Source organism: Cygnus olor, chromosome 2 (genome assembly GCF_009769625.2).
Source record: "Cygnus olor isolate bCygOlo1 chromosome 2, bCygOlo1.pri.v2, whole genome shotgun sequence".
Lineage (NCBI taxonomy): Eukaryota > Metazoa > Chordata > Aves > Anseriformes > Anatidae > Cygnus > Cygnus olor.
The window spans coordinates 2861371-3005549 of NC_049170.1; the positions used below are offsets into that span (position 1 = coordinate 2861371).

Sequence of the window (144179 nt, forward strand, 5' to 3'; positions counted from 1 at the left end):
CAGTACAAAATAAGGTCCTTATTGTCTTTATGACAATCGGGTATGTTAGGAATGAATGCGTTTTTGTTAGGCAGAGCTGCAGGAGGTGTTTTTTAGGTCTGAAGAAATAGTGCCAAGCAAGCTTGGACTCTTTTCACAATCTGCCTGAGCCTGTGCTGTAAAATGCAGTGATTGACCAGCCAGTATTCAAGGGTGTTTACTGATAATTTGCTTCCTCGGGAAAATCAGCAGCCAGATAGAAGAGAGAGACCTGGATCTATGCACTGTGAGGCCCCTGGGTGAGCTCAGAAGCCCTTTTTAGCCTGCTGATAATGCCACAAGTGTGGTGCCAGCCCCTGGCTGTGTTGCTGGGGGCTGCTGCAGGTGGTTGGGAAGCAACCAGAGATGGGGAAATCGGGAAACTGAGGTTGTACATATGTGGGGGAGGGTTTAGGGGAGCTGAAAGTACAGTCAGGGTTACTGCATGGACAGATGTCAGGACACGGCCTGCAGATCCATAGGAGACCTCATTAGCTCTGTTCCCATAAAACCTCTTGTTTACCTCATCCTTAGGGTGACAGGTGCCCTGGGGTAACCTGTTCCTCTATCTTTAAGGTCACACACCTTGCCTCTGTATCTTAGGGACGGATGGCAATGACCAGGGATATGCCCAAGTCAAGGGTCTTTGACCTTGAACATATATTAACTGTGCAAGGGCCCAGGGAGGGAAAAAGGGAGATATGATAATGTGGGAAAAAGGGGAAGGAAGCAGACAGAGAGAGGGAGAGCAGGGAGAAGAGGCTGATTTCTGCAGCCCAGCAGGACCCTGTTTGTGTGTCCTGGCAGTGGTCACTGCTGTCCCCTCAGAGGGAAGCGCAGAGAAATGTGCAAGCCCTCCCAAGAAGAAATCCCATCAAATCCATGGAAATAAATTTTCAGTTGAAGTTTTTTAATGGATTGTGATTTTCTAGCCATCCCAGTCTCCAGATGTGGCCATGCACGAGTTTTTTGAAGTTCCTACGACAAACTGCTGCTCTCATTTAAAAATAAAAACCATCACCATCCTTTTATTGACTCCTAGTTTCTTGCCACCATCTCATTTCATGTTTCTCCTTGCTGGTAGCGGACAAGTCATTGCATCTGCTTTTCCTGGAGTGCCTTTCTGCACATGGTTTGCAGCATGAGGCTGAAATGGGCTGGTGTGTGTTGAATGCCAGCGAGTGGTCAGGGGAAGGAAGGAAGGAAAAAGTGTGGGTGCATGGGGCTGGAGAAGCTCATCTTGGATCCAGTTTCTTCCACTGTTTCACTGTAAAAGGATACAGGGTGCTAGGTCAATTCTGGACATGTCAAAGAACAAGACCTAATAACAGGGGATGAGGAGCAGATTTGGATAGTGCCTTTTATTTGGATAGTGAATTTTCTGGAAATGGACATTTGGAAGTGACAGAAGATACAAATTCATGTTGAAATGTTTTGGGCTGGAGAAAAGTCGGGAGAAAATTTCTGGAAAAAAATAAAAATAAAAAAAAAATTCCTTGCCATGGTCTCAAGGCAGGTCCAAAATGCCAACAGATTTCCTTAAATATTTCCAAATATGACCTTTTTTTTTTTTAATAACACACTGTCTTTAAAAAAATAAAAAATAAAAAATCCCTGCATGCAAAGCAAAGGCAGCAAAGGGAGGAACACAATGCCCTCAGAAAGAAACAAAATCAGTAACTGAGCTCAAATGCACAGTTACAAACTGAGCCAAAAGGACATTTGCTGTTCTCCAATTTCACTTTTTTTTTTTTCTGGAAAAACCTGGTGAGAAAAAAATAAATAAAAAACACCTTTGGTCTTTCCAATCTACCTGTACTTGTTTCTATCCTCACTTTCCAGCCCCCCATTTGGGGCTCAGCCTCCCTTTGGCTCTCACTCAGAACCACCGCTCTTCACCCCATGCTGGGGCTGCTCGAGGTTTGCAGAGAGGAGCCAAAAACATGATCCAAAACCTGTCACTGCCAGTGCCTGGATGGCAGGCGTGTCCCCAGAGACCTCTCCTGCTCCTCCATCCTGCAAGCAGGCACACTTATTTAAAGAAAAGGAAAACCTGCTGCTCCTCGGTCCCACTACATCCCGTTTGTGATACTGAAGCAGGACTAAGAAGCCACAGGTTGTCCATCAAGCAGCTCTGGCCAGTTTGTCTCAAACTGTTGGCAGTTGTGGAGGCTCCGAACGGGGGAATATTTCTAGGATATATACCAGGGAGCCATTTCCCAAGTCCTGCCGTGCCATTGTCTGTTCACGCCAGGCAGGTTAGCTAGGAAAGCCATCCTACTGGATGCTGAAGCAGAAGGGATCCAGCCAAGAGATCTGGCAAACGATTAGCTGCAAAACAGCCAGAAACAAACTGAGGGAAAATATTTTTGTAGTCACAATATCAAGCCCACCCATTGACCGTGCATCAGGTATTTTCCAGCACCACTGAAAGTCTCTCTTTGCTTTTATTTTTAGACTAAGGGTGATTTTGGTCATAATATTTCAGTTTTTAGACATTTCTTACAAATAAGAGGGTTTTATTTCACGGTGTTTAGTTTTCTTTTAAAGTCTAGTGAAGCAGGTTTATGATTTATGGCTGCAACTGCAATGTCATTGTCCTGAAGGTTGCCCTCTCTCTGGTCTTTGGCCAGAGAGTCTAGGAGTTGGGTGTTTTTACCTGTGTTAAGGTGTGAGTAGGCTGCCAGATTTTGGCTCATGAACTCCCAGATGGCAGAAGTTTCCCATGAGAGAGTCTCCACTCCCATAAGCAAAGTGAGCATTTTGGAAAAATAAATAAATAAATAAATAAAAACTCAAGCTCAGAAGTCAGCATCACAGTCATTGGGTTGGTCGGCAGTGATGCTCCTGGATGGATATTGGGCAAAACACAGAACCCATCAATGGGACCCAGGTCCATAAGTCTTCTGCAGCAGCAGCTGAAGGACACCAGGACACACTGGGGCATCTTAAACAATACCAGATGACCATGTCTGGACCCTTGATTCCCACCCCATTGGCTGCACTGAGTGTCTCCGTTGGCTGTAAAGGGAGCTTGTACACCCAGATTGCTTGTAAAGACTTAAATGTTTTTAGGGTTAGGACTGCCTGAGCAGAGAATACAGGATCATGCATGCTATGCTACCTGTCAGCTGCTAGTGCTGCTCTCTGCCTGCTTGTTCAATGTTTAATTCCTCCCTGCACGGCCAGGGTGATGAAATAATCATTTTGCAATGTGCCAGCTGCTGATCAGGCTCTTGCAAACCTTATCCCAGCCCACCACTGAAATCCTTTACCACTTCTTTCCATCTAAGAGGCAGAATAAAAATGTGGATCTCAATAGGGAACTCACTTCTGGGGAAAATCTGAATATCACTGCTGAGGTAGCTGGTGCAGCTGGGGTGGTCTCCAAACACAGCCGTTGCAATGACTCAGGGCTGAACTGAGTGATGCCTTCATACTTAGGCATTCGGATACCACTGATGGTGGGACACCATCGTGACGAACAAAAATGATAATAGCGTGTACTGCTTCTTCCAGTATAAGCCCTTAGTGAGCAGTGTCACCTCACTGTTTCTGTCTGTTCTCTTCCCTCTCTGCAGCCTATTGCCTCCTCTGTTCACGTAGATAAGCTGTCATCTGAGTGCAGTCTATAGGGCAGAATCCTCATCCTGGAGGTACCAACTGGGTCTCTCCAGATCTATCCCCAAATCCAGCAGTCAGTATATGTCTGGTTAATCTGACTTCCACCCAATCCTTAAATGAGGTTCATGAGTTGCATGTAGATGTTTACAGTGTAGATGACTCCATCTGAGTTAGACACCTACGGCAGGCTTCCACTATAGCTATTTGAGATCTACACAATACGTGTGGCGGGACCTAGATAGTAATTCTTCTCCCTTTAAGCATCTAAGGCCTTGTTCTAGTCAGTACAATCTTTATGTGGAAATCAGTTGTCTTAATATAAGCATCTTTAACCACTTGAGAGAACCTAGGATATCCAAGACACCAGCATGTAGCTGGCAGATATGACTCAGGCCTTCCTGGATCAGCAGTTGTAGGCCACGCAAGACTGACTGAGACAACATCTCCAGAGCCACAGCCCTGAAGGCTAGGGCTGGAGAGCCAAAATATAATGAGTCTCTTACTGAGCAACCCAGGCAGAGTATTGGCAAGTAGACCCAGGAGCACATGAGAAAGCGAAATAACCCACACCCTGCCTGACACTGGCATATTGAGCATGCTGAGGATTTAAAATATCTTGTAAAATGTTCCTTTAGCATCCAAAGATGCAATATTGTGTGCATGCAGAGCATCTGCTGCCTGAGCTGAGCTGAAGGTGTGCTTAAATCTAACTCTCCATGTCTTCGAAAAGCATATGTGCATCAGTTTGAAACAGCTGGGCAAGGTTTCCTATCTAAAAGGAGGGTGGTTGCTGGAAATGAAGGTTTTGTTTTACTTACAAAGCTATTTGGGGGAAAAGAGAAGTAGAATTGAAGCTCAATATGTTGAAGTGTTTCTCCTTATTTGTTTTGAATATATGTTTTATTTTGAAGTTTCAATTCAAATGTTGGACTTCCATGTTTTGTCTCTTTCTTCCCTGTCTTAAAACAACTTTTGTCTTCTGTTTTCCTCTTTATTATACTAAAAACCCTTGGAAATCCAGCTCTCAGACACCTTTGAGGATCCCAGACTTAGTTCTGCATTTGGGGAACTTCCTCTCTCACTATTCCCAGGAACCCTGGGATATACCAAGGAGTATCCCATATAACACACAGCTTGCAGAACCCCCATCCAGTCTACATCCATGTACTAGCCTAAAGAAAAAAAAGGTATCTTTCTATGACAGTATCAGGTGTTTTGTCTCATCGTGACTTTGATGACATCCTGATCGAACAGATTCTTCCATCATATTATTACATCACAAATTTTCCTTCTCATTAGAAATTAGAGAAGTGGAAAATTCAATTCCCTGAATTTCCAGTAGCGCGCACCAAGAAGAATGACAGGTAATTATTACTGGATAAATGAGCACTCATAGAGCAAAAGTACAGAAGGGATGGCTGGACTGGAGATGCATCTGAAAATATGGCAATGATGGCACACAATGCAGGGATTAATTAGTAATGATAAGCTAGAAAGGAATGATTAATTCTGCCCAATGCAAGAACTGATTGTGTTTCACGTGTGATGAACCTGATGAGTAAACCTTGTGCTACAACGCTGCTGACCTCAGGCACAGCATTTCTGCATCCCCAGCAAAGCAACAGAAGCGAAGGTGCAAAACGAACAGCAGCTACTAAGCCTCCTGGGGCTGGATACAGAGCATGGATTGGGGCAGGATTAATTTCCAAGGTCAACACAGTGCCCATGAAAGCATGGGGAGCACCAGCCTGCGGCACATGATTTGTTGTGAGGGAGCCCAAAATGAGCCATTTCATGGCAATATCCTCATGGCTCTGTCAGCAGTGGTGCTGGCGGGATGGGCAAGTCAGGGTGCTTTCTGTATGGGACCCATTGTTTGGCAAATCAGAGGGCCTTCCTATGCGGTTAATGGGTCAGCAAACTCTGTTGCTTTAATGGTTAATCATCTACTCACATTGTTCAACGAGTAAACCCACACAGATAGTGCTCCTTGCCTCCAGCGCATGCGACAGGCCAACTTCCCAGCTGTGAGCAGGGAAAGTATTCGACACTGGGATAATGGGAGAGAGGAGAAATGTGGGGCCATGGGGCTCTGATTCCAGCTTAGTGGAAACATCTGGAGCAATAGCACATAAATACATAGACGTGTCTGTACAAAACCATGTGTGCACATTCAGTAATATGTGTATGAACAGACACTGATCCACGTGAAATTAATGTGCCAGCCCCACACCATTTTATGACTATCAGATACCACATAAATGGCTGCAAATTGACACGCAGAACTCACTCCAACCTCTCTTAAGCACCAACTCCAGTCGAGGGCCATCACCATTTAGGATTTCAGAGTCTCAGTTGTATCTCTCCTTCTGGTTGTTTAAAAATCATACAACTCCTGGATCCCAAATTCACAAATCCTACCTCTAGGCCCTGCGTTGTCTGCATAGACCCAGCAAAGATGCTTTGGACCTCAGATTCAAGTGACCAAACTGTCTCTGATTTCCTGGTGTCATCTTGGAAGCGTCTCTTCTTTGGACATCTCTAAAACAGTGACTACACAGCTACTTCGAGTCCTGGGAGCACCTGGAGGCATCCAGATGAGAATTCAGAGGTTGCCAAGGTCAAGGTGGGAGTCACTGGGTTCAGTTTTCTGATTTACTGTATTCAGGCAATCAAAGTGCATAATTATGTCTTGACCTAAAAGTCTCTGTCTTTATCTGGTTGAAGGCAATGGTGATTTCACTCCAAGCTCCCCTAATTTGACAGTAGCCTAGGCTGAGCATCTTAGCCCCACTTTCTCCAGAAGATCACTTCCAGAGCACAACCTGTGTCTGTCCAGGGTGTCTCTAGGAGGCGATGGGAGGAATCACCAACCACCAGCACACCGGGGAGATGTCCTTTACAACTGCCAACAACACGTTTCCATCTCCCTCGATAGGATGTGGTGACTTGCCTGTCTGGTAAGTCACACAGCCTGGCAACCTGAGGCTGGGGGAAATGGCTCTTACCCTAGATGAAAAAGACACCTCTCAGACAATAACACCTTACAGGCCAGACAAAGGGCTCCCCACAGCAGTCTCAAAATGCCTGTGACTCAATACAGTCAATACACTTCAAGGCCACTTAGGAACAACAGCCTTGACTTCATGTCGTCATCCAGGGTGGTAAGAGGCAATAGGAGAGCAGTCTACAAACACTTGCAGTGTTTGTTCCTTCCCAGGGGACACTTTTCACTTGGGAAGTACTTCAAGCCTTCCAGGTCACGGATGGGTAACCTTTGAAGTAAAGATCCCCTTCCCATCCTGAGAGGCAGACCGACACCTCAGCCCCGTCAGCTTTTTTTGTCACCAAGCAGTGAACATTTTGATGGATGATGGGGAGAGGTCATGGCCACGATGATAAAAAGGAGGATCAGCAGTAGAAGTTAGTTCCTGTCTCCAGAGACAAAATGTGCTTAACTCACATCCTAAAAACTGGAGGAATGAGGCAGGCTATAGTTTCTCTGCAAGGAAGCAAGTTGAGATAACACTTACAGCCTGAGCTGGCATGGGTCCTTATGCCCTGGTTTCAGACATGAGTTCCTCCCCTTGTCCTTGTGCCAGAGGTTTCAGCACTTCCAGATGAGCCTGTGGGATGGAGTCCTGCTTCTCCCAGGTGAGCCCACTGCCTTGGCCAAAATAACTAACCCCACTGTGGGTAAAGCACAACAAGGACGCTGACCTCCCTCTTGCATGAAGCAGAGCCCTCTCACCCTGTAGTCCCAGATTTGGCCTGTTAGCACATACGAAAGCTCAGGACCCTCTACTCATCCCAAGGCAGGAATCCTCGCGTGCTTCCTAGCAAAAACAAGCCTTGACCTGTCTCAGGCTTTCCATTGTTTCATGTGGATCCTCTAGAGAGGAGAAAGCAACCAAGAGGAAAAAAAGAGATCAAAAAAAGGACCAGTGAAGGGCAATAGACTTGTTGGTACAGGGGAGGCCGAAGGCAGATGGGGTCAGAGTATCCACACGCACTGCTGGGAAAGTGAGGGAATAAACTGCTTGCTCGTCTGGAGGGGAGCAAAACCTGAATGCAGTGACACAGGCTGGAGTTAAACATTAGTGTGACCCATCTGCAGGCTGACCAGCACAGACCGGGCTCAAGTGCGAAGGGGTCACTCGTAAAACAGCAGCTTGGGCCTCCCACCCCAGGGACCTGAGGACATCCAGGAAAATGTTCTGGTGCCCAGGGAGCTAAAACTCCACTGTTTACCAAAGTGAATAAATCAGTTCAACAAACAATATTTTAACCAAGGGAGAAAAGGCAACACCAGCAATTCTTAAAATCCAACACAAATTCAAATCCCACCTCATTTGCTGTAAAAAAAGTCTGCAATGTATAGAAAAAATATTCAATGGAGCCATGCCTCTGTCATTTCTAACAGCATACCTGCCTTCAGATCTCACTGCTGCTTCTTGCAGCTAGTCAGCAGCTCCCCTGTCTCACTCTTTCAAAGCTTGTTCTCTTCTTTGCACTTTTAGAAAAGGGCAGGAACTGAAATTCCTGGTTAGGCCAGGGAAGATAGAGGCTGGTATTCCTCCCAAAAGTACCCAGCACAGAGCACTGCAACGCAATGTAAATAACCAGGTCTCTCCTCACCCACATTTCTCCTTCTTACAGATGCAAGGTGTTTGTCACAGTAACTGTCTGCTAAAAACAAACAAACAAACAAAATAGGAAAAAGAAAACCATAGTTCAAACTTCCATTTCTTTACAGTGTGATTTCCCTTTACAATGTCAATGTCATTACTGTAAAAAAAAAAAAAGCTTGTGGGTAAAGCTACCTGGATGTTGGTTTTCGGTGATTCCCCTTCTGAACGTCAGCCACTTTCCCATAGCAAACCATTTTATTTTACACCTTCTTCCTAAGTGCTCCACGTGAGCTCTGGAGCTGTATGGCCAGAGGCAAGGCTGGCTACAGCCCAGCGCAGCTCATTCATAGCTGACTGCTGGTCACAGAGCTTGTAGCCAACAAAATGATGCTGATGGTGGAGACCTGCCTCCAGCCGCCGGTTACTAGATATTCACCAGCTTGGCTGGTCTTCTGACATTTGCCACTGCTGGTTAAAGCCCTGCTGACAATAGGATGCTTTTGGATTAACCTCTACCTTGCAGGAGCAGTAGAGGCTGGATTTGGTTATTCACAAAGGAGCCTGAATTTTGCTATGTGCATCTGGAGGCACAGCTCAGTTGCCTAATCATAAATACGTGCTGCCACCTAAGATGTCCTGCATCACATCCCACCAGCCTCCAGCTGCCACTCCATCTGAATGCAGGCATCTGAAAGTCCCTGTGTTCTCAAGATGTCCTGAATGCCCTGCGCACCTCAGATAGCAGTAGATTCCCACATCAAGGCAATTGAATCAAGCTTTGAGGTCTCCATCTGAGTGGATATCTGAGCTCCCATTATAACCAGTGGAGATCTGGTCACTGGGGACTGTGGAGTGCTTTAGCCATCCATGTGCTGGTGTCTCTGGGTCTCTTGCTCCTGCCAGGGATTGATGTCAGCGCAGGGACTCAGATACCATGGCATTTGCCACCGTCATGAAGGACACGGGCAATCAGCCAGCTGATCTGGACAAACACGCAGCGACTGCTTATCTTCTGCTCACGTGCCGGACCCGATGGAGCCGAGTGGAATTGCCTGAATGCAAGGAAATATCACTTAAATTCACTGGATTCATCGCCGCTTTTTTTGGGGATGCTTTTTTCCACAAGTGGCAGGTAACTTGCACATCACCCTCTAATGTCCTCACCTTTGACCTGGTGTGAGAGGCAAATTTTGACCTTGGAAGGAGCCACAAAACAGCCTCCTTGTGGTTCTGCATTTGCATCCTTCCTGCCAGGGAGGTTATGGGAGCCCTGATCACTAATTTCCAGTTTACTTTACCTCCAGTTTACTTTTCCTGTCCATCTTTCGTGGACCAGCGCCGGATTTCCAAGGATGAGCTAGTAGGAAAATGTTCAGCGGTGTGCACTGCAGGCACTGAACACTCAGTCCTGTTTCTGTGTGTTGCTCAGAAATAGTCACGCCACAACACGGGACCATGTGTATGAGTCACAGGTCAGGTGCTTTGCCCAGAAACATTTGCCCTAGCTTTTCATTTTTGTATAAAAATAGTGCACGTAAACGAGAAAGGGATCCAATTACATATGTGTATATATACCAGTATGTAATTGATGGGGACTTTTAACTTCCAGCCAACTTGGAGGGAAAATGTAGTTTCCCCGGGTCTGATCAGCTTGGGGCAGCCATCCTGTTCGGAGGGTGGATGCCATGCAGGTATCAGGCTGTGTTTTGCGTCACTCTGCCTGCCTTCAGATGAAGACAACCCACTCCAGCTCATTCAGCTTAGTGGCAGAGATTTTGCCACAGGGTTCTTGAGATGGCTTCAGGGTTTTGGGCAAACACCATCAGCATCCAGCCATCCTGGCCCACGAATTCAGAAGGGGACATGGCATTTATGACTGTGGGATTTCATATGTGATGTGGTGGCCTCTCTCTGGGGTGCAGGGCTCACCCCAAGTTCCTCCTGCAGCCTGCTCCCCATTACCTGCCTGCCATCCCCTCCCCTGCACTGCTGACAAACCTCAAAGCAGAGCAAGAGGGAAGCAATCTGCTTGTCCCCCTTGCCCTGCACAGCTGGTGGCACTGAAGAGGCAGAGCCTGCCTGTCCCGTGCCAGGATGGAGAGCTGTCAGCACACATGGGGCATTTCAGCACCTGCGAGTGTGTGTGTGTGAGCATGCAAAGCGCTCCTGGCCTGTAAATCATTGTCAACATTCACACATATTAGGCCATAGTTCAGGGACTAACCAATGAAGCATCCACTCCCAAACATGCCATTGCACCCCTGATTTACCAGCAGTCCCAGCACAGAGCTCCCGGAGTTGTTCCTCATGCTCAGAGGGGTGTTGGGCTGCGGGGAATAAAACCCTTGGGTTGAAATGCAGCCTTGTCACGTCGGGGTGCCTTGCACATGGACGATGCTGATTTCACCGGTGGCCAAAGTGACAGAGCACACCTACAGCATCAACCAGGAGTGAGACCGAATCAGTTTTCGGCACCCACTTGAGCATTTGGCCACTCTGTGACCGCACTTTCAGGCTTATGATTTGTGTGGGTGAGCCATGGCAAGGCTCGGAACACCGCAGTCCATCGGCCGTGTGCCAAGAGTCTCCTCCGGGTTATCTGCTGAGAGATTTCGTGGTTCCTAAGCACAATGTTGATGGTTAATGTCAGCTGGAGCCAGGCAAACAGCAATGTGGATGGAAAACACAAAGATCACCATGATCAGCTTGCATAAGCCTCTCTTAATCCCCTTCTTAACCTTTTTATCAGCCCAGGTATTCTTTCCTCCAACCCTACATTCTTTCTGCATCCCACCTCCACGACAAACAAGTGCCTCCCAGCCATCTCCCCACATCTGTCCTCACCCCTCACTCGACCAGACACCTCCTGAGACCTTTCCCAATCCAAATTATTCTGACATCCCACAATTAATAGGGAGCTTGGCCTGGTTTGATTGGGGCTATGATAGGGTTTCTACCATGACGGTGGCAGAAAGGGGCTGGAATGGGTGTCCTTCTAGGTCTTTGCTACCCCATGTTCAGGGAGAGGGTGCAGCAGTGGCTTCCTGCCAAAAGAAAAAAAAAAAAAAGTATCTGTGTGCCTTTCGTTCCCTTCACCATGGCATTTTAAAAAGTCAAAGGCATGTGCAGCCTCCAAATGCGTGTTTCTGCCGGCCTTTGCTGCTGGGCAGATAAAAGCAATTCTCTTGTGTTTTACACACCTGCCTCAAATCCTCAGAGGTATGTGTGAGTTGGCCAAGGTTTGCTGGCACTTTTCGCACAGGTTGGACCTAGTCCATCCTTCTTTCAGGTCCTGTCTTGAAGCAAAGCCATCCTGAAATGTGTAAGGGCTCGTGCAATTGCACGTTATAGCAAATCTGGGACTGGCAGGTCCAGCTGTTACAAGGAATGAAGGTTTAGCTGCTGAGGGCAGCCTTCGTGCTGAAAGGATCTAGTCCTGTAGTCTTGGACAACAGGAGCCTAAAGCCTGGGAAGAGGCTTCAGGATGAACTAATTGGACTTGAGAGAGGATGCAGGACATGGAAAAGAAGAACTAGGATACAACAGCATTAATTGCAGTGAAAAAATTGGGTATTTTCACCCTGAGAAACCCAAGACTTAAATATCCAGAGAGTGAGAATAGGTTTCTCCTTATTTTTGGCAGCCAGGAAGACTTTTATTTCCAGATGGTGGAAGGGGCCCATTGAAACTTCACCTTTCCCTGCTCTGGAGAAACGAATGCAGTGTAGTCCTCTAGGAAGGGAGGATCTCTCAGCTGAGCATTTAACTAAGTCTGTGGTGTGCATAAGTTCACAGAGACATTGATGGGATGCCTGATCTGCATCTGGCACGTGTATGAATGATGTACTCCCAAATGGTGTAAATCTTTTCTCCTCTTGGTTATATGTGTCTGGATGTTTTAGGGCAGGACTGGTGTCTGTGCAGGTCTGAGCAATGTCACATTGAAAATATTATTAGTGAGAGTTAAACTGCATGAACTGAGTGATTCAAAATCATTTTAGAGTCCTGCGCTTGATGAATGGAAGCCTGGTGTTAGCTCTCAAGCAACACCACCCCGTTGCTCTGTAGCCAATGGAGATGTCCTGGACCATCTTGTCCTGATGAACTTTCCTATCTGATGGACACCAGAAACATACACCCCTGTCTTGTGGTGATTTCTGACCAAGAGTGATGTTGTTAGTGGACACAAGGCTGGAAACAGAAGCACCTCCACAACTGTGACTGGCTGTAGCCTTGTAAAATTATAGGACAAGTGGTCACCTATGCTGAATTATGGCTGGGTGACTCAGACATGCCCCAGATTAAAAGTGAGGCTGACAGGGATATTCTTTGATGTCTTTTTTTCATGGGACATAAGCAATAATTCAAAAGTTCAGACAATGAAATCCACCCACCAAATGGTAGCTAGCAGGCCGAAGCAAGTCAGAGCACTACTCTTTTCAACTTGGCTACTTCATCATGTCTAAGGGCAGTTAATCAGCAGGAAAAATCTGCTGTGGGTATCTTTATTTCAGTTTTCTGCGTGTTGAGGTCTTAGTGCCCATGGGAGTGAAAATGACTGCTGAAACGGGAACAAAAGAGGAGTTCCTGTCTTCCTCTCCAACAAGTGTTTCTCTATTTCCCCCAGAGGTGGGAGAACTGGGATCTTCCACCATTCTGACGGATCCACTGCTGCTCCCAGATGCTGCTCTGGAAGTCCTGTGATTCACCAATGCAGAGAGGAAGAGTTGCTGATGACCTCTTCCGAGTGCCTTGAGTCACCAAAGTATTAATAGCTTAATTTTCTCGGGGCACAGACCAGAGCTGTAGTATCTCTGAAGGTGAAGAGTTCAGGGAAACGAATGGGTCACCCTTGGCACTGGTGGGTGTGGAAAGTGCTGGGGAAAGCTCAGTGCTGTTCACTCCTGGGGACATAGGAAAGCCTCAGCCTGAGGAACCAGTGCTGCCCTCAGGTAGCTCCAGGCTATACTGGGAGGAGATCCAAGAGGCTTTTACAATGGAAAAGAAGTGCAGCAACAGGAGATTTGCTCCTCCCTGTCTTCTGGTCTTTTGCAAAGGAATGAAGGAGACCCTAAGCACAGACCTTCTCCCATGACGGCATTTCATAATCACACTCATGCGAAGCCTTCATGCCAGGTACTCAGGAACCACATCTGTGAGTAGAGTGAACCTTCTCTGGTGAACCTGAAGGTGGTAGGTGTGAAAATGGCCCCATCTATTGGCGACAGAACAGATCCCAAGCACAGAGACGGTCAAACCAAACTGAAAGGCTCAACTATCACTGGATAACTGTCCTTAGTCTTCTGCTTTTCTCATGTTCACTCCAGCGTAATTGTCCTTTAATCTGTCTAGATTTGGGACTGTCTGCAAAGAATGGATCTGGAATGCAAGGCATTTCTTATGTTGGAGATGTGGATCTCCAGAACCTGGGCTCCAGCTAGGTGGGGACAAAGCTACATAACAAGCTGCAACCCACAAGGTCCCCGGGAACACCTTGAAGAGGGGTTTCACCCCAAGCTGAGGAGCACAAGATGCTGGGATGGGGGCGATGCACCTGTTCCCACACCGTGCTCCATGGAGAACCAGTGCCATCTTCTGGCAAACCACTGCCATCTTCTGGCAGATGGGACCCTTCCCAGCCCAGCTCCAGCAGGCAGGCAGCACGCAGCCTGGTCATTGCCTGACGGTCAATGCAGGACACTGGTTTTTAATGCGCGTTTGTGTAGAATAAAAGCTTATCCCTGCCCAGAAGAGCTGGAAATCCACCCCTTTTCCTCATCTGTGCAGTATTATATGATTATACCATGAGATGCTAGCTCAGTTTTTGGCTTCTCAGAGACAATGCAATGGAGACAGATTAATACAGACTCACTTCAGCTTTCACCATGAACGAGTCAGGATGTGGTAGCAATTTTGGTTCCATTTTGCTAACCCAGTGTCCCACAGGGTTTTGAGAATGAGACATAAATTTGGTTCTGGGAAGTGGCTTGGGACCATCCTAAAGGAACACGTCTCATGGGATGCTGAGGATGAACAGCTGGGAAAGAGCCCCTTCAAATCACAGTCCTTCCTAGCAATGGGTCCTGCTTACTCTGCAGAAGGCAGAGCTATCAATTAATTTAATGACTTTAACGGTCTACTAATTGAAACCATTGGATGCAACCTATGTTACTAACCTGTAGCTCAAGGACAACTGTAGGAGCTGAACAGGCAATAGGTGCCCACATCCACTAAAACACCCTCTCTATGGATAAGACACCTCCAGCTGAGTGCAGATATTAACTGCGTAAGCATCCAGACTTATTTCTGAGCATTGGTAGAGAGCGAGTCCGTGCTGCTGCTGAAGTCCAGGGCATGATGCAGTCACCCAGTGGCAGACAACTACAACCAGTGGGACAAATCTCAGCTCAGAAATGCACATTGCTTCCTACAGAGGGTCTTGCAGGGGCCATTCAGATGTGCTCATATATTTTGTCACACTAGAATCTGAAGAGTTGAATCTCAGCCCAGCTTTTCCTGAGGATCTGGGCTACTAATCCCACAGACTCTACCCTTAAGGATACTTTGGTGAAGCTCCTGTTCCCTTCCTACCTGCCCAAGAAAAGACAAACCAATGGACAGTGAAACACTTGCTCCAGATGATACTCTAAAGTACCTAGGATTAGGGTCTTTGAGGCACAATGGTGTCCTCCGTTCCCACATCCCTTGCGATGGACCCTAAAGAAGCCAGATTTCCAGACGCCGTGAGCTCCGTCATGGTCACTAGATGGCAGTGACTGTTTACATTTGGCAAATCTTCAGCTCTGAGGGACATCTGAGGGTGAGAAGAAATCACAGCAATTTGGAGAAACCCTTCTCAGCGAGGACATTTCGGTGGGGTGCAGAGACGGACAATGACTGGCAACCCAGCGGGAAAACCTACTCAGCGAGGCAGTGAAGCTCCTTCAGAGGCTAAGAGCAAATTTTGGTCAGTGTCCCAACTGCTGGTGCTGCCCAAAAACCATTCTGGGAATCCCTCGGTCCTTGCCTTACAAGGATTGAGCAGAGTATTTCGATGGTGACCCTTCTTTCCCTCCATAAATCCCACATTATAGGCACATTCTGGACATAGTTATGCATAACAATTTGAGAATCTTTGGCAAAAAGTTTGCAGTGCTGATCCAGGCACTCTTTAAAATGCACCTACATTTCTGAAGCCTGTAAGGAGATTTTTTCACCATTGGAAGTCAGCACTGCAAGATACTGAGGCAAGATGACAGCCAATAATTTTTTCCAATACCAAAATGGATTACACATTTCTGCTCATTACAAAAGCATAGGAGGTGTAACAGCAAATGCAAATGCAATGCAGTGCAATGCAATGAAATTAAAATAAAATAAAATAAAATAAAAAATAAAATAAAATAAAATAAAATAAAATAAAATAAATAAAACAAATAAAATAAAATAAATAAAATAAAATAAAATAAAATAAAATAAAATAAAATAAAATAAAATAATAAATAATAAATAATAAATAAAACCAGCATTGTGACAAGGATAAAAGTGTTCCCATTCCAGGGCAGAAAGCAACCCATTACTTCTGCATGTGAGCGATCTCCCACAAGATCATTCCCAAGGAGAACACTTAATTGGGCACAGTTTGTAGTTAGCTATTAAATGAAGTAGGCAACTAATCTGATCAATTATGGTTGGCCCAATGGTTGTATTTTCACCACTTACATTTATCTCCTGAGGTAGAAAAGCCTTGGGTGATATAAGGAAACCTTTGAGAATCTGAGCCTCAGGACATGGAGGAACCTATCTCTCCTTGGTTAACCACCACTCTGACATCTCTGAAGAGCTGGCTCTGAAATGTTGAAGCCACATCTGAACATGACGTTTTGCCCTTCTGTTTGAATACAGAGCATGGGTGAAGATGCATGTTCCTTCCCAGCTTAGTCCTTAGCCTGGTGGTCATCAGAGGTTTTTCCAGCTCTACAAGGGGTAGCTTTCTTCAGTGACCTCAGGTGGACATCACCGTGCCCCTGGTGGAGCAAGGGGCCAGGAGGACAGAAAATGTTGTCCATAGTGTTGGCTAAAGGGCCCTGACAGATGGCGAGGAGGTGGGGGAAGAAGGGGTCTGCTCCCCAAGTGAGGGCACGGCCCTCTGCTCTTCCAGGGGACCACATGAGCACCATGAGCCCATGGAGGTGGTCAGTGCCATGCAGACAACACTGGGGAATGAAAAGTACATCTTCAGAAAATTTTTTTTGTATGGTTAAGGAAAATATATTTCATTCTCCATTTGTTCTTGAGAAACATGAAACAATCCGAGTTTTAAAAAGTCATCAGAATCCAAATAACTATTACAAAAACACACGTTAGGTGTCCCACAGAGTAAGGCTGTCATTGTGGCTGGAACTTTAGGGGCCTACTCTAATAATAAGAAAAATTGCTTCACAAGATGTGTCTCACTGTGGTTCTCAAGACAGTGGCATATTTTCTTCTCCAAATCTGACCAAGGAATACAATTCTTAAAAACAAACACAAATGGGATTGATTGATTTGGCTTTGTTAATTTTTTAGCTGATTAAAATATTGACATTCCAGATGGACATAGAACAACGGGAGCTTATCTACAATGGGAATTTTTAATTTTGGACATAATATCCACTAATATTCTATAATTATCCCATGTATTCAGTGAATGTACATGTACTGGTGAGTGTAGGGGGATGAAAGAGAAATTTATTTGCAAACTCACCTCCATTTAATCTGTGTCTGTGATCAAGTGCCATCACTTTAGGAACCACAAAGAAACCTCACAGTTGCAAGAAACTATATCCAATACAAGCCACAGCTAAAAATCCTTGAGAAGGCTCTAGCAAGGCCCAAAACAGAGACTCCGAGCTGTGCTAGGGATGTTAATACAACATTTCTTCAAAACTTCTGGAATTATTTGACTTATCAGAGTATAAAACTGCTTTTTCATTTCTGCTGGGAAATGATTTTTTTTTTTTAATTTTATTTTAATCCTGCTAAATACCTGTGCTGTCTTGTGGCAGTGAGTTCCTCAGTTTAATCATTAGTTATGTATATAAATGCATCTGCATTTACTGGTTTTAATTTTGTTGCTTTTAATTCCATTGGGTTGGTATCATGAGTCAGAACAAATTATAGCTTCTTGACTGATTCCTATCCTGTTCATTATGTTGTACATCTCTTACTCACCACCTCTTGGCAATGAAACCCTGATATTTTTAATCTGCACCTCTTTTTCTCTCTCTTTCACTCTTTTTTTTTTTTTTTAATTTTGACAGAGGGTAACTAGAACATGAGTGCTTCAAATATCACTTTTGCTTCCTTCCTAGATATATTCTGATTCCCTTTCTCTGTTTTTCTACTGTTTCTTTATTATTTATTTATATTTTTTAAATCTTTCCTGCATAAACATGTGTCCTTCTATGACAACAGCTTTCTTCAAAGAGGTGACAGTCCATGGAGACCACCTGTGTGGTGGCCAGGAGTCTAGGTTCTTAAAAGGCAGCATCACCTGCTACTTGCTTTGGCTGTTATTCACCAGCCTGCAAGTTAATTGCCTCTCTTTCTTAATGTCCATCAAACCCCATTTAGACTAAACTGTCAGTAGATTTTTAATACTTTCTTGCCACATCCATAACTTATATTTTAATAAAAATTTTTGACTTAGACAGTTCCTCCTCCTTCTTCTTCTCCTTTAACAGCAAATAGTGTTTTCTCTCCTGCCCAGATGTTTTTACCTTTCCTCTTTCTTGTTCTTCCTGTCTCTTCATTTTCTGTCTCCCTCAGTGGAGTTCAGCATTTTCTTTCTGATTTTACTAGATTTTTCTTCCAGGCTGAGCTCCTACATAGTTTCTCCATGAGCAAAGCTCCTCCTGGATCCTGAGAAATCTACCCCATATTTCATGGTCCATGATGTTGTAGTAACCCCCAGTCTAAAGGGAGTTACAGGCCACTACTTTACATCCAGGATGATGCAGAAAACCTGAAAATGCTTTTTTTTTAATCCCTTGTCAGCTGATGTGGTGTTGCATCTGTTCAAGGATGCCACCACTGAATAACTGCAGGAACTAAGCCATGTTGGCACCCTCCGTCATGCTGTCCATGATGGACAGCAGCATTAAGGTTATCAATCAAACCCTAAAAGGGTGAGTTTAAAGCAGGTTCAAATGAAGAGCTGTGGTGTCTGATGGTACAAAGCTCATGAGAGCATATTTCGTCCAACTATCCAAGGCAATGACACATTTCCAAGCCCACACAAGTCCAAGAGACCTCTACTTTCCTGCAACCCCTATACTGGTAAAGGAGGAAGGTGTTAACCTTTTGCCACCTAACTCTCGCTTAAGAAGCTGCCTATGCCCATTCTTCAACTGTAACCTTACACTATGAAATGCCCTCAGTGGATTTAAACAAGGTCAGTAGGTCCTTTGCTTCAGGGCATTTTCCAGCTGCTTAGCTTCATTGTGTCAACCATCCTAAAACTCACTGTCCCTTGTATCCGAGGGAGCTCCAGAGTTTGTCATGTTTCAAGACAGTGCCGAAAATGTCAGGATTTTGGACCAGTGGTATGGCTGAAAGCCACTTTGGACACTGCTTGTCCTCTCCCACCAACAACTCCCTCCCCAGCTTTCCTTAACTGGCCACACTGAGCTGCCCAGCAGGGTCTTGTTCCAGTTGCCTCCCACCCCCAGCTCTGCATAAAAACATCGCTTAGAATCGCAAAGAAATGATAGCAGTTGTAGGCAAACAGAATTTTCTTCAAAAATGAAAATACTTCCAAAATTTTGTTTTCTTTATGACCAGTCCTGCCTACTTCTTCCAAATATAGTTGTGACTTTCTCCATCTCTTGCACTACTCCAAATATCTACATCTCTAAATTAAGTTAGCAAATATCTCAACCCTTAGTGGGGATTTTTTTTATTATTTTCTTCTCAACAGACTGGCTTCTGGAGCCATGTCATTTTGTGCAAACATACACTAAGTTTCATGATGTGCAAAATATTTTATAAACCATCTTTTCCACCTTTTATGAAAGTTCAGAAACTAGAAAAAAAAATCATGACTCCAAATGCCTTTGATTCCTTCAAACCTTACGGGGCTTGGGAGGAGGAAACAGAGGCAGAAAGAGCTGACTCCTGATGTCTGAAGTGCCAATGGTTTATTGCTCGATGTCTTCTGAATTTGCAGGCTCAGACTTGTGCGGCTTTAGCTCTGAGGAGTCCACTAAGGGAGAGAAAAGGTGAGGAGAGGATGAGGAAGGATCTCAAGAGAGGACGTGGGAGTCATGAACCATCTGCAGGACTTTTCTAGGTGGTAGCTGAAGATCTCAGACCTCTCTGGTGCTTCTCCAGGCAGGTTCTGATGCAATGCAATATTGCCACCGTGTCCCAGAGCTAGGAGCAGAACATTTTCTTTTCTGGGAACTGTAGTGTTGGGAAATTATAGGCCAAATGCTTCCAGGAAAGCTGTGACTTCTAAACCAACCCAAATCTCCCCAAAACTGTACAGACCTCATCTACCACAGGGACACGACCACAAAGTACCTCTCCCTCCCGTCCACTGGTCCCTGGGAAGTCCCACATGAAGCCAATAAGTCAGGGCCCTGAGGAACCAGTGGGAGCTCCACAGCTCCCTAAAAAGAGAAATGATGTGTAGTGGAACCAGAGCAGGTTCCAGATTTTAGCACATGCTTATAGGTAAGGGCATTCTTCCAGATACTGGACCAGCTCGTCCCTGGTGTGACTCCAGCAGGGCAATGGCACATGGGTGACCCAGCACCCTGTGGAGACCTAGCCACTTTTTCTACTTGATGTGGCTGCAGAGAAAGAATATAAACCCTTTTTCTTGGAGGAAAAAAAATAAAATGCACAGCTGCCAATGGGGCCAAGCCCTGCAGTTTTTACACCCTTCTTACTCCATAGAGCCAATGGGATTTCTGGGTAGGATTGAAGCCAAGGAGGGTTGTTAGGAGGCAAAGTTCTCCAAGCCCTGTGATTTCCTTGCCATTCCCATGAAAAAACCAACTCCAGCAGGGCCCGTCTCTGCTCTCTTGTTGAATCCAGCCAAATACAACCCACATTAAGGGAGTTGCTCTACATTCATATTGAAAAGCTGGTGCTTGCCAACCTTAAGTGCCTTCAACTCCTTGTTTTAAACTCCTGAGCACTGGCCTGGGGAAAGGATTTTGTTGAGGAATATGTTCATACAGTGCCTGGCACTGGGGGGTTCTGGCTCATGACTAGGGTTTGTAAGTGCTCCTGCAAGACTTGCAAAGGGCTGCAATGCATTTGAAGTCTGGTTTCCTTGGGAAACTTGGTTTAACTGATTATGTTATATGTCTCTATCCACTCATTTCCTCCCCTCCAACTCCTGAACCCCTCGGCCAATCCCAGTCAAATTTGGCAGAAAGATAAAAGTTTCAGGGAGATTAAGTTGTATGAAAATAAGTATACAGGTAGGGAAGAAAGACCTTATTACTGTGTTTCCCCTCCTTTCCCCCTGGGAGAAACGGGCTGCAATGAGAGCTCAACCTTTATTAGCCACCTGAGAGCCCACATAGGAAGTGGGAAGGCTCAGCAGACACCAAGCATCATTAGGACCATTTCCCACTGAACTACTGGTTGCTTAAGCCACTTCACGTCATGTCCAGGGCTTGGAAACAACCTTTCAGAGTGGTGTGAAGAATGGGAGGATCCAGGCTTGATCCTCATCCTGCAAACAAGAAGCTGAGAGAAAAACAGAGTGATGCAGTCCCTGCTTTTACTCCTGTACATTGCCCTGCAAAAATCCCCACCTGTGTTGCTCCTGGGGTCCATACAGCCCCCAGAACACTACCACCCCAGCCACGACCACAGCCCTTCCTCACCTAAAACATCCCACGGGCTTTGCAGACCCATGCACCAATCTCCAGTCATCACTAATGCTTATGCCAGAACAAAATGGGAGCGAGCATCTCACCACAGCACCAACTCCTGGCACTTTGCCCTATATTGATAGGTAGCCTTGGACTCTGGGCAAGAAACCATCTGCAGGTGTCACTCCTGCACATGGAGTAAACACACCAGGAGACAGTCCGGGACAGGTGGCCACCCAGCAACTACATTAAGACATCATAACTTTGACTAATTTGTAAACAGGCTGAAAGAACATCCACCCTCCCTCGAAGGGGAAGAAGTGTCTCTTTAAACCCTGGGGATATGACCTCTTGTCCTCTCTGTTTATAAGAGAGAGGAAAAAAAGAAAGGAGGGAGAAAGAGAGAGAAAGTCAGACTTGTTCCCGTGTTAAAACCTCCCCCCCACCATCAGCTTTTGTGATGAAAATGGTAGGAGACACTCTCCAGCGCCTGGTTTTCTCTCTTTGTCATTCAGACTTTGCAAGGGAGAGCTCCTTTCTGTTTATTTATCAACTTGCATCCCTTGTCAACACTTCACTTGGCTGAGGTTTTAGCACCTTGGTGGGGTTTTAGGGGGGTTTGGTGCTTTTTATTTTTGCTTTTTTTTTTTAACTTGCTCAGCCAAATCAGCCTGTTATTTTTATATTTTTTTTTTCCTTCCCTGGGCTCAGGCAGACCTTTTCTCCCTGTCAATTTGCAAGAATGTTTTTTCTTGTGGCATCCATGTGTCTTACTGCAACAATCCCAGGCAATTTCTCTATCTACCTGTTGCCAATGAAAGTGATTTTTGGCATTCCTGAGAAAGATTGTTGCTTATTTCATTATTTCCCACCACATGATGAAGCTTTGGCCCCACTCCTCAGCCCCCCATCCTCCCCTCCCACACTTTGCAGAGGTCTGGTATCCAGTGCAATGCAGCTAATCATTTTCATGACAACTTTGCATTCATGATATTTCATATTAAGCTGATTTAAAATAAACTCAATTCCAAACAAGCAGATAATCTAACAACCTTGATGTTCTTCACTTATAAAACACATTGAAGAAAGGATTTGGAGACCTCAACAAGGTCTCTATGCAATACTGGGCAGTAACATGAGTGCCAGTCCAGCAGATGCTCCCAGAATTTCACATTGTATTCTAGGTTCCCAGTTACTGCTTTTAATGTATCTTAATTAGCTTTGCTCTCAGCCCGAAGAGGAGACACTCCAGTTTGGGTAGTTTTTCAGTCCGTTGCTTCTCAGCAGCATAGAGTAATGCCTGTTTACAATGTATATTGATTTGGAAGCAAAAGACTTCATCTGGATGGATAGCATCATTGGGTTTCAAAGAGTGGTGTTAGGAGTGAATTCAAAAAGGGATGAAACTTTGTTTTCAATTTTAGTTTCTTTTTTTTTATTTTCACCTGTGGCAGGAGTGAGGAGTGTGTCTTAGCCCTGTGAAAAGAGGTTGTTTGAATGGTTTGTAGGGGTGCTATTAGAAAATTACAACTTCAATATTTTGATGCTTTCGTAACTAACTGTTTCTTTTATTGATCTTTCTGTTTCACAAACACTTAGTTTTCCTTGGTTTTGGAGGGAAACTTCCCCAAAAGCCCTGCTCTGCTCCTATGGCTTCCCTCTGAGAGATGTATTACTGCATTTGTAGTAACGCTTATTGCAGTACTGATTGTTAACTGTGAGAACCACTTTGCTTGACTTTAGCTTTCTACGTTTGGGCACGTATCTGAAGGTAGCTGTCTAGGCTGTCTCTGTAGTTAACGAATGGTGGCTGCAGGAAACAAGGACCCCCACAGGACATTTGATTTTACCCTTGAAAGACACTTCACTTCCACAGGCACAAGCTCCCTTTGGGTAAGTTCTATTAACATGTTGTGGTCCCCCTCTTAGATGCTGAGACTTGGGGAGATGGATGCCTCCAGAAAGGGATGCAGGACCACTCCACCCCACCCCAAGACCCCAAAACATTCTGTCAATGAATGTGGTTTATTACTATTACTCTCTTGTAATGATTTCGTTGGGTTCAGTTATTAGCATCTAAGCCTGCATCGCCCTATGAATGGTTATTTGTACACATAATAGCAGGTTCGGGCCCTCAGAGATTATCAGCTTCCACTGCTGATTATTAGTCTTTTATCTGAATCCAGCCTAGAGAAATTCCACATAAGTAAACACACGTTACATGCTCAGGGCTCGGGTTATGTATACATTTATTGAGTTCAATCCCTTAAGGGCAAACTTTCACTGACCAGATCCTTCAGTCACTGTTTGTGATTCTTTCCTCTTTGAATCTGAAGTTTGCAATGTGACAGAAATGCAGGACTGCTCCTTAGGTACTCAGGGAGTTAAGGTTGCCTTCAAGTGGGCAGCTTGCTTTCAAAACAAATTGGTTTTCTCCAAACCACATCCCGTAAGGAAGATCCCAACCCGTCCTTCACAGCACTCATTTCTCAGAGGACGATCTCCACTGAGAGCCTTTGCTGGTGGAGGCTGCAGGAGTCTTCCTCTCTGTCATGGATGGACCTGTCGAGCAGAGCTCTGACTACTCTTGTACAACCCATAGGGGCTGTGAGAGGCTCTGGAGGAGATGGTTAAAGGTGACAAACTTGGCAGGTTTAGGAGGAAGTGGCAACAAAATGAAATGATTATCTGAAATGAGACACGGCACTAATTTCTTGGCTGCTACTGCTGTCTGATAAATCAAATATTGACAGAGACCTGAATACATGGTTTGTTCCCTTCTGTTGCCGTCTATCAGGGGAGATCTGGGCGCAGCCCATGCTATTTCTAACAGCTACCATCACTCTCACAAGACATTTTCCCTGCTGCTGTACCTACTTTTCAGCGGAGCAGAAGGCCAGGGCTGGGGGTGCTGGCATCCCCACCCAGCCGATGCCACCAAGTTGGAGGTGACAAGAAATAGCAGCTTGGTGGCACTGTCCCAGAGCCCCAGTCCCTCCTGAGAACTGAAGGGAAGAGGCCGGAGAAGGGAAAACCCCCACAGCTCATCCTCCTGTCTTCCAAAGCAAGACCTTCCTGCCTCCTGCCCACCAGGCCCATCACAAAGACAGCCCACCAAGGGCATGGGGACAGGCCCCTCACCACTTCGGGCTCTTCAGACACTTCTGAAGTGGGGAAAGGAGACCCACAGAGCCCCGTGCACCAGCTGCATTTTTGGGCCCTGTTGTTTTCTCAGCAGGTTTGTTCTCCTGCCGTACCACTAGGTGGGCCAAAGCCACGCCAGTGAGAAGCCTACATCTCCTGCAGGGAGGCCCTGCAGGTGGCTGCCTGATCCCAGGCAGCCAGGGGACAGCCATTTGAGGGACAGCAGATGCAGGAAGGGAGCAGGGGAAGGTGTCAGGGAGCCTCGAGTTCCACCCTGAACCTCCCCCTCACTCAGCCCTAGCAGGAGAGCTCTCCTGTCCTAAAGCAACCACCTCAGGGACACAAACCCCCTTGGGAGGTGACATGTGCCAGTGGAATTGTCTGAAAAAAATGACCTCACAGAATGGTGGTAAAGGCAAGAGCAGAGCCCCCATCACCAACCCGAGGCCTGGCCTTGCCACCTACTGCCTTTCTGAAGGAGCTCCTTGATGCTCTTCAGAGTCTGGCACAGAAGAAACAGAGTCAGCACGAGTGCCAGCAGGTACACCTGGAGGCACACAGGACATGAGAGAGGAAACCTCCTCCAAATAACATTTTTCTTCACCCAAGGTAAGGTGACAGAAGCTCCCGTATATAAAAGTCCAAAGGGAAGAAGCATCAACCAGGACAGATCTGCTGCACTCTGCAGAAGGTCTGGCACGGTGCATTGCAGCTTTTTGGGTGCTCTGCTTCCATTAAGCAGAAAACCATGCCCTATACCTAATCCTTCCCATCCTCTCAGGGACATACCAGTTCTGCACCTTGCTTTCAACCATCCTGCATGTCTCTCGTGAGCACTGTGATTAGAGGACAGCATCATCAACACCTTTGTATAGAAATGCTTTGATGGAAAACCAGGAACGACCAACCTCCCAGTCTGCCATTGGCACAGAATAACCTGTCCAGATGGCAGCCATAGCCAAAGATGTTTTAGGCATTGCCGGATGTATGCTCTCCACTTGTAGATGGGGACAACTTGCAGCCTCCAGAGCTGAGAATCCTGCCCTGAATGTGCTCCTGGTCTGTTCACTGCTATCAGAGCCTCTTCTGAGCCCAGAGAAGAGGCAATAGCCTGTAGGCATCTCACTTAACTTCAACCATCTGAAGATTAGGCACAAAGTTGAAACTAGATACCAAAGAGAGAGCAATGTATTTCCAGAAGTAATTCACCCCACCTGCCATTGACTACCATTTTCGGTGGGCTGAGGTCTCTGTTGCTCCATTGACCATGAAGCACCCAAGGTTATCTAAGTAGGATGCAGAAAGCTACAGTCAGGTGAGGTGGAACCCATGCTGGTAGTATATTTGGCACAATTCTAGATATCCTCTCCCTCTCTAACAGTAGACCCACCTTCACTTCTGGGCAGCAGCCACCTTGAAGTTTCGACAGTAAATCCAGCTGGTCATAGAGAGATCTGTCTTGAAATGGGGTCATGAATCCAGCAGCAAAATGCATTCTTTCACTAGTTCTGCCACTGAATCACACTAAGCCAGCTCTTATCCATCTTCTGCCTCCTTCTTCAAATCTGATGAGATCAATATTAACTAACCTACCTTGTCCCTATTTGCATTGCTGTGACTCCTGGTCAAAATGTACAGATGACACAGATGATGGAAGAACTCAGCATTTAAGGACCTTAAAGACATAGAGGCAAAGTGACAGAGGGAAGTGAATGATTTATCACAAGTCAGCAGGCCCGTGACAAAGCTGGGCCTCCAGGAACACAGCATCCAGGCTTCCAGGATCCCAACACTTACATGATATTTCCTGTTCATCAATGGAGGGAGAAGGTTTAGTCCTTACAGCATGTTTTGATAGCTGGGTCTCGGAAGAGAAAGGGAAGGAAGCAGTCCTATGGGTGGGTTCCCAATCTCTATCACAGAGGGCAGCATGAATTTGAAACAAAGCAACTCCTATTAGGGATCCTCACCAGGGCTGGTTTTAGGCTGGGGGACAAAGCTGCCTGGTGGCGATTTACTGGTCCTTCCACTACAGCAAGGTTTTGCATCATGGGACTTGTTGTGGAAGAAAAAACAGGCCATGGCTTTCTAATGCTGCTTTAGTGGTTATAGCCAACCATGGGGACCGTTTTGTCCAGAGAGGGTTGTTTGGGGCAGCCAGTGAGTAAACTGAAAATGGGACAGCCTGCTATCTCCCAGCAAGAACTATCCACAGAGGCAGTTTGCAAAAGCAGATTATGAATCAGATTTTACAAGTGGAAATTCAAAAATCAAAGAGGGAAGGGCAAGAATGCACTTTTGTCCTCCACCAAAAATAAGCAAAGCCTCCCTCCTTAAGAGGAGCCTTCCTTGGCTCTGTGTTTGCTCCCAGTGAAGATAACCTCTCCCATCTTGCAGCCCTAACAAATCTTCTCCATGTAGGGAAGAGGGAAGAAGGGGATGAATAGCAAGACAAGTAACACGCAGGGCATTTAAGACATTTGAGGACTGTGCTGCAACATTCTGCCCGCCTTCCCGTCTGCCTGGATCCCTCCAAACTTCCTCTCCTTACCCCTGATTTCTTTACATAGATGTCTTTGGGGTGGAAGCACCCTGGACATGTCTTTTTTTGAACACAGAAGAGCACAGCTGTTCCCACTTGTGACTAACTGCAGAGCGAAGCAGTCATGTTTCTAAATGCAGCTCTATTTGCACACTCAAGTGGGCCCTGAAGATGCCAGCTGGGCCGTCCCCATGAGTAAGCAAGACCAGAGCAGCTTGCCATGGCTTCATAAGGCACTTCAACCCCTGACTTTGGGGACAGCTTCATGTCCTCCTGTCCCCTTTTCCCCATGCCAGATATCCATCCCCTTTTGCAGCAGGCTTATGGGCTAGAGGATTCAGCGCCACAGCTGCAAGCATGGTCAAGGTTTTATCCTCCCATTTCATGGTCAGGGTGATGGATCTTCACTTCCCTGGGAAGTCAGGAAGCAAAACTGGTGATAGCTTTGCTGGTGTAAGGCTGGGCACCGTGGCAGGTCTGTGCAAGGCAGGTCTCAGCTCCACCAGGACTAAGACTTGGTGTCTACCACTGAGGATCCACAACCCTGCACTCAAAACTTCTCCACGGGCACCAATGAGCAATGCCAAGAGTAAAGAAGCCAAGGCGATGCTGCGGTCACCCAACTGACAACCTGATCCTGCCCATCGTGACACGTGTCTGAAGGCTGGTCCAAATGTTTGGGAGAGGTGTGAAAGGGCTGGAGCCCAGCGGACCAACATGGGTGAGCTTAGCCAGGGTCTAACAAAAGGCCCTAAAACCAACTGTTGGGAGAAAACGCAGCTGATTTGAGCAACCAAATGTGAGCAGTCCCACATCCTTACAGCCCGTGGCAGCCTTCTTCCTGACTCTAACAGCCTGCAAAATCTTTCCCTTAAAGGGTACCTGTTCAAAGGTAGCATTGATAATAGATAACCAATCTACAGTAGCGTCCCAAGCCCTGGGAACAGCTACCATACACCCGACTGCCTTTTAATCAGTTAAATGAAAGCCGTTGGCATCAGAGCAAGTAGCAGTGCTGCCAGCCAAAGGAATCGATACACTCCTGCCTGCCTGCGTGTGCGCCTACAACAAAGTGGATTATCTCCATCCTCCCCAGCCAGCAGCTGCTGCCTAAGAGGAAAAGGGAGAGTGGCTGAATTTGTACCTCCAGGTGAAGTTGCCTGGTGCTTCCTGGTGGGAGGGGCAGCAGCTCTGGGGGATGTTTAAAGCTCTCCCCAGGAACAAAAGGAGGGGAGATTAGCTGGACCCCCCCAGGAGGGCCGGGTGTCCTGCCCCTGCCTCCCGCCCCCTCCCCGCTTTGCACCTAACCGGGACCCCCGCGCCTGGGCTGGTGTCTCAGGGTCTACGTGTGCGTGTGTGTGTGTGTGTGTGTTCCCGTCTGCAGTGTGAGCAATTTCACTTGAAAAGACAGAGAAATCCCCTCCTTTGAAAGTCTCAGCGTTTGGTTCTTTCCAGTAATGCTATAATTGGATGGGATTTTCTCTAATACAGAGGGAAAGTCCTTAAGATGATTTTTCACACACCACCACCACCACCCTCCTCCTTTCTTCCTCATCCTACCTTATGCAATGAAACTCCATTCTCCCTCTCCAGCCTCTCTGGCTGCTCTGGGGAGGGGAGCTGCTGATGGAGGGGGGCGATTTCATGCCCTCGATATAACTGCGGCATCAACACCATGGGGATCTGCCGGGAGAGGCAGGGAGAGCATCAGTTCCTCCTCTGGAAGCAGCGAGCAGCCACTCAGGTCGACTCGAGCTCGGCTACACGGGGCGATTAGATCTCAGAGCACTTGCCAGCGCTCACATTTGCAATCACTTGTCATCCAACCCTAAAGAAAATAATCAGGGCCCGACCCCTGCCAAATTCCCAATGATTTAAATATCCCCGAATGAACTGCATTTCCAGTATAATTTCACTAGAATGAATATATCTCTCCATCTAGCTAAACACAAACATATCTTTATATATATGCATATAAAGCTCTGTGTGTGTAAATAGGAATATTCCCTACTAAGGGAAAATATATATGCAGTTCTTAATGAGAAAGAAAGCGCATTTTGATTTGAGCAAATGCAGGGTTGCAAGCCTTCCTCCAACAAAGTCATTAAAAACCGTACCTCTCTTTGTTCCGTGTGAGCCACAGAAATTTTCTGATTCACAGATAAAATGAAATAAAGTCAAATAAATAAATAAAATTGCACCCAGTTCTCTCTGCTTAATAATAATAATTAAAAAAAAAAAAAAAAAAAAAAAAAAAAGCAAACACCCAACAGGCAGCAGCCACAACAACCAAAAAAAAAATCACGTGAAAGAGAATCGTTGTTGTTATTCTGGGGAGAAAATATCTCCAGGCTCGTCCAGCGCCTCCATCCCCTCAGTTTCTCCTCTCCAACCCCCTTTCAAACAACCCAGGGTAAGGGGAAAGCCTGTCAGCTGGGTGACACTTGCTCACGGACACAGCAAGCTTCAAACAATATGTTCCAGAGGAGCAGCAAATCTACCCGTGCACCCAGGCTCGAGGAGCTACATCTTTATAATAATACTAGTTATGATCGCTTTTCTTATTTCCACCCTGCTGAAAACCTGCCGATTTTGGAACCACGCGATCCACCCCGACTCACCCCCCACCACCGCCACTGAAAGGAGAGAAATTGTTGCAATATGTAGAGAGAGAAATTAAAAAAGGGATCAATTACTAGTGCCCCGTGGGGTGGATCTGGTGGATGAAGTCGTTTGCAGCAGCGCGTTTGCAAGGTCCGGGCTGGGACTCCCGCAAATGGAGATGATCTGGATGAGCCTTGGTGAGATTTGCATGGAAGAAGTTGATTTCTTAGCAGATATCTTCACTGGAGCCCTTGGATCTCCGGCTGGTTGGACTGGTGGGGACGGGGGCTGCGTGGCTGCAGGGGCTGCGTGGCGGTGTGCATGTGTGCATGTCTGGGTGTAAGCCCTCTTTTTCTTTTTAATGAAAAAAGGAGGAAAAAAAGAAAAAAAGGAGCCAACCAAAAGTTTCTAGAAAGTTACTTCAAATGCATCCCGACCATTACTGTGAGGAAAAGGGGATTTGAGAAGACGGCAGAATGGCAAGAAGGAGCAGATTGAGAAAATAATAATTTAAAGAAAAAAAAAACTTCACACTTTTTTTTTTTTTTTTTTTTGCATTTTAGTAGCTTCGACCCAGGGAGTGAAATCCGGGCAGGTTGTTATAGCTACCCAAATCCACAGGGGTCCCCCCTGTCTATTTAAACCCCCTAAATCTTCCTTCCCCTTTTTAAAACTACATTTTATCCCTTGGCTTGTGGGCCAACGTGCCCCCTAATGAGTATTAAAACACTATCTCCTTGCAATTAGCTCATTCCTGACTTCGCGCTCCTGATTGACAGAACAAGCCAAAGCATCAGAATTCTCCCTTTGGCAATAAGTGCTGATTGGGTCCTTTTTAAGAGAGCTACTTCAAACTTTTTTTTTTTTTTTTTTTTTTTTTTTTTAATATTTGCCTTCAGTGTCTTGGCTGAGAGAAGAGTTTTTTACCTCTCTGAGATTTTTTTTTTTTCCTTGAGAGTAGTAGAGGAAGCAAGAGAGGATTTACCTGGTCGGGTTGAGTTCACTTCATTTGACTTTTTTTTTTAAATTATTGTTATTATTATTATTATTAAAATAATCATCCTGCCTCAGAAGAAAGGAAGGTTTTGGCAACTCTGGTTAAAAAAAAAAAAAAAAGAAAGACAACTTTTCATCAATGGCCTCTTTTGGATATTTCCTGTTTCTTTGTGGGTTGAGTCAGGCTCTGTCAAGTTACCCAATCTGGTGGTAAGTTTTATTCTTCTTTTTTTTTTTCTCTCATTTTCATTTATTTTTCCCCTCCTCTGTTTTCTCTGCAACCCCTGCGCTTAAGATGACTTGAAATTCTCCTTTCGTTGCCACTCAGCTAAAGAGGTGGGATTGTTCCAGCGCCAGCAAGTTCTTAGAACCTGCATTTCACCTCTTTTATTTATGCATTCACTTTGTTTATTTTGACTGGGTTATACCTGATCTCTCCTTCTCCTACTGTAAAAGAGAGAGAGCGAGCGAGAGCGATCGGAAAGTTATTATTTTTTTTAAAGTGCTTTGATCCTCTCCTGTGAAGAACAAAAGGCACTGCCTGAATTAAAGAGATAATGATACAAGTTGACATGAGCATTTCAAGGTGATTTCGAGCTAGTCAGGTGGAAGGAAGGAGGGGGGAAAAGGATGAAAACATTTAATTTTTTTTAATTTTTTTTTCCCCTTCGCTTTAAGGAATATTTAGGGAAGGAGAGGGTGCGAGGGAAGAAAGATCAGGGAGGTGAGGCGAGGCAGAGCAACCTGGGCTGGCTGTGCAGGGGCAGAGCAGGGGCCGGGGGAGATGCGCCCGGGGATGCGCGGAGCCCTGCGCGCCCCCAAGCTCCGCGCATTTGGGACCGGGCCGCCGCTGCTTCTCCGCGCTCTCCCCCTACGCCTTTAAGAGGCTTTTCGCTCTCCCCCACAACAAGCAAATGGTGCTGGGCAAAGGCATGTAACTGCACGATCTGCTCTAATTACCCCGCGGAGGTAATTGGGCTGAGGGAAGCCCTAGGAAGGCTCCAGCTCCGCGCTTCTCCGGCTGGTGTGGAGTGGTGCAGGAGGAACGGGGGCACGCCAGGGCTGCGGGGACACCCGAGAGCTGTAGGGACACCCCAGGACCGCGGGGACACCCCAGGACCGCGGGGACACCCCAAGGCTGCGGGACACTCCAAGGCTGCGGGGACACCCCAAGGCTTCGGAGCGGAGGCTCCCCAAATCTCGGAGAAGGAGTCGCTTGCTGCAGGGTTGCCGGGGCGGTGCTGTGAATAATCACCCCAACCACCCCCCTAAAAAAAAAAAAAATGCTAAAAATATATACTATCGTTGGAAAAGTGCACGGCCCCCGACCGGGAAGGGGGAATGGGGTGCAGGTGGCAGCAGCAGGGTGGCGGAGGAGCTGGGGGCCCGCTCCGCGCTGCCCGGCGGTGCAGAGGTGAGGGTGTTGAAGGCAGCCTCTCCAACTATGTCAGGTATGTCTGAAAGCAGGGAATTCGCTGGGATGGGAGAAAGGCAATAAAATGCAAATGCGCGCTTGGGAAGACAGGCAGCAAGAGCACCTGGACGGGAGTCATTAAAAAGCAATCTTTTATTCCCAGCCACGATCTAACTTATAATTAGAAACTCCGCTTGCATTCCTGATTGGAGAAGGAAGCGCATTCCTCCAATACCAACATAAATATTCCCTTGTCACCCACCGAGGGGAGAGGAGGGCAGGGCGGCTCCGCGCCCCCGACCCGCAGAGGTGCCCGGCGCTGGGGAGGGCAGCTCAGCTTCCAGCCGGGGCTGCAGGTGTGCCAGGGATGTGGGGGGGAAATGCCTTTTACTATTTTATTTTCCTCTTTTCCCTTCTTTCCTTCCTTCCCTTGGTGCCAACCAGCGGTTTTAGACGTTTATTTTGCAAAGAGAGAGAGCCCCCTTAGGCCATGGAAATGCAAAGGAGGTTTTGATTGGGGTGGGGGAGTCGGAGGAGAAGCTGGGTGCTGTTACGTGTGCTGCCTAAATTCCGCCCCCCCCCCCCCCCCCCGTACACATCCCTTTCCCTCTTTATTTATCCCTAAGCAAGATATAAACCCAGAGGCACCCCCTGGCCGGAGCCCTGGACACCCGGAGGCCACAGGGGCAGCACGGGGGTCCCTCGAAGACCACAACCACGGCAGTGCAGCTTCTTTCAGCTTCTTTTCTCCTGGCCAGATCACGCTCTGCAAGGACAGCTTGCTCCCAAACTAGACGATTTAGCAAATCGATCACACTTCCTTGTTTTATTTTAATTTTGTCCTTTATTTATTTATTTTTTTTGGACTGCAGGGAGGGAGACAGGGCCAGAAATTTTTTAGTCGGATAGTTCAAGCAACAAACATCTCATCCCAAACCTCTCTGTTTAAAGCCTCCTGAACGTCTGCTCATAGCTGCTTGACTGCTTGGAGCAGCAAATCTGTAATTTACCATACACAAATTGTGCCCCCCCATGAATAATAGTTTCTAATTAAAACGTAAACTCCCCCTAATGCACACTGAGCTATAGATACCTACTCTGCTTTCAGCTTCGAGACAATCTGAGCAAAAGCAGGGACTAAGAAACGATACTTTCCTGTAGGGCTTGGTTAAATATTCTCCCAAAGGAAAGAAATTAGGGGAAACACCAAGTGTGTATTTGTCAGGGTGAGCAAGTGGTCATGTATCTGTTACTGTAATTGCCTCCACACGGAGCGCCTGGCTCGGCTGTGCTCTTTAAGTTGCTGTTCCCACCATGGCATAGGGGCACCTGTTTAAAATCGAGCTGTGCAGTGCGGGGTGGGCTCTGCACAGCCCCAGATGCATGGTAAGTTAAAAAAAATAATAATAAAAAAATAGAATAAGTGTAAAGAAAACATGGAGAAAAAAGGGAAAGATCCCCTGGAGCTCTTGTGCTCTGTCTGCATCCTTTCAGCAGCAATGGGGGGAAAAGTTACGGGAGAGTCTTGGAGACAAAAATCTCCAAATAAAGAATTTACAGAAAGGGATGAAATAGGCTTTGAAAATAATTATTTAAAGTAATAAAAGAAGAGGGTGCCGGTTCCTATTGGGAGCGATGTGGCAAGTCTGCAGGGACATGCTGGTGTGATTTATTGCAGCACAGTAACCCCACGGGACCTTCCCCAGTACAGCGCAGCATTACACCCTGCGACCTAAAGCAGGCACTGGTAGCAGCAGCAGGCTCTTCTGCATCCAGTAGGCCAGATTAGCAGCAAATATATTACATATATATATTTTTTTTCCAAATGTTAATGCTGTTCATTTGTTTTCTTTTTGTTTATTTTTTAAATAAAAGAGAGACCAGAGTGAGTGAAAGAAGGAAAATTGGGAAAACCAAAAGCAGAATTCATGAGCAGAGGGGATTAGATGTCTCCTGTCCTGTTGGGGTATGGGGCACAAGCAGTGTCATGCTGGCAGCATGAACAGAATTACAACTTTTCCCAGCTAACTTGCACCGCCTTGGCTGGCTGTCTGGTTGCACACGCAGTGGAAAAACATTTTATTTTATTTTTTAATCAGTGGCATGATGCCGGACTTGGTCTGAGGACAGTCAGGGAGTGTAGAATTGGTTCAGGAGGGAGAAGGGTTTGATTTAGGAAGAAAAACCAGCACTAAAAGATGAGCTGCGGTGCTGGGGATCCGTCCGCACGCAGCCTGTGAGGTGGTGCCTGTGGGAGGAGGTGGCTGAGCAGAATCAGAAGTATGGGCAGACCTCCTCACCACGGCAGGAACCTGCCAGCTGGCTTCTCAGATCTAGTTCTTCCTGGGGTGCGAGGCAGCTTGGTGCATGCTGAGTGGTTACAGCACATGCCTGGGGAAGGGCTGGAGGGGGACAGCTTGGCGTAGGAGGTGGTCACCGGTGGGGGCTTTGTGTGGCAGCACCCTTTTGGTCGGCGATGTGTATCCCTTCCTCTGTCTCACTGGTCCCCAAGGAGCCTTGTGTGATGTTCCCCAACTGGGGGTAGCCAAGGAAAGTGTAGCAGCATGTGAGATCCAGTCCTAAGAGCCAGCTACAAGGTCTTGATCTTGGGCTGACGCCTGGCTACTCTGCACTGGAGCAAGGCTGCACAGAAGCGGGTGAAATCCCTTCCCTTGTCCCTAAGGGACCCAGCTGGGCATGAGGGGCCACCCTCACCCCTCCTGGCTTGTCTGCTTCACCCCAATGGGTTGTGCAATGTGGAGAAGGACAGGATGTGGTGGAAACAGGCAGAAGACATAGCTGCTCCTGTGTGACTTGATGTAGAAGTAGTCGCTGTGGTTTATGCTGCTCTTGCACCCATACCTGAAGGTTTGGTAGGACGCAGATGATGCGGTGTGGTCTGGTCAAGGTGCACTGCAGGTGCTCCATGTCAGAAGTTGCACAAGGAAAGGAAAAAGTAACATGAGGGCTTGAAGGGTGAGAGCTGGTGGAGCTCCTGTCCAATCTGCTGCTCTCTGTAAGACCTGTGTCACATCCTAAGTGGGGAGGGATGAGATTGGCCCCATTACGAACTGGGTGAGGAGATGAGCAATAACTGCTGGTGGCAGAGTAAAAGCAGTGTCACTGAAGATGCCAGGCCAGCATCAGGAAGTGGCTGTGAAGAGTGTGTGTTAGAAATATTTTCCTGTCTATGACCTCGTTTTGCACTGATTTTAGGTTCTTATTGCTTGTTCTCCAAGACTAGTAACAGAAGCACTATTGGTTGAATCATCCATGTGGGGTGAGTTTGGCCAAAGTTGTTGATGTTCTGCAGTAGCCACTTTACAGCCCACAAATGCTGGAAAAAGTGATCTAATGGATCTATCCATCCCAATTTCTTGTGATTCAGGAAATGTAAGTGCATGGGAGCAGGGTGGGATGGCAGCCTTGCTAATAGAAAGACAAGTGACCCGGAGGCATTACTCCAGCAGTATGCAGGTTCAACAGCTGAATGTGTCCCTGTCAGAGTTTGATGGCATCACTGCAATAAAAGCCATGTGCAGATGAAGTCCTGGCCTGTGCCATGGTTCAGGTGTCTCATGGCATCTGTGCACCTTGGGGTGGGGGGAACAGCCCCTGATTTGCACTGGGGTAGATGAAAGCCAAGCGGGGTTCTGGAGCCCATGAGAAACCCGATTCTCCTTTCGTTGCAAATCCTAGAGAACCAAGCTGAGTCTTGGTAGGCTCTGCACTTGAGAAACCAAAGCTTAGGTTTGGCAGAGAGTGTGTAGGTTAAGTGAGAGGTGATCCTTCCTCATTAGCCAGGAGGGAGGCAGAGCCATGGAAGGTCACCCAAGGGACAGTGTGAGCCATGCACGTTGACATCAGAGCTCCTAAAGCAATCTCTAGAGCTCAAAAACATGAATTACATGTACCTGTTCCTCCCCGGCTTGATTAACCTGAGCTGAGGATTTTGACATTTCTGAGGCAATAGCATTCATCTTAATTTCCTCTGCTACTGTTTGCAGTATGATGTTAAGCTGCTGTCATGCTCCTCTGCAGAGGTGGCTGCACTTCAGCTGTATGCGGTGCAATCCCTGTACATGCAGCCCTCTCCCACCCTTGCCCCAAGGCTTGGGAATTACCTTTATATATATAATATCTATGTTACAACACTATCTTACATGGCCTTGTTTTGCCAGGCAGTGTGTAATCACAGAAGGATGCCTTAGCCTGCTCTCAAATACCAAGTCTCCCACCAGCTTGGATTTTCCTCAGCACAGCGTGGGCAATTGCACCCAAACAGCAATGGGGATAGAGGGCTGCTGGGTGAGGGGATCATGCTGCATCAGCATAAGCAGTAGGACCTCTTGTGGGGTCTATACTTGGCATGTATTGTGCAAAGTGTAAAGCAAATATCTTACCATCTCCATTTTTTCATGGTGGTACTGGAGAAGCAGACTCTAATGTTGTCTCTAGCATGGTCCAGGGATGGAGGAATTGTGCAATGAGACTGAGTGACTGGACCAAGGTCATACAAGTCTCTGTCATGGCAAGAACAGTAAACTTTGCAAGAGTGTTTAACAAGAGTGTTACCCCTGTTTCAAATACAGGGATGGCTGAGATACTCCCAGAGAGCACAGAGTGTGCTAAATGAGAGCCCTTATCCACTCAGATTTTAGTCTAATTTTAGTAAACAGTGTTGTTCTGATACACTCATTGATTTTTATGTAATTAATTATTTTTTTTCATTTTAATAGGATTTTATTAGTTGGCAACCTAAAACCTGGCAACTTGATATTCAAAGAATTGAACCAAAGCATTGGCTCAAACAAACAAGCCTTTTCTAACAAAGAATAAAGAAAAGTGAATTATTTTGCTACTCAGCTCTTTTCAGATAGCTCCAGAGGCAAAACATACCTTTGCATACCTTTGAACACCTCTAAGACATCTCACCTGAAAACCATGGAGCACTTACTAACATGGCTTAAGCACTGTTAAGTACCCAGGAAGGAGGATGATGATTTTTATTCCCATTTTACAGATGGATAAGCAGAGGTAGAAGACTTTAAAGGCCTTGTCCTGGGCCATACAATGAGCCCTGCAGTAGGGCTGGTTGTAGCACCAAGACACTTTGTTTTCTGGTTCACCAAGAGAAGGCAGGTATTTTCTTCTTCTTTCTAAAGACCTTTCTACAGAGATTCCATGTCCATGGGTGCTATTGCAGTGCACAGCATTAGGCAGGATAAAGAGGTGATTGCTTCAGGGAGGCAGACGTTAATGAAATAGGTGGGTCTTATTCTCCTCTCTGAGCTCCTGTGCTGCTTTGATGGAACTTTTCACCTGTGCACATGGCATTTCTTTTTCCATACTCAGCTGTAAAGCTAGGCCTGGGAAATGTCCATTGCCCCTGCTTTATTTGAAAAAAAAAAAAAAAAAAGTCATTTTAACTGATCCCTCTAAAGGGTCACGCTGGAGGAACCTTGGCTTTTGCTTTGAATCTGTGGTATCTCTTAGGAAAGAAAAGCTATAGATAGCTGTTCTTACCCTGGAGGTACCAAGAGAAACAGGGCTGGTGTCTCCATCCCGAACCCATGGGATGCCCTTCCTCCTCACAACCCTCTTCCTACAGCTGGGATGAGCCAGGGGCTCAGTCTGTGCACCTCTTACTGCACCACCAGTGCTTTGCCGCTTATCAAAGCAGCAGAGGAAGGATGCTGTTCTGTGCTAGACCTCTCCAAGAGCAGATGTTCTTGCTTTGCATTTGCAGGAGGGTGAGAAAAGCCCAACAAGACAACCATGTGTCGAAGCACACGCTTCCCCCTCACTCAGCACCGGCCTTCCTTGGGGAAAGGAGCCTGTGCTTGCATTCCTCGAGAGCATGATTCAAATAACCCAGCCACGTTTCAAAGGGCTTTATTGGGCATAATGACAGCACTTAACAAGCATTGCACAAGTGTGTCACAGGGGGAATCCTCTGGGCTCTGAGTCACAAGCGCTCCGTTTGGACAGCTGGGTTTTATGCAGTGACTGTGCTGAGCACACAGTCCCATCCCCAGGGCCTTCTGCGAGCAGGGGTGGACCGGTCTTGCTTCCACCAAAATCCGTGTCAAAATTTCCTTGCTGGAGCAGGAATGGGCTCATGTGCTTGCTCTGGTTCCCAAAAGAAACTCTACAGAGCCTGGAAAAGGAGAGGAGAAGCGTGCAGGAGGTCTGGAGACCTTCACTGCAAAGACAGAGAAGAGGTTTCTAGGCCCAGAATAGGCATCCGATGTCTTCGGGTGATGTGGAGCTTGGTGCTTTCTGCCCAGTCAGGTGGGGCTGCTGCCAAGGTGACAGTGCCAGGGAAAAAAATGAAATATAGTGTATAGGAAGGAAAAATAAGAGAGGGAGGAGTATGGGCCTGAGCATGCATGTCTCATCCACGTGCTCAGGTAAGGCCTGATGGGGCACAGCTCCAAGGCCGCAGCAAGAGCTGTTCCCATCCCATCTCACTGAACTCAGCTCTACTTTGCTGACACGACCAAATGGGGGCCCAGGGTCCATAAGATTCAGTGGGGCTTCATCCTGAAGGGAGGTGAGCACCCAGAGAAGTCTGTAAGGAGCCCCCCATTGCATACCAGGGCTTTGCTGGGTTAGGCCCAGGGTGAGTCTTGCAGAAAAGCCACACCGTGGCCTGATGCTGTCTGTGCTAAATGTTTCTGTTTAGCCTGGGTCACTTACAATGATTTTCTTCCCTTCTGTCTCTTTAAAAGTGTCAAGGTTTGCTCTGAATCCTATTATAATCTTAGCACAACATGTAAAAATTCAGCAGATCACCAGCTCACTCCAAATTCTACCAGTGCTTGCAAAAAGCAAGGGGAGGGGAAAGAGAACGGATACATTAACTCCCTTGTTCTGAACTCTTAACATAGGGCACTGCTTTTAAAAACAGCCTTTAAACCAGGGGAGAGCGTTACGCATCACAAAGACGTTGTTTGTCTCTTCCTTGCTTGTCACCTGCATATTCGCAGTCCCCTTCCCACTTGGGTGCTGCTGATACCCAGAGAGCACTTTGCATTTGTAGAGCCTGGGCCATCAAAGGAGTTCAAGGTGCCTTTGGTCTCCCCATCAGTTTCTGTTCTGGTATCAATATGAGTCAGTTATGCTTTCTATGGTATAGTGATAATTCTTAGCAGGGATGCTGTTACCTTTCCAACATGCTTTTTCCACTTCCTACATCATACTGACGTAAAATGCTTTTCTCTCACTGCATCTTTCCACATCCTGAGGCATAGCATCATAGAATCACAGAATTATAGCATCACCAGCAAGGTCATGTCATAATGTGGAGCTGGGTTCCCTCTCACATCACAGGCCTCACATCACAGGCCCAGCCATTAGGGGTTGCCACTTCTCCTCTTCATGGGGGAAGTCAGGTTTGCGTAGGGGGCTCATAGAGTGCCTCAGGGGCTCCTTGAGCTTGCATCATGGGAGACCCCCGCATTTCTGGCCTGACCTCGAGTCTATCACAAGTTATGGAAGCTCACTTTGTCCCCGTGCATCAATCCTGGTGTTCAGTTTAAGCGCATCTTGCAGGAAAGGCAACTAATTTCAAAATGAAGATACCTGGATTTCCATCAGGTGAGCATGCATAGGTAGACATCTACTGCCAGTTAAGATGCCTGATGGCATCCTGGTTGTCCTCACTGGCCTGGTGGGGATCATATAAGGTCCACTGATGACATGCTTCTTTTCGAGCATCAGATGGAAACTGGTCAAGAAACCCCTAGACAATCTCAGTGTCTCTTGATGCCCATCTGCAAAAAAATGTGTGAGGCCTCAGGGTGGAATTCATTTTACCCATTATATTTCTGTAGTTTAGATGTCTCCATCCAAGACAGGTGCTCTTGGGTCCATTTGTTGATGGGGAGAAATGGGCACTTTCTGATGGTTAAACCCTCTGTGACTATGGAGGAGCTGAGGCAGTCATCTCAGAGACATCTCCACCACTGGCATACAGGTTTTGTCAGATTATTCCCAAGACAGGGATTGCATTTTGAGTTTGCTCATTTACCTATTTCCTAGCTGTCACTACATGACATCCATCTAAATGTGTTAAAATTCTCTAAACCACCCCTCTCCTCAGCAAATTCACACCGTCTTCTATTTTGTCATGTCTCAGCATCATTGCTGAAAGCCTAAGCAGCTTGAGAGTTTTGCAGCTTTCTCTGTAACACATTTAACCCTTCCTCTAATCCAGCACACTCCGGAGCACAAATATATCTTCCTCGTCCTCCTTATCCTCAGCTGCCAAACACAGAGTCTCCCACCATCCTCCAACCACATGCACAAGTCATTGATACAAGCTTGTAATAGAAAGCCATCTCAAAACTTACAAAATAATACTCAAAATAGCTTTCTTGCTTCCCCATCATGACGGGTGACTTAGCAGAGGACACCGTCACTCCTAAAGATTCAAGAATTATATCTGCATTTCAAAGAGTTTCTCTGACTTTGTTTTACTTTTGGTTCCCTGAAATAAAATCCTTTCTCTTTTCCCAGTATATGTCTCCAAATTCTGCTTTTCTAGTTTCATATTCCCTCTACATCCCTTTTGGAAGATGCAGTTTTTTTATGGCAGAGGTTGGGCACGCTCAGGCTTCCAAGGAATTTGCTGTTATTCGGCAGAATTCCCACTGTGTGACAGAGCAGTGAGAAAAGGCAGAAACCAACTCTGCTGTAGCCAAGCCTGTGAGACGAAGCCAAGCAGCACTGAGCAGAGCAGGGCTTTCTTCTGCTACCAGAAGAGTGCACCTTGTCTAATAGAGATATCTGCTAGGGGGTGGGAAGGCAGGAATGAAACTCCTTGAACAGTTGCCAAGCCCACCATTCAATTTGTCCCTCTGCCCCCAGAAGAACAATAATAGAGCCTGTTGCTAGACGGTGTTGTGTGGCATGACAGAAAGCAACTCGAAATCCTCGCAGGCTTAAGGGAGCATTTCCATTTTTTTACAAGACTATAGTAACTGTGAAGAAGCGGGGCAGTTTAAGCTCTTGCTGGACAGGCAAGGTCTTCTCCAAAGCCTAGTGAAGAGTAGGGAAATACCACTGGGTGTCAGATGAGTTTTGGAGAATTAACTGGGAGACCCATGGCTCCTTTTGAGGCCTAAAATCTGGTTAATGCTGGTTTCTGGGGGATCCAGGTCTGATTCCTATCCCTTCTGTAGGGAGAACCATCTTTCCACGTCAGCAGTCTCTAGCCAAGTTTTCTTTAGAGTTATTGGCTAGAAATAGGATGCAACTCATCTGAGTATGTTAGACATTTTCTTTCAGATGGGATGAATCACTCCCCAGCTGTGCCAGTTTTCTCACCATTGCCTGCAATAGGATCCTGGATGACAAGGTCAGACAAACATATCTCATTTTGGATAGATGAATTCAGATCCTTTTTTTTTTTTTTTTTCCTTTCAATACACTCCAAAAAGCTAGGAGCATCTAGGCAATTAATGATCCACCTTGCCCTGTAGATTATTAAGAGGATGCTTCCATTAGAAGAGCCTTTTGAAAATCCCAGTAGGCATTTCTTTACATCTTTAGAGACTGAAATATCTTTAAAAATCTGTCACCTGAAGTCCTGGTGTTGCATTCCACATATGTACGAAAGAGCTGAGAAAAATTCCCATATGTTGGAAGGGCATTTGAAGTAATTTCTTATGAAGAAATGAAAGAATTATTTATTTTTCCAGCATGTTCTTCAGTGGGAAAAGCAGACCTGATGCATTTGTTGTGAATGACTTTGCCTTACCAATCCAGACCAGGAGAGCTTCACTTGACCCTGCATACCATAGGGATGCTGCCTGTCCTTGTAGGTTGGCTTTGTAGTGGTGGTCAAGAGCCATTCTGGAGGCTCTGGAAACATTGCTTTCTGATGTGCAGATGCTAGGAATATGGTCTAAAGGTGTTTTGATGTGTGTGCTGTGTGTTGATATAGTCTTTTTTTTCTCTCTCTTTTTTTTTTTTTTCTTTTCTTCTCCAGTAGTAAGGGATCCTGCCTTCTGAGGGACTAGGAAGGCCAGTCCAGCCTAGCCCACTTACCATCTGGCTAGAACAAAGTGTATTGATATTTTTCAAGGCCTCGATGCACTCTCATTTACAAACAATGTAAATCTCTAGAGAGAGAAAGTGGCTGCCTGATTGCCAAGATCTGAATCTGTTTTGCTGCAACATGAGCATCACATGCCATAGAGAGAACAGAGGGTGAGCAACAGAGATTTAACTAATTATTAAGCACCTTAGGTTAGTTGAGATGCATCCTACCATGGGTTTGCAATAATAGACACAACTTGTACCATCATTAACTCATTCAAACAAGAAATCATCTCATCCATCCTCACGTGCCACAGGCTGGATTAAATGTACCTAAATCACAGTTGTAAAGAAGCAATGGATATAAGAGGTAGTTAGCACTGACTCATTACTAACAATAATATCAACTGGATGAGGAAGGAGCTTGCTGGATCACAGTGTTTTTCTAACAAGACAGGTCATGGATACTAGCAGTTTCATTGCAAAACTTAGAAGTCACTAACAACAGGAGACCAAGGGCACAGTGGGAATGAGTTTTTGCCTGAAAGAGTAATATGGTCCAGACAGATGGGGCAAACAACTGACTTGAAAGAGAATAGATAAGACACATTAGCAGAAGATTGGGAATCAGACAGGGAAATGCTAATTCAGTGGCCGCTGAAACCGTTGGTGCAACTTGCCCACAGGCATATGGGAAGTCTGTGATAGAAACGAGCAGTGAGTCCATCTGTCCTGCTGATGCAATGTGTAGTCTCAGTCTCCTGGTGAAGGAAATGTTCAAGCTCAGTCATAATATAAGGCAGTGTTTTGTCAGCACAGTTTTCTAACAACTCCACTGAAATTACAAGTAAACTGCAATGTCTACCAGAAGACTCTCCAAATTGTGGTATGGAAACTAATTCAAGGGTTATATAGTCTGGCATATATTTACAGCCGCAAACACACCTCAGCTAACCTAGCTGTTGTGTCTGCCACCAACAGTGCTGCTAGTGGTAGTTCCTATTGCCTCTGACATTGGTACTCATCCGGAATAATTTGAGAAATTCTCGCCTGCACTCAATTTCTAGGAACAGACTGAATGCGAGCTAGTACAGGCTCCTCTTTCAATCCTGGCATGGAAGAGCCCAGTTTTGCCATCTTTACTATAAGAAGGTTAGGACAACATGGAAGACCTTGAATATCTAATGAGTTGTAGGCTGTGATAAACCAGGGGAAAAATATGACCCTGCGGATAAAGCACGTCCTTAGGACATGAGATCTGTGGTCATATTCCTTCTCTGCACTACACAAACTTAAACCAATAGCTTGGTGACCTGGATGGAGGAGAATAAGCTGGAGGAGGAAAAAAAAAAAAAGGCCATTTCCTACAGTCTCTAGCAGAGGCAGGCTGCACATATCCCATTTCAATGTACAGCATGGGGTCACTGAGCAGAGCCTGAGGTATGGGAAGAAGAGCTGTGCTGGACTTGCCTTTGACTCACTGTTTCCAAAAACATTGGAGTGAGGATAACAGCCAGGGCAGCTGGACACTCGTGAGTCAGTACAACAGAGACCATGAGCGAAGAGCTTAGGTTTGTTCACAGTACTGTAGAGATGTACACAATGCTTACACACTGCAGCCATGCCGAGCAGGATTCGTCATACTCCATCTCAGAGCTGGACATCTCATCTGAAGTGGTCATCTAGGTTCCCTCTCTAGTCAATGAATGAACACTGACACTTCTTCACCATGACTCACCAGACCTATCTGTGATGCCAATCTTAGGGTGCAATGACTCTCTGTAGCAGCCAGTCTCTATGTTGATGATCAAGAGAACCAAGATGAATACCCGAGAGCCTGATTTTAAATGAATATGGTTAGGCCAAATGCCCAAGATCCATCATTCTCAATTCCTATGGACCACTGCTGTGGCTCCCCATGGAAAAGGAGTTTGTGTTTCTGTTAAATTCTGTCCTTTTGGGGTTTCTGTGGTGTTAGCGTATGAGGCAATAGCTGATTCAAAAAAGGCAGTCTTGCAGAAGTATCATCGGTCAAAGACATAGGTCAGAGACATAGTCATTTGGACTGACGTTTGGAACCGGTAAAGAATTGCCACTTGGAGGTACTGTGGCAGATACTATCCTCAAGGCCAATCCCAATTCTGAAATCACTACAACAAGTCATCAGCAAATGTTGCCTTCTCCCGAGCCTGTGGATACCTGGTGATTAGGAACTGACTTTGATTTTTTTAACATATTTTCCTTTTAAATGCATTAGAGAGTGTCATATTTGTAAGAGCTTAAAAACATGAACCCTCCATCTTGAGAACATGGAAAATGACTAAAGTTTTATTAGGAAAAAAAAAAAGAGAGAGAGAGAGATTACATGCGCTTTTTAAGAGAGTTTGAGATTTCTATGGTTCTGCTGACCTTGTTAAGGAGATCTGTACAAATTTCTTCACACACTTGTGCGGTCTAGACCTCAAATTCCCAGACTGTTTCTGTTACTGTGAATGCAGAAGAGTTTGGCTTATCTTAAATTTCCTTTATCTTAAAGGTGTCAGAAAAGATACCTGGGATTTTCTTTGATCCCAAAAGGATATGGTGGCATCAATACAATGGAATAGTGATAGAAGTGTTGTGAACATCCCTTTAAACTGCCTACATTTCAGGTCTGTGTATAGGTTTTGCTATTAAAACTGTCTGTTTTTTAAGTTAGGCATGATCTTAGCCTCGGGCACTACTATGCTAAGTTAGACTTTATTATTAATATTAGGAGAGAATAGACACCTCAGGTGTAATTTGTGTGCTTTTCAGTCAATGTTAGCCCCTTTCTCTGTGAAATTCAGGCCCTTCCAAAGTTTGTTTAAAATGCAGAGGTGTAATCATAATGGGAGAGCTTGTTCAAGGGGACTGACATCCTTCAGGGCATGAGCTTCATGGTGCTGGAAGGGCTGGCAGGATGGGAGCAGGGAGGGACTCATGGAAGGGCTCTCAGACACCTTGTTCCTCTGCTCCATCTCTTACAGCTGGTTTCTACAGGAGCCAAGGGTTAAGCAGTCCTCCTGCCTGTCTGCTTGTCCCCCTAATGTCACTTGAATCCATCAGCCAAGTGAGCTTTGCTTGGCAGAGGTTCTAGGAGATATTGGATAAGCACGAGTCACAGAGAAATGAGCAGCTAACAGGAGGAGAGATGTGACTTGCAGAGGGAGAGGCTGCAGTGTGTGTGCATGCTCATGTCTGTGGGTATGTATGCATACATGTGTGCATGCAATTTTCCCTGGACATCCAGACAGGCAGACAGAGAAGTCAATGCTCTCATGTTTTACTGCCCGCAGAATGATTCTTTGCTCTGTATTTTTTTTTCATCCATTCATCTTCTCCTTTCCTTCTCATTTGGACCGTGCAATTTTGGGGAGGAAGGAGAAAATGAAGTGGGTTATACCGTCAGTTTCTCGATAGCTGTCTTACACCATATGACTGAGGAGGAGATGAAGTGAATGAACTTTCTCATAAGGTTCAGGGAGAGTGGAGGGTTCCACCTTTTGAAGTCCCATGCTTCCCAGCCACCTCTTGTCCCCCACAGCAGGACAGCATGTACCACTTGTCTCTCTCCAGGGAGGAACCTGACCACACAGGGTCACATGATACAGTAGCGAGATTCTAAAAGAGTTTGTGTGAAGTGAACAGCCAGATCGTGTGTTGTGAGCACAGGAGCAGGACAGCCACAGAGGTGCACCCACCCCTCTGGTGGGAAGGTATTAGCAGTGACACCTCACAGAAAGTCCAGTTAACAACTACTTGGAGGATTATTTTTTTTTTTTTGGACAGAACAGGTATACACAGGTATAATACATATTACATATACATATATATATATATATATATATATATATAAATACATGCATATGTCCCTCTTCCTAGTCTTAGCTTCCAATCCAAAGACATGTTGAACTCGAGGGAAATCGTGTCTTCTCTTTAACAGACTTTGGAGCAATCTTTTTGTCTTGTGTCTTAGGCTCTTAACTCATTTATGTCTTAATCCTGCAAATTGCTTCATACTTTGATTCTGGGCCGGGGGTGGTGCTGCTTAGCCTTGTATTTATCCTAAATATCTGAGCATTTTGGTTCATTTTCTATGCACAGGCACCAAGCTGGGTCACACAGGTTGAGATCAAGCCTGAGAGCAGGGAGAGTCGTTCCTGTGTTGGGCTGATGCATAGCACATTATTATACATGTTATCAGGGACATACATTAATAATGTATGTAAATTATAGGCATATCTCTCAGTCCCATCTCCTATCCCATTGCGGGAGAGAGAAGGATCCCAGTTAAGGCTTGTATATATCTGACAACATGTAGCAAAACTTGGCTAGGAGCTGGATGGGGTTTTGGAGCATGCAAAGGCAGCATTGCAAGAACTTTTGTGTGTCCCCTAATGGGCTTCAGCATTTTCAGAATCCTTCTATATAGTACCTGTCCTGGTCTGCACCCAGGTCTCATATACTATGGGTGTTAAGCTGAGAGCTCCTGCTCTGAGCTCCACAGGTTTCTGGCTGGCTCTCCATTGTTGGCCAAGACTCAACCAATGTGAATAATTGATTTGGTAGCTCTGTGGAACAGAATAATCTGTTGGCTAGAGCGTGCTACTGAGATTTAACAAACTTGGGTTCAAAATCCTGCTTCAAATCAAGCAGAGGAAACTTACGAAGCTCATTTTCCCATACTGTGGATGAGTGCCCTAACCACTAAGCTGCTGACTATGAGTATAAAGGGGACATTGCGTCCTCTAACTTCACTTTGGGAATGGCACCTTAGGGGATGGGCACATGAACAAATTACCACGAGGTAAGTTAGGGTGTGATCTAATGAGATGCCAGTTTTTCTGTGGTAACTGCCCGTGTGAATGCTCTTACCCTGCAATAAGTGCAAGGTGGTTCATATATACCAGGGGGTAAGAACATTCGCATAGATGTTCACATAGCTCACACCCTGCTTTGATTCCCAGTAATTTGGTTCTGTGCCTCCAATCTCAGCACCCTTGAGAATTCATCCTGGAAAAAATAAATAAATAAATAAATAAAAATCAAATTCTTCTGTTTTACCAAACCCCCAAATCTGCCATTTCGACATCTCCATTTGTAATTATTTTAATGCATTTTTGGCTTGCCAGAAATGATTTGCCGAGTTTGACTCTGTTGCACTCTTTTGGCAAAGAGCAGCTCCACCTGAGAGCCCTGCAGCCAGCTTTAACCAACACGGGCAGATAGTCTACTGACGCCTCACAAGCTCTGCCTGCCTCATAGTCAGAGACCTTCTGGGCACTGACATAATGTTAATATTCCCATTTCTCACAGTCAGCCCCTGAGCCGTGAAGAGGTTTAAACATGTGGAGATATGAAGCTAGGCTTATAAAACACTATTTAGCCCTGTGAAGAAAAGGTGGAGTGGTTGGGAGATGAGCAGAGCTTGCAGGTTGCCTTGAGGTAAGTGGGTGCTCAGCACTTTTTCATGCACTTCCCAAAGGTCTGGGAAATTGCCACAAAGGATAGCAGCAGCTCCAAAGAGAAGACCTTGATTTCAGTCGCTGGCATACTGGTCTGGGAGCCTTACAAGGTTACAGAGGTATACAACAGGGCTTGAAAGCAGGCTGAGTATAACCGTGCATGGGTCCAACTGAGGGAACAAGAGAAAATGCCCTTAAAATGTTCCAGGAACTGGTCCCAACATTCCAGTCAAAAAATGCTTGCTTATAGGGTGGGACCTTGTCTCATGATGACCCCAAAGGCAGGCTCACTCGAGCTGTCTTGAGGCACCTCCTTTCAAGTTAAATTAGGAAGATTCGATTTATCTTTGAGGTAGCATTCCACCAGCATGGGACACCCTTGTTTGAAAATAGGGCTTGCCGAGAAAGTATGAGGACACCTTCTGCTTCCAAGCACACGAAGAGTTGTATCCGTTCTCTCCATTGGGTGAACAGCACACTCCCCTAACAGACCTCTGTGGATGGAATTCACTTACTTAATTTTAGCTATGTAATGCTTAAATATCTGAGCAAATCATCTTACCTCCCTCTAGAAAGATGGGCATCTTCTGAGGGAGATTCATCCTTCCTGAGATAGGTATCTTTGGTGGATGTGGTGAATCACTGTCTGGAGTTGTCTATCTTTCTCCATCCACTCTAGAAACAGCCTAAACACCCAGCGTTAAGACAGCTAAAGTTGGGAGGTATGACTGAGTGCCTGAACGCCCGACAGATGTCATTGATGTGATGCCAGTTGGTGTCCAGAAGGTTTTTATGCCTTTTTTAAGAGTGGCTGATGAGAAGTCTTAAGTGCTTGTGAGGTCCTTGAACATCCTTGGTGATATTGACCAATATAAGAGGTAAAAGACCCAAATCCTCTCTGGTGCAAAGAGCAGAATTCTTCCAATTTAGGTGCATACAGAAACTTAACTAGGTACTGCTTTGTGAAGTTACTTTCAGGAACGAGAAAGCCTGACATTAAAAAATGAAAACTGAATGGGAAGGCAGGTCTATTCTTGGAAAGAATTGAAAATGACCTCCTTTCCCAGGGAAAGTAAGCTTTATAATCTGTCCAAGGTAGAAGCAGAAGCTGCCAGATTTTAGCTTTGTGGTAAACAAGAGGATGTTAATCAGTCCAAAAACTTAAGATTCAAGAGGACTTTTCAAGAGATTTTTTCAAGAGAATATTTACAGAGATATTGCTGATATTCAGGACTGACAACATTTATTTATTTATTTATTTATTTATTTATTTTGAGAGAGAGAACTAAAACCTTTTATTTCTGGGCTTAAGGTGACTTCTGGCTATGGAAGATCAGAATGAGATTCATGCAAGGAAATAATATTCCATCAATGTCCTGTGCAGGGTACTTATATTTTCTTCTAGGGTAGCTGGATCTGGCCTCTCTCAGAAAGGTTACTGGCCTCAAGTATGGTAATTTCCATGTTTCTGTAGACCTGGAGCATTGTTACCAGCCTGGTGTGCAAAGTGCTAATTCATTTAGGGCTGTAGTGGGGACGGTATTATCTTTGTAGTGGAAATAGAAACATATAGAGCACAGAGGTGTAGAGTTAATTTCAACAAACTTCTGCCATTTCAAAATTAAACAACCAGTTTGTAGCTTTCATGTAAGTTTACTTTGTAGGGACTAAATCGTCCAGAAGGCGATTCAGCCCACCTGTCTGAGACACCTATCTTAGGACAGAGCAACTTAACCTTCCAAGGCACTGATCTCTCTGTAATGATGACAGAACGGGTCTTAGATGATATCATCAACTGGATTCCTAAATTTTAGATGGCTAAAGAGAGGTGAAATGAAATCTATTCAAGGCAACCAGCTTTGGCATGAGCATTGATTTCTGCCATGAGAATGTGTGAGAATTCAGCCCTGGTGAATGGAGAGGTTTTGGCAAATCTATTGAAGTCCTGCAGCCTTGAGAACCTGTTTAAAGCTGAAATGGTGTGACCTGGCACAGCTGAATAGCCTAGAGGATGGGGACCACAGCTGACAAATATCACACCAATGCAATTACAGTGCAGAGATGAAATATGAGGTCATTGTGGCTAAGGAAGCTACGGAAGCTGCTTGCACAGTGTTACGGCTTGAGAAGTTTACTAGTACCTACACGTCTTTTCAAACTCTAATTGTGCCAACTCTACAGCAACCCTGACTCCAGGGAAGTTTTTAACCAAGCTATGAATCTCTGGAAGCTTCCTTCTTGTTTTGCTTCAACAGTGAGAAAGTCTCTGTCTCTCAACTGATTTCATAAGCATAAACCTTGGCTTTTCATTAGTTTTTTGTGGATGTGCATTCGGTCAAGGCCACGTGGAAACTGTGAGGTTTCCTCAGAACATCCTGAGCAAATGAGAGGTGTCATAGCAACTAACATGGCTTTGCAGAGTATGGGCTTGATCTACACTGACCTTCACAGTCCTATGGCAATTTTTTTTATGATTCTCCCATTCATAGTGTTAAGCAAAAGAGTTAAGATTTAATTTCTAAGTAAATGCAAAGCCTCAACTTTGCAGAATTTAAACAAAATTGACCTAATTTTTCTCACCTTGAAACATTCACCTACTTTACTCTAATTCCATGATGTCTGAACACCTTTCCCTTCACTTATTTCCTGCTCTTTGCACTGTATTTCACCTACCTTTTAAGAAACTTTCAGTTGTTTGTATAGTGCAGTCCACACGTATGCGTTGCTTAGGAAGTCAGAGGGAAAGGTGGGAGCAGACAGCTCAGCTCTTTAGCATAACACAGGTCCAGCATTTCCAGAGTTTTCTTGCAAATACTGGCAGTTTGGTCCCAGAGGTGACTGGGGACTCATGCAGTCCTGGATAAATAAGGTACATTTGCAAAAAACTCTGTGTGCAGTGCATTCAGCAAAGCCAGAATTAGGCCTATTGGACATATCATTTTTGTATGCAGGCATCTAAGTGTGTATGTCTGTGAACTGAGTCCCATCCTGAGAAACTTCAGCATTAGGTGACTGATTTTTCAACCCACTTGAGAATGGGTCTAGAATACAAGGCTCTGTGGGCTCTTATTAAGATGAGGAGGAGGACTTCATATTTTTCCCTACTCATCCAAACAAGTTGTATTGGATGGAAAGGCATTTATAGGAAGAGCTTTCAGTTGTGATATGAAGCTGTCAAGAAGGAGAACCCATTCTTTCCCTTGATGGATGTTATCAGTAGGGAATTAGTCACCATCACCATGCTTCAGGTCTGCTGGAGTTTATTCCAGGCCCCATAATCTGTCCTGGGCTTGGTGAGCTGAGCAGGTCTCTCCTTATGTTGAGATTGCCATTGAATGTGTCTATCTTCTACCTTGGCCGCAGACAACTTAGATGAGATGGGGTAAAATGGTCAGTGTCTCTCTTGAAAGATGTTGTTTCTAACAGCAAACAGTAAAGAAGTGGCATTTCTGACTTGGAGCTAGCAGGAGTATCACTGCAGCAATGACTAAGGACATTGGTGACCTTTACTTCCTATTCTCCTGGCTCAGAAGCAAGAGTACTATTAAGTTATTTATAACTTATCTGTAGGAAATTCGTTCATTTTATTGTTTTCTATTAGTTACAGATAGATGTTTTACAGTGGATGCTGGCTGCCTCTAGTGAATGAGATTTCTAGCTATGTGACACAAGTATCTCTTGGTGTTTTAATCTGGACAAGCATTCAGGATTTGTTGTTTTTTTATTTTTTTATTTTTTATTTTTGACTTTTGCCATTGTTAGATACTTCCATTTGAGCAAAACAGAAGATTTTGAGGAACATTTTCTCATGCCCACTGTGTCGCAGTACTTCCCAGCTAAGAGGGGTATCGGTGTGACTGCTCCCTCTCCTTAATACAACTTTTAGTCAATTTTGTACTGCCCGAGGCTCTAGCAGAAATTAGAATCCAGGTCTAAAGGTTTGCCTGTGTGTGGAAGTTATAGCAAATTAAACTCATGATCAAGTTTCTGCGGTGTAACAAGTTACCACACATCAGCTGACCCTTGGTAACTGTCTGTGTGCTCACTGCTAGCCTGCAGCAAGTGAGGTAATTAGACTTTGCTTACCCACAATAAAAAAGGGTTAATTTAAATCACATTCGCTAGCATTTGCTGTAGGCTAGGAATCCACATATGTAGGATTGCTGTGGGTCAACTAGCATGTTGTAATTTGAGCTTGACTAGCTTGACCATGAGATTGAGCCCTAAGCAGAGATCTGGATTTATCATGCAGCAATGTCTGTGCACTGACTCCTTCAGGAGGCACTCTAGGACATCCTTGTTCAGACATCTGCAACAGACATCTCCATCTGACTCCTTCACTGTCAATAGAGAGGAGAAATGGATGGTACGAAGAATTTTTCTCATCATAAAGATATTTAAAAAAAATCCTACTGAGCTGTTCTCTAAAAGGGTGTATTTCTCTTTATTGCTGAAAAGGAAATCTGGATGACTTGAGGTAGACCTCTACATTGCTGAGGTCATCAGCTGGAAAAGTGAAGCCCACCTCCCAGTGTAATTTTTTTGCAGGCATTTAAGGGTCCAGTGCCATCCAAAGGGCCTCCACCTGCCCCTCCAAAAGGGCTCAGGTCTCCCAAAGGTCCTGCCTCATAACTTCCAGTCCCATAAGCATGTTTCAGAAACTGTGCTGTCTCAGATGAATTGAACCCTAAACATGACTTGCCCCTTTTCAAAGGAGAATAAGTTACTTTTGAAACAATTTAACCTAGATTATTCAAATGTATGTCCTTTTGACCATCTATATTTCAGGTTTAGTGAGAAATGGGTAGTACTTTTAACATACTTAAAATCCAGGTTGCTATGCAATGACTTCTCATGTAGGTAAATCATTAGTGATTTCAATACCTGTTCTATAGACGTAGATGATGACTCAGAGAACAGGAGATTTCCTGCAGAATGCAATTCCTGTCTTCACTTGAGCCAAAATAATAGGAGAATTGGTCAAATTCCAAGGTAGCTGGGTAGCTGAGCCCTCAAGATATGAACAGAGAGGTTGAATGTCGTAGACATAATGAACCAACCAAACAAATTTTAAAATCAGTATCTTTCGATAGCTTGCATAACACTGCAGGTTTCCTTCTCCTAACACAGATAGCCCTTTTCGTAATCTCAGTTGAGTGATTCCTTATTTCTGGTACAATCCTCAGCACGGGAAAAAAAAAAAAAAAAAAAGAAAATTAGTCCTATGCTGCATGTAGTGAATTTTCAAAATGAACTGTAATAATCTTCACTAAGAGTTTGATACCTGTCTGAATACAGGTATCTAAAGCCATTTGAGCTTTCCCTGGGGTTCACATGCTGCTTCAGAAAGGTACAGGCCTACGATAGTTCCCATGTCATATCTGCAATCCTTGTACAGGTTTCTCACATAGGGTCTATGCTGTGGAATTATTTAGGCAATTGAATTCATTCCTGAGCTTCATATCCAGGTATTTTAACTTGGGTTTCTACAATATAGACATTAGTGCCTAATCTCATTATCTGACTCCCACTACAGTCAGTGGAGACTGAATGTTCAATGTAACTATGTACACAGAAGTCTGTAGTGCCATTTGGTATGCTCTGTGTCATCTGAGGTATCCACATGCTTCAGAAAGGCAGGCTGGAGCCAGGTGGATATGTAAAGTACCTCAAAAGGTACTCAACACACCTATGCTTAAGCAATAGAATTCCTCCCTGAGAATTCAAGCAAGCAAGCACATACAATTTCTCGCCCCCCCAAAAAACCAGAATGTCTGTTTCCCAATTGAAGGCAATATTATGTAAAACAATGTTATCTAAGTTATGTACAGCAATGAACATTTGTCCTGGTAATGGCAGTGATAGTTGAGAATTCTGCTAGCCCGGACATGGAGCCTTTGGCTATAGCAGGATGTCCTGGGAATTCACTGATCATGGAATCAGTGTGATGAAATACGAGACTGAAGAATTAACCATATTCCTGTGTTTTGGTTCAGTTCCTTTGGACCAGGTTCAGGCAAGTGGAAGTTCTTACTGCCAGTGTGTGCAGATGTGTGGTGACGAAGTAAGACTGCAGTTACCAGAAACTAGTAATCTAGAACTAGTCACCAATTTTAAATTCACTCTAAATTCTTTTGACTTTGAAGAGTCACCCAGTATTACTGGTTTAGACCTGTGTCTGATTACTGTTGAAGTATTTTAAAATCAGTTAGTCTTATCTAGAAGGATAAGCTATGGTGTTGCATAGGATAATCTTGAATTTACTGCCACAACAGCTGCACTAAAATTAAAGATAGGTGGGTTATCAGAACAGTTACCGGCCATCAGTAGCACTGCAGCACCTCCTGGTACACGTGAGGTCAACTTATTCTAATTTCAAGTTGAAAGGAAGAGACTTAAGCTTTTAAGTCCCCCCTCCCGGTTGGTGTAGGCTAAGAACACTTGCATGGACAGTTGCAGCAGCTCTGCTGGCAGGCAGGAACTTGTCAATTACTTGATCTCATTCACTGTGTGCCAATACCTTGCTTCTCGTCACCTTGGTGAGTAAACAGACGGAGGTAGAGCCCCTACCTCTACATTTATGAAAAGTGTTGCCATGTCAACATGCACAACTTCACACAGACACGAGTGAATAGATCAGCTATGTACAGACATGCATCCTTCATCCCAAATGTGAAATGCAAGGTGACAGGAAAAAAGAACCCGCATGATCCAGTGCACTGAGCCCTTGAATTGAGTTGATATGGTGATATGGCTCCAGAGTGCGTGCACCTGGACTGCTGTATTTCATCCTCTGCTCATGCCAGGAAGATCTTGACAGACTGGAGGGTGTTCAAAGAGCCAGAGGGCTGGAAGGACTGATGCTGATGAGCAAAGATTAGCAAGCACTACTCCAGGCCAAATAATGACATGATAATAGCTCTCAAACGTTTGTCAGGTGTATATAGTAAAGGAAAGTGATGAGGAATCATTCCACAGGGTAGCAGTGGACATAACTGGGTATAGGAAATAAAGAAATATCAATTAAATATCAGGGAAAGCAACTTGTCTGATTTCCTAGAATGTCAGAGTGTAGAGTTTTTTTAAATGGTGGAAGTATCAAAATGTGATTTAGCCAGCATCGACCACGGCAAGACCATGGAGAAGTTGCACACGAGATCTCCATTTTATGAAGAGGCTGGGTGGTTCCAGGGTAAATAAGCAATTTTTTGTGCAACTCAGTGAGGGCTTATCTTCAGTTGGTGTATCAATAGCTATATCAATATAGCTCCACTAACTAGTGGTGCTTTTCCAGATATCCTAAGACATAGAAGAGGCTGATAAAGAACTGGAATTCAGGATATGACTGTGTGGACTCCCTACACATTAATCTGTGTACTCAACCTGAGGACTTGGACATTCACTTATTTGGATATAAAATGATACAACTGCCAATCATTTATTTTGTGTACCAAATAACAACAAGCTATGTAAACTCATAGTTTCCCACTGATTCCAATAATGTGCCGTGAGCAGATTAGTATGCCTTCGCGGTGTTATTCATGCACCTGATAAGTAACTGTATTCCACAAATAGGATTTTTCTGATTTATGTTATAATAACTCAGATATGGTAGGTTGAATTGCCTCCTGGAAGTTCCTTTCCTTCCATCAAATCTAGCAAGAACCGGCTGATTAGTTGAGACTAGACATCCGCTCTCTGGATGGCAAACATTAAGTTAGGCAGAATGAACCTGAACAGCAGATGGGTGTTTGGGAAGTTACAGAGTACATGAGAATAGGCTTTAATTTCTGAGATACTGAGGTCAATGCTTTACTTTATATTTTCATAAGTGAATATGAAGTGAAGGAGGGATCTCCTGCTCCTTGTTAAAGTAGGACCTAGATACTCTCCTCTTTTGTGTTTCACCCTCAGTATGAGATGGTCATTTTCTCAACTTCCTCATCTTATTGTGTGTGCAAGGGCTGCATCTAAAGCAGATGTAAATAGACCCTCAGGTTCAACACCATTTAAGCACTATGTTGCTTCTTTCTTTAGCACCCTGATGAAAAGCTGGGCAACCAGCATACTCATGCAATCAGAGAGTTAGCTTTAAAGAAGAGGCTTCTCACAACTCACTTAAAATGGTCAAAGGAATGCATATATATGGGCAAAGAAGCACAATTCAAATACTGACAATGAGGTAGACAGATGAAGGGAATATGTAACTTGCAAACTTATCTTTAGGTTTCCCAAGGCTGTGCTGAAGTTCCAATATCCTGGAAGCTGTGGCGTTGCCATCAGTGCTTAGACCACTGTGTAAATGCACAGGTATGCAGCTGGTAGAACGAGGAAGGGTTTTCTCAGCACAGTTGTAATAGTGTAAGTATCTTAAGAGACAGACTGGGTGCTAAATGTCTTTAAGGACCTGAGTCCTCATTTTCTGAGAGTCCAGGAGTGCTGCTCCTGTTTGACACCACCTGAGGATCTGTCTTCCCTCAGTGCTGATAGAGATCACTGGATTTCAGCAGTGTTGTCATGTTACGTTATGTACTGCTCCAAAATGCCTTGGGATGAGATTTATACAGAAAGCTGCAGAGGACAGAGTCTGGATGAATTATGTCTGCAGTGAGTTCCTTCCAGCTGAGACAAGCTCAGGAGCAGAATTTCACACTTCCCATCCCGCTGGCGGCCAAGTACAAGAACAGATCCTCCCCACCCCTTCTCCCAGCATTGGCTGGACTTCATGGCTCATGTGCACATTGCATGGAGACCCTCATGGTCCTTAGGCAGTAACTCTATTAGGTGAGTCAAAAATGGAGCCTCCACCCTATTGGCCGAGCTGTGCTGAACTTGTCTCAGCTGGAAGGGACTGCATATTTTACCAGAGCTACTGAAATATGATTGATTCGAGGCTGAGGCGTGACATGCAGGTTCCTAGCTCATGTAAGCAGATTTGCCTAGTGAATTTGGATTGTCTCCCAGATGCCGAATTATCCAACACATATACATTTCTTCCACACCTTTGCAGTGTTGTATTCCAGGATCTGGGATGCACCAAGAGACAAGACCTCAGACACCCATCATTTGGGTCTGAAGTAATCCTTTTGCTCAGTACTGACCTATCAATCCAATCTAACTGACTTAATGCCTCCTCTCACAGCCCAAGGTAGAGATTGTGTTAGGCATATGGAAGGAATTCTGCCATGCACCTGCATTCCCCAGATTCTTGGGCCATTAAACATCTCTGAGAAGCTCCAAGGTTATTATCAACTATTCTAGCATCTAGATTAGTCCCTGCTCTGTCACTTTATCAGTAACAGAGCCATAAAGTGGGTCTTTGTGATTCTTATCTCCTCACTTTGATCAAATCCCTAAATCTTGATAGAGCACTAGGTTGATCTTGTCTGCACTGTGTAGGTACCCAAGAGAAGTTGAATGGGCAGAACCCATGCAATGGGCAGAACCCATGCAATGAGACTCGGTGTGCAAAAAAATAACCAGATCCTGCTTTATTTTGTCCAAAACCCTGGAAAAGCTCTGAAGCCAACTCTAGCCATGAAATACTGCTTTCACTAAAAGCAGATTGAAGTGATGCTCATACAATGAAGGGAACATGCAAAATAACTTTGAATTTCAATTCTTTGGGAGCTGAGCTTCTGGCTCCCTTGGGTAAGATGAACACAGCCTGTTCTGGACTTGTTTCTCGTGGAGCAGTGCATGTGATAGTTGGGGCCACCAGAATCCAGCCTTTCTCCCAAGGGACAGTCTGACCACATGATTCCTCAGCTGTTTCTTTTCATGAAAAAAAAAAAAAAAAAAAAAAAGAGAGAGAGAGACGAAACAGCAGAAAAGACAACCTCAAGATTAGCATTCCCCAGAATGAAGTTTCTTGACTTGACTGCCCCAGTAGGTTCCTTATATATGTGTGCTTTAAAATAAATCAAGTTACAGTTTAGACACAAGTTTACAGTTTAGACATCAGTTGTCTTTGGACTACATGGATCAGGCTATGGATTAAACCTTCTATTAAATCTAATAGAAGTACATGATGTGCCTGCTTTAGTCTAGGACTGCTAAAGCAACCTCAAATATATTTGCCAGTGTAGTAACTGATAGGAAGAAACAATACCTTCAGTAAACAAATTCTGAATTAAATCTGTGAAGTGAATAATTACTGTTAGTAAAGCAGAGCTGAACATAGATTTATTGGAAATTTCACTTAAGCCATTTTTTTTCATTATTTAAAAAAAAATTTGGAGATTTCTCGTGTTTTTAAATTATGAAAGTCTTGATTTCAAACAATAGCAATTTCTTCTGGGTAGTGTCCAATGTTACAGCACCTAACAGGAAAACCTGGATCATGCATGGGGTTGGTTACTCATTTTTATTTCACTAAGTCTAATCCCCATGAAAACTTTTGTTCAGCCAGACACTTCACCACATGTTTAAGCACCTGAGACATCCTGTCTTTACGTACTTGCCTATGTTTCATTGATCCATAGCCTGGCTGGGTTGTCGGGTAAATCAGGAATAAATTTAATTTACCTAGGAGTCAGAGAAAGAAATTTCCAGTTTCCCACCATTTGGCCTCTCTAGTCAAGTGGGTTGAATGCTTGAAAGTAAAAAATACACCAGTGGTCAGAGAAGGCTTTAATGGAGCAGCAGAAAACTATTTGGTGTTGCTCTGAAGACTGCAAGGAGAAAACTTTTTTGAGAAGATAGGGGGATTCCTATGCAGAAACAGAAATGAAGCCTCCCACACCCAACGTCATATTCATAGATACTACAATGAGTTCACCTGAGTGGGAAGTCAGGTTTGCATACTGTATCATCCATGCTGTTAAACAGCTGGTTATAGGTAGAGACACGATAGGCATCTTCCCAGCCCTTCCAGAAGACAATAAATTCAGTGATGTTGCTATGTTTCTGTGGTTGACAAAAGCTTTTTGTGAGCCTCAGTTTACCACTGCAATATGCCTCATTCATTAATAACCCATTGTCTAAGTGTTAATGGGCTTTGTCTTTAATTCCTTTAATACCTGGCTATTTTCATGAATGGGTATGGTAATATTATTCCCACTTTACAGCTGGGAAATTGAGGGAAACCAAAATGCCTGATTTACCTCAAGTCCCGCAAAGAATCTTTTGTGCACTGAGGTATTGAACCCACAGTACTCAAGTCCCCAGTCCATGCCATCTTCCCTCCTAATTAAAGTTAGTTACTGATATAATTGGTCCATGTGCACTCTGGAAAGATTACTATCTCAAATCTAATATCAGCTGCATTACGGACAGGTTCATAAATCATGTAATCTTTTGGTGTTGAAGGTTCTTCATCCAAAACAAGAGGGTTGCAAGGCTTCATTAGGCAGTGCTTGTGAAGTTCCTATCTGTGATTAATCCAGAGGTGGGAGCCTGAAATTATCACTCTTAAGGTAAAACAAAAAACTGGGGAAAATCTGCTGCAGTTCTGATTGGCAGTGTTTGATGATTAAAAACATGATTCATTCAAAAACAACCCACGCCTTTTAGTCTGTTCCCAGAGCTCTGGCGCCAACCAAATTCTGGGTACCGAAGAGACAATTCTGTCCTGTCACAGCAAGCAGCATATAAGTTGCAGCAGGGCAATTCTGCTGCTGCTGCTAGCATTGGGTGTCTTTCACAACGGTGACCCAAACTGAGTAGAATATCACCTGCAGGGAGAGTCTGGGGTGCAAAAGGCAGGATGTCACAGGACAATGGAAAGAAGGGGCCACAACCAAGATGTTTCCAAAGAGCGTTTTTAGTTTATGGCCTTGGCTGATAAGTGATTAGGTGCTCTTAACAAAAAGGTGGTGTTAAAAGGATCAGCAAGGAAAGTCAGTGTTGAGTGGAAGCAATTTGCTGGTGAGAATCAACATCCTTATTCCTGTAAGGCTGAAGAAGGCTAGTAATTCCAAGGCATAAAAATCCCTTTAAGGCTTGCCACATCCTGGTTTCAACCAATGCTGGGATGGGTTGAAAGCAGGAGGAGCAGCATTGTAAAGCCATGATCTTATCCGCCTCTCATCCATCCAACTATTTATATGGTTGCAGATACATTACATCCCATTGTCTAAGGCAGATCTTGGTGCTCAGCCCTTTGAGAGCTTGTGGTGAATGTTCCTCTGATCAGAGAATTTTATAGCACTTGGTGATAGGGGACTTTATGGCCTGAAGCCGTGGACCATCTTGGGTCTGATCGCGTCAACTTCTTTACCTAAAACAATAAGGAGGTTGAGTCACTACTTGGGTGGGAAGCCTTCAAGAAAAGAAAGTATATGATGCTGTCTCTTCAGGACCATTATGACCATGATGTCTGAGTTACACCTGGTCACTCCTTCATCAGGTCTAGTAACTTGCGCTTGAGCTACAGCATTTAGGAATACGTTCTGGGTGGCATTTTCTAAAATTTCTGTAGTCTGCATTCAGACCACTATTCTTAGACCTCAGAAGAACTTATAGGTGCATACTGTAGCAATTAAGAACAAGAAAGTAATGAATAACTCGAGTCAAAATGCTAGTTATCTCTAAGTTTCCAGAAAGAAGCTCAGGTAATATTCAAAGCATCTCCTGTATGTGACTAGCTTCAATCTTTTGTCCACTTTCTTCATTGTCTGTAAAGGGAGGAACGACGTAGCAGCTTTGGACTGGAGATGGTATGAATCCACCACTGCTCTTTCAAACTTCATCATTGTTTTCTCAAACTTAGATCCCATAGTAATGAAATTTGGTCCACGCAGGGCACTGCAGTAAATTATCTAAGTACAACCTGTGTGACTTGGGCATACATATCCCACATTTCAGTCCCGCTTGTATGATTGTTTAGGGTGTTTTGCTCTTCCTCCTTGAGAAAGGGGGTTAAAGCCATGAAGAATCCACTACACCCGTTAACAATCAGCCTTCATAAGGTACAAATCTTGCTGGCACAAACTTGCTTAAGCATCTCCAGCATGGGTTGCCAAATTCTTACTCTGGGTAGATGAATCTCATTACTGCTTTGTCTGATACATTAAAGAGACTTCTGGCATCAGAAATTATCCTTTTCAGTGTTTTCAGACTGCAAGAAAGATTTTTTAATGAGATCAATAAGTTCTTGTTCCCTCATAAAGTAAAATGAGGTAGTCCTGGGATTTCTCCAGCTTTTCAGTACCTGTGGGTATGGCAGTTTGGTAATGTCCTCACCAGTGCTGTATGCAGAGGTTGTACTCTCCTCCTCTGTCCCCACTCTCTTAGCCAGCTTGTTGTACTCAGCATTCACATCAGGGGGGACAGTCACCCAAATCCCTGAATCCTCTTGGGGTCTCAGCACGGTTTATAGCACTTCTGCAAGCCTGACTTCGCATTTGAGGCACAACAGTGGCTTCATGTGGGCACATCCTGTCCCTCATTTTGTTCTGCTGCCCTCTCCATATATATAATCCCACTCTTACTCCCCCAGGGCTTTAGCATACTACAGATTTTTTCAGTGATGATGTTATGGAGGTTTTTTTTGGATCATTGGTAAGAGAGTTAAGTAGCACTGAGATGATCTCAGAGAGTTTGTGTTAGAAACAGCCCCACCTGATGATATTTGCCTAGCAGAATGATACTAGAGAGCTGTTAGCTGTGCATATATTTATTATGCACTATATTCAACCTACATATTACCATTTTGAGTTCTTTATTCACTCATATCCTTTATATTCTGACAAAAGTGTTACATCAACAGAGTTACATTTATCACTTATGTTTAACAATCACATCTCAAAATTCCATGAAATTAATTTTCCATATAACTGTGGTTTCTACCATTATTTTTATTACAATTCTTTCATTCCCTGTGGATTCAATCTTTTATCATCCATTCCTTTTTGGGCCAGATAACAGATTTACAGTTACCATTTTCTGTCTAACAATACTGTAGATTCCTAACTTGTTTGGCATTCTCTTGTATTCCATCATCACTTTGAGATTTATTACAAATGTTAGCAGTAGTTGTCCACAAATATCCATTCTTTATCTCCTTGTTTATCCATATATGGTTAATACGTTATTAGGGACTATAAGTGCATGTTTATGTATGAGTGTGCGTGTGTGAATATATTTGTATATTCCCTAATAACACATTAAACAATTACTTACTGATCTTTCTCATGTTCTTAACACTGCTAGTCGTGGATTATTCACTGATGACTTGAGCTTCCCTTATCGCTTATCTGCCTTACTTAGTCCTCATTTATATTTGCCATAGTCCCAATTTCCCACTCTTCTCACATTGTTCCTAAGTGTGTGTAAAAATGAAGCCAGTCTGAGATTCATGGGCCCTAAGCTATGAGCTGATGGACGGTTTTTAAAACTTCCCATGAGATTTCACCTCTACTGTCACTTTTTGGTAAGAGCAGAGGTGTTTACTTTAGGGAATTACCTTCGCTTTACCTAAACTTTTCATGTCACTCCACCTGGACAGACTTGTCTTTTACCTTTCCTGTCCTAAGCCATAGTTCAGTGCTCATGTCTCACAGCCAAGGTAGATGGATTAATTCCTTTTTCCTGTATGCAGTAAGGATATGTGTGCACTTTTTACAATTTTCCCAAAAATATGCTTTGAAAAAATTTCAGACCCCCTCCCAGCCCCTCTCATCCCATCTTTGTCATTTCACATCTCACCTTTCAAGATCTTTGCAATTATTTATTAATTGCAATACATTAGCAGTTGCCAGTTCCAAGGAAGTCGAAAGGCTCATTGTCCTAAGCACCTTATGCGCATACAGTGAGAGACAGTCCCTGCCCTGCAGCATTTCAAATCTAATCTAAAGAGACAGGAAAAAAGGTGGGTGAAGCGAAGAATTATTAGTATGCCACGATGTTAGCAACTCCTTACCCCAGATCCCTGGCAGCCTTCCAGCCCCCAAAAGGGACATGACTGCAGGTATCTCTTCCCAAGGTCACCAACGAGGCAAGAGCAATGTGGGCTTTGTGGTGGAATGCTCTCCACCCTGATTTTGCCACCAAGGAGGGACTTTTTGGGGGGGAATTTGACATATTTGGAGCAGAGCTCTGTCAGTGCAGGGAAGAGGCAGCTCCACACAGCAATGGCAGCATCAAACCTGCCTGCAGCTGCTGGAGTTTCTCCCACTGCCACATCAAAATATCCATATTTCTGCAGCAGGGAAATTCAAGGGAGCTTTCCCCTTCTCCCTGTTGAGATTTGACATGTGTGGACACAGACAAAGAGCAGGGTTTGCTTAGGCAAGACACCAGTGCTGACTCCTGCTATTCTGCTAACTGCTAACTTCATTTTCTACTTACTGCTGCCTCTCATCCTACCTCATTCCTGGCCTCTTTACTCTGTTTCGTTCACCCCTTCATGTCCTGCCTGAATGCAGACAATAAGCTTTCCATGGCTGGAATCAGCTCCTTGACATTTCTCCATAAAGCTCTTAGCACAATGGGAGCCCTAATCTTAGACTCAAGTTCAAGGCATAATAGTCATAATTATCATTATAATAACAATGATGGAAAGATTGAGAGAAACTAAAAAAAAAAAAAAAAAAATTCTGTTGCTAACAGCAAGGAGAGATTAGCCTGATCCTGGAAAGAGGTGTGCATCAGCAACTTTATTCACCAGATAGTCTTCTTCCTCCCATGTGGGATGTCATGGGAGGCTGGGAGCTCTGGTCCTGCTCCGTGACTCTGTGATGGAACGCGTACTAGGGGCTGTATGAACAATTAGGTGCAGTTACAAAGAGGTGCAGGAAGCCACTTTACCTAAATGCAGGTGCATGAAAGCAGGGGAACGGACTGCAGGCATCCGGCCAGGTTCATCAGCAGAGGGTGGCCTAGACTTCATGCAGAGAGAGGTCAGTCTTTGGCCACTTGCAGGGTACGTAGCACGGGGTTAACAGCCAACATGGGCAGGTAAGGCTTTCTCCCTCTCCCTTGTTTCTTCTGAGCACACCAGATAAATAGCTCGAGGTGAAGGCCTGCACATTCTTTATGAAGCAAAACGTGCTGTCGGTGTAAGGAGGCGAATCTGTGGCCCGGGGCACCATGTGCAATGTAATGTGTCTCGAGTCCCTTGCACGGGCTTGTTTGAAATATGTGTCAATAACACCAGAAGCAGCAGCAGCTTGCTGCTCAGAGAGCAAAAGGAGGTTGGCGTTGCGGGGAGCTGAGGGGAAAGCAGCATTGGGGTGGGGGGAGGTAGGTCCCCCATCCTGCCCTGCCAGCCACCTTAAACCCTGCAATCTTCCCCTCCCTTCCTGCCACCAAATCCTGCTCTAGTTGGTGAGATCACCCTCACCACACAGCAGAAGCACTTCCAGGAGAGATCCAACATGCTTGCTTGCAAACTCATTTTCAGCAGAAGGAATAAGTATCTCTTGCAAAGAGTGGGTGAAACCTCTAATTACTATTTTTAAGGAAGCAGACCAAACCCATATTAAAAATTACAAGAGTTGGGGAGGCAGAGTGCTTTCCCTTTCTTGCCTCCTATTCTAGGCAAACTACACATCTGACCCATTTCAGAGGAGTCACATTAGCACCTGCAGAACCCATGTATAGATAGACATATTCCTCTTCCACAAGCATCTACACCGCAGTCCATAATTGCCACCCCCTGCCACAAGCAACTGGCTTCAGCAGCACTAGCAGCTCTTACCAGGGCAGGTGGTTAGCCACTGGAGCACATCACCAGGGGACATGGTAGATTCCCCATCTCTGGATATCTTTGGGTCAAGACCGGGTACCCTTCTGAAGGAGGTGACTCAGTCGTACAAAAGTTCCTGGGTTTGCTGGGGGTGAATCTGGTGCCTGAAAAGCAATGGCCAGTGGTATAGAAGAGAAGAGCAAATGTGTGGTCTAGCCTGGAAAGTAGATAAATTGGTGAGTCAGTAAAATGACTGGGCTGTTGAAGTGAAACTTGTGAGAAAGAGCCTGTTTGTTTTTGTTTTTATGTTGTTTTTTTTTTTGATTGTTTGCTTTGTTATTTCTTTCTTTAAGAATTTCTGAAGAGATTCTAGACCTTTGGGATTGTCTCTCACCAGTTTCCCTCTACTGGTTCAGGAAGACTGTCTTGCACGGTAACCAGTGAAGGGAATGGTCCTGAACCTTCAAAATTCCAAGTCTCAGTGAGAGTCCTGTCTTGGGCTGCAGTGGGAATCGCTGTCTTTGGGTGCCTGTTCCTGTATTTATTACACTTCCCACAGAGGGGGCTCCTACCCCACTGGAAAACCCCTTCCCCTCTCAGCAAGTCTCTGGATCACCTCCAGAACCAGGTCTTTGCTCAGCCCAAGGGTTTGGTGGGGGGTGAATACAAACCCCCTGTTAATGACTTGACCACATTACCCTGAATTCAAGGTGGGATTCACCTCATTAAATAGCCACAGTGTCAGTAATTCACGTCTAAGCTCCAACTCTTACAGCCAGCGGAGTCCAGCACATGACTTCAGCTTGAAACAAACATCCAAAGTAGGACAGATGACTCGTGTCCTAATTATGCCCTTTTCTCTATGTGTGGGAAACATAGGTTGGTAGTTCAGGCCTCTACTGTAGACTTCTCCATGGCACTGACGTGAACCCCACGCAGCTCAGTGATCCACATCGAGGCACTCAGGTTTGCCATAGGCTCCTGGCAGTGCCCAAGGTAGCTACCATCCATGTCCTACAGAAGAACACCCCTGCCCTTTGGTGGCACCAGGCTGTGGTACCTGGGAGGCAGGTAGGATCCCCATGGGTAGCTGGAAGGGCATGAGATGTCCATGTGCAGTCATCCAAGCTGACCCTCCCACATCTTGAAGTGTCTCCCCTGGTTTTGGACATTTGATCCACCTTGTTCTGAGCTTCTGATTTCCAAACATTATTAATATTAGAAGGAAAAAAAATATATATATATATATATATATGTAAGAAAGATCTCCTTGAGAACAGTCAATGTTTCTGGCAATGCTTGGGTGCACTAGAAGAGAGATTTTTAAATCATGCCTTCATGGACAGGGATGTGTCAATAGGTGTGTCTCTGCGTGGGTACAGAAAGGGAAGGGAACAGAAGGCAGAAACATCTGATGGTGGCATCAAGGATGTTTATGTGCTTATGTTCATGATTTTGCTCCCATTACTGTGTTCATCCCTGCAGTCCAACAGTAAAGGAAGAGGCTGTTCCTTCCAAAAAAAAATTTTTCTCTTTGCCCTACGAATTAGTTACAAATGGGCTAATGTCCTGTAGCTGAAGTGCTTAGAAACCCTTAAAACCCAGGCATCTTTGTGCTGTCAAATCTCCAGGCATTCCTGTATAATGTAGTATAGCTGCTCCCTTCTTATTCCTGCTAAGCTCTGGCCCTCAGTGATAATGAGTTCCGTTAATTAATTGAGCATAGTACACAATACATCATAGCAAATAGTAAAACCCTGAGTTGTGCAGGGCCTTTTAAGGTAATAGTTGTAACATCTGTGTATCACTTAATATGTTACTCTTGTAAAAATCTTTGAAAACTGAACTTTTTATTTTCCAAGCAACATGGACAGTTGGAGATTTCTTTATTTCTTAACCAAGATGAGTTACTACAATTCTGAGTGATTTGTTCAACTAAATATTTCAGGCCAGTCAAAACACCTCCTTTAGATTTCTACTTTTCAATGTTCTAATGCATGCAGGATGACAGTAAATAATTATAATGCTAGAAGCTGAAAATGCACTGTAGAAAATGCAAAGAATAAGCTACTTGTACTGCAACAAAACATTTAATGTTTTAAAAGTTAAACATAAAACCTTAAAGAAATAGATATTTTAACTTAACCTCTCCTAGGAAAAAAATTCAGGTGTAAGATTGTTCCAATGGGAAGGAAAAAAAAACAACCATGGTGCAGGTTTAGTGTTCTGTGCATCACAGAAGAAAATTGCAAATGCACACAGAAAGCTTTAGGGGATTTAGACTTTTGAGGATTTGGGCACAATCTCATCCAGAGCTTCAACTTTCAATTCAGTGCTAACGGAAAAGAAATGGAAGGAAATATTCCTGCACACTTTCTGTCTCTGTCCCTTCTACAGAAGGCACCATCTGATTTTTAGGCTCTGCTCCATGAGCGTGGGACCGCCAGAACCTGGAGGAATGAGCAGTCTTGTTCGTTGCTCCTGAAGCTCTTTGGCAAGACAGAACTGCTTCTGTTGCACGGAGGAGAGCAACGAACTCCTGCTTTATGGTCCCTGAGGCTCCTCAGACCTGGTCAATGTCCACAGGTTCAACATGAGATCCGTGGGTCGATTTGATTTTCCCCAGTGTAGCTTCCTTCCCACAGCTTCCCATTGTCACTGTTCAGATCTCCTGTGAAACCTAATTAATCGCATTGCATAATCCCCCAGCAACATCACTGCTTCGGTTCTGCAGGTAACGAGGAGAAATCCAAGCTGGAAGGAATCCATCTGCTAAGCTGAGTGACCCTGCAGCTTTATTATTATTATTATGAAGAGGAGGGCTCATCTCTGGTTTCTAAAGTAACATAGGAGGTATCTTGGCAGGGGAACGTGCAGTAGAGAGATGGGATTGCTTCTCAAATTCTTGGCTGCTTCCCTCACTGCATGTCAAAGCTGGTATCTTTGCCTAATAGTGATCGCCCCTCCGCAAGTTGATCACTATCTGGCAGCCTGTCTGCATTGCCCCAGCCATTTTCCTAAAGAAATCATTATGGCAGTGGTGCTGTGCAGAGGTCTGCAGGTGTGCACCTGGCCGCTGCCTCCCTGTGAGAGTCCTTCTGCAGGAGGCTCCTGACCCCAAGCACTGAGGGGGAATTTTCCCTTTAACAGACAGGGAAAATGAGCCCACTGCTATGGTCATTGCTTGTCACCCAGCATTTGATTTCACCCTTCCAGTCAGAGATTTTGGGTTAGTTTCTCCCCTACCCACTTTCTCGCCTCTAAATCCTGCCCATCCTACACGCTTCCTCTCTCACCTGAGTTTCTTCCCCATTCATTCATCAGCCTGACCGCTGCCAGCCTTCTTTCAGCCAGGCACTGAGTCACAAGTCCTGCTGGGAATTGACTAGGATGGAGAACAGTTATGTTTTTCTGAGTAATATCATGGCACTGTGTCTGCCAAGTCACTTGGAGAAGCTCTTTGAACTGTGGCTCCTGGTGTGTGAACACCAAACACCAGCAAGTTTGGGAAGAAAGCTCAGCCCTCTGTGCCCAGATGCATTACAGAGAACCAGGCCAGGTCGGTTGCTTAGTCACTCAACAGATTGGAAGAGCTTTTCATTCAAATCACCCTTTTTTGACCGATAGATTTGGAGGCCCTTGGAGAGAGAGGCCTCCTTCTTAAGAGTCCGAGGAAGATGGCCAAGAAAAGCAAGCTATTTATGACTAGATTCACATTGCATATACACAGGGCTTTCCATCTCAGAAAAGATTATAAAACTATGGTTTAATGTTGGGCTGTTGACATCAACATAGACAGTTTGGGTGCTTTGTTTAGCAGACCAAGGAAATTAAGATGCCTTATGACTGAAATGTCCATGCCTGTTCCATTCACATCTGAATAAATTTGGGAAAATGAAGGAGATCCAGTACACTCATTTCAGCAGACAAGTTTCATCCACAAGCAGTGGTAGAAGTCAATTCTGCAAAGTGAACAAAATCCTTCTCTTCTTTCTCTGCATGAGGTTTTATTACTCTTGCTATTCTTTCTGTTGCCAGAGAAGATCTTTGAGAGAGAATTTTTCTCTCTCAAAGTATATACAAACGCCAGGACATACACTGGCATTTTTCCTGTACCTTTGAGCGACTCATCAGTCTGTGCCTCCCTAATTTTACTGAGATCTAGCTGAAACATGTCAAAGAGCCATGAGGATTTTTTCCAATGCAAAATAGTTTCTTTGCAAAAAAAATAAAAAATAATAATAAATAATCAGAGGCTATGTCTCATGGCTAGAAATTCTGGAGTCTTGCAAGAGTCGAGTTGAGCTCTAAACCAGGGTTGACCTTCCCTTAGATTGGGGTGCTTGTCATGGCCTTCATGGTGTAGATTCTCTGTTATCTAACAATGGATTGTCTTTTGCTGCAGCCTTCTGAATACAGAGTTAAGGAAAATTCAGGTCTCTGCTTTCTGGTGCTTTCCATTTTGTCCTAAAAAGACAAATACAGACCTGGAAAGCTGCAATGTATTTTTCTGAGGAAAGAAGTGTCCAGCTCTCATGGCCCTTTCCCATGTATGTTTGGACCAAGATCCAGATCAGTATTCTCCTTAGTCCTAATTCTATCCTGTGTACAGAAATGGCCCTCAAAGAGGGTGTAAAGTGCACTCACACCTATGTTGTGACCTTGGAACTGCTGATTTCAGTATTGATCAATTGTTGAGCTTGTCATTGTTAGAAGTATTGAATGAAATGAGTCTTGTGACATTTTAGACCAAGGGAGGAACAGATTCTGTGATGAGTCCATCATGAACAGATGATAAGGAAGAGAAAGGAAGCACAACAAAATTTATTGTGAAGTAGTCGTATGGAATTTTGATGGTTAGTACAACAAGACTAGCATCTATATCTTTTCCAACAGAAATCAAAATATTTAATTTAGTTTTAAGTTTTTGAGTATTTTAAAAGAAACATAAGAGCTTTTTACACGAAGTACAATTGTATGCAAACAAAACCCTATAAAAATGTTTTTAGAGAAGATCGGGAAAATGTAACTTCCTGAGCGCTTACCAAATGTGGCAAACTACATAGATGTGCTCAGAAGATTTCAGGGTTGTATTTTAAGTACATATGTTTTTATTGGGAAATGGATTCATTAAAAGAAAAAAAAAAAAAACGAAAAAAAAAAGAAAAAAAGAAAAAAAAAAGCACCCAGTTCTAACTGGCAGTTTCAGCAGAGTAGGTAAACTAGTCCAGGAGAGCCAGTCTTCTGCTCTTCCTCAGAACTTGGACACAGTGACTAGAAGTGACTATAAGAAGTGTCAAAATTCCTGATGCAACTGGGGCTGTTCTGTGGGTCTAAAAAGGAAGCAGTCCCTGAAATTGCTCATCAAAACCTCTAATTTATTATCGATAATTAAAAAAAAAAAAAAAAGCACACTCAGGTGTAACAGAAAGTCCCTTACTGTATGCCTTGGTACAGTAAAAGTGCTTAAACACATGCTCAGTTTTAAATATATGCTTAAATCCCATTGATTACAGTGTTAACTTGAAGCACAGACTAAAGTGCTTTTCTAAATCAAGGCTTCCTGGCATTTCCCTTAGCAGTATTTTATGACCAGAACAAAAAGTAGTTGTAGGATTCATTAGAGGGAGAAGGGAAAAGAAAAAAAAAAAAAAAAAAGAGAGAGAGAGAGAGAGAGAGTGCAAAAGGAAGGAAAAACAAAGAGGAGGAAACTTTATGGCTCCGTAAACAGCTGTAAGCAATGTCTCTGGTCAGGTCAGACCGGTCTGAGTTGACAAGGCAGTGTCTCCAATTATATAGCATGCTGTAGCCTGTAAAAATGAAATCAATTTGTTATTTTTCTGGGAGAACATTATAGCGTGAGTTCACACATTTGGTGAGCCTGATGACTCAGTTAAACCCAAAGAAGGAACTCGCAGACGTGCGCGTGTGTGCGCGCGCACAACTGGGTGAGGGTAAGTGCGTGTGTGTTCAGCGTGGCCAAATGCATATTCAAAAGGCATCCTTGGAGGAAAGGGTGAGAAATAAAAGTAACTCGGTGTATTAGAAAAGTGGATAGGACAGCAAAAATTGTGTTGTTCATATAGGGTTACCTAAACACCAGAATGACAGAGCTTTCCGTCCACGGTTCTCATTTCAAAATTGGCTTCATCACTAAGGAGTTTCAGGATAAAATTCCCCCAAGCACTTAAGCACTTAAGCAATTTAGAAGTCCAAATCCAATCTTCACAAGCATCTGAGGTCTTTGAGCCCAGTCCTCCAAGGTATTTAGCACTGACATAGCCCAGAACAGACCTCAATTCAGGGGGATGAGCGTTAATGAGAGGTTTGAAACCACAACATATAATTTATATTGCTGATCATTTAAAAAGGTTCAAGTTAGGATGCTTTGGGGGAGGGGGGGAACTCGGAGGGATGACTAGCCACACTCCTAATTACTACTGAAATTCATAGTAGGAGTCTAAATTTCCTTAAATACTGTAGGCATTTTTCAAGTATTTGCCTAATATGTTGCCTTCTCTCTTCCCTCCATTACTCTAATTTAGCACACCTGACCCAGAAAATCTGGTCTTTTTTTCATGTAAAACTTTATCCCAGTGCCCAGGATATATCAGTGTTACACTGGGTAGAAAGAGGCAGGTTCTGTTTCAGGCCAGCCAGTCATTGCATCGCAAACAGACACGCATACATACTTTCCATTTGTCATGAAACCCTGATAGGGTTTAGGCTGGGAGAAGTCTAGAAGTAAGGCAGCAAAGGTGTTTACATGAAACTTTAAATTACTCTTCTTTCATTTGCAAGTAACTGTTGTTCCTCATCCCAGGTAAATTTATCCATCAGCAATATCATTAGATGAGTTCATTGTAACCACGAGATTTACAGCTCTCATAAACTGCAGTGTAGGTGGCAGATTAAAATGTTAAGGCTTATACATTTCTAATACCCTGCACTGCAATCCTGGCAAATCTTTTGAGATAAATGGAGCTGGGTAGAGGTAGATCTCAACAGGGAGACCTCCAGGGAGGAGCCCCAAATGTGGGATGTGTTGTGGAACCAATATCAGGGTCCCCATGTCCTGGAGCCAGGCCTGAAAACATGGTTTGAGGGGCCATTATTCTTCTGGATGGGTTGTTTTTCAGATGACATGTACAACAGAGGAGTTAATTGCCTAGGGTAATTAAAGAGTTCCTGAGACTTTTTGCAAGGAACTGGGTTGTTAATACTCGTATTCTCTCCTGTTCTCTTCTATTCTCTAGATCCTAAGGGAAGACAAAGTCAAAGAAATATCTCTTGCACTCAGAGTGGAAGGTGCTGAGTGTTGTGGTGTGCCTTAGTTCCTGTGGGAATTTACTGTCCTGGCCAAACCTCAACTCAGATAATTACACGCAGCTTTCTTAGTATCCACCTGAAGTTGCCATTGAGTCTGCTATTTTCCAGTTCCAGACCCAAACTGTTGCTGCACATTATAAATAAGTTGTTGTGCTCCACATTAGAGATAGCTGCCATCTATCACTCAGCAAAGACTTGGTGTCCTCTTAACAGCCTTCCAGGCATTTCTGAGGTTCAGCAAAAATGGGCGAGATTCCTGGTCTCTAACTTTAGCTTGCTAAAAACAAGGTGTCTAGTTTACGCTCATCACCCAAGCTTTTCCACAGCCAGTCCTGCCTCCTAGGCATCTCCAGTGATTCAGCCCACCTATCTGAGGTACCTATCTTAGGATGGGCTGAATTGCCCTCTGGAGGTGCTGATCTCGCTCTATGGACTCTAGTAGACAGCTAACTTGGCCGAGATGCCTAACTTTTAAATGGTCAAAGTCGGGTGAGATGAGTCCCACGCTTCGAGATCCTCTGATGAAAGGTGCGAGAGAAATACAATGCTGCATCATCATCACCATCATTATTATTAATGCAGGGTAAGGGTGAGAGAATTATTCATGGGAGAAAAGTTACCTCCATGCCTGCGTGTTTGCAGGATCAGACCCAGCTGTACAATTATGTACATACTTTCAGGGCTAGAACTGGAAAAAAAATAAAATAAAATAAATATAGCTCTTGTGCTCTACTTTAGGATGAAAGAAGAGATATAGTAACAACGGAAGTGAAAAGAACAGTTAATCCAGTAGTTTTCAGTCTTTTTCTTTCCAGACTGGAAAAAAATAAAAAATAAAAATATGGAAGGATAGACACCTGCACAGTGAATTTTAGCTGTCTGACAACTGGCTTAGGTTTCCTAGATCTTTCTGTGGACCTCTTAGGAATACTCTGTCAACATAAAGGTGCTCAGAGACCAGAAGGTGAAGACACCACTGAAATCAATGTTGCAGACATTCATAAATTTCTTTATTCATCTATGTCAAGGTCGTTTTCAAATTTGAAAATTTTAACCAAACATTTTAAAATAAAGAAAATTAAAATTTTCATTATAATTCACATTTTTAATTGCTTGGGTCCAGAACTGTTTTCTTGCCTAGAAGAAAGTCCATCCAGGAGGGAAATCCATCCAGGATGGAAATTAGCTAGCAGAATTATTTCTTTTCCCATTTAAAATGATGAGGTTTGGCATCCTCCCTTCCTTGCTTTCCTATAAAATTTCTCCAGGCTTCATTTTCATTTTCTTAGAAAACTAGAATATTGATGGCTTAGTGTGAAAATATCTTAATTTTTAAGCAGATCTCTTAATTTTTTCTGTTTGTACACGCACCTGACCTTTGAGTTGGTGACTCACATCTCCAGAAGTGTTTTGCAGGAATTGGTGTATGCATTAGGAGTGGAAAAAAAGACATAGTAGGCTCAGCTACACCTCCTACACCTGGTCCCTGTCTCTGGTTGAGATGCTCTGGTGTATCCAACCCAGCTTCCAGCCATGCATATTGGAGGGCACTAGAGCTCTTCTGTCATGCTTGCCAGCCCTGTGTGGCATCCTGGGTTTGTGAGATCTGAGTCAAGGCTGACTTACAGATCCTACCCCATGACTCTCTTGAATATTTGGGTGCCATTGGCCTTTCATTGGCAGTATTTTTTGGAAACTTCACAGCTTCCTAGTATCTCAGTCCTCAAAAATGCTTGAAGGCATATTCAGATGCATTAAGTTCGTGTTTCTCAGCCTTAGCAACATGCGGGGGATTATGGCTAGGACACCACTGTGGGCCTAATTCTGATGCTGTAGGATGGAGTAAGGGCTGTGCCCGCCCACCACCTGCAAGCAGATTTTCTGTGAGCCCTTCTTGCTTAGTACCAGATGTGAGACAACGTGCTGGGTTTTCCTTATAGCTTAACAGGACCTATGAATATCTCTCCCACCACCTTCTTCATTTCAATCTTTTAGCCTCATGATGCTGAGTGCATTGCAAAAGTTCATCGTTTTGAATAGAAAGCTTTGTACAATCTGTCCCCTTCTTCCCGGTGTGGCTGAGATTCACCTCCAAATCATTAGATGTGGTGCCATGGGATGTTAGCAAAAATGAGGGAGAAAGGAAAAGAGGCTGAGGTGAATCTCTGGAAATCTGAATGGATTATGAGAAAGGATTTGGAGGAGGCATGACCTCCTGCTGTTAGGAGAGCCCATGCAAAGGGAGCAGGGTGGAAGAAAACCTAGGGCATCTGCAAGTGAACATAAATCCCTGCTAGTATAAGGCGATGGACATTTTTTACATAATTTCTGCACCAGGACTGGCTGCCACCTGGGATCTGTGTAAGACAAAAGGAGCAGTGTCATTGCTGGTGTTCAGTTCTCAGTATTCAGGGGTAGTTAAGTGCTCTCTGGATCTTATGTTGGGTCACTGCACAGACATTACACTCTTGCTGTACAGCATTAATAAGCACAGTTATTTTACCTATGACGGGAACCCCAGAAGGACCTCCACTAAGGAAGCTCTCAGCAGCACTTGGAGCCAGCAAAAGGCCTCTCCAATGTGAATAGCAAAACAGAGCTCCTATAGAATTCAAGAATAACAGAATTCAGGAAGAGGCAAGTAGATGTACGTGCCTCTACATGCTGCAACTGATGTTTCGAGGACTTTTGACAGCCAATACTGAGAAGGTAGTGACCCTGAAAACTCGGTAAAGTGGTGCTGTACAGCAAGGTCATCCAGAACTGAAGCCTTCTCCTCTTTCCTGAAGAACCTATGAGAATATATTTCCTGCATATTTCTTCCTCATAAACTGGCTGGGGTGTCCATTCCAAGAGGGAGGGTACATGTAATTTATTAAGAAGGTGCCTGGGTACTTATCTACAGCCGCTCTGCTGAAGGAGCAGATAGATTGAGATAAGGGAAATGAAGAGCTCTCTAGGTGTGTTGGCAAAGAAAAATGCTCACTGAAGGTTGAATTAAACACTTCAGGGCATGCAAGGCTTAAAGATAAGCGAAGAACTTTGGCTGTGGACATACAGAATAGTGTTTTCATGGCTCCTCCTGAGCTAATGGCAAGAGAAAGCAAATTGGTTTGAAAAAAAAAATGTCTCTGACCCTTTCCCTTGGGTCAAACTTAAGCAGGTCCTGTTCTGGGGATGAGCTTTTTTCTAAAACTGGGTGCTTCATGAATTCTTCAGTAATAAAAAAAACAGGTCAGTGTCAATGCATTCAGAAAGTGTTGGTGCTTAAGAAATTGGATGATAACTGGTTAGACCACAATATTCACCACTTGGCCCATTTCTTGACATGGCATTTTCAAAATAACCACCACGTGGAAAACAGTTCAGAAGCAAATTGCAGGAGAGTGGAAAATGCAAAAGACAGATTTGATCATTGGAAACAATGAGAAGAATCAACAATGGGAGCTACCAGAATGTTGAGTAACACTGAAATGAGATTCTGATCTTCATAGGCTTTCCCAGTCTTTTCTAAAGGTTTTGGTTGTGTTTTTTGTTGTTGTTGTTGTTGTTGTTGTTTGTTTGTTTGTTTTGGTGGTGGTGGTGGATTTTTTGTTTGTTTCTTTGTTTGGGGTGGGTGGAGTGGAAAGTTCATAAGGTTCATATCTCATGATCAATAAAAATGACAGGAAGCTGAAAGAATGTAGCTCTCCTAACAAAGAACTGACCATAGAGAGGGAGAAAGTGTTTACATCTGGATGCTGGTAGCAAAGTAGAGACCAAAAGAGGGTGCTCCGATTGATGTTATCATACTCCAGAGTCTGCAAGTGAGCTAGGACGAGGACTGTACTTAGCTGTGCAGAGACACTGCACACGGAGGGATGTTGAGATTCCACCCTGTATCTTCAGCTGGAAATGAAGTGACTACACACTCCTCCATGAAATGCCAAATTTACATTTCACTGTCTCAGTGCCTGATGACGCCTTGAGAACAAGACTCTTGCTGGAGATTGTCTTTTGCAGATTAAACTTTCCAGACTGTAACACAGATCAAAGCAAGGTGTGACTGTTTCCCTACTGTATTGAGAAGGGAGCAGTGTGAAAAGCAATTAAAAGTATTTCTACATGTTTTTATTTTTTTTAATCTTAGATGATCTTCCCAGCAATGGAAACGAATAGTTGAGGGCACCAACCTATAAACTCCTCTTCCTATAACTGCTGTTTTCACCGTACCACTGCAGTAACTTCCCAAAAATGTAGAGAGAGGAATGAGTTTGGATGTTCACATAAATTTAAGTTTAAATGGGAACCTAACGTTTCATCCAGGTCTTGTTGAAATAGCTGAAGAATGTCCTCCTGGCTTCACAACATGACGTATGGAGCCAACAACAGGTTGATTCTATCTCAGTGGATATATTGTCTTTGTTAGGAACTGAATGAGGCACTTACAAAAGCTTTGGGAAGGTTATTGGTGACTTTGGTTGATGTGGGAACAAGCTTTATAGATATTTTAACCAAAGTTAACCTTAGGCACTGGAAGCAGCCATCCTAGACTCTCCATAGTCAGTGGAGGAATTACTCTCTCGAAGATGAATCAGAGCAACTAAGCTTATGCTCTTCTCTGGAGGCTGGAAGCTTCAGTGAAAACATTTGTTTCTCCCCAGTGTTTATAGAGATAAGGAGCATGTATCTTTTGAGTTTAAAGTGTCTAAATTTAGCTTCTGGAAATACTTCATCTCACAGATGTTTGGGGACTGAATGGGGTTTGATTTGGAGATGTAGCACCCTAAAACTCCATATGCTCAACAAGACTACAGAGGGAACACACCAATCAAATCCTATGAAGCCTGAAACAATGTTTTAGAAGGTGTCTTTAGTCCAGGAACTATGATCCAGTGTTTCATATGTAGCTTAACAGTGAAATGAAAATGTACACAGCAAAGTCAAAGTGAAAACACCTGGCATGGGCTCCACTTCACTGGTGTTTTTTGGCCACTAGTTGTTCCCTGAATTAATCAAAAGCTCAAGAAAATCCCCATCAAGCCACAAAGATAGGGAAAACTAGTTAGCTCGGTCCTTTCCTTGGTCTGCTCTTGAGCACTCCTGCAGGAACATGTCTTCGTCCTACAGCTTAGCTCTTTGCATGGACTTCAACGCAGCTCTTAGCTTTCCTGGGCTGGACTTTTTCAAGGAACTTAGCCATCCCATATGTTAGCTATCATGATGCATCTGGAGACTCTTACAGTGCAGACATATCCCACTCAGCCAGTCACCCAGGGTGTCTTGATAGCCTAGTCAACACAGTCAATGTGTTGGCAAGGCCATGATTCACCTCATCCTAAGCAGACATCTAAAATGGGGCAGATGAATAGTGCCCTAGAAGTGCCAGTTTCCCTCCACTAACTGATTGCTAAAGTAGCCCGGGGTGTGTAGATCAGATGGAGATGTCCATGCTGAGACATAAGAAGGTAGGTGAGATGAACACAATTCCTAGTCCATGTAAGCTGCTTTCCTTACCCTTTTAACTTGCTCGAAAAAGACAGGCACTTCTGGATGGCAGTTCATACTTGTCTCATACTCCCTTCCTGGGGTAGGAAGAACTGTCAAAGCTAGGTGAGATTAATCTTCTGCTAATAATGCAGCTGAGGTGGAAAGAGGCACCTAAATTTAGGAAATCAGTTGAAAACCCTTTACTTTCTCAGGCAATTCCTATCTTGTTCATCTAAATTTAATTTACTGGGCAATGTCTTGGAGGCCTCCATCTTGGCCAGGCTGATTATCTTAGTGCCAGAGTCTTCCCTAGGGAAATCTTGGATTGAGAAATGAATGTCATGACAGAGGGATATCTCACCTGCCTGAAAAGGACAAATTTCTAAAGCATAGTCTATTCACACTTGGCAAAGTTGCTGAGTTGAGCCTAAAATGCCTTGGTACCTGAAAATCTAAATGTCCACCTCCTTTTCACCTCTATCTTCTCTTGACTGGGTACCCACCAGGATGGCATCTTACTGACTGCAAATACTCTTCTCCCATATAAAGGACAGACAATGTCAAACAATTTTTATCCAAGTCTGGAAAAGCAATAATGTCAAGCTAATTTTCTTGTGAACCCCCAAAATGAAATATTTTTGTAATATTTTATTTTATTTTATTTTATTTTATTTATTTTATTTAGAGCAACAGAGAGTGGAGACATATTCCCTGTCTGCCTGTTGATAATACAAACACACCAGGCTGTTCCCAAATGAAAACCACGTAGCAAAAATGAATGTAAACAGAAATACACACTGCCCAGGCAGGTTTCTGTTTGTCATTAATTCCAAGCAGAAAAGTCAATCAAGAGATTTAATTAGAAGAAAAGGAAATTATACTGTAAAAATCCCTTCACTTTTAGTAATCAAGGTTATTATTAGAAGCACCAGTAAAAACACTTTAAAAATCTATCTAATTAGCTACATATCTGCTGATCTCTCTGCATAGCTGACTTGTTTGTCTCGAAGGCTTCAACCAACAAAATGGTTCATGGACACTCCTTTCAGCAGGCTTCCATTTGGCTCAGCACAGAAGCTGCACTCAAGCTGTTGTTGTGGTTGTTGTTTTCAATTTTCATTTTAATCTCCACATTTTAACCAAAACAATTCACAGACTGATGGTCAAAGTAGGATCTCCATATCCTTGTGTCAGTACAGCAAAGCTGGCATTGTTTTGTGAAAATACAACCCTGCTTTCGAAGTTTCCCAGATTAAAATCGGTGTGAAAGTAAAGTGAAAATCTGCTAAACTAATATCCAGAAGGACACTGGCAGTTATTTTAATAATTTATTTGTTAAACACTTCAAACCGATTAGAAAGCCCCAGCATAAAGCTTTGCAAAACACATGCCCAAATGAAGCAGGTGTTACTGGAAATGCTTTACTAAGGAGTACAAAATCTTTCCCAGACCATATTTTTAGGGAGGTTACCAATATGCCAACCATGGCACCAAACTTGCACGCACACTTGCATGAATGTCTCTACTGACATGAGCCCCTTTTTTCACAGGGGGGAATAACATTGATATTGGACCCTTATTAAGCCATGGGAGTGTTTTTTTCTCAGCTTACCTTCATTCCATTGGGTCTACATTTCCATTCCCATTTCCCTACAGCACAGGAAATTTAGCTCCTTATGAAAGTGTCATGGTGTAGTGAGTTTATGTAGCACTTAGCTCAGGGTCAGGTTTTTAAAGTTTTCATGGTCCAATCTGCTCAAATATTTACATTCATTTTCAGTGCACACAAGCTACCTGATAAAGTTCAAACGTACAGGGCACACTGATGAACTGTGCGATCATCAATTTTCGTGTTTCCCTTCCAAAGACTTGGAGCGTGGTATCTTCTACAGTTTGTGTTATTACCTTGCATAGCTCTGAAAGTGCTTTTGACTCTCTAATCCCTGGGCTTCTGCAGCTGCCCAAATTTCCTGTAAAACCCACCTGCTGTTGTACATGTACATGTGGCTCTCAAAGAAAGAAATATGGTTTGATCTGCTGGTTGCAAAAGAAATTAACTGTATGAGAATGAGAAATCTTTGGGAAGAAGCTCAATGATAACTTTGAGAGGATGAAGGAATGGGAAAGAAGATATTAAAGGTAGAGTTTCTTGCCCTGTTGGACCTGTAGAGAACCTCAGCAGAGAGATTACGTTGTTTTGGAGAGAAGACAGTGGAAAGGATGTCTTCTGGAGAGGGGAAACGCACAGAGGAACTGAAAAATGTTGGTTTTCTCTTCCCATTCTTGGATTCAGGTAAAAAGGTGAAAGCCAGCCTGACAGCATCTCTTTTTCCTTGTGCTTTTTCCAGGGTCCTTGGCAATTGGTCACCAGTATTCCTCCCTGGGGACTCAGCCCATCCTCTGCGGGAGCATCCCAGGACTGGTCCCCAAGCAGCTACGCTTCTGTCGGAACTATGTGGAGATCATGCCCAGCGTAGCAGAAGGGGTGAAGATTGGGATCCAGGAGTGCCAGCACCAATTTCGAGGGAGGAGGTGGAACTGCACAACTGTCAATGACAGCCTAGCCATCTTCGGGCCCGTGCTAGATAAAGGTGAGCCCGGTGCTATGGGTTTTGTGACAGCAGTGTCCATGGTGGAGTAGCAGCAAAAATTTGAGAAACTTGCTGCAAACTTGTTTATGGGTGATCAATTTCTACATAAAACACATGCCCAAATGCCTGTCCTTTTCTGACCCCATGGCCACATTCTCATGTCTCCGAGTGATTGCAGAGGGGAAATGATGTTTTGCATGGCAGCGTCTGAATGCAGTCCCTTTGGGGATGGTTCCTAGGGGTGTGACTTATCAGACACCTTCAGTGTTGGTGCTGTAGTGGGATACAATGAAGTTCAAAGGCCTGCAGAAATCTTACTGCTAATGGTTCTGCTTTCATTGGTTTTGAACATGGCAAATTAAGACACTGCGGTAATTCAGGCAGCTAATTCTGACCCAGCTCCCCCTGATATAAGCTCCAGCTGATGTAAGTGGGAACTATTAGAAATATTTTGTCCTAACTTGCTGAATTGCTGGGTCAGGCTCTGTCTTTTCCCTTGAGCACCAAGGGGTTTGTCCACGAGGCAGACTTGCTTTGCATTTGGGTCCTGCTGAGATGGTAAATCCAGTTGCCCCTGTGCAGAGCTACGGAGGAATAGGAGAGCACCAGAAGAAGAAATGGAAAACCTTCCCTTTTTTTTTTTTTTTCCCTTTTCCTCTCTTCTTTTGGTTTAGCAAAAGGGAAACAGTTATATATTCCTGATAGTCTGGCAGTTGGAATTACTTTCTCTGGAATAACGGGCAGCACTATTTGATCTTGTATAAGGAGAGGAGGGAGCATCTGGGATATGTTTCAGGGAACCCTTCTGATCCAGTGTATGTAGCTCTTCATCTCAGGGTACGTCCCTTCCAGGATTCGCTGTCAGGAAAGAGGGGGATTTTACAAGCTTTCATTGTTTTTTCCCCTGCTGTGTGACTCAGAAGAGGCTCGGGCATTTCCTCCTGCGTGGATTTTTAAAAATATGCCAGAGAGCATGGCGCAGCCAGCAGAGAAACAAAGCCTTGATTTGTATCATGGCGGGGCCTCCACCAGCCAGAACAGGCATCTCACACGCACCCAGCATAGGTGATTTCAGCCCTGGGTGGGTACCGTTACCCACCGCTAGGAGCTGAGGCTCCGCACTTATGCTGGTGTCACCATCCGGGTTTATCAGGAGAGATCATCCAAAACAATTACGCCTGTAAGAGCCGCAGTGTGCTGCACTTACGGCCATATCAAGGTGTCATATCACAATGTTTGGCATGTAATTAAAGTACCTATTCTGGGTGCATCACTCTCGGGTGACTATAGCGTTTGAATTAGGCCAGCACAGCAAAACATTTTTCCCCATTGGCAACTTGCCCAAGGTAACTCGCCCAAGAGCATCCACTGGGCACAGCGAGTAAGTGAATCAGATAAATCAATGCCTTTGCTTTGTCACAAGGCTGGATCTCCTCAAGGACACGTGGATCTCCTCGCACTACAGAAGCTCTTGGATTAGATACTTGGTGTCTCCTGTAGCAATGACAGCAGGAGGAAAAGAGATCTTCACCTCCTGGCTGACCAAAGGGGCCCCGACCCTACAAGCCTTATCTCACAACCATGTCAACATGAATGGTCTGTCCCTGCTTGAGACTGGAGGCTTTCAGTAGCCAGGCTCAAAGAGGGAGAGAAGGCTGGGACGATTTCATACCTGAAGAATGTTGTTCCTTGAGGGAGAATCAAACCACCCTTCAGTTTTGCTTTCACCTACAGCAGGAGGGGGGAGAAAAAACAGCTCAGTCCACATTGCTTGTGCAGCAGATCCCCCAGGGTAGGAACCATATTTGAGCTCCTACCCAGAAAGAGAGAAGGAGAAAAAAGAAAAAGAAAAAGAGAAAGAGAGAGAGAAAGAGAGAGAGAAAGAGAGAGAGAAAGAGAGAGAGAAGAGAGAAATAGAAAGAAAGAAAGAAAGAAAGAAAGAAGAAAGAAAGAAAGAAAGAAAGAAAAGAAGAAAGAAAGAAAGAAAATGAAAGAAAGAAAGAAAGAAAAATGAAAGACAAGAAGAAAGGAAGAAAGAAGGAGGAAAGAAAAAACTCTGATATTGTGGTCATGAATTTAAGTCACCCAAGATCCCAACTTCGAGCCGCGTCTTCCTCTGTCAATAGGGGCCCTGTCCTTCCCTCAGCACACACCGGCAGCGTAGTCACCAAAGCACTTCCCTTTTGCCTTGCACGACTATCTGGACTGTCCATTTGATTGAAAAGGATTGATTTTAATGCCTTCAGGAAATACTTCCTAGGCCCAAATCTCTCTGAGGCTGCCTCACTGTCTGGGCTGCCCGTGTTGCTTTGGCATCTCATTGCTAATTCAGGGCTAGGCTCGGGCTGTGATTCAGCCGTGCCAAGCTGTCACCAGACCAGGCCCCTTAAGAGCCATATTCTGATAATCTCATCTGGAACCGGGACTCTTTTTTTCCTCACAAGCCTGTCTGTGGGAAGAAATCCCATCTGTGTTAGCTAGCAACTATGTATACATATATGTATTAGTATAGGTAGTATATATATATCTTATAGTATATATATATAGTAGTATATATAGTGTATAAATATATGGGTCTTCCTTGTAACATGGAATATGGAATGGAAAATCAAATGGAATGGAAAATGGAATACTATATATCTTATAGTATATATAGTGTATATAGATACTATATATAATACATATATATACAGTAGTATACATAGTGTGTGTATATATATATATAGGTCTTCCTGTAAAATGCTATGACATAGGTCTCTCAGGTACCCTAAGTTGTTGGAATTCAAAGACCAGCATGTCCTTATAGGAAGAGAAGTGAGCCTGATCTCCTTCCTCCTACCTATAGCCGATCTATCTGGTCTATCAAACATATATAAGGGGCCACAGTTCACGTTGCTTCTGGTCTCCCAGAAGTTCAAATCTCAGCTACTGTGGAGAGAAAAGCACTTGAAATTTTCTAACAGAATGAATTATACAGGAAAAAAAATATGTTCTTATTTATTTCTTTGGGGCTCATAATGTTTTTTCACCTGTATTGTGTGAAGTTGTGGAGCAGAGTGTGGCCACAGCCATGCGATATTAAGAGATCACGTTAGCCACAGCTCGTGCCCAGCTGCTTACCTGAGAGGTGTGGCAGTTTGTAAGGCAGTTTCCATACCTTTCAGTTCCCTAAAGATCAAGGAAAGATTTTTAAGTTGTCTTTAAAAATATACAGGATAAGATTCTGGAGGATGTAGTCGGGACATGCCTTCACCAACAACAGAAAGTGAACTGCGCAACCCAGAAGGAGTTTTCCATCTCAAAGTTAAGTGGCTATTAGGAGTTGTGTCATTTGCCACATTTTTAACATTTATGGACTAAAGACAAGTTGTGGTGCATTTTCTAGCCTCTCAGCACAGTGTGAGCTCTCTTTGAAACTCCTCTGGGTAGAAATATGAACCAATCTCAAGAGAGCTAACACAATAAAAGCTTATCATGGCCCTGTCTCTTTAAAGGACCTCGGCACATAATTAAGTCAAAATAAAAGTTTCCTCCTCTCCTCCTCCTTTCAATAAAAGTAAATTACCTCAAACTATTTAAGCCCCCCAGTTCGTTTAAATTTAAAAAGGGAGCCCTTGTCTATCTATTTCTTTCACTCACTCCCACCTCCTTCTGCTAAAGACTGGCTGGGGCTCTAAACCTGCCAGTTGGGCTGAGAAATGGTTAATCGTCGTTGTGGAGGAGCAGCTTTTAATGAACTATTGAAGAATGATACATTGATGGAGTAATGGGAGTTTAAGTCGCTCTGTAATGAAACAGGTTCTCAGCGCGGACCCATTGTGGTGTAAATACGGCACGTCTCTCCCACTGTTTGGTCAGGGCTAAATAGCAGAGGCCAGAGGGGGGTCAGCTTATGGGGTCTCTGCTTTAGTTAATCAATCTGATTGGATTAGGGTCACTGCGATCCCTAATAATGTCAAAGGTTACACCAAACTGGATTAAATGCTTTGTTGGGGAGGGCTCGGATTCTTTCAGCTTTCACCGACGGGGCTTGTTTATTAGAGTTTAACACTCGTGCAACCTTTGGAAGCCGCTCCGTCCCTTTTTTCGTACGTCGGGGTGTTTGCCGGCATGCGATGGGGCTTGGATGAGCCAGGGCGGGTGGCTTTGTCAAGCGTCTGCGCCCGTCGGATGTGCCCTCTGAGGACATAAATCAAATTCCCCGCTGGACAAATGAGAGTCTAATAGGTGATGCAGAGGCTCGGGGACATAAATTAATTCTGGAAATAATTGTTGGCCATCACCCCTGCGAGAATGGAAATGACCAGAGCCACAAAAGCAGTGGAGTGCCCAGGTTCATGCCCTCCTGGCATAGCCCCCTTCCTGCCCAGCAAAGAGACAGCCTTTTTGGTACAGCTCCTGCCTGAGCAGTTACCAGGATGGGTATGGCATGAAATACAGTGTATTTGAGACCACAGAATTGCTTTGGGGTAGATATCTTGCCTTCCAGCACAAATCAGGGTGGGATGGGATGTCATCCAAGGCAACCATGAAGAATTGCTGTTACCTCCACTCATGATGTCCCTGCAGAGGACATGGCCCTATAGATACAGCAGAGTGTCCTTCAGAAAACAACAGCAAATCATTTCTTTGAAGGACATCTGGCAAAGGAACGGGGCAGCAATAATAGCGTGTGATTGATACAGATATGAAATTACTGGATCCCAAATGCCTCTACTCTCCTTCCATTTCCCTCCTTCCCTTAGTAGCATGTTCATTGCATGTTTAAGGCCTGTCAGGACTGTCAGACTATCCAAATTTCTTTCAAGATGCAGACTGGAGTATTTCACCTCAAGACTTCTGGAATGAAACCAAAATCTGAATTTGACTGGGACATCCCTTCCCAAAAGATGTTGTCTTGACATACCACCAAGAGATAGAGGATCTAGCACTCCTTTTAGTAGTTTCCTCATTTCATGTGCAGTGCTACCCTGGCGTTGACAACCACTCACTATATTTTTCCTTGCTAGATTCAGGATAACTCTCCTAGAACAGGGCATTCTCTTTGTGATTTACACTTCATAAACAGGTCAGTCATCAATATCCTGCTAAGCTAAACATGTTGCTTGGGAGAACTTCTGACGTTGCTCTCCACCACAAGAAATTAAAAAGTTGAAACTGAGGCCTGCAGAAGAGCTGTGAGTCAGCAAAGTCGGGTGCGTTATGTCAGACAGTGAGACAGGTCAAGGGAGTTCCATCTGATGCTGGGGTCCTCTGAGCATGATTCATTCGACACACTGTAGACATCTACAATGAAATTATTCACACCCTGAAGTTTCTACATCTCTCCATCAATCCAGGGAGGGAATCCAGGGAATCCGGCTCTCTGGTGAGAAGACTCCTGCTCCCATGGACCACATGAGGGGCAGAACAGGCATTCGTCTAGCTCATTAGGGATGTGGGATTCAAGTCACATCTAGTATTTATGGGATGCTGGCTGCTGTTACCTTTGAAGCTAGGCTTAATTTGGATTCTTGATCTTCTGGAGATAAGCTCCATGTCTCTTCTCTCTCAAGAATGCCAAGATGTAGCTATGTTTATGTGTTCATCTTTTGTCCCTGTTACCCCCTGTGGAGGAGACAGCTCAACTTGTGCCATGTGAGTTCTTCCCCAGGTTTAGCAGGAACAGAACAAGACTTCTAAATTCAGTTATAATACCTTGGAGACAGAAGTCTCCATTTTTTTTTTCTCGTTGTGTCGTAACAATACCACTCCACGGGCTCTCAGATAGAGCTGATCTCATCTACCAAAGTTAGATGTCGAAGTCTGAGCTAGTCACCCCAGGCTCCCTTTGTAGTCAGTGGAGAGCAGTTGGTATCTCCAGAGAGCAATTCATCTGACCTATCTTAGACACGTATCTCAGGATAACATGAATCATACCAAGATGTTTATTTCTCTCCATTGACTATAGAGGGAGCCTAGGGCTACACGCTCAGACTTCCATGTGCACTTAGAGGCCCACTTTTGGGGGCAAGTAGCTCCCACCCCTGCCTCTCTCCTGCTAGAAAGCAGTCCTGACATCCAGTCCATGTTGGAGAGGCCATTTTAGTAATGTAAGAACATGGCACTGAAAAGGATCTCCTGGACCACTGAGTACAGGCAGTCCCTTGCTATTTCAAGCATAATCCCATCCCATAATGTCTTGCATGATTTAAAATTAAGATGTTTAGCAGACCTCATCATATTTTCCTGATGGCATTCTGGCATCTCAGTTGTCTCTGTGCCAAATACTTACCCCCCCCCTTCCCCTGCTCTAGATCAGACTTCTCCACTTCTGCAATAAAGTAAGGCATGAGCAGAAAGCCACAAGATACTGATCCATCCAGGAGGTTAGTTACATGTAGGAGGTACTCTCTGCTCTCTCATGAAACTCTTCCCAAGAGGATCTGATTTCCAACCACACCCCGTCTACCTCTCCGCTAATGGCAATTTGGGCAGCTGCCCTGGTATCAACAACGGAGATCTACAAACTCTACCCTGTAACTATGGGGAAGGAAACTGGAAGGATCAGGATTGAAAATGTGACTATGCAAGCTCCACTCAGCCATCAAGATGCATAAATACTGTAGGCCAGAGATTTGCCATTGCTGCTGAGAAAAAGACTGGCAGCTCCTGGCTCAGGACATAAGCATCAGTTGTGCTCAGTGTCAGTATAAATTGAGCGTGGAGCTGGGGATTACTTTGGGAGACAAGACAGTAATAAGTGCCAGTATATCATAGCACTGCTTGATCCCATGTTTCAGCCCACAGGTATAGAACAGCTCATATCCATGACTGCAGCATTTCTGAACTGACTTTTCTCACTTGCTCAATAGCAGCAGCAGCTCTGGAGAGGACTTGGGTTTTAGGGAGGTCTGTATGGGTGGTAGTCAACCCTCTGGTTTGTAGCCCATGTCCATACTGGGAGATTAGCAGCTTCCACAGAGACTTGGCAAGAATAAAGTTGCAATAAAAGCAAATGGAGATGCCAAGGGAACTTGCCAATGTGTTGGACTAACACAATGTGAAGGACTAATGAAGGCCTTTGGGAGCGGGATACCCATGACGTGGCCAAGGAGGTCCTTGCCTTACTGCTGGGGCTGCTGGTAGGGCCTGGTCAGCATCCGAAGGGATCACTTCAGCCTTTTGTGACTTGAGTGGTGTTCGAGGACAAGCACCAGGCAGCCCTCTGGTACCACAGGATAGCACCCAGCAGACTACAGTTATCATCAGGTCTGGCTGCATTTGCCTCTCCAACCCCAATGTGAATAGGTGAGCCAGCTGGAGACTGCCCTTGGTCTGTGTTCAGTGGGCTTAAGTGTAGTTAGGGTTTCTTAGCAAGAGGTCCTGACCTTATCACCTCTCCACCTGCGAAGTGATCCTGGGATAAAGATCTGGCTCTTGTGCCTCTGCAGAGCCCTCTGAGCCCATATAAACAGCTCCCTTCTGCAGCCAACACCCAGACAGAGGCTGCAAACCCGGGAGAGCGCCGATGGTGAAAAGGAAAGAGAAGCAACGCCAGGAGCCAATCCTGTTTGCTCGCCGCGCTTCCTCCTACCTCCCACTCCACCAGCCTTCAGCTGTCAGCCCCGACATGGAGATTTTTTCTGGCAACTAAAACATTAGACAGGGGATCTGGGAGGGGAGCAGGAACAAGACAGCCTGTGGCTACAAAACCGGTGGCATCTCTCCCGGCGGCGGGAGGCACTGGAAACTTCTGCCTCAGGCAGCGTGCACAATGTGATGGGCTGGCAGCGAGCGGGCTGCGCAGTTATAGATATATTTCCCCCCCCTCCTTTCCCTGCTGGGTACATTGCATTCCCCAACTGGGCTCAGGCTGGTTGCAACAAGGAGCTCCCTCTGCCGCATCCCAGAGTGCCAAGTCCAAGCGTGGGAGCTAGTCCTAGACAAAAGGCAACAGTAGAGGGAGCTGATTAGCATCCCTTTGTCCTGGGAGAATCTCGACCCCAAATGGGCCCTCCGCGCGCAACGGGCGGCACAGACACGCACACGCATGGACGGGAGCCAAGAGGGAGAAGGGGGCGGCGGAGGCTCAGTCGTCTTCACCCGCAGAGGCCACCACAGCAGGCACAGGGGGAAGGGGATGTGGTGGGCTTCGACCCCGAGCACCGTGTCCCGACGGTGCCATGGGATGGGTCCTGAGCTGAGGTCCGCGAGGGTGCTTTCTCTGGCTGAGGAGCTAGCCATGTGTCTGCTGATATGTACCGAACAGCCAAAACAAGCAAAGTCTGCTGACAAAGAGGGAGCCAAGCCAGTGAATGTGGATTTTTTTTCTTTTTTTTTTTTTTTTTTTTTTTTTTTTTTTTTTTTTTTTTAACCCTGGGAGATGTGTTATGAGCTGGCAGTGCTGAATGGATGCAGGGATTTAAGGCAGAAGGGGCTGCAGGATCATCAGGTCAGATCCCTATAGAACATTTCCTCCTGTTTCTACATGAGCAGATACGGATGGCAGCAAGAGGAGAAAAACAACATGTAACACTGCCCTGCACACTCCTTTCTGTACGGCAGGGGAACAGATGCAATGCCTGCCTGTCAGGTCTTTCTCAGAGCACCACAGTCGTGTCCATGGCCTGTCTTCCACTCACACACACTTCACAAACCTCCTTGGCACATCCAGTGCAAGGAGCTACAGAGCAGGAGAAAGCCCAGGCACTTCTCAGCAAGGGATAGGTTAGCATGGTCCCTGCAAAGGCCTGCTAGATGCTCCTTGATAGATTAACTTCTGTGGTTCCCTGCTCCCTCAGCATCTTTCAGGGAGGACATTCTTCAAAGGAAGGACTCGTCATACAGATCCATAGGATTAACAAAGAGGCAAGGGTCAGGCATCAGGGAGAGGGAATTGTTAAAAGGGACTGTTATGACTCTGTATTTTAGTTGTACCTGTGAATGATGTGCTCATAGGAGCAATTAGGGCCATATTGCACGGGCTGCTGTGCAGTTGATTTAAGACTGAGAAGTGAGGACAAAGCAGGAATGAGAGGAGAGCAGGGGTGCTACAAAGAAGAGGCATTTTTTTGGACAAAGAGCATGCAATGGGTGAAGCTTAGGTACCTGAGGATTATGTAAAGTGGACCCAAAGGTATTAAGCAGGGAAGTGTCCAGTGTACTATCTCCAGCTCACCCTCAGCGTGCTCCCACGGCTCACGGAGATGCTTCTAGGGAGTGCTGCCCACTGCAGATCACTAAGAAAGCCAAAAAAAGAGGACTATAAATAGAACATAATATGGATATGCTTTAGGGAAAAGCTTGAAGGAAGCTGTCGTGGCCTTGTTTAGACTGAAGCTGGAGGCACAGAGGGCCTTAAGAAGTAGAAGGCAGCATGGTGAACATCAGGGAGGCTCTGGAGCTTTGGCTGTAGGTGGCCGTAGAACCTGAAGGCAAAACACAGCCAGAAATCCAGGGCCCAGCAAAATATCCTGGGCAATACAGAGCCATTCACAAGGCTTGAGGTGGAACTCAGCAATGAATATTGGTCACAAGTGCAGGAATGGAGAGCATCTTCTCCTTTTATTTCATATTGGGGAGACCCATAAAGGGTCACCTGGCCCTTTCGGAGAGAAAAAAAACAGTTTATAAAGCATAGGTGTTATTTGGCTGTCTGCTCCAGACTCACCCTGGGCCAATGACAGGGAACAAGACAGAAAAGTTTTGGTTCTGTCTCTGGTTTTGGATTTGATAGAGACAGTGAAGCAGGTCCTTGCTCCTCATCATCTCCATTTCCCACGGAGCACACCGCAGAAATGACAGGACACTTCAAAGAGAGTGATACCAAAGTAGGTCATACGCAGGGCCCTGCAGCTCTTGCAACATAATTTGGGTAGTTTTATTGGGCTGATTATAGCTGTTGCTCTCAGGTTTGATCGACGGGGCAGTAATGCTTCACAGAACGTTTCCTGGTAGGCTGCAGTTTGTTGACTAAGCATCTGGCACAATTTCCTTTCCATTATTTCCAGGTGCTAAATCACATTAAATGATAGCTAATAATTATGGTTTATCCTTTCCTAATCATGCTACTTTCCCAGGGAAGTGGTTGCCACAGGGATGTTGTGGGAGTGTGAATGGGTGGGGAGGGCACAAGGAGATATTTCTGTTCACCCGGAGACATAAAAAAGTTGGAGACCCCTTAGGCTAGGCACTCAGAATCCAGCACAGGAGATATTATATCTTGTCACAGATGTATTTGTTTATTTACTGGGTCAGTTTTCCATCAGAAAAGTCAGCTACATAAAAATGAAGATGTTTTGCAAAACCCCAAAAATTTCAAGGCAAAAATGCACGGCTTTGACTTTCTTGTTTTGTTTTGTACATTTCAGAGAGTTTCATCTGAGTTCTTGAACAGAACTAATTTTACTTCTTTTGGTTTGAACATGATCTTATGTCAAAATAGCAAGTCATTAAATTATCAAAGAAGCACATTGCTGTACATTTAATATTTTATAGAATATTGAAGTGTTTTGATATTATTGAAGCTGAATGATTTCATCTTGTCAAACAAAATTCCAACATTAACAAGATAAAATGCTCCAAGAGCCCTTTTTTTTTCAGCCTTTTATCACATGGAAAAATTCAGACTGTTATATTTTCTGTCTGATTTTCAACACTCTCTCAAAATAAATAAAAATAGAACCACCACTAGAATTTCCCATAATATAGAAATCTGATTTTTGGCCCTCATTGCTAGCCTGAGGCATGACATACTCTTCAGATAACTCCTTCATTCTGACAAGCTGCCTAAATCCAAACTCACTGGGAGTGAAGTAACAGCAGTGCTCTCCTAAGGACCCCCCTAAATTCATAAAGCAGCCTTACAGCTCTGTAAAACTGGGGCTGTAATAGATAGGCCCCAAATCCATGGCTCATTTTCCCCTGTTATAAAACACAGAGTTCCACCAAGAAGATGCTCCAGCAGGAAATTGCACAGATTCTTCTTGGAGAAGCAACAAAAGGTGGCAAAGTATTTTAGTGCTGTTGATTCTTGGTAGAGAAAGATGTTTGTGTTCATGCAGCATTTTCAGTCTGCTTTCCTGACTGCATTTCAGATATAGATTGTTCCACAGCTGGAACTGAGAGCCCTGAGAGGGGCAGGTAGGAGCTCTGTGGGGCACATCCAGTCTGATAGATGTTCAGTCACTGCCCCACACAGCGGCACTATGATGAGATTTGTAATAGCGGTAGCACTTATTACATCTGAAATGAAGAATATTTTCTATATTTAGCTCTTCTGAGCACAGTGTCTTCTCACTCAGAAGTTACTGCACACATGAGTTGTGCCTGAACACATCAAGTGTGTTCACTGAAAGCAAGATGCCTACAAACAACGGGGTTTGAAAAGTTCTGTGTGTGACTTTATTATTTATAACCTCGGTCCAACACATCCCTATATCATGCTATTGGTCCCTGTGGACCAGGAAAGAGTTGAGAGAACACAAATATCACAAAATACTGTGTAGCTCCATTGAGCAAGAAAATGGCATCATGCCTTTTTGTGCTGGTTTTCAGGATGGCAAATGGACACTGGAGCTTCTGAACTGCTCAGCCAGGACCATGTTTCTTGTGCTTCTCCAAACAAAGGAACTAATAATAACGTAAATTAAAAAACTCTCCCCAAAACGCTGTCACTTCAACCCTACAACCATTAACCTTCAGAGAATTTTTGTCCCACCAGTCATTAATACTTTTGTTCATTATTCATGTTAAGGCTACCATGACTTCTCTAAAATCATTAAAACAACCTAACATAAGGCCAGTGTTTTCAGAAAGCACAGAGAAGGAAGAGTGAAAAGTGTTTGCTTTGTGCTTCTTTAAAGGGATCCCAACATATCTCTGTGCTTAACCTGACTTTCCCAGTAGATATTTAAAAATGGATGATACTGTGTTCCAGCACACTCACCATTACAGCTCTGGCATGAGCCTCATACAACTGTTGTTGGCTGCAAAATAATAGTTAGGCAGTCCTCAGAGGAGGAAAGATGCAATTTAAAATATATGTATCAGCATTACAGCTCCACTGGCAGGGAAGCTGTAATCATCAGTGTTGCAACTTAGTGAGATCACTGCATCAAGCACTCTGAATTATTACCTGCACATATTTGCCTATTTTATGAGGTTGATCACTACTGTGTTTGACCAAAAGCTGAAAGCATATCAGGCTTCTCTTGCTAGGGGTGGGTATTGTGCTGTTTGAGAGGCTGTGGGGCTGACTGCTGCTTTGTCATCCTCTCAAGAGGATTTTGCCCACTGCTGTTTTAGAGTTTTCTTTGAATCCCCCAGCCCTTCTAGAGTAAGGAAGGTGTTCTTCATTCAGACTGGGCAACTGAACCAGGTAACCTGGCTTAAAATGTCAGAAGAGCTAGGCTTGGTCCTGATTGGTATCAGATGGCTTGGTATGAATCCCAACACATGATAGCGGATCTTCTTCACTCTGTGAGCCGCGTGTGACATACATCAGGAAGTCTAGGATAGTGCTGCGCCAGGGCTACCTCAGATGATGACGGTGGCTCCTCTGAAGCTGGCCTGGGCACGCAAGCCACATCCCAGGCTAACGGCAATACTGGGCTCTCTAGCCCCTACACAGCATAGCCCTGCTGCTAACCACACGCTGTAGCTGGGGCAAAAAACGTACGCAAAATCTTGGAGAGCCACAAGTGATTCAGGAGCTGCTGGGCAGCCACTCCTGCCCTGCCAGCTTGAACTTTGGCTACTCAGTCAAACTAGTACCCAAAACTGCCTTGAACTTAAGTTACTCACCCAAACTGCCTTGGCTTAAATACTGTTTTAACCTACCTTAGCTAACTGAGGCTAGCCAGCCTGGGTGAAGTATGTGTCTCCTGTGTGTACGGCTTAGTGGATGAGAGCTCTTTCTTTTCATGCTTGATCTCTAAGCAGCTTTTCTTACTACGGGAATCTGCAAATGGTGGGTGGGCATTTTGCTTCTTAAGTTAAATGTATTTACTGAACAGGACTTGGAGCTTCAGAGACTGACATGTTGCACTTAGCATTAAAACGAGGGCAATACAGGCTCTGAATCTTGAAGAATCCCTGTGAGCCCTCACCAAAATCTCTGCTCTCTAGAGGAGATCCCATCTCCAGGGAGGAGTGGAAACCTATTCTCAGCTCTGCTTTGCTCAGCTCTGTTCTCAGTCCCTGAGCTCTCTGCAGGCTTGCACCAACCCCTAAAATCAGCACCAAAGTTGATGGTGCTGCCCATAGTGCCTATACTTACCCAGAATACCAAACATACTGACTAGAGGAAAAGCATACCAAAATCTACACCATAACCAAGAAACACACCAGAAAAAGTGCACATGTTCAAGAAAGGCAAGAGGATGGGGAGAAACAGAAGTGATTTAAGGGCAGCAGATAACATTTATTTCCAGTACTGGCAGTGCTCCACTGCTGGATAGTATGGGACAGAGTATGCTGGGTGACCCAACGTCAGCCGCTCCATCTGGCTGACTTCCTCCCACAGCAGGGCATCCAGCAGCCTCCACAACACTGGTGACCAGTGACAGACCCAGCATGGGAGCTGAATTTCTGAAGAGCGCCGTTCAGCTGAGGAGCAACCGTATGGTCAGTCCTAAGCCAGGACCCAGACCTGATTTCCTTTAGGCCACTGACAGCTTTCCACCCTCCCCAGCTCACATCCATTGTGAACACATGCAAAGGCTCCATATCCCCACGCCAGTTGCTTAATCCATTCCTTCCCGCCCCACTGCCAATACAATAATGCCCCACTGAGGAGACCCACCCACCAGGAAATCCCCCTTTAACACCCTGCAAAGGAGCAGCCAGATTTATCTCTGCTGCTCTTCTGGAAAAGTAAATGAGGACTCATCGGCTGTAATCCCCCCTTCAGATTTCAAGATGAGGCCTGTGTTCCTGTATTAGCATTTCTAACAGCTCCTACGTGTGTACTGCAAGGCACAGAGGTAAATCACGTACCGGCACATACTTCAGGTGCCCTGCTATCTCTCTCTGGAGACACAAATGGCTGAGCCTTTGCAACAAATTCATAAAAATGCCTGAACGAATTGAGTTAAATGGTCTTGGAGATCTCCCTGAGGAATGAATGTCATGATTCATCCGCAGCCTGCTGCTAGAGGGTTTGGGGACCGCTCCTTATGTGTGGTGACACACGGCATTGCCACAGGCCTCGTTTTCAGTGTGACAGCAGTGACTTCCTTGGGGTGGGTAGGGAACCTGCATTCCAGCTGGAGGAAAAGAGATATTTCTGCATCTGGAATGACAGTGAGGCCTTTCAAGACTTCCACAAGTCTTGAGAAGCCTTGAAAAGGTCTCAAAAACCTGTCGGCAGATGTCATCCACTGAGCAGATGAAGGCTCAGGGTGAAGGTGACTGCTTGGGATGTCGGTGACTGAACATTTCTCGCTGTTTTTGAGGCTTTGCTGTTTCATGATGGAAGTCTTAGGTTTGTTAGAGAGCTCTGGGTGGTGTTTTTGTGGTTTTTGATGGACAGCAGGAGGCTGGGAAGGGATAGAGAGGCCACAGGCCACCACCAGCACTGACTGGTGTAGCAGCCCCTTCTGAGCCACACGGCATTTTGTGTCCCCGCTGTTATACCACTGTTATACCACGCTGATGTACCACGCTGTTATACCACACACCCTGAGCACAGCACAGCACACCCAACCTTCCTGTGAGGAGTTGTCCTGGGCAGGCTTTTGAACTAAACCTCTAATACACAGTTACCTGAAATTGCTGGAGACCGGATTTTCTGAACAAGGCTGTGAACCAGATCTGGATGATGCTAAACTGTAAACTGGGTGATTTGATCTCAGCCTTTTCCCAAGACCCAAACTGAGTTGGTCCTCTTAGGATAAGCAAATCCTGATGCCTTTTGCTGTGCTATTTGGGCCAGTTTTTGCCTTCTTTTTTTTTTTTTTTTGCATTTTCCCTGCCTACCTGGAAGCAGGAAATACTAATATACCTGCTAGACTCCTGAATTACGTTGTCCACTAAAGAGACTTGTTGGGCCATGCAATATGCAAGCCCAAGAGTTTTTACACCTCCCAGCTAACTCTGGAGACACATCCACTTGGAAGAATGCATTTTCAGGCCCATAGTCATCGGAAACTTTGTTGTGCCAGCACAAATCCCAGTTCCCGTTTCCATACTCAGTTCTGCAGCAAGCCTTTTTGCTGGCAAGTCTGGAGCTGCACTGAAGATGTGAGCCATTTGCATGATTAAAGGTTGCAGGACCAAGCTGATTAGAAAGATTCAGCAAATTCTCCAATCAAAGCACTAGCACAGATCCATTAGGTGAGGAGCTGGCTCTGGGTACATAGCTGGCTTCTCCTCAGAGACACGGAGCAACTTCCATGGGTTTCCACTGAGAGCTGGAAGTTCTCAGCTTCTCTCAGCATTGATCTCTGCACCTGCAGAGCGAATGCCTGTAAATATTGTTGTGGGTTTGGTGGCTTTTTCTTTATAATATCAAAACCTACTGCTTTGATTAGAGGTGGGGAGAGGGGAGGTGGAATCTGACACTGTTTTCTGGCATCTAGTCCCTAATTAGAATATCCCCTTTGGGTATTTAAAACAAACAAAAAAATAAAATAAATTGGCCCAGATTTTTTTTTATGAATAACACTTTAATTAAATTTGTACGTATTAAATGTGCATCAATTGAAATAGTTAGACAAATAGCACGAGTGTTAGTCATGTGTAAGCAAAGGGATGAATCAGCCGAAGACTGCGTACATTACAACACCCTCTCCCTCCGAGGGCACAAGTAAGATGCTGAAAGGCAAAGGAAATTACCATGAGAGACGGAAACGAGTGAGAAGAGGGAGCATAGGAAAAGGCCAGGAGAAAAGAGGGGAACCCACTGGGATTAATAAGGTAAGGGCTCCCTCGCTTATGCCGTGACTCAGGCACAAGTCACAGAGTGAAGGGACCTGAGCTCTGCTCCCAGCTCTGCCACCGATGCTGCACAACTTCACAACATCCCTTCCTCTTCCTCTCTTTCTTCCATTTCCAACTTCTTTGCTTTGCCCGTGTTAGTTTGATGAGTTCTCCTCCATGTCCACTGAAATCGAAGCCGGGGATGGGGTTCAGCCTTGGGAAGAGCAGTCTAACGGTGAGGGCAGCGAAGCACAAGAACAGATTGCCTGGGGAACGGGTGGGAGCTCCGACCTGGGAGTTTTTTGAGAACAGGTTAGACAAACATCTGTCAGGGATAGTTTAGGCAGACTGGATCCTGCCTTTGGGCAGAAATGCAAGGTCCAGGTCCGATTTTGATGATTTTGAGGTTTTCAGGAGCAAGGGCTGAGCCTGCCAGTCTAACTGTAAGGTGCCTGCCTTTCAGAGCAAAGACCTGACTTCAGCAGGGGCTTCTAGACATCAGCATCATGCAAAATTACAGGAAGTGAGGTGTCTCAGTAGAAAAAGTAAGCTTTTCTGTAGAAAATGTTATGACTTCTATAACAAGAGGCACCCCCGATAACATTGGCTTAACTTTTCTGCCATTTCCATGATATTATGTAAAGGTTTCTCTGATTTACACCAGACGAAGAGGAGAATCATGCCCCGTATTGTTTTGCTGATGGCCAAACTATATTTTTTACTTTACCAGATTTATTCAGTAACTGATTTTCAAAGACATTTCCTGAGGGTTCTTGGTTGTTCTTTTATTTTTTTTCACACTTCACATCTCATCTACCTCCACTCATTACATAGGGCGGCAGCAGCGTTGCCACCAAGGGAGCTTACATTTAATAGCAAGAGAGGAATCTTTAGCAGCTCCCATCCCAAGAGGCCACAGGATGCGTGACTTTGATTTGTTGCTGTAAGACAGGCAGGGATGAAAGCGATGTGCACTGCCAGTAAACCCTTGAGGTACTGGGTTCCTCCAGCAGTTTGGTAAATGCCTTCCGCTCCCACTGAAGTCACCAAAGACCATGTATGCAGAACAGGCCATCACCCTTCCTTCCCATCCAAGTTAATGTGCTGGGTGAGGGGTCATGTGTTGTTCCCACCAGCTCTGGAGTGCCCACAACCATAGCTGTGGGGTGTGGATGCCCTTTGACAACCTGTAGCAGAGTTTCATGAGCATTTATAATGCAAAATCTGGAATAACATCGTGACCAGTTGTCAGATATGAAGGCAGGGGTGACACATGAGCAAACAGGTACTCAGTGAATTAAAAGCAGTGAGGATAAGAAGTAGAAGCTGGGAGTTGCAAGTTTTCTTGCTTGGCAAAGTTCTGGACCAGACTTGCAATGCAAAAGAGAAGAAGAAACTATAGCAGTGATGTATAGCCCGAGGAAGAGAATGCTTCATCAAAGCAAATATTATCATTTGGCTTGAGACGGGTTAACATAGACAAACCCAGAGACAGAGGTGGAAGCTGGAACCCTACATCTCTCCTGTGAAACCAAACCCACAGCACCTGCCTCTTCTTCCCACTCACTCACAACCCTTTTCAAAGAGCCCTCCATCACCACCTGGGGGTTATGCACACTCTGGGTGCCTATCGTTTTCCTTGCCTGGGAGGGTAAAACCCATGTGCAGTTCAAGCTAAGAAATCGTCTCCATAGGAGAGAGCATCTCCGTAGTCTGCACACTTCCAGCTCCACTCACCACGAGGGCTGGCAAGCGTATGACACGGGGCTGGGCGAGAAAACTGCTTCTCTCTAATTAGGTAGGTGGGTGTTATTTGAGCTTAAGAAACCTGGGCAAAATAATGTAAGCACAAGATTAATGAAATTGGCTTGTCTTATGAATACAAATGATGGTTGAGAAAGAGTTTTCTGGAGGTGTTTGGTATCCTTTGCTTCAACAGCAGGTTTTTGTGTGTGTGTGTGTTTGTTTTTTTTTTAGGTCAGGTAGTTATCTCATGCTGCAACAACTCTGCTACAGTTTTGATTATGGGAGGGACCATGTAGCAAGAGGCTGAGGCTTGGCACTACCAACAGCTGTCCACAATTCTGAAATTGTTTTGGGGTCACCAGCTCAAATATCTGTGTGACGCAGTGAGGAGCAGAAATTGACATCTCTGCAAGCTTCTTGGTGGGCATCAGAAAACCCACACCATTCTCCCAACCCAGGCTGGATATTCAGGCAGGATGTTCAGTGTAGGCACAGGAGCGTGGGTGGACAGCTGCCCGTGACAAGTAGCCCACTCACACTGGTGGAGCCAAGCTAGACACTGTTTGTGTGAGAGCTTCAGTGGTTTAAATCACAAACAGACACAAGCTATGAGGTTTCTATTCTTGATATTACTACTGTCTAACTCCTGCCTATCACTCGACAGTGATACTGAAGAAGAACTTCCATTTATCTCATTTCTGTGCACTTATATTCACCAAGAGTTCTTTGCTTTATGATGAATATGTCAGATTGCCAGGCGGTCTCCTAGCCAAGTATCCTCCTTGCATGTTCTTGCTCAGCTTCCCCAGTCAATGTGATGACATTTTCAGTTCAGCAGAATAGAATCATGGAAGTGACCTTAAAGATCACCCAGTTCCACCCCCCTGCCATGGGCAGGGATGCCATCCACTAGATCAAGTTGCCCAGGGCCTCATCCAACCTGGTCTTGAACACCTCCAGGGATGAGGTATCCAAAATTTCTCTGGGCAATAATAGGCTAACTCACAACAGCTAAAATGAACCATTATTAGGACATGCACACAGTACAGGGTGAGCTGTAGTTTGAAAGCACTGCGGTGCAGATCTTTTTCTTCATTGTTTAAGTACTAGGACACATTTCTCCGTGTCCAGGCCCAAGACCAGGTTAATTTGGGATCGGTCTCTTCTCCCAAATACCAAGTGGTAAGAGGAGAAGAAATGTCCTTAAGTTGCACAAGAGGAGGTTTAGGTTGGATATTAGGAAAAATTTCTTCATTGAAAGGATTGTGAAGTATCAGAATAGGCTGCCCAGGGAAGTGGTTGAGTCACCATCCCTGGAGGTCTTCATAAAATGTGTAGATGTAGAGTTTAGAGACATGGTTTAATGGTGGACTTGGCAGTGCTAGGTCAAAGGTTGGAGTACATGATCTTAGAGGTCTTTTCCAACCTAAATGATTCTGTGATTCTAGGATTCTATGATCATATTTCACAGACTTTTCTTAGCCAAACTGCCATAGCACAGCAGTGTATTGCCATAAGATTTCTGGGTGACAAAGTTCAAGGTCTGCACCCGCTTGGCCGGCAGAGGTGTTCATGGAGGAGCACAGCTATTTCCTTCAGAGAGGGATGGTGTAGTTCCATTCTTGAGGTCACTGCTCTGGCTGGGTGAGCTGCTGGATTTGTTCATTTGCACACCCTTAGAAGATGTGCTCCGTGCCTTAATGTCCTCACATGCACTCCCCTGTGATGGACAAGTACAGACTGAATACAACTTTAGACAAGTGTTCAATATATTTAGCTCCCTTTTCCGCTTGCAAATTGTACGAGAGCTTCAACTATAATCAGAATATCTGTCATCCAGAGCTTACCTCCTGGCTTATAATTGCTTGTAAATCATCCAGTCTGTGTCCCGGGCTTTGCAATTTTCTTATTCCTCTCTGTCTAAATAGGGTTGCAGCCCCATTGCTTCAACTGCTAGCTGTGTCCTCAAGTGCTTGGGATTAGAAAGCAGGAAGAGGATGATTGCTCTCCATTTCACAGGTGGGCAACTGAGGCAGGGGCAGGGCACATGAGCTGCTCTGAAATCGTGTTGTTTTTTTTTAAACTGAGACCCTTATTCCTCAGGAACCACAGATCCGGCCTCCAAACCATGCTTCCTCTCATGAGCTATTTATAAAGCGGCTTTTGTTGTGCTCTGGGAGCTGCACAAAACATTTCTGCCTCCCCAACAGGGTGAAACTGAAACCCACAAAAAAAAAAAAAAAAAAAAAAAAAAAAAAAGATTGCCAAAGCTTGCTGGGGGGTGAGCAGCTCTCCTGCAGTTCCACCAGCACCCAAACCCACTCCCTTCTCCAAATTGAGCCTGCAAAGCAAAAACTTCTGCAAGCCAAAAAAATTGCTTAATTGCCTCAAATTGATTCCATGGTTTTATTAAGATATTTGCCCAGCTCTATTATGGTTAATTATTTGTATTACAGTAGACTCTGAGGCCCCAAGCAGAGATCAGGGACCCATTGTGTTAAATACTGTACAAGCACATAATAACAAAATCACTCCTTGCCCCAGATAGCTTACAATTAGGTAGAAAGCTGCAGTGGAAACATACCACAGCTGGTGTGAACACCTTCTGGGAGAGGCTAACATGGATTTCCAAAGCCAAAAGGGACCCTGGTGAGAGCATGGGCTGTTCTCATTTTGCATGCTCGCTGCAGCCCCTCTTTTCTTGCTGAGTGCTGGTGGGAAAAATCAAGGGAGAATATATCCCAACGGAGGAACCCCCTCCAGCCCTGGGCTTCGTAGTGGGATGGGGGGAAATAGAGGAAAGAAAAAAGGGGAAAAAACAAGTTCCTGTGCAGTTTTTCCTTTTGCTTTTTGTTTCCATGCATCCCTAGGCTCTGGGCTTAGACGCTCAGCTGTGGGAGGTTCATGAGGGAGCTTGTTTCCCTGGGGATTTCCAGCCTCATTCCGCAGACGCAACATGTTCCTCTGTTTAGGTGACTGCTAAGAGGAGCACACAGCTCTCACCCAGCCTCGCAGAGACCCCACGCCTTCGTCTGCTCCCCAGCCAGGGCAAGAAAGAGGAGCTAAAGCACAAAGGGGAACCCTACGCTTCTTCTTCCCCCTCCTCTTTTGGCATCCCGGGTGCTGCTCAAGCTCCGGGTGCAGCTCAGGGCTGCTTAGGAAGCACCTTGCATTGCCCATCCCTTTCCTGTACTTTTCTCTGTGTTGCAATCCAGGGTTGAGAGGACTTGAAAGACAGCAAACTGTAGGCAAAAAAAAATGGGAAAATCCAATTGTTTCCAAACACTAAGCTCAAGCCTCAAGCAGAGCGGGAAGCTCCAGAGATAACTCGGTGTCCCTGTGTGTGTGTGTCTGTGTGTAAAATGGCCTTGCAGAATCCCCCAGCTTTAGCAAGGCTTTGAAAAAGATCTGGGTGGTGATTCAAAATCCAGGTTATGACCTGTGACCTTTTGATGAGAAATTGTTGCCATTTAGGATGTGTTAGGAGGTCCATCCTTTTCATCAAATGCGTGTTTCTTCTTGCTGCGGGAGGCAATCACACCGGTATATCATTAACTCGCAGAAAAGGAGGCTGTAAAAGAAGTTGATGGGGGACCTTAGCCCACACCCTGCTGGGGTCTGCTCAGAGCACAATATCCCAGCGACCATGAGATTAAGCTAAAGAGAAAAGTGAAAATGCTTTTCACGATTCACACGCCCTTTAGATTGTTTTATTAAACCATTTGAATAGGGATTTCCCTTTCGGCCGACAACGGGGCCCGGCCAATGCATAGTTCTAGGTTGCTATGACTTAGTTGGTGCTGGCTAATCACAAGTGAGGGCAAATTTCATATAAAATATCTGGGGCCATTGTCAACCTAATGCAGCGTGACAGTGCCAGCACAAAGGGGGATTCATTCACCCCAGCAGGTAATAAGGACGATTTGCCATACCAACCAGGCAGTCTCGAGGGGGGCTGTCAAATACGATCAGAGCAGCGAAATGGAGCCTCGCATTCCATTCTCAGGTGGGCGAAGGCAATCCTTTTGTTGGACCATGTTGCTTCTGATAACAGAATACAATTATTTTTTTTTTCTTCCCCATATCCTATTGACCAGCGGGGCTGTTTTGCATAGTGGTCTTTGGGGCTCGCTTTTTTTTCTTGCCTTTTTTTTTCCAGGCCAGGAGGGACCCCGGTGATCCCTTTAACCTGGAAGGCGCCTCGGAGAATTTCAGCCCAGTCCTTCCCCCGCTCCTTTTCCGCCTTCCCCTTTCATTAAGGACTCGGTCCTGCCACAATGAGCGCGGTGTATCTCTGCTAATAACCCCCAATTGGCACACGGCTTCCTTTTGTCTAAAGCCTTCCAGGGACATCAGGCCATTGGGGAGACAAGTGCTCAGGGTAATTCAAGGGGCTGAGAGGAGCGCGCAGTTTCAGGACTCAAGACGGAGATGAAATATTCAGAAGAAGGCATTTAGGGAGGTGGGGGGGATCAGCCGCCCAGTGTTTCACACGTGACCAAGCCAACAGAAAGACAGATAAAATGTGCTTGGGTTGAGCAGGGTAAGTAGGGAGACATACACGGTAACGATTAGATCGACAGAGAGATAGGGCGATAGGGAGAGTGATAGGAGATGTTTGCTTTGCAGGTATCAGACATGGCTTACTGATACCAGGCCATCCTGCTGATTTGCCTATCTTGGGGGTCTGGTTACCTGCGATCACCTGGGGTTATTTTGACAGCAGCTAATTGTCGGGAGCATTCCAGACCCTGACCCGCTCAGGCGGGCAGCGCGCACCAGCCCCGCTCCCGGGCTGTCCACGATCTGCCTCTACCTGTTTAGGATTGCAGGTTGCAGCCCCAGTGTGCTGGGTGCAAGGGCAGCCATAAGCAACCAGAAGAAAAAACAAAAAAAAAAACAAAACAAAAAAAAAAAACACTGTTCACATGTTTTAGGGGAACTTGGCCTTCAGGATTTTACAAACTGTGTTAATCCAACCTCCTTCAATCCAGCGTTCCCTCTTATCTGTATCGCCTTCATGTTCCCTGGCAGGAATTGCCCATTTAATAATTTCCCTCCAATGATCTGAATCACAGCTAATCTGATCAAATGTCTTTTTAGGGCCTTTCATCTTCCCAGGGATGTGTTGACACTAGCATGCTGGTTCAGAGGAAACAAGAACTCAATCAGAACTTCGTTCAAAACACAGATGGGACCCAAACCTAACCTTTCCTTTAAGATATGCAAAAGTGTGGTTAGCTTCTTGTTATTATGCTTCGCATTTGCATAAGTCTTTGCATTTTGAGGCCTGATTTTTAAAAGGATAAAAAAGTCAAACAAACCCTGGAGCTGGATTTTGATGAGAAACGGCGCAGAATCAGCTGGGCATAGAGTTGGCATGGCTTTTTGGGAAAAAGGGCAGAGACTGTGGTGTCACATACAGCCTAGCATGGGCTGTGGGATCTGCTCCACTCGTGGGTGCTCCAAAGCCCGGCGTGGGAGAGCTGCATTTCTTTCACCCCATTTTGGGGTTAGACCTGAAAGTCTTGATTACCTGCAGCCCCCAAGGACTGGGGTTTTTGCAAAGCAGGCTTCTCTAGACTCAGAGAGAATCCCACTTGGGAAATGCTGCTAACAACTAAGGGACCCAAGATAAACCTAACAAATGCAGCAGGTATTTGGATTTTACCAGCATATGGCTCCAAACCATTCAAATCAGTCTGTAAATCTATGCTGAGACTGTCATCTTACAAAGAAATGGTAGGGGAATGGACTTGGTGATCCTCCTGCATCCCTTTAGATCTGCTGTCATTTAGATTCCTCTTGCCCAAGGGATCCCATGCAATCATGCTCTTCTGGAGAAGACTGATAAGGGTTTGCATGGCTCTAGACACATCATCCCTGTGCAACACAGAGCTGCTCTGCAAAATACTAGAGCTACAGCCAAGACCTGCAGCAGCTATAAGCCCAGTCAAGGTGCTGATAAGAAGGCCTACACAGCTCAGCACACCGGCAGGTTGAGGTACTGATGTTTTCCTGCAAGGCCTTATGCAAGAGGAGTGATCCAAGCATGAGCACCACTCCGAGGGTAACCAGACATCATGCAGGGTGAAGAGAAAAGTCTTCTCTTTTGCCCTTCTCCTCCGTAATATTGTAGGCTGAAAGGATACTCAACGATACAGCTGTGGGGTATAAATTGAACTTTCTGTCTCATATGGACAGTTTGTCAGATCTGGTCTGAGGTGTTAGCCAATAGAGAACACCACTTGAATGAATCCCTGAGCGTTTCATTATGTGGCATGAGATATTAATTTTGTGCATTTTTGCAAATGGGGAAACTGAGGAAAGGTTACAGAGTTGCTCGTGTACAGAGAGGGACTTTGTTCAGCATTTGTAACCCACTCGGTGATGCAGTCACAGGGCTCTGATCTTTCTGTAGTCTTCTTGAAGCCTCCAGAGCCATCTCAGAGTAACAACAAGGACTTCAATAGCCACCTTCCTGACTGGCACTAATGTGATTAAGCAGAAAGTCAGAACCAGGGCATTTGGCTACTTGGCACTTAGATTTGGAGGGACACCAAGTAAAGAAATTAAAGCTTTAAGCAAGCTCAGGATCTCTTCCTACTGTTTTGACTTTGAAAAACATTTTATAGTCAGTATGAGTTTAGCCAGTATGAATACAGCACACGCTGTTGAATTTGGGAATGTGCTCTGCTTCACCCTCCCTCCAAAAAGCCTGGCTTGCCCCCCTGCTTTTATAATCATAGAATCATAAAATCAGAATCATTCAGGTTGCAAAAGACCTCTAAGATCATCTAGTCCAACCTAGTACTAAAGTCCACCACTATACCATGCTATTAAGTTCTAAATCAACACATTTCTTGAAGACCTCCAGGGATGGTGATTCAACCACTTCCCTGAGCAACCTACTCCAATGCTGCACAACCGTTTCGGTAAAGAAATTTCACCTAATATCCAGCCTAAACCTCCCCCCTAATCTTTGTGTTGAGCCAAGACCAATGTCCAAGGCCTCCACTTGCTTCTCAACACCTTTCAAGATGGAAGGTGCATCTTGAAAAATAAGCAGAAGGCTTGGTAAAAGCATCCCCTTTCAGTTAAGGGGATAATTGAGGAGACTTCAGTGGCAGGGCTGGAGAATCTGTTGCAGGACATCAACGCGTTGAGGTTGGCAGGACTGGTTTGGGGGACATGAATGCTGGAAACAGGGGCCTCTCCGGAGAAAAGCAAAAGGAAGCTTGAAGCTGAGCCAGCCAGCTTATGTAAAACCCTTTCAGTTGGTTTATCTGAGATAGGATCCTCTATTGCTACAATCGGGAGGAATGTAGTGAAACTGAAGCTCGCCTGCCTCCGAGGCTGTGAGAGCCAATATTTTGTTTCCAACGTTTCCAGTATTTTCCCCACAAGCAATGTCAGGCTCACAGCAGCCGTGACACTTCTGTGATCCTCCTCCTCCTCCTTTACTATGGGAACAATGCTTGTTCCCCTCCAGCACTTGGGCAGCAGGCAGCATGGATGGATCTGTGAGCCAACATGTGCCAAGGGGTTCCCTGTTCTCTGCTTTCACCTGGTGCAGTGCCAATATTTAATAGTTCTGATTGGCAAACCATTTGCTTCTTTGTCATCATCATTAAAAAAAAAAAAAAAGAGAGAGAGAGCTTTCAAACATTTTTTTCACCTTTCCTCCCCCTTTCCCTGGGGAAAAACATGTCCTATGATCTGAGATATGACCCTTCACGTCTTTCCTTATCAGACTTTGAGGAAGGGATTGGTCTAGTGCAAAGAGAGCATCATAAGGTGGGGGACATCATCCCCATGTCCTGAACCCTTGATTCTTGGCTCGGAGGGACCTGCTGGTTGGCAGGTTTTGCACAGAGGCTGGCTGGGCTGAGAGGACTGGAGAATTTTCTCCTGGTACATGGGGCAAGAAAGGCTGCATTGCTGCAGGTGGTCTTGCCTGTTCTGCACACAGATTTCAGGGCAAGCAGGACATTAATGTTAGTATAAGCCAATATCAATCTCCGCATCTGTTTTTGCAGATCTTGTGAGCTCACCAGTCCTGTTGGATTTCACTTCCGCTGTTCAGAAGGTAGCTGCATTGCTGTATTTGTTGATGTGAGCCTAAAGAAACCCCAGCTCTCCTGAGTGTCACCTTCTTATTAATATCTGATGAGGATATGGCTGAAAGCACCTCTGAGAAAAACTCATCTCATTCAGAGATGAGACCTTGTCCAGCCTTGGCTTCAATGTAGTTGCAAACAAGGAACAGGCAGTGACATTTACTCCATCAGTACTTCAGCTCCTGCATCCAGATTCAAAACATCCGTTGGTATTAAACTCTTCTAGCATCCTCTGTCTCCATCCAAAGTTGTACAACATGACCATTTATTCAATCCCTTTTGGTTTAGCTTTTACCATCGAGGTGTTTATGGGTGACGCTCCCCACAAGGGAATGGCACAGCTTTTCTCCCACCTCTAGGTAAGGTTGCTCTCTTGATGGATTTGAGAAGGAACCCATGGCGTGCTGACAGCAGCTGGACAGTACTCTTGCTACCACAGCCAAACAAAATCCACCTTAGCTTGAGACAAATACTGGGCTTCCAAATCTCTCAAAGCTCACTTCACAAATTCCTCACTGTCTTCCTCCATTGGACAATTCCTTTCTCCCCTGTAGTCCCCATGATGTCTAACCTGCAAGAAGGACCCCCAACCACAGTAATGAGATGGAGCCATTAGCACAGGCTCCCAGTGTAAGAGGTGGGGCTGTGCTGACTCCAAACACCAGAAGCACTAGTCTCTTATTTAGATTAATTTTTTAATCCAGAGTCAATGTAGTGTCAACTGTTGTGCAAATCTGAGCATGAGAGCTGTGGGTTTGTATCCCCTCAGGCCAAGGAGGGAATATAAACCCTTTCTCACACTCCCTGGGTGCATGCCCTACCAGACAAATGTTGGAAAGACTTTACACTTTCCACCCCTCAGAGATGGGTTTCTGAAACAGGTTGCCTGGATGTCTAAAATAGCTGACACAACATGTAGCTTTCTCTACTCTTTTAGCTTTGAAAAACAAAGCAGAGAGAAAGCAGCATGCCTCCTCCCTGCAGTCAGTAGAGCAGATGCCACTTTTTCTCCATGTTACCCTGCTTACTAAAGGACTCTTCCAAGATCACTTAAGTCTATGGTGTCATAACTTCAAGGTATTCAGCCACACCACTGCAGATCCTCTTCTGGTGGGGGCCTAGGGGAAGGATCCTCTGTTCAAGAGCAGGGACGCTAATGATCACTGGGAGGAGTGTCTAAGATCTAGAGACTCTTCCCTTCACTGTCATACATTTCCAGAGGCAATCTGTGACAATTCTATTCTTTTTCATGCTGTTTATAAGTCGTTCATCCCAAAAAGGCACCAGGTCAGTGTTTCACTCAAAGGGCCATATTTTAAAAGGCATGGTGGCTAGGCCCCAGAAGGGGAGTAGAGAGTTGCTGGCATGGGAGGTTTAGCTCCCCAGAGCACAGTGAGCAGCTGTCCTGGAGACATGAAGGTTCTCGGTGCTAAGGAGCTTCCGCACCTTCAGGAAGACCATCCAGAAAAGTGAGGTGCTGAGTGGGAAGCCCTTGGAGCAGGGTCCATCCCCTGGTGCTTGACTACCTGTTCTCCAAGCTGCGGAGGCCTGCTTCCTTCCCTGCAAGATGTGCAGCCCAGAACCACCTCAAGCAAGACACCTTCCTTTCTTGTCTTTCTTTCTAAGATCACAGAGATCTCACTGCTTTCTGTTAAAGAGAAGTCAGCAGAAGCAGCAGTGCCCCCCTTTCTTAGAAATGGCCTAGCTCCTCAAGCTGTGATCCAGGACACAAAACTTGCAACTTCAGCTCCTAACACATCTGACAGTGGTTGTGTTGCCCTCTCCCAGGAACTTGCTGTTACCGCCAGACAACCGTGCAGAGAGTAAGGAAAGATTTAGGGTGTCAACAGTAGGGAGAACAGGGCTCAGTGCTACGGTACAAAGGTGGTAAAAATGGACTGTAGGTTTTTTAAGACAAAATGAACCATTGCGTTCAACCTTCTGCTTCATCAGTCTTTCCTGCCTCAGATCTGGGATATCCGCCTGACCTGGGGTTAATCATTTAGACACTGAGAGAAAGGTTCAGGAAAAATAAGTCACTGTCTGGGCAGCAGAACCCATGAGACCAGGTTTCGTATAATAGACAGTCCAAATATTTATGTGGTTATTCATTTGCCTTCCTCACTCCACATCTTGATGACCCTTTGTTTGGCTCCAACACCTTCTGCCCACAGTTCTGAAGACATCACTGAATTTAGCATTGCAGTCTTCTGGGGAGATAAGCAGGATTGTCCTCAGGTGTACGGATAAGGAAGCAGAAGCACAGACTGACCAAGTCATGTAAGAAAGTTGTGTGAAAGCAGGAAATCAAATCTTAGCTCACCTCATCCTCAGACCTCTGAATTCTCATAATGAAACTGCCCAAACATTTCTCTCTGCATCCTGAAAGAGGGCAGTCAGAGGTGTTCTACATGGACCATTCACTCTCAGCTTCATAGACTGGGCTTCTTAGGAAGCAATTTCCAGAAGTGACCAGTGACTTGGTGAGGTCTCTTTGTGGGGGTACACGTAAAGCATCCCACAAGGCCCTCTGTAAGCCTCAGCACTCTTTTCCCCAATAGGCAACCCAGTCTAAAAGGGTCCAAAATGGGGTACCTTAGAGCCATCCAAGTCTCTAAGCCCTCCAGGGAAACTCGAGAGCAGGCAGGAATTAAACAAGCTGAAGCCAGAGCTTTGGTGACCTTGTACTGCACTGAAAACAAAATGGTTAAAATGCTCTTAAGTCAACATCTCCATGAGGTATTAGTCCCTATTAACCTTCTCTTGCCAGATGACTTTCCAGAAGCTCTCTTCAAGTCATAATGAGCTGCTTGTCTCCTGCTACCAGAACCACCCAGAGAGGAATGAGGCGACCTGACAAATATACTGCACTTTCCTGTTATCTTTGCTAAGTCTCCTGCATTTTTATATGGCACCTTAATAACCCCTCATTTCCATTACAAGTGCATGCTTTCCTTCTGCTTATCTGTATCTCTATACACTCCTTCTCCATTCCTGCAGCCACACCGCCTCCGGCTACAACCTGGGGAGCTCTCCAGAGCTCAACAGGGTCAGGTCTGCTTAGTAATGGGAGGACAGTCCCATAACTTGGTAGGTGGCAGGACATGATTCACGCAATGGCGCTCCTCCATCTGCGTCAATATTGAACTCACTGCCTTAAGTTAGGGGTAGGAGAAGTAAACCCAGTGCCCTAATTTCATGCAGTCATTAAAAGATCGGCTGCAACTTTCTCAAGAGACAAACTCCTAACCCCAGTGCCCGGGGCCAGATTTCAGCTTTGCTCTGCCTGCCTACATTCCCCAGGTAGTTACGATCAGATACAATGCTATTTGCTTCCTGTTGTGTGCTGTTAAGTGGTGGCTGCACTCCACCCCAGGGGTGGCTGCATTTCAAAAGCAGGAGAGTGATTACCGCATATACAGGCTGTAAAAGGCATTGGGCTCTTTCTGGGAAGAGGAGAGACAAGTATAATCGGCGCTTCTTAAGGCAAATCCTATCAATACCCTCCTGGAGTTGAAGGCTTTCTGTAAGGGCCAGCACCAGTGGAAAGCTGAGGTAACGGACCTGCAATTTGGGCAGAACTGGGTACCTACAACCAAAGCTGTGCTCCTGTAACCCCACGTTCAGCCATGCCCAAGTCCTGGTAAATGCAGAAGTACTGCAGACCCTCTGCATTGCCCCCTTCTGAGCCCATGGCTGCTGCCGAAGCCTGAGTAGAATCCAGGACCTGTGGGCTCCTAACCCAGGGCCACCCCTCTCAAACCCACACAGAACAAGGCTTTCTGTACCAACACTGTGACTGCAGCTGCTTTCTTTTCAGTCCTAGCATGGTGAGGCCCAGGGGATTTGCAGACACCAGTTCAGTGCCTGCAGCTCCTTCCCAAGTAACCAAAGGCCTGGATCAGGCCTCTCCCGCTGAGCAGAGGAAAAGAGTGATTCTCGAGCCACGAGAGCTAACCTGCACAAACAATGTGCTTTAGCCACCACAGCTATCGGGCAGAAGGGGTGAAATATCATCATCTTCCTCTCCTGTCTGTGGTATAACATCATATCAAAAGCTTTCAAGATGAGCTAGGCCACAGTTGGAGGAAGTAGGTGTTTCAGCTGTTCTCTGGTAGCTATATCCTCCACCTCTCTGCTGGAGGGTGATGGTATTCGTCCCACCAGCTTATCTGACTGGATGCTATGAGAAGCCTTTGTCTTTCACAAACCCAGGCACTGGCCATCAGTGTCCTCAGAGACACCATGTCAAACCTCCACCCCACAGTTCTGGTTTCTGGATCCCAGCTGGGCTTTAGGAAGGGCAAGAAGCCAAATCCCCAGTCCAGTTAGAACTGGACTCGCCAAGTCATACTCAAAAGCCAAGTTTTCACACAGCTCAGGAGCTGTACGGTCACAGCTGTGGGTAGCTGAGATCCTCGAGGCTGGACAGATGCTGAACAAGGATTTTTCAAAATCACATTGAGGAACTGAGGGTTCCTGTGTTTTCCTTTTTTTGGTTCCAGCCCTCAGTGACTTACTAACCTCACGGTGCACACTGACATCGTGTTCCAGGACATTGCTCATACCTTCGGCTTGTAAGTTCATGCACATTATTTGATTTGCATATTGTTGTGTTTGGTAGTCTTCCCAAAGCAAAGAAGCACTGCAAAAGGTCTTGCTTAAGCCTTCAATCCAGCCGAGACTTCTCTGCAAGCATGCAGTTTTGATTTCCCCCCAAGAACATGTTGGATTTGGGGCTTGGCATATTAAATTGTCCATGTGTTAGTAAAACCTGGAAGCATCTAGAAGGTAAATATTAAGCCAAAATGCCCAGGGAAAGCTCAGATCAGCAAAATGTGGTCCAATGAAGGTTTTAGAGGATTTATGGAGGTACCTCGTAAGATGATGCAAAGCTCAGTGGAAGTTGGTGAAGCTGCATCAGCTGAAAACTTGACCTGCCTTCTTGGGTCCATTCACTGTACTATCCTAATCATTCAAAAGGCATCAGACAGCACTCTTTCTTGGCTACCTGGTCTATAGGCAAGACCTATAGCTCTTGTGGGTAAGGGTATATGAGGTTAAGGGAGGCAAGTTATCAGAAAAGTTGTCTCCTTAGAACTGTCTCAAACTCAAGGATTTGAGACTAGCCATTTTTGTGATAAAAATGTCATTTTGCTGAAGCCAAAAAACATCGCAGTGGTGTTTTCTGAGGTGTAGTGTTGAACTCCAAGGTCATTTTCAAGTGAGTGAAGAAACAGAATGAGATGAAAATTGGAAGAAAAAAAAAAAAAGTGATAATTTGGTATATTCCCCTTTTTCAAAGTACTTTGGTTTTCATTTCAGCACATTGTGGAAAAAGCATTGGAAACCAGGAAAGCCATACTAACACTGAGCTGCCCTCTTCCTCCCAGCTCTAGCTATGACAAAAGTCTATGAAGGAAGGTCTCCACAGAGACCAAGACTCATCAGTCCCTAACTATGAAATCTTTTGGCTGATCCCATCCCACATCTGTGGCAATGGGCCAAAAAGGAAAGTTCATTCTCAGTCCCCTTAGCAGGAGCCTTCATTAGGCTAGTGAACCAAGCTTTTGGTGCACGCAAGTTGCTATATTTTGAACATTGTCCCAAGGTGAGCTTGCCAGGCTAGGAAAATGAAGGTGGAGTGTGGGGACAATATTTAGTTTACATAACAGTCAGGGTAGAGAAGTATCAAAGCACCCTGACATTTTTCCACCTTCCAGCCGTCAGCAGCTCTCCCAGTCAGCGGGTGCTGGTCCCACCATGAAGGGTGACAGCTTGCATTAAGCACAGATTTGCATTCATGGCCCAGCTTCTACACATCCGAAGCCAACGTTGCAGCTCTGTGTATGGCTACTTGGTGCATTGCCAGCAAAGGACTGTATAATATAGTTTGTATGCCCTGAGAAACTCATTTTTCCACTGCTTTTTGTCTTGCCATGGACCCATCCTAAGATCTTAGTAAAAATTGCATTGTTTGACCTCAGTGAGCTTGCATCAAGCCTGGTCCTCTCTGCACAGGAGCTCATTTCCATAAGACAATGTCTGTGGACCACAGAGGAGAGTTTCCTGGCCTTCTGCTATGCCCTCGAGAGAAGGCGTTCACAGCTCTGGTCACAGCCACACATAGCCCTTTCACTGACCACTATTCCTTGATTTCTTTCTTTCACAGCTACCAGAGAATCAGCCTTTGTCCATGCCATTGCCTCTGCTGGAGTGGCTTTCGCAGTGACCAGATCCTGCGCTGAGGGCTCGGCCACCATCTGCGGCTGTGACACTCGCCACAAAGGCTCTCCAGGGGAAGGCTGGAAATGGGGAGGCTGCAGCGAGGACGTGGAGTTTGGGAGCATGGTGTCTCGGGAGTTTGCTGATGCCCGGGAGAACAGACCAGATGCTCGGTCAGCCATGAACAGGCACAACAACGAAGCTGGAAGGACCGTAAGGACATTTATTTTCACTTTCTTGATCTCCTTTACTGATTTCTTACCTGCCACATTAGAAACCTGCACTGAACATCCAGAGGGAACTGAGGGAATAATCATACCTAATTTGGGATGGTTTACATTCTGAAGTGGTGATACAAGCCCGACAAAAGTTCCTTCAGGGAGGTGGTCAATGGTTCTCTATGCCTAGTCTATGGAAGCTAAAAGTAAATTCACCCACTCAGAGTAAACGCCTACCTTGGAGTCAGTTGTACAGACGTCTCTGTAGTGAATGGATGAAAACAGGCAGTGCTAGGGTGGAATTTCATCTCAGATGAAAGTAGACATTTGAAATATCTCAGCTGAATGATGCCTGTCTCCCTCCCCGGCTTCAGGAAGGAGAGCTCTGAAATGTCTGTACTGTAGACATCTGAAATTAAGAGAGATGGGCCACAGTTTATGGGCAAGATTCAGCTGGTTAAGTGAAGGCATTTAAGTATAACCTGAGAAAGGTATTCTGAAGCATCCAGCTTGTCTGTGGGTAGCTACTGGGAAAGACTGTGGGTCTGCAGGTCCTCTGCCCCCCTTGATCTGATGCCGTGGACACCCATGGAGCTCACAAATGGCATTAGGTACTTGTGTTTAGGCAACTGAATCCAAGTCTGAGTGCAACTGTCAGGCAGGCAATGTTCAACCAGGCCTACCTATGAAAGGACTTTGCTGTCTAAAGTGAGATTTAGGTACCCAAATGTACAACTGCAGACCTATTGCTTTATACTATGGACCTATAAAATCTACAGACATCTCAGCTTGTGCCCCAGAAGTCCTCAGCATTTGTACCACTCTGGACACATTGTCTAGAGAGTCCCATCAGGACGGAGAAGGCTGAATCACTGGTGTCCATGGGATGAGATCCTGCAGGATCCCTTGCAGAGAGCCCAGTGGTTTGGGGTCCTTTCCCCTGGGACCACCACCCTGCCCTGTAGACTTGAGAGTAAGGAAGAGCAGGGAAGCATTTCCCACCACCCCTCTTCTCAATGCTTTCTTTCCCAGAGAGTATTTAAAGAAAATGAGTGAGAATGTGACTCTGATGCCTCCTGATTAAACATTGACCATACCACAAAGCCAACTAGTGTGTTTTCGCTTCAGACTCAAAAAGTATGTAAGTATATACTCAAAAAGTATTTAAGGGAACTGAAAGTACTAAGTCTTGTCCTCATCACAGTGACTGACTCACAAGCAGTGAATTTTCTTTGTAAGGTGGGAAAATCCCAATAACAGGACATTCTCTTTTTCATCTCAAGAATACCCCATAAATGCCTGAAGAACTTAATCTATGGGAAACAATTTGTGAAATTAAATCACAAAGCTCTTGCTAATGGAGGCCATTCCACAGCACCTGTAAGATAACAGCTTTTTTTCCTCATGCAGCAAACTTGAATTAGTTCATCCTTCAGTGGAAGAAACAATACCTCACTGCAATCAAAAGAGGTTAATGTGGTCTTGTTCTCTTAGGAGCAGACCTTACATGTGCCTAGGAGGACTGTGCCATGAGCCATAACAAAGCAAGCACAGTTGCACAGGGCTAGGAAACCTCTGTCCTTACTAGGACTTTAGTGTGAGCTTCTCAGGTGGCCAAACCCCTGTTATCCCACCTCACACCACAGGACAGCTGGTCTGAAATAGGGAGTACAATCTTTCAAAATAAAATACCACCAGAAACAAAACTTGTCCACAATGAAGATGAATACAAGAAATAATGTGGTTTCCTCAAGCAATAGCCCAAATTATTCCAGGTACCTCAAAGTGCATTGCTGGTGGTAGTTACTGGGAGAGCTAATGAGATAAAGAGGACTGTGGAGAAGCTGTGGAAAGGAGGGATTTGCCTTAAAGTGAGAATCCTTGGAAAAATGGAGCTGTGAACAAACATCGCTGTGATCTCAGGCTTAGACAGGGTGTTGGCATTGGGTTATTTTTGGACATTTTACAAATTTCAAAAAGTAGGGAGCAAATGTCCCATCTGAAATCCTTTGTTTTATAAAGCACTAGTGTTTGTTATTCTCACCATGCCAGCACTCATGGAGTAGCTGTTCCAGGCCTCCATGCTCAAGTGTTTCCAGCTAAACCTGAGCCATAGGCAATGTTTCATGTTATGAACTCAGACCCTACCACCAGGCCAGAAGCTTTGATTAAGTTCAGCATGATTATATGAACCAAACATTTTGTGGTTCTCTCTCATCGCTAATTACAACCTCCTTTGCGGCGTGTGATACTCCGTAAATAACACAGGAAAGCACCTGGTGAACATCAAGGTGCTGATTCATGGCAAATCTTTTGGACTCAGGCTGGCACTAGTCTGTTCACGTACCCTGAAATTTGCTGATCAGTCTGAAAATGCAGATTATCAAGTAAGTTGCATAAGGCTTGTCTCCCACCTCAGAATACTGGAGGGCAACACCTCTAAAAACCTTTAGAATAATTTCATGAGTAGTGAGAGCACACAGCAAACCTCTAAGCTCAACAATCACCTTTCCATTTACTCAAGGACAGTTCTTTATGTTGAAGTCTGAGGCTTTCAAAATCAGAATTTGGGCTCCTATTTTTTCTTTGAAATGTTTTTAAAACACCGTGCGTTTGGCTTAAAAATAAAAAATAAATTACTTTTCAGGTTTCTGAACATAGCCTAGAGGCTAGAACATTGTTTGCTTAAATAAACATGAAAACATACATAAAAGACGCAACTCTGGGCTGGATGCTCAGGCCATTTCTCATTTATTTAATTTCCAGTGGAATAGCTATATATTCCACTTATGAAAACATTTGTTTTAGTAGGTTTCTGTCTTCTTTGCTTTTCTGCCTAGGTGCATCTGAATTGTATTCTTAGGTGACAATCCTGCAATACTCACACATGAACATCGATAAGATAAAAATTAGAGTGTACAGATCACTTCAGCCCTTAGTGAAAACACTCAATAGATGCTTAAAGTTGGGGTGGCAATCAGAGATAGCCACTGAAAATAATAAAGTTGTGAAAGTTTTATTTGCCTCAGACCCAGTATCTGTGCAGTGCACTGACTGAGGGATAAGGTGATTCTTGTTCACAAGTGTGCAAGTATAACTATGAAAACACTCCAAGTTCTTTAGGAAATCCTGGCTAAATAGCAAAATGATTTGTGTTTTGATTACAGACTAACGTCTTCCCTCTTCTTTGCCTTTCCTCTCCTTCTCTTTTCCAGTCCATCATTGAGCTCATGCATCTGAAGTGCAAATGTCATGGCCTCTCAGGCAGCTGCGAAGTGAAGACCTGCTGGTGGTCTCAGCCAGACTTCAGGGTCATCGGTGACTACCTCAAGGACAAGTACGATAGTGCTTCTGAAATGGTGGTGGAAAAACATCGGGAATCCCGTGGCTGGGTCGAGACCCTCAGGCCCAAATACAATTTCTTCAAGGCTCCAACTGAGAAGGACCTGGTTTACTACGAGAACTCACCAAACTTTTGTGAGCCCAACCCTGAGACAGGTTCCTTCGGGACCCGTGACAGGATCTGTAATGTCACTTCCCACGGGATTGACGGTTGCGATCTTTTGTGCTGCGGCCGTGGGCACAACACGAGGACTGAGAAACGGAAAGAGAAGTGCCACTGTATCTTTCACTGGTGCTGCTATGTCCGTTGCCAGGAGTGCATACGAGTCTACGATGTCCACACATGCAAATAAAGTGGGCAAAACCCTCTGCTGGGCTCCAAGTGGAGAAACAGATTTGAGCCTACTTCCTCTAAGGTTGCAGACATGAGAGAAGTCTACTTTTTGATATTAAAAGAATAAAAAAAAAAATAAAGGCTAAAACTGGTTGGATAGAATAGGTCTAATGACTTCTGGGCTATCCCGAGGTACATCTGGCAGTCACACAAGTTACGCCACAATGATGCATCCTATAGGAGACAGCGGCTTTTTAACTAGCTGACGACACAGAGCTGGAAAGAAGAGCATCAGCAAAAGCATGGATTTGCTCTGCTCTCGCCCACTTGAAGTGACTTGTGTGATTAAGTGTCCTTTGAAAGACTTGCATCTTCCTATGTATCTCCTTTTCCCTCAGCCAGGGAGAGGCTGTGTTGGACAGCAGCACTAAGCTTTCTGAGATCTATCTACATACCCAAATGGCCAGACTCTGTGCATAATATGAGCAACAACAACAGCAGCAAAAGAAATAAAAGCAGATAAGTTAATGATTTTTTTTAAAAAATGCAAATTTTCCTTTGCTTTTGCCCTGGAACCAGAGAAGTCTACAAATATATTATAGAGCTGTAGAGTGGACAGGCTCTTCACATGAACTTTTTAGCATAGTAGCTTCTGCCAGATTCGACATAGGATGCAGTGACACCTATAGAGTGGGAGGGAGGGAGAAGGAAAGGGAAAAGGAGAGAAAGAGAGAGGACTGCGGATGGTTTCCTGCAAATGCCCTGTTGGCACACAGGTGATGTGCATGGTACAAAAAATTTCAGTGCCTGGTAAGTGAAGTGAAGAGGACTCGATCTGTGCATTGAGAAGGAGACAGTCCCATAATGGACGTGGTGCTCCAGCTGTGGCTCAGCCAACGAGTCTTCCTCGGAAAAAACAAGTGGTGCAGGGTGATTCTCCTCGGGCAGCTGGGAGTGGGATTGGGATATCTGACTCCTGAGCACCCCAGCTTGTTCTAGTAGAGGAGGAGAGGGAAAGTGTTTATTCCTCCCACCTCACTACAGAACATCATCACCAACAGTGGAAAGTGCACTTAGTCCATCCAACCTCCGCACCCCATGCAGGCTTCCCCCGGGCACTTAGCAAAACCCTTAGACCACAAGTCTGTCAGGAACATGACTCTGAAGGACTGCTTGTCACCCAGTAATTTACATGATGGTGAGCCAACCCTCACCCCCCGCAAGTTGGAACAGTTTCAGACTCTAGACAAATTTGGTTTCTCGCCTAATTTCTACAGCCATTCCCGTATCTAAAAGTGGCCCAGATTAAAATGCATGGAATCCAGACTCTGAATGAGCCCAGAGGTTGGACACAGAGCCAAATCCCAACTGTGCAGTGCTGCCCTGTCTCCGCTGTTCACTTCCAACTGCCCTTCTTTGCACGCTGCTCTACTTCGGGTATCAGATCAGGATTGCCAGTTTACAGAAACACCTCTCACTTCTTCTGCAGGCATCAGGGCTTCATATAGCCATGTGGGTATCAGGCGTGAATCTCAGCCCATCTCCTTGGTATTTACAGCACTGTAATTCTGCTCTTTGCTTGAGTTATTTGTGGTCAATACCGGCATAAAAGAGTGGTGAATCAAGCATGGAGTCATAGCCTGTTTAGCCTCTGATGCAGTTGCCCTACGAACTCTTTGACTTACTCATACCCTTGAGTTCCTATCTTGGGAAAGGGACTAAGGATTGGCATTTTTTCTTTCCTTTCATTGAGGGAGGGAGACGGGTTGTGATCTAACTCCCAGCGACCCATAAGAGTCTTTTCATGGAGAGCATGGCAATGTAATGATGGTTGTTAGCTAGTTCACACCTGGATATCTGTGTAGAGAAATCAGAGGGCTCTTCTCTCCCAACGAGTCAGCTTATTCCCTTATTCCCGGAACAGAAAGAGAGAGTATGCAGAAGAGACAGGGAGCGAATAGAACTTAATCCCATCAGAGAGAAAACAGGGGAAATGATGCCTCCAAGGGTTGACTCCATGAGTCATGGCGTCTCCCGGGACTACTCCTAGGCTGATACAGTTTATGCATCACCCTATCTCTCAGGGCTGTGCCCAAGGACACAAGGAAGGTTTGCGTATTGATGGAGGCACTTCTGTTAATGCTCTGCAAAAAAGCTGCAATGAAATGAGAGGAGAGATACAGGAGGGAGGGAAGGAGAGAAGGAAAGATCAAGAGAGACAAAGAAAGAAATGGGGAGAAAACCGATTGATCTGTACATGTAAATATTGTGTGCAGTGGGTGATCACACATCAGCTGATGGAAAGCAATAGGTCACTAAAAATTGAGACAAAGATGAACCAATGAATAGAAATATGGCTGATTTTTACAATACTGTCTTGGTGAAAAGGAAAATCTGATCATTATAGCAAATAGAGAAGGAGGCCACTGCAGGGGAAAATTGCCACAGTAACCAATATTCAAACACAAGCTGTCAAGAAAGAAAACACTAAAGGAAAAGACATAGAATGTGGAAGGCATTAATTGAAAAAAAAATAGACAAGGGAAGTTAAGTCTGGTTTACTTAATATAATGTAGTGCTAGCAGTCACAGTGAGAGATGTTAGACATGTCATGTCAAGGACTTGTGTCAGTGATTTCTGCCCCAAGAGTGAGGATGCAAATCACTGCAGATCATGTTCTGTGTCGGTCCATTGACTTCAGCAGGACCACACCCGCAACTAATTTTACCCTGATATCTTTAAACAGAGTGATTTCAAACTCCTTGTTTTACAACATGCCAGTGAAGAAATGGGTTGAAGGATTTGGCTTCCTTGCATGGGGGAGTTGAATTTTAACCCCAACCCATCCACAGCATGTTAACATTCACAATTTCTGCATTTTCACGAGAACCAAGCTCAATATCACTAGCATGTGAAGCTCTTTGAGAAGCATGGAAACAACAACAACTAGGCATCTCCTGAGCAATTGCTTCTTAAGGTGAACAAATAGATTTTGACTGCAGCAGTAGAATTTATTTCTACTCTCTACTTTTCTACTAGGATCAATGGCAAGACACAAATAAGTGCAGAATGTTATTCATCATAGCCTAGGATGGTATCTAAGCTAGGTTTGGTAAATTGCCTTCTGGATGAATCTCTGTCTTTCCTGGAGGAAAGCTTTAGCTGATGAGCTCATACTAGATGATGAACTTTCAGACTGGGTACAGTCTGATGATGTGAAGTCCACCATGAGTCAAGAAGGTGAAGCTACAATCTGATTATCAGCTGAAATGGGCTGGAAATTGTACTCCTTCATTCAAAACTGGAGTCAGGCTCAGTGCTTGGAGACTTCCAGCCCATTCAAGGGATTTTTAACAAAACCTATGCATATTTGTTAGGTGTTATTATGTAATTAGTCATCTACTAATAGTAGTAAGGGGTTGTATAGTGTAAGGGATTGAGCAGCTGCTACAGAAGTCAATGAAAAATACATGTGAATTCTGCTAATGACCCCAGGTGCATCTGAGGGTCCTAGTCCCTGGTTTGTCTCCACCTACTTATGTGGAGGGGAAAGAGAGAGCCTGCTAGGAGTCTGGGAGCAAGGGACTGCTGAGTACTCATGCCAGGCCTTCGTCTGGCCCCATGGCTTTGGAGAAGTCACTTGGGGCATTGCTAGTTTATACACATGAATTCAGGGAACGTGTTTGAAAAGCTAAGATCCCACTCCACTGCCTACTCTTGGTGTCTCATGTCAGGGTTCCCACTGCAATAATCTCGAAGACGAAGTCAGTGAGGAGTGAGGTACTGTCCCTCCCTGTCCATCATCTCGGCTACGGTGGGCCTCATTTAGGGAATGGTCTAAATACAACCCAAAGTCTTCTTCTGCCTCAGATTCTCCAAGTCTTTCAGAATGGTAGGGCCTTCCTCACAGAGAGGACTTTGGGTTTCATTCAATAATATAAGGATCTAGTGACATTTGAGGTGCCCTAAAATATCCCATTGGGATACAGCTGTTGCTTCAATGTCATAGGACTCCCACAATCCTGTGTCATGTGTACTAAATCTGGGCAGATACGTCAGAGACCATTGGGTACCCAAAAGGACACAAGATGCCTGTTGTAGACAGTTGAATTGTTCAATTGCCTGGCAGTGGGTTTCTGTAAAAACTTCCCCTCCACATCAGTTTGTGGCAGTTTCCACAAAAGGAAAAGATCATTCATTTCCAACTCATATTCTATTTTCCATGGTACCCTTTCCCTCAGTCTTCACTTGTGGTGAGGTTTGTCCTCAAGCAGATGGTTTGTATCAGGGATGTGTCTGGCAGTACCAGGGAAAAGGGAAAGGGTATCATCCAGACAAGTAACACAGATGTAAAAAATAAAAATAAAAAGGAACATAATTTAATTCGTCTTACATGCTGCTATCCAACTTTTCCTTTAGCTGAACAGATGGGTTTGATGGGCCCATCAGTTCCACATTCAACCTCATTGAAGTCAACAGAGTTACATGCAAGGGGTGAATTTGGCCTCACCTCTTTTCTTTCTGTGAAAGAAATGGAAAGTTTAGGAGCTTTTTGTTGTCTTGGTTTAGTTTTAGAATTTGGGGTTTTCTCTTTCTCAGAGAAAATAAAAACACAGGGAGGGGAATGCATGACTTTTCTATTACTGGACTCCTGATGTATTGCACTGACTGTCTTCTCCAAAATATTTTTGAAGTCTCCAGAATTGTCTCCACTGCTTACAAGGGGCTTTATTTGCACAACCAAAGGAGTCAGGATTTAATCTTGGGAAGGCACTGCAAGGACAGCCACATCACAAAATGCAATCTGGTGCAGAAATCTCCGAGTTTGCACCAGTTGCATCAGCCCCGCAACCAGAAGTACTGCAGTCTTAGCTGGGCACTGCAGGATTTCTGTGTTAGCTAATCCTCATAGAGCAATTTTGTCTGGTATTCAATCTGAAATATTTTGGGTGTTTTCAGTGCATTCATTTCTATTGCTACAGAAATGTCCATGGATTGTAATACATTTGTCATGTGTGTTCATATGCTTGTAATTTCCCCACCCCTAATTTCAAATACAGAAGAAACACTTCCTCATTCTATGAGCTCTGGGTCACTTTTTAGCTTCAAGGGGAGGTTTCAGTGCAGAAAATCTAGGTTTTGATATTCCAGGGGATATTCTGTGTTACAGCATGAGCACACGGCAGGAGCTGGGAGTTGTGAATCAAGTTCTGGGTCCTGTGCTATGGAAATTACCCCAGCCTTCCCTTGATGCCTTAACAATAAGCTTCAGGAAGATAATACAGGGCCACAAAAAGACAGCAAATCAAACTGGCCTGCAGACACCAGCCATTGTGCCTGGTTAAAACTGACAAACAGTGTCAGCTGCCCATCAGAAAATTACTCCTGGCTCTGCCAGAGACCTGCAGAGAGCTGAGGCTACTGAGAAGGCGATGCTCTGCTCTCAATGGCACGGTGAGGGGTTTGCCCAGGTCTGTCAGTCATGTGTCCAGGCAGATATATGGGGAAAAGCTGTAGAGAGAGTGTTAGACGATGGGAGAGAAAGTGGGCTGGGTGGGAGAAGGTCCCGTCTCTTCTTCATCCTTGTATTTCTTCTGTTCTCCACCTTCCCTCCAAGCTGAAACTTGGTTGTTATGGTAGGGACTTCTTAGTATGGGAAAGTCTCTCTTTTAGATTTCCCTTATCTCACGGGGCAGCAGCAGTGGGATCTGTCTTGCTTTTTGCTCAATTGTTTTTCTTCATGGCTTAACTCCCAGTGCTCATGTTCCCTGCCCTCTCCTGTGTGCTCCAACAAAAGCTGCTGATCTGCACTTCATCGCTGCTCAGCCAGGGGACAGGACCCTGCTGCCTCAGGTCTCTGTTAGCCACTGCTGGGTGCAGATGTGTCCATTGTGTTGGAAACAGAGGCTTCTATGGCTTCCTTTTTGAGAAATGGGTGTTTAGCCCTCATTCCTGACGCTGATGGTGGCTGTGTGGACTTGGGCAAGTCATTCTGCTCCCACTTCCCTGCAGTTTCCAGAGACATCTTTGATGCGTCCCCACGTTGGAGGGGGAGATTCTCTCAAGAACAAACATGAGGCCATTATATCTAGCTCCCAGGCATCAGGGGATGGGATTCAGGACATAAAGTGAGAGGCTTAAATGTAGGTACCTACAAGTGAGCTCAGTGCTTGAACTTCCATGCAAGCAATGATGGTGGGATCCATTTGCCTAAACATAGCATCTAGGGTTAAATTGAATCATTGAAGATAGGCATCTAGAGTCATTTGGAATGCCCCAGGGTACCCCACTGGCTTCTAGCAGCTGCTCTGGAAGAGTGTGGTCTCCCTTTAAGTCCTGTGGCATATCTGCCAGCCACATGCAGATGTCTCAGAAACCCCAGGGCATCCCAGATGGCACTAGATGCGTGTGCATGAGCAACTCAGTTGATCTCCCAGTGAATTGGCAATGGAGGCTAGCGAGCACTTCATCTGGCCAAATGTAAGTGTCCGCTGTAGAGCGAGCTGAACCATTCTTTAGGCCCCACTGATCGTGCTGACAATTTCCATCAGATATGGGTGTTTAGACATCTAACTCACATGGAGACGCATGCTTGCAGACATCTACAATTGTGTATCTTAATCTCTGAGCTGGACCCCACTCCAGGTGCCTAACTCTCATGTCTTTGGAGACTCTAAGATGGAAGTCTGTCTGCGGGCCCAGTTCTGCTCTCACTTAGACATAAATCAGGAGGCATCATTTCCATAATGCCAGACTTACAAGCATATCAAAGGGAAGGTGGATGTATTCTGGAAGAATAATTATTTGAAACCAGCTTACTGACTGGTATGTGATGTGTTTGACCCCAAGGGAGCATCTCTGCTGTTCCTCTTGGTGAGCACATAATGAAAATGGATAACTCCCACCAAGTCATCTACAGGCAAAATCTTGCTGTTATGTGAATACCATCCACATAGAGAAAGCTCCTGAGACACAACAGTCACAAGCATCTTCTCCACCTAACTTTGTCTCTGCAGACCTTGCTCTTTTTATAGATGTTCTGTGGACCAAGGGAGGTCTTGGACAGCCCTGCATGAAAGTGGAGAGTGGGGAAGGTGTGAGGAGATGCCTTCCTCATTTTCTTTTCTTTTTCCAAGTTTCGTCTTATTTATTAGTATTTATTTATTTCTCACCACTCATTCCACTCTACCAAAAAGCCTGAAGGCACATCTGCTACATAGGCTAGCAAGCAGCTGAGTATCACCCATGTTTTTGAGGGAAGGCAGCGTTTTGTCAGTGACCCTTCCCAACATGCACTTGCCACCTGCTGCTACCACATGCAAAGCACAAGAGGCCCAAGCCTTCCCAAGGCAGGCTCCCAAAACCTCCCAAATCCTCCTGTATGTGATCAAATCCTCCCCACTGAAGCCTCCATTCCCACCAACGCGCATTCCTCCAGACCCAGTTGCCCCACTGCCTGCCTGTCCCCTACTGACTGCAGCTCAGCCTTACTCTTCATCTCAGTGGAGACCCACTCTATCTCTGTCTCTTACAGCATCATTTCTGTCACTCCCAGGCCAAAACCTGCCCAAACAGGACCTCTCGTTGCTTTGGACTACCTGACAAGCCCACTAGCAGTGTGGAAGGCATAAAACACAACCCTGTAGTACCACAGGGGATTTCCCCATGGTACGAAACATGCTTGTCCAGAAGTCAAGGACAAGTATCTTCTTGCGGGTGGGTTTTTCACTATTGCTTTCCCTTCCCACAGACTGTCTGCCTGATTACATTGCCCTGTTCAGAGCTATGTCACTGTCTGTAACCCTTCCCCAACCTGCCCCTGCCGTTACCCTACCTGAGCACCCCTTTGTACAGAATGCATGTATGATACAACTGGAAATTCCAAAGCTATTGTACAAAGTAGGATTGTCACCTTTTTTTTCCTCAGTATTTTGTTAAGTCTGATGATTTTTTTATGATTATTTATTTTATGAATAAATGTATATATTAGTAAGAGAATATATTTGCGCAAATAACTCATCGGGACAGTGTTGTTGCTCTGCTGTTGTGCTTGTGACCTCATTGGCTTTTACCCTATTTTCTACTGACAGCACACTAGCAATGTCTTGTAACTGTTTTTTGTTACCAGTTAAGTTTGATAGATGTGTTAACTTTATAATGAAAATTAAAAAAAAAAAAAAAAAAAGCATTAATTTTAATCTGTGTTTGGATATTTTTCCAACCGTTCTGCAGTTCTGATGGGATGGTATTCCATATCATAGGCTGAAATACAACTGGGGAGAGGTAGGAAAGAAATATATACATCTTGTCCATGTAGGACAGAAGCCATGTTCTTTGGAAGAAGAGATGCCATCTGATTTGGTGCCATTTAACCCATGCCCTGCTGTGTGGTAAATGTCAATTCAGTTGAGAATAAAACTTGTACTCTCAAACTGCCATGAGCCCATTTCTCAGATGAGCATCACTGGGACAGGGAGCCAGTTTCCTTCCAGGAGTCCACGTATAACATGAAGAAAGGTGGCCAAAAGACATGCATTTGGCTTCAAACATGGACAAAGAGCAACCACGGGGTTACTGATGGCTGAGAGCTGGTGCGTGGTGAACTACTGCTACTACTTAAGAGACATTCAAGCCACCCAGCTTCAGCCCTCACAGACCAGACATCTTCTTCAAACCAGCCCTTGATGACCCCTTTATAGGCAAAGGAGGGAGTTGAGCACATCTAGAGATTTATCCCATTTATGTAAAGCATAGAGCTGAGATGGTATAAATCACCTTCCAAAGATGTCTATTTTTCTACAGCGGTTCTAAATGAGCATATCTACAAACAAACAAATAAAACAAAACAAAACAAAACAAAAAAATAAAAAAGTAAAAAAAGAACTTTTCCAATGGGAAGGTTGGAAGGTTCTGGGAGAAAAGTAGCATACTGTGATGCCCCAGACATAACATCCTCCCCAAACCTACACCCATACCTTGTTTCAAATGACACAGGTCAAACACCACAGAGGGCTCTCAGCATACCGGACTCAGCATATTTTCCAGAAATAAATTATAAACATTCTTATTAAAGAGCCCTTGAGATAAGTTTGTTTGTCAAGCTGTGTTGCCTGTTTCTCCTGGTTCAAGCAAGAGCCCTTTTGGCTTCTATAGGAAAAAATAAGAAATTTGTGGACATCTCAGTCATTCTTACCTTGAGGGGCATATGTGCTCTTAACCCCTACAGGCCCTTTTATGAACTAAAGAAGAAAGTCTGGTGTTAATAACCCATTGCTGCTCCATGGCTTGGAATTTTCACCTTTTGGGATGAAATGCAGAAGTCCTCTCTTTTGCAGAACAGTCCCTTTCCTCTGCACAGGTGGGCAGCATAGCCAAACCATGGTCACATTTAGCCATGTCAGAGGGCTTTGCCATGACAGCCTAACTCATAGATGCCATCTAAAACTGTTCCACTACCAAGTGGCAGCTCTTTGATACTCAAAGCCAGGGGTCTGACCCTATCCCCAAGGATAATTTAAGGACTGATGCACAGGGCGAGTTAGGTACCTAGCTTCCTTGTAAATAGCAGAATTGAGATCTTGGCAATTTTTTGATAAACAGCAGAATGAACTTGGGTGAAGGTTTGGCTTCCAGCAAAGAGTCAGTATTAGACTGATGAGACTTCTCCTCCTAAGCCAAACCATGCCTCATTACTGGCAGTACCACAACACCTCTCCTGACTTCTCTCCATGCACAGGCATCCCAGTCACATACAAAAAGTAACTCAAACAAGTCTGGGATGTGCCAGATCCACAGCACATGTGCAAATTGGTCTCTACATGCAGAGCCCAAGGCTTCTGAGAGCCTCCAGTGTCCTTGTGCCTGTGCACCAGTCTGGTGGAAACAAGCCACCTCCAGTCAGACAAATCTGCATATGACCAAGGTATCCAAAGCCTCCACAAAGTTGCAGACTTGCCACACAGGCTTCACTGATTACAAGGAGTGGGATTCAGCTCACAGACTCAAACACAAAAATGTAGGTGCCCACAGAACCACAAAGAGGCATATCAATGCCCTGTAGGCATTTCGATCTGGAGGATCCTGCCTGTCCTCCAGGTGCTCTCCCAGAACCACCGTGGATCTCCTGCAGATCCGTGTCATGTCTGGCAGCTCCAGAAAGATGTCTCAGATAGCCCAAGATGTGCCAAAAGCAACAGACAGTTAAGATCAGGCGAGTGAATTGAGCCAAATGTCCCCCAGTGTGAACTTTAAGTTTCTATTTTTGTCTGTAAAGCCTAGAGAAAGCTTAATTTCAACATAATGGCTGAAAGCTGCCCTAGATCACTTATGGCATCTGCAACATCACCTGGGCTTGGCACAGGTAGTGCTACAGACCCTTAGGAGACCTATACCCATTGGATTGGCAGGTGCAGACCCAGGAGTTGTCTTAGATGGTACCAGACACCTGTGTTTAGGCAAGCACATTGAAACTTCAGACTCCACTGGTTGTAAAGGGAGTTTAGAGTCTCTGCCTAATTTAGGTGTTTTAATCTGCAAGCTGAATCCTGCTTGTACAACACAGCATGCTTTGAAGCTGCTAAAACCAGCAGAAAACAATTCCTGACCAGTAGCTGACCAGGCCATGAAGAAAGAAGCTGTGACCCAATGTAATTTTAAAGCCTTGCCATCTCATTGCTACCCAGCCTGGCTTTGGAATTTGCTTACTGATCTCTTTTATTTGCAGGTGTGGAATTTTTTTCCTCATCGTACAGTCATTTGGAGGCACATAGCCAGATTTGCATTCCACAGGGCTACAATCCGGTCTGGGATTTGCCTGCGAGTGTCAACAGGTGAAGTGTTAACTAATGAACTTGGTGGTAGTGTTAAGAAGAGGTCAGCTCGGTTTTTCTTCAAGTTGGCTTCATGCAAGGACAGCAGGGTTAGGGAGATTTTAAGAGTCATCTAAAATAGATCTGTGCTCTGAGCCTGACCCTTTGAAGACTTGTTCCATCCTCCCTGGTTTCTGCATCTGCTAACACCCTAAACTGCATGCCCTTTTGTCATAGAAGAGGCACAGCAAGGCCGTGTTGAGTGTCTCTCACCCAGCAGTTGATATCTGAGAAACGAACTAGTCCTGTGATTTTTATTTTTTTTTTCCTGGGATATGCAAGATTATGGTGGGAAACAGTGGTGGTGCCACCTTGTTGTAGTGAGAATATCTTTCATGCAAGCATCCGAGGTCTTGAACCTGTTTTTTCTGTCTTAGTCAATGCTGTTGGGTTATGCAGGCAATGTCTTTCATTCAGAGAATATCAAGGTCTTTATGCAAAACAGGATAGCTTCAGTGAGAAAACTATCCCAGAACAGCCACGCAGCAAGGACAACAGGCAGCATATGGAAATCCATGTGCAAGCCTCCCCTCCCCATTAGACAGAAGAGAGACTTGAACATGGAGCCAGTACCCCAGCTGAGTCACCAGCCATTCCTGAGTGACTGATAGCTCCAGCCTTGTCTTGAGCAACCTTACTGGAACTCTGGTTTCAACAAACTGCTGCTTTCCAGAAGAAAAATATTTCCTCTGAAATTGTTGCTCTGTTTCTCATACTGGTAGCTGGTGAGCAATACACTTGAATTCCAAGTGCTTTCAAGAATAAAGAAGTAATTCAAGTCCCCCACACTCTTTAGACTCAAATTCACAGCTGAGATTGCACAGTAGCCTTTGGCTAGTTTGTGTGAATGAAGATGGGTGGGTTTTTTGACAAAGACTTATCACCTTCACATGTGGACTGAAATGACACACAGCACCTTCAAACAGCCAGCAGATGGTTTTATCTTCCACAATTACTAATTCAGGCCAGAATAGCAGGCTGGACTCTGCAGATTTCTCACGAGCATGGTTTCAGCCCTGTCAGTTGGGACAGTAGGGCATCTCAACGAGGTGGAGTGGGCAGAACAGGTAAATAGCCCTCAAGTGGGTAAGTGAAAGACTTTGGCTGATACTAACAGCTAAATCAATAACCACACTTGTTACTGGTTCAAATGCGGACTGGGAACACTATCCCCCAAGCTTTCCTTGCTGGCCGTGTCACCCAGGAGGAGTTTGGCACATGGAGGGCTGGCAAGGAGCTAACCTTTAGACTTGTTAATGAATGATAACTGAGTGGTCCTCGAGAACTCTGAATAAGTTCCCTGGCTGCCCAACTGCTGTTACAGGCTGGCAGGGACTGCTTGACACACCTTGTCTCAGCAGCAGATGTTGTTCCTGCAGGGGAGAGGAAGGTTACACATTAAAAGGCAGCAGACACTCCAAATTCGTAGGGAATAAACTGCAACTGAAAGGCTGGCTGTGCAACTTTGTTAAACTATTTTTTTCCTCCCCTTTAATTAGGAGGGTTCAATATCTGAAGAGCACAATGAGATCTGGGTGTTATTGTTATTATGACAGTCTCAATCATAATCATACTCCTTGTCTTGTGACGGTGTCTCCGGTGCTCATCACCCCTGAAGACTACCCCTCATGCTAGGTGATGTACAAACACAAGATGAGGAAATGGACCTTGCTCTAAAGGACTTCCAAGGCCAAGTGATCAGTTTTTACCTAACTCTGTTTACATCCATCAATGACGCTGACATATAAAAATACCTCCTAGCCATTACTGTAGGTTACCTGAGCCAGTTTGCCTGTTCACACAACAGCCATATCCAAGGAGGCCACAAAGCCGTAACCATCAAGCAGATGTCTTTTAAACCATCTGAATGCGAAAATAACATTAAGATAGTAACAGTGACATTGGCTTAACTAGAGGAAAATGAGGTCCACCTTTTAGCAAGAGTTATCAGACATGCGATGTCAAAGAAATTATTTTTTTCACTTGAGGCTTGGAATTAGTGCAAGTCAATAAAAAAAGGTAGAGTTCTGCTAGCTCACCAAGCATGTGGTTATAATCTGCTGGCATAAAGAAGGTGGGAACTGCCTGTAAGCAGAGGCCATAGGGTGCAAACTGCAAAAAAAAAAATAATCCTAGAAGCAGCCAGGCATGGGAAGATAATATGTCTGAGCGGTGAATATAGAACATCTATCCACCATTTCTCACAAAGCTAGGAGACATCCACTGCAATCAAAGGGTCAAAAAGAAACAGAAGTAGGTGCTATGCCTCATAGCTTGACATAGTGGAACTCTGCTGCAGGGGTCTGTGGATATTTAAATTTTCTTGAGTTTGAAAAGCAACTAGACAAAATTCATTAAGGAAAAGTGTGTGAGGATTTTTTTAAGCTCAGATGTAACTCCTCAATCAGAAATCTTTATGCCGGAGGTTGCTGGAAGTTGGGCATACGCCAGTGGAAGTATCACCCTCTGTTTGTCCTGTTCTTCTGCTCTTCCCCAGGCACTACCCTTGGCCTCTGTCAGAGACAGGAGACAGGGCCAACACAACCTGCTGTCTGATCCAACTCAGCTGATCATATATTCACTGAGATGTAAATGTCCATGAAACAAACTTGGGAGACAGTAATATTCTTCCTACACTTCAGGGGGGAATGGCTTTCAGGAAAAAGGTGATTTATTCTTTCAGTCTGACTAAAGAACCTAAAGACTGGGTTCATTTCACCTAACTTTAAACAGTTTAAAAGTTTAACAGCTCTTTGCAGCCAAGGGAGAGATCAGAACATGTCCAGCCAATGATTTGCATGACCAACCTTAGATGTCTGCTGTGAGATGAATCTCCCTCTAGGAGTGACTCTCTTCTCCCTTCACTACAAAGCAATCCTAGGCTGACTAACTTGGACCTAGGCATCTAACTTTTAGAAGCCTAAGTTAGGCAAGTGAAACCCTCCCAGAACTGTAAGCCTCACCTCAAATTTGCAGGAATCTCAACTGTGGAGAGAAGGTAGAACATAGAAAAAGTTATATACATATATTAAGCACTAAAGAAAATGCATGTATTTTTCAAAATAGCATTGTATTGTGTAACTAAATTTTGATACCCAAATTTATTTTGGACCCCTCAGGTTTACATGCCAGCTCTTGGCCCAACAATAGATTTCCTTGAGAATTTTAGAAATCCACAATATTTCCCATAAGAAGGAAAAGCTCTTGAAAATCACAGGACATGCAGAGTGAAGTCCACTTTTGACTAGGGAGAAACCTGTAGCTGGAGATGCCAAAGCAAATTTCATTTCTGACCCCCAAATGGCCTTAATGTCTGTCCAGACCATGAAACAATATATCCTTAATGGGAGTGCTCTGAACAGACTCTACTCAGCTGCTGAAGAAGCACAAAAGGTTTGAGTTGAGTCAGCCGGATTTTGACTCTGTGGTTGCAAGGAATCTAGGTAGTTCAAACCCAGCACTCGTCTTGCTAAGCCTTCCTGTCACAAGGAGTCTTTCAGAGTATGCCAGAGGTGGTGAGTGGACTCCTCTTTCAGGTCCAAAGTCATAAAAGCAGCATTGTTTGTTCACTTCTACAAGAGGTATTCTCAACAGATTCAGGTGCTAGTTGCAAATCCAAATTGTGGGTCTGCAAGTGTCACAAATTCCACTCCTACTGCAGTTTTCAAAGAAAAACAGGAATATGTTGCGGGAGGTGGAGTGGACCACACCAAGAAGAAAGAGAAAAAACTTTGGGACATTTCATTCCTAACCTGCTGTAGGCTGACTACCAAGGAAGATAAAATAACCTATCCCCTTGGGAACAAAGTCATTCACAACTTGTGAGGATGTAGGGGGCTGTGTACTTATTCCTGGTCTATGATCTCTTAGTGTCAGAAAAGTGCAACTTCCCCCTTCATTTAGAATATTCTAAAATGTCATGCTGCCCATCCAGTCCATCTCAGACACTGTGAGCAATGACAGTGCTTTTACAGTACCTCCCCTTTCATATTTATTTAGAGGTTCTGGGTTACCAAATGACTTGTGGTCTTTGTTCTTAAAATCTCTCATTAAAGTCCACATAAAGCTCCTCTACTTCTGACCTCCTAAGTGACCTTCTTATTGCTAATCTTTCAACACTGCTGTCATGTTTAGCCACGGGCAGACAAAAATTTTTGATTCACAAAGCTCCAGAGAATATTTGTTCCAGTCCCCTCAACCCAGGGAGATGCATTAAAACCTACCCCTGAAGCAGAGTATCTCTTGAGATGGTGAAAAGCCAACTTCTGGCAGAAGATGTTTAATAAAGAAAAGTTACAAACCATAAATAAACATTTTCTTATATGACTGGAGTTCCAGTATTGTCTTCCTTGTTCACCAGGGGAGCATGGAGAGACATCTGGTGGCTGAATAATTTTCTGCGAGTAAGCACATCCTCTTGGGACTTGTCTTTGCTAGGTGGGTGTCCCAAAAAGAATGTGTATCTTCAAACATCATGCCACTCAGTTCACCTGCAGCACTATCACACACCATCACATATCCCAACTCAATAACAAATCTGCCTTCTGTTCAGTGGGGCAAAAACATGTCAAAAATGTGTCTGACAAGACAGCAGATCTCTTGATATCTTGAACAGTGGATTTCACTGGAAGTTGCTGACAGATCTGAAATGAACTGAGCACAGTTCTCACCTCTTACTCCGCTGAAGCAATGGCAGAAAATAGATTTGAACAGGGGCAAGTCTAGGTCTGAGACTTTTGTATAAACAACCTCTTATAATCATCAGATTCAATTCCTTTTGCTCTAAAGATTCTATTTCCTACCCTTTGGGCAAAAACATCAATATTCTGGGAATTGCATGTGAGCAGTTGCGTGAGCATTGTCCTGGTAGAAGACAATAGCCAGCAGGTCCCTATTGTTCCGTACACTGCAACAGCAGACACAGTGTTCAACCATTTTGTTCAGATAGAGCTTGAATGCCACAGTTATATTGTCTTCATTGTGCTATGGACTATGCAAACGCAGAAGGGCTCAAATCTCAAAACTATGTTGCACACCCTTAATGCAACAAAGCTGTTTGGTGTAGTTGGTACTAAGGAGTCTTTTTGCCAGAATAGTCTCAAGAAAATGCTTTTTTTATTAACTTCTATTATGTCAAAACCACTTGTTGGGTACTGGGCATGCATTTAATAATAAGTATTTTGCCCTGCCAAAATGTGAAACATAAATAGGAAGGATAAACCATGGAAAAACAATTTACAGAAGAATAAAATTATCTCATGGAGTTGCAGGGAATCAGGGAATACAAGCAAATTCTTACAAATTCCAGTCCTGGCTTCAGGACTGTATCTCTCACCCCAGCCCTCTCTGCTCTCTCTCATTTCACCTTGAAAACATCCAAAGCACAGTGATCAGTGAGGTCTTAATTTCTTCTTTTCTTAACAAAACATTGGCAAAAGGATTTTTTTCTCCAACCAGTCTTCATAAGAAGCTCTTCTGTACTCTACAGCAGAGGTTCAAGCAAGGCAGGGGATCGGTTAATGCAACACTCCGAATAATAACACTCCGAATCAAAAGCTGATTTAAAAGAAGAGCTACAGCATTTAAAGCAGCAGCCAGAAAGTAATCCAAAAGAGGCACTCAGTCAGTAATTCCTCCTAATCCTCCACTGCAGGACTGATGTGGAAACCTTCTCAAGATCTTTAGGTATTAGGCCCGAGGCGTTGCTGGAGATGATGCACCTTCACTGATCATTAATCCCCCCCAGACTCTAAGCCTGAAGACTCACCAGCTTAGGAATTTGGTCTGCAATTGTCTACTCATGGGATAAAATAAAAGGTGAGAAGAATATGACCAAAATGAGCTTCTGTTTGCTCTGTAGCACCACATTACATGATCTTCCCATGGTTCTTGGCATCCCAAGAACTGAAGTATTGCACAGAGCTGGATGACTATCACTATCCCCATTTTGCTATGGGATTCACTAAGGTACAGGATCTGTAATAGGTGTTGTAGGCTGTAAATACCCACTGTCAAAAGTGCTCCAGTAGTGACATGTACTTTTTGCCCTTCCATGCCAGAGAAGGCTTTTAGATGATTACTTCAGGCAGATTCAGGAAGGCACGTTGAGGAAGATACAGTCAAAGGAGAAGGTTAAATTCCTTCTCTAACTCCAGCTCTCAAAGAGTGAAAAGGCTTTTTGTCTCCTCTTGTCATCATTACCTTGTTTTGTGTAAACAAGTATTTCCCTTTTGCAAGTCCTCCCCACCACAGATGACCACGAACAGAGGGCAATAGCAAGTAACAAGGCAACAGGAGATTTCATCCACTCTTTACCTGAGCCTGGACATTACATCAGCAAATAAATTTGACAATGCACCATGCATGTTGACAAAGTAGAGCAGCTCCTCATCTCTATTAGTCTCTAACATGATTTTTCAGACCCAGCAAAGACCAACAGCCCTCACTGTCTTAGCTCTCTTAAAACACTTTAGCACAGCCCTTCCACTTCAGCCAAAGGGGCTGAGCATGCAAAGGACCCAGTGAGAGCACAAGGACGGGCCAACCTACCCATGAGGTCACACAAGGCATCAACAGTAAAACCATGACAACAGTTCTCAACCACTTTCCCCCGCTATTTCTCTTGATAGTGAAGCAATGCCTACAAAAATTCCCCAAGTCAGTTTTGGTTCAGGCAAACTGGAGCACCTCCTCATCCCAGACCAAGCTGGCTTCTTCACCAACCCCAGTCTCACTCATGAGAGTGGCTGAAACTCTCTCCTGCCAGTGATGCCTCCCAGTGGTGACATCTGATTTTGACTACTGAGCGTACAGGAATAGGGATGAGGTTTGTTGCATACATCCCATTTTCTGAACTGCATGCCTTTACTCACTGATCAGCAAACCAGAAGATGGGATAATTAACCTACACTGCTATTCCAGTTTTATGGCCACAGCATAAGAGCACCTCGTCGTCTTTAACATATTTATCCCCACATCTTCTCTATGATGTAGTGAAGTGAGTTCTCTTTATTTTATAAATGAAGAGCAGAGGCACAAAGAAACTGAGAGGAGTAATTTCACCTGAGTTTGCTCCTCTCAAAATTAGGTATCAATCTTCTGCTGCCCTCAGGAGAGACAGATGGGCACATCTCACTCTACAAAGCCTGCTGAAATGAGACTTTGACTTGCCAGACCTTGAGCTTACAGTCTCGCCCTGCCTCTGAAATGGGTGCGATAAATCACTTTCTGGACAACCAGATCTCTTTAGCTGTAGAAGGTGAAAGACTGTCTTGAATTAGACATTAATTTTTGATACGTAGTGTTATGTGAGATGAAACCCACGTCAGATAACTTCCCGAATGTTACACAAGGAATTGCATTACAAGGATTGAGTCCCCTCATCCCAAGGGCCAGTCTTTCAACCTAATCCTCGTAAGATGCCTTTCAGCAACAAGGAAAAACATTTGATCCATGTATTGTGTAGGGAATGGGTCTTGCAACAGACTGACCTTGCAGACCCTTCTCTCTGGAAATGTCCTTTGACATCCTCAGGAACTTTTTCTCAAATAAGGTGAACTGGTACAAATAATTGTAGCTGGAAAAGGCCCCAGGCTTCATTCTGAGCATAGCTTGATGAGATAAGGCTCTGTCTACGTCACAGCTTGGAGGCTGAAAACCATTTACCACCACAGGGCACAATCTAATCTGCCTATTTAATTTGTCTGATCTCTCCTAATTTTGACTAATCTAGATGAGGAGAAGATCTTGTGTACCCAGAAGCACTTCCCTCTGATCCAGGTGTATCAGATGGCCTATGTAAGATATTCCCCCTCCTGGCAAACTCTGAGTGCCCTATATCTATTGTAGTGTTGTTTTTCCCTTTTATTTATAGAGCATCTTTCACAACAATGTTGAGGGCCCAACTGGAGGGCATCCCTCACCCTCTGTTCCCCAACACAAACTGTTAGGATTCCTCATTTTCTACATAAGTGGTGGAAGCTAGGTAAGCAGCTGTCCTCTGGGGCAGGTGACATGGAGGTCCCATGGTTCAGAGATGCTTCCTGATGCTGCTGCTGATGTATTGTTTTATCACTCACATGGTCACATGTGATTGATGAAACAGAAGTATAACATCCACCAGGGTTAGGATGGGTGATTATGAAGGCAGGTCACTAGCAAGCAACGGAGGCAAATTTGCCAGCTGGAGCCAAAAAACAATTGATCCTTTGAAACACATGTTAAACCTAACACAAGGGATGCAGGCGGAGGGAGCTGAGCCACACAAGGCACTGCTTGCCAAGAAGTAAATGTGTGCTGAAATATACAAGAAGGTGGCAATTTCTAAGAAGCTCAGCTATGCAACTGAACTAAGGTGGAAAGCGTTTGGATTCAGAGGGCTCGCTGGCATTTCAAGCCTTTATCACAGGTACTGCAACAGTTTTAGTCTTAGGTGTGTTTGCCCCTGAAAAGTTGATATGTCCCCTGATCTGAATTAGTAGGATAAGTCCCACCCCCTGTTTCAGAATAGAAGTCTCCTGAAGAAGGATTTGTTTCATCACCATTCTTGCAAGTCTGTGTTCAAATTAAGCTCTGGCTTCCTTTCTAACCAGCAGAGAGGCAAATGCCTACACAAAGCAGTTTGCCCACCCTAAGCTACCTCTCCAAAACAGGTGAGATTAACAGCTGCCTGGAGGAGCCTCTCTCACCACATTAGCTGTAGAGAGAGGCAAGGTGGCCAGCCCACACTGCATGACTTACTTTTAGGCAACTACATTTTAATGAGGAATGCCTTATTTTTTCTGGGTCCATGACCGTGATGCTGCAGATAAGGGCACAATCTGACTATGGCATTAATATGGCCACATTGCTCTTGACCTTCATCAGATCAGTAATTTCTGTACATTATCATGTGCTGTTCTACACATACACATTTTAACGGCGAAATAACAAGGGCTTTCCTAAACAGGGTAATTCATCTGGAATAAAATCTCTTTCCCCTTGAATAGTGGCACCATAGAAAGCTAATTCAAAAATAGCTATTCCGGTCACATTTGCCATGAAGACAAGTCCTAAGGAGATGTAAAACTGGCACCACAGACCTTAGCTTCATATCCCCTGTAGTGAATTTCTCAAAGAATGTCTATTGTCTTGCTTGCCTCTGACTGAGAGATGATAAAACCAAGGAGCTGAGGGGAGCACAGAAAGGAAAAGCTCTGCTGTGTAGAGAGTATTGCACGTTGCATGGGAAATCTGGGCTCTTTTCTGGCAAATGTATTTTAATTACCTCCTTTTTTTTACAGGACCATTTCATGTACCATATCGCAGTACTGCCCTTGCCAAGCAGCCCAACCTCTACAATCATTTCCCCGCCAAAATTATAAGATCTATTTAAAAGTCATGAGATTTTAGAAATAGTTCAAGCTGGATCCATGTCATTTATTCTCTGATTTCTGAGTCCTTGTGGGAGTTGTTCTCAAGCCTAGTTCTGAGAACTAAAATTCCAGGGAAAAGATTTTCTTCTTTCTTTTCAACTCATTTATCACATGGCTGACAATGGAAACATCAGGAAAGTCCAGACATAAAAGGTTTGCAGTATAATCACAAATTACCATAAGCAAGAAAAAAAAATCAGCCAGAAGGTATTGATAATTCTACATTGCACACAAAGATATACACAAAATGTGGTACAAGGGGCTTATTCGTAGTCATATTTGTTCGTCCTGATGTTGATGTAGATAGAGGAGGAACCTGTTATAATTCATGCCCAGTGAACATTGCAAACAATATTAAACTTAAGTCTTTTTGAATAAAACTATTTTTTTTCTAAGGTTATACAGAGGAGTTTTTTACATTTCAAAGAACAATCTGTAAGTGAAATATACATCACAAGAGTGACAGTGGAAGCCCTACAAACTCAAATTACACGTTAATGATGACATTTTGATTTTTACCAAATAAAATAAAATAATCAATCAAATTCTCTTCTGCAAATTGTCATCCTTAACCAGGATGCAAAAGCTCCAGTGCATGCTTCAGGGAGAGCAGAGTCTCTGTGCAAGAGGCCCATATTGAGGTATAATTTATTACAGTGAAATTCAGAAGCTACTCATAATGAAAAATATGTGTGAACAAGCAGATGAATAATTTCTGATTGGGAATTATTCATTTGCAGACTACTCACAAGTGAAAGAGAAAGAGAGAGATTTATCCGTTATTTTCTGCTGTGCTGAGTCTACCAAACATTAATTGCTATTCTTGTAATTTTCCCATCATCTTTGCCATTATATTCTATTTATCCAGGACAGTCCTTCTGCGTGAGAGTAGATCTGTCAATTTTAGTAGGAACCTAGCATGAGTGAGCATTACTTGTGGCAAGGCAGCCAGGAAAAGGTCTGATCCTCCACTTATCTCCAGGCAGGGACCTTTCATTTTTAAATTGTTAATAAAGGGACGTGTGCACCACCGGCAACAACCACCCACCTTTTTAACAAACTTAACTGTGAAATTGGATCCTTCCCATTTAGCCTGGTTTTGCCTTTGATGCAGTTCCAGAGCTTAGGTTGCCTTATTTGCCTTTAATTTCTAATCCAGGCATATAGCCAAGTTTAGGACACATTGTCTCCTGTATTACAATATCCTAAGCACCAGCTGTAGCAGCTCTATGAGTACCCCAGAGCTCAAGGAAAGCTCTAGTGGATCAAACCAAGAGTCTGCAGAGCCCCAAAACCAGTCTCCAGCAGCAGACAGATGAGGATGGTTAGAGTTGACCACAAGAAACAGGATAGACTGAGAAGGACCCCTTCTTCTGCCGACCCTCCTCATCTAAGCCCCAGGCTGGTGAAAAGGAAGGTTGGGTGCCATCTGGATGAGGCCTGTCCTCAAGAAGGTTTTGCTCCATCAAACACTGTTTGACCAGTCATCCCTGCTTAGCCCCATCCAGGTGTTTCCCCTCCATCCTGAACTCTGACGTGCCCAAAAGAAGTGCAGAGGAGTGGCTGTGGGGTCAGCGGTGGGAGTCACAGTGGAGAAAGCCACGGGGCACCTGATGGTGGGTCAGGACCAGTCACGGGCTCTCCTGAATATCCACGGGAGGTGATTGTTAGGGAGGTTTCAGCTGATATTTCTGTATCATGCCTGAAAATGGGCAGAGAAGGATCCAGGATGCCAGCCTCTTGTTCATAATAAGGAGATCAGGTTTGGCTAATTAGGAATGTGGGTTTAAGTCCATGATCCAATGTCTATGGGCTCTCTAGGATGGGGTAATGATATGCCTTAGACAAGAATATTCATACTATCTACCCTGAAAGATATGAGGGTGTTTTCATGCTTTAAAAAGAGCCAGGAGCAACGAAGTTGGTGCAAGTGTATTTTTTTCAAGGACACCGCATCATCATCCAGATGGAAAGCATGACGATTTTGCTCAGTTCTTCTCTGAAGTGAAGACAGATGGAGAAGAAACATCCTAGGGTGGGATGGGGAAAAAGCATCTTCCCCAAAGGAGGGCAAATCAACGGTTTTTCAGTGCCTGACTCATCACAAGACATTTTAGTGTTTTGGACCATAGTGTGATATCCACCTACACTGATGGTGACTCACCTACGAGTTCCCTCACCACGAGCAACCTTAATGCACATCCTTCATTCTTCTCCCACCGTTGCAGGTGATTCAAGCAAGCAGGGGTGGACTTATCTTCTTGAGAATTAAAGAAAAAAAAAAAAAAAAAAAGCCTTGTGTACCTCCTTCCCGAGCCAGCCTTATGCCAGCACAACAGAAAGACAACTCTATCCCTGGGAATGTGTAAAAAAAAGACCCAACTTACGAAAATACCGAAATAATGCAACTCCTCCCTCCTCCTAGCTGGCAAGCGAGCCCTGGATCCCCTCACCTTCCCCCCCCCCCCCCCCCCCAGTTTAAAACATCTCAGGCTTCCTGGCTGAACTTGGCTGAGGGCTAAAAACATGAATAAGCTTCCCCTGTCCGAAAGCCAACTGGCAAGGCCAGCTTGGATGGGACCCTCCATTTGTTACGGGGGAAAAAGGCTGGTCCAGTTCTCCTTGTTCAGCGGCGCGCTGCTGGTCGGGAAATAAAGACAGAAGGTCTGTTTGTAACACTGAACACACAATCCCTTCCAGCCTCAAAGACAGTGAGGCGGCAGAAAATCTACCCTATTCACCAAGATGACCTAGTTCTGTTGTCAATAGGTTAGAGCGGAGCAAAGTTGAGGCAGAATATCCTGATTAGGGGGATCTCCCACAATTGAACAGTGAGTACCCTTTTGTCCCTTAATTTTCCCCCCATACCCTAATGCCAGGCTTGCTATCAACGTATAATTGGGTGTGTTACAGCCTCGTCCGGTTCACCTCCTCCTAACTCTGTTGGAATCTCAAAGCAAATTTTTACACCAGGGGCATATCTAGCCTTGGGTTTTGTGTCACCTGGTGCAGGCTGGTATGGAGAATGTTTATTCTGATTATTTTTTTCTCTCTCCTCCTCCTTCTTGGGCTCAGTCACCAAGAGAGCAGCTGGCAACAGCTCTGCCTTCCTTGCACATACGACCACGGGCTGCAGAGCCAGGGTGCAGCCAAGCTTCCCATGCCTGGCGAGACCTGCAGCCCAGCCCTGGTCCAACATCCCCACTGCGGCCGGGGAGCTTCTCCTCCTGGCACCGGCACAATGCAGCTCCTCCACACACAGAATATCGGTGCACGCGGCAGAGAAAGTGACAAGAAAATCAAAAATGGAAAGCTGCTTAGCCCCTAAATAAAAGAGCAGGGGAGAGATTAAATTGCTTGTCCGTGCCTCCCCGATGGATGGAGGATGGACAGACAGACAGACGTTTCCTTTTTGTTCTTTAATCACATTGCAACACCCCAATGAAAAACTCTTCTAAATTTAAAATGTATGGACATCTAGAAACACGACATGTTGTACAGCCAGCCCCTTGAAAGACATATTAATGATTTAATAATCATTAAGAAATGTTAAAGATAGAAGCTTGAAAGAAAACATTTCCCGATTCCTCTTCCCTTTTTCTTGTGGTGACTGTTAATAAAGGATTTAATCACCCATTTTACATCCTGTTTAAAAAAGAAGGGGCTTTCCCAATAACAGATGCCCCTTTGGCCAGCTGGCAAGGGAAAGGTGAATATATGGGGTATATAAATTTATTTGAGAGGAAAGGCAGCAAAACGAAGGAGAGGGGGAAGAGAGAGAAGGAAGGAGGAAGAGGAGGAGGGTAAAAAAAAAAAAAAAAAAAAAAAAAAAAAAAAAAGAACCTGAAAGGATTAGAAATGAAAAAGAAGGTATTTTGTGCTGAGCTAAATATTATTTTGTTTCCATTGAAAGGGTTAAGAAAACAAAGACAGAGTTGACAATTTCTCCCAACTGGAAGCTGGGAATGGCCCACGGTGGCACAATGCTATTATTCTTGCATGGGCCCATTCTCACTGGATTTTCCACAAAATCTTTAATAATTTGATTCTTTTCAGCCTCAGCAGCCAGCTGAGCTCTTTAAGAAACAGTAACAAAAACCCAGAGAAAAACCCACTACTGAGAGGGGAGCTTTGGCGGAGAGCTGAGCTGAAGCCGATTAGTTTGGCCTGAATAGAGGCAGCCAGGTCCTCGAGCTCTTGCTCAGCCTGGAGCCCTCTGCCTCATTCATCCCAGCACAATATCACCACCAGAGCCCGGGCCTAGACACTAAATTACACTATTATAAAACTAGATTGATACACAAACTTTCCCTCCCAGGCTGAGTGGGGGACTTTGGAAACAATGTTTTTGGGGGCTCGGGGCTCTATTCAGGCGTTTTTGAAGCATCCCCATTCATATCGAGCATATCAATTCTTAATTGTGCCACACACACAAGTTGCGGGGAGGGGACGCAATCCTCCCCGGGGGGGGGGGGCTCGTATTGTCCCCAGGAATTCACCTCGGAGCGGGGCCGGGGCTCGGTGGGGAACGCAGGCATTTGGCCCTCGTCCCGTGCCGGCGCCGGGCAGCCCCGAGCATCCTCCGGTCCTCCGTGGCCATGCAGTGGATGAGCTCTTCGCCCAGGTCTTTTTTTGGGGGGTAGAAACATTAAAAAAAAAAAAAATCCCCAAGGTTCCTTCTGTGGATATTTCTCATTTGTTTTGTAGCTGTCCACAAGCCTGGATTTTGCTGCACATTCCCAAATGCAATCGCAGAGGCTCCCGCGGGAACAAGATGTGTCTTTTAACTACACCAGCTCAGGGTGGCCGGATCCAGTTAGGTCACACAGCCCCGTCCTGCCCAGCAATGAGCCTTCCTGTAGCTGTTTTTTTTTTTTTTAAAAAAAAAAAAAAAAAAAAAAAAAAAAAAAAAAAACCTAAGTCCTTCTTTAGGAGAGAGGAGCATCCTCAACATGCTCACCTCCTTCCTCAAACTGCAGGAAAGCACTGTTAAAATATTGCTCATTTCATTCTGCAAAAGGTGAAATTAGAATTGCCACATTGTAAAGCACTACATTTGGGGAGGGGAGAGGGAAGGAGAAATCAGAAAGAAAATGCTGTACATGTCAGAAAACGTGGTAGTCAGATGTGTCCCAGTCCCATGCACCCTCACGGGTAGCCCCGTTTGCAAAACCATCCGGACACACAAGACTCGATGCTCTGCACGGCGGAGAGCTTTGCACGAGCCCCTCTGCACAGGTTTTCCAGCCTATTTGTGGATGGGATCTGCATGCCTTCATGCATTCTTGTGCTTAATCTTTCCTTGGGACCTGTCTACGTTCATCCTTGGATTTTTATTCTTTTCTTTTTTTTTTTTTTTCCATCAGTACAATTGTTTTTATCAAAGCCAATGCTGTTCAGCAAATAAATTTTAAATAAAATAATAAAATAAAAAGAAGGAAAGATAGGCTTTTTACTGATTTTGTCTGGTAAAAATACAGAAAAAAACTTTCTGGGCTGGTACTTGTGGAATTTATTTTCCCCATCTTTTTCATTTCTCTTCTGAAAGCCACATTCACCAATGGAAACAATCTCACTCTCCAAACCTCAAGCTCCCCAAACACTCTGAATATATTAAACACAATACAAAAAGAGCAGCAACCCAACATGCAAATGAAATTAAAACTCACTCTCCGCAAGAGGGAAATAAACAAACAAACAAAAAACCCCACAGCTTATATACGCACAAAGAGGAGAAATTAAAGGAGATTTAACAGTTCGCAGGAATTTGGACTGGTTTCAATAGCTTGGCTGAATGGGAGCTGTTGCATGACATCAGCACTAAATATCGGTCACTTCTGGAAGAGGGAGATTTTTGCAAATCATTCATTAACAGGAAAGTCTTTTTGAGCATTTTCCACTTAATGTATTTTGGACACAATAAACATCAAGAAAGGCAGCGGTGGACATGGCTACCACTGCGATCTCCGCAATTTAAAAGCGCTAGGTCCAGCGTGAGCGGGACAAATTTGGTGCACCAGATTTCTAGCTCAGGAAGCCCTCTAATTAAGATGGCATGATTATGAAGCGACAGCAGCACGACGGAGACCAGGCTTTGCTCTTGGGTGCCCGGATCCTGTGCCTTTGTGTTATCCCATGTGTGTCTGTGGGGAGGTTTTATCGTGGGAATGCAGAGCGCGCGCCTGTGCGCTGCGTGGCCTGTGTGGCCAGGAGTGATATGTGAAACCCAATTAGGGCAGAAAGAATAATTAGCATTGCAGCACATGGAGGAATGGCCCTAAAACATCGGAAAACTGCGGCTGCTTGCGGAGAGAAACAAAGGAGCCAAGGGAGAGAAGAAAGTGGCAATTAGAAAGGAGAGAATGAGCTGGAGTGTTGAACCGCAGATCTGTAAATGGACACAAATTGTCCTGGCTTTTTTTTCCCCTGCTTCTCTCACAGGACCCGTGGTTGAAAGAAAAGTCATATAGGAAAGATATCAGCTCTGCAAATCCAAGGGCTAAAGTCTGATCTCTCCATTTTAAGGTCAATGCAGGTTCTTGGATGTTAATTCAGTTAATTCTGATATTCACCTATCAAGGAGGATGCTTCAATATTGACAGACAGCTGTGTCCAACCTGCCCAAGACAGATCTCACACTTCACGTGGGAGAAGAAGAGCAAGAAGAGAGCAAGAGGCAAGCAGCAGGTTGTGCTGGTGTTGCTGGATTGCCTAGCCATCAGGGAAGGTACTCAAAAAAATCCAGAAAGGGAGGAAAAATAAAAAATCATGCAATTCTGGACCCCTCTGCCATTACAAGTTACCCATTGGGAAGTGCACGATAAGTGTCTTGTCTTTTGGGGCTGAAATATGTTAGCAAGCAGGTCCCAAGCTAACATGAGCCCCACCTTAGGGAAAGTCAGTGGTGGGACCCAAGTGGCCTGAGGAGGATGATGTGGGACTGGTGGAAACCAAAGGGTTGTCAAACTGCACCACTTTCAGATGCTTTTATCAATTTTTTTTTCTTTTTTCTTTCATTTTTAATTTTTTTTCCTCTTTTCTTTTTTTTTTTCCTTTTCTTTTTTTTCTTTTTTTCTTCTTTTTTTTTTTTTCCCCACAATAGCACAGCAGCATCTTGCAGCGAGGAGTTCCCCAGATGGGAAGGTTACATGATGACTATGCACAGCTTGCATTGGGCTCGCATCCTTCTCCTTCACCCTGATGGGAACGCCAATGACCCATCCTTGGCACAAATGCTTGTTGTACCACGGTCATGCCTCTCCTTCCCAGCACTGAGGGCAGAGTCAGGCCCTGGGGGTGCTGGGTGGCCCCATCCAGCTGGCACTGAGACTCCTTGGCCAAGCCCAGCCGAGGTCCGCAGCTGCTTCTTCACACCCCCCAAACACACAGCTCCTTCTTTCACTGCATTTTTCTGGCATTTCCCAACGTGTTTTTTCTTGCATTACATTTCTCAAGGAAGGCTGCCCGATGAGCAGCAAATCATTATTAATTCCTCAGGTATTCACCCTAATACATTTAACCCCCTGCAGACCGCACCCCAGGCAGTGCCTCCCCAAGAGCTCCCCAGCCACCACCCATCCCATTCACCTCCACGGAGGCCCAGTCCATGGAGCAAAACCGGGGTGAGATCTGCTGCTCTGCAGGCAGCAAGCAAGAAAAACATTAATATGTGCTGGAAAATGGTATTTAAAAGCCCCACTAAGAATCCATCCTCTTTTTTTCTGATTTTTTTTAAGGGACAGTGTCCCTGGCTTCATGTTCCCAAAGGTGTTATCTTGTATGGCCCTAACCAGGCAGCATCTAAGCCCTTTGAAGGATCTTCCAGTCTAAATGGATGAGGGAAGCCAAGGGCAAATGGAAAGTGCTTATTTCTCTTCTGGGGGAGAGATGCAGTTAGAGGAGTTTATTTTTATATTTTTATTCAACCCCAGAGTGTCCCTTGCTGTCACGAGACCTGCCTTACCCGGGTCAGAAAGGCACTCCTTTAGGCTTCCCTGATACTATACATTTTTTAAGTTCTTCAGCAGTTTTTGACTGGCTTTTTTTCTACAAGGTCTAAGCCTTTCTGTAGGAAACGTCTCCAAATGTTGCTTAGGAGGACATTTTGAGGTTTTCTAAGTGCCACAGAGGGATTTTTTCTCCCTGCCAAGCCCTGCAAGGGGATACAGCATCCCAGCCTGTTGCTGCACCAAAAAAGGCATAGGTCCTCTGGCAGTGTAACATGGGCGAGGAGAGAGCATCATGCCCTGTCAAACAAGGTTTAATTACATTTCCCACAATTCAGCTTAAAGCTGTGTTTCACCATCCCTATTTTGCCAGTGGGGAAACTGAGGCACAGAGACTTGCTAGAAGCAGAGAGGAGATGAATTGCACAGTACACAGACCTGGCAGCTCACGTATATCCTTCTGAAAGCATCCTTAGTCCAGTGACTCAAGGAGCTGCTTATAAATAGCTTTTCTACTGTGATGGCTGGAGAAGCCAAGGCATTTAGGTGGTGTGTGGACCAGCAAATCCTCTCGCATGGCTGGGGTTAGGACTTGGTGGGCCAGCAGAGCTACTTCTCTCCATCACCTGGAGAAGAGCAAAGAGGCAGAGCAGCCCCACTGCTT

General features: G+C 44.7%; 1 protein-coding gene and 1 long non-coding RNA gene across 2 annotated transcripts; both read left to right on the top strand.

The window, feature by feature from the left end:
- The first annotated feature begins 30364 nt into the window (after window positions 1–30364).
- WNT3A (Wnt family member 3A) lies at window positions 30365–115816 on the top strand. Its single transcript, XM_040549670.1, has 4 exons — window positions 30365–30644; window positions 79159–79400; window positions 111342–111607; window positions 114828–115816. Exons 1-4 carry the CDS (start codon window positions 30574–30576, stop codon window positions 115305–115307), a joined length of 1059 nt encoding a protein of 352 aa, XP_040405604.1. The 5' UTR covers window positions 30365–30573; the 3' UTR covers window positions 115308–115816.
- Window positions 39199–41776, top strand: LOC121066257. Its single transcript, XR_005817627.1, has 3 exons — window positions 39199–39450; window positions 41143–41212; window positions 41556–41776. It is a non-coding gene; the product is annotated as an uncharacterized LOC121066257 (long non-coding RNA).
- Window positions 115817–144179: the final 28363 nt, after the last annotated feature.

What these genes read in the sequence shown, in the direction of transcription:
- WNT3A (XM_040549670.1), top strand. Translation starts at nt 30,574, where the DNA reads ATGGCCTCTTTTGGATATTTCCTGTTTCTTTGTGGGTTGAGTCAGGCT. An exon ending in CGGGCCCGTGCTAGATAAAG is followed by an intron (nt 79,401 to 111,341) that starts GTGAGCCCGGTG and finishes TTTCTTTCACAG; the next exon opens with CTACCAGAGAATCAGCCTTT. An exon ending in ACAACGAAGCTGGAAGGACC is followed by an intron (nt 111,608 to 114,827) that starts GTAAGGACATTT and finishes TCTCTTTTCCAG; the next exon opens with TCCATCATTGAGCTCATGCA.